A 144,179-nucleotide genomic window follows, 5' to 3' on the forward strand; every position below is an offset into this window, starting at 1 on the left:
TATAACACATTGGTTCCTTTTAAAAAATGAATTTGATATTGAAAAATCATGAGATTTTGAAAATATACATAAAGTAAGAGGTGACATTCTGGGGCTTCCCTGGTGGTTCAGTGGTTGAGAGTCTGCCTGCCGATGCAGGGGACACGGGTTCGTGCCCCGGTCTGGGAAGATCCCACGTGCCGTGGAGCGGCTGGGTCCGTGAGCCATGGCCGCTGAGCCTGCGCGTCCGGAGCCTGTGCTCCGCAACGGGAGAGGCCACAGCAGTGAGAGGCCCGCGTACCGCAAAAAAAAAAAAGAGGTGACATTCTGGGATGGCTCAAAAATTGGTCCAAAGACTATTTTATGGCTTAAATATTGTAACTTTCATGAAAAATTGCTTGGCCGTAATAGCTTGTGGATAATGTGTTCTCTGATGTTAGACAGGGCAAAGGATGCAGTAGGGCAAGCAATGGAATTGGCATACAATTCAGAATGAAAAAGATAATATTAGAGTGTCAGGGGCCAGGAAAGGAGGCAACATAGTGTGATGACCTAAAGTACAGACGCTGGAATCAGGCTTCCTGGTTTCAAATTCCAGCTCTACCACTTTGTGATGTTGGCAATTTAGTGACTGCCTTCTCCCCTACAATGTCTTCGTTTTCTCATGTATAAACAGTGATGATATTTACTACATGGGCTATTAGGACTTTTATATGGCTTAATATGCATTAAAAGTACTTAGAAAACACCTACACATACATGTTGTATTGAGGGTTTTTTTTTGTTTTTTGTGTTTTGTTTATTCAAGTATAATAGATGAATAGAATTATAGCATAGTATACCATGTGATGATTTGATATATGTATACATTGTCAAAGATTCCCACCATTGAGTCAATTAACACAACCATCACCTCACATATATACCTCTTCCTTCCTTTCTTCCTTTCTTTCTTCCTTCCTTCCTTCTTTCCTTCCTTCCTTCCTTCCTTACTCCCTCCCTCCCTCCCTTTCTTTCTTTCTCTTCTTTCTTTCTTTCCTTCTTTCCTTCTTTCTTTCTTTCTGTTGGTGAGAACACTTCAGTTCTACTCACTTAGCAAATTTCAATTACACAATACAGTATTATCAACTATAGTCACCATGTTAATATTAGACCCTCAGGCCTTATTTATCTTTTAACAGAGTTGTACCCTTTTATCAGCCTGTTCCTATTTTCCCACCTCTCAGGTCCTTGCAACCACCAGTCTATTATTCCACTCTCTGCTTCTATGAGTTAAATTTTTTGTTTGTTCATTTTTAGTTCCCCATATAAGAGATAGAATGCAGTATCTGTCTTTGGCTTATTTCACTTAGCCCTCCAATTCATGCAAGTTTTCACAAATTTCAGGATTTCCTTTTTTATAGCTGAATAATATTCCATTGTGTATATATATATATATATATATATATATATGTCCCATTTTCTTTGCCCATTCATCTGTTGATGAACACTTAAGTTGTTTATGGACTTTGGTTACCGTGAATAATGTTGCGGTGAATGTGACAGTACAGATATCTCTTCAAGATAACGATTTAATTTCCTTTGGATACATACCCATGCTTAGCAGTGAAATTGCTGGATCATATGGTAGTTCTATGTTTAATTTCTTGAGGAACCTCCATACAGTTTTCCATAGTGACTGTACCAGTTTACATTCCCACCAAGAGTGTGCAGGTGTTCCATTTTCTTCATCAGCATTTGTCATTCCTTGTCTTTTTGATCTCGGAATTGATCTATTTCCTTTAGGTTATCTACTTTTTGGTGTATAATTGATCGTAGTTTCTTATGATCCTTAGTATCCTTAGTATTCTCTGTCTGTTGCAATGTCTCCTCTTACATTTCTGATATTATTTATTTGAGTCCTTTCTCCTTTTTTCTTACTTAGTCTAGCTAGAGATTTAACTAAGTTTCTTACTCACCTGATGTGAATGAGTTGCTCAACTAGTTTCTGGATTTCTCTCGGAGGGTATTGTTTTGTGTATCGCTGTATATTTGGTGTGTCTGTGGGAGAAGGGAAATTGAGCAGCCTCCTATGTCACCATCTTTGTTTTTGTGTTGCTGTTTTTCTATTTTTAAAAGGAGGAAAATAATTGTTAATATGCCAGGTACTTTAACACACTGACTCATTTAATTCTTTCAATGACTTTGAAATATAGACACGGTTATTTTTATTTTGCAAGTGAAGAAACTGAGGCTTAGATAGATTAAATAACTAGTTCACAGCCAGGCAAACTGTCGGTGACAAAACAGGGACTCACGCCAGGTAGAATTATTTCACCCTCTTACATCAAACTCTTCAGTGACACTCTTTGTGGTGGGTGGGATTCAGGTGAGATTCAATAGTACAAGTTCCATTAAAGTCATCTTTAGGGTATAAACAAAGTGTATTCAAGTTATGTCTATAGGTTTATCTTGTTGAGGTGAGGTCTTTGTACATAGATATCTTCATTTATGTATATAGATTAGTTTGAGGTAAGTATCAAGTGGGCTTCTGATAACCAAGAACCGCCTGCCTGAAAATAAGGTGCTGGAGCAAGGGATTGGTGTCCCTCAGAGTTGCAGTGAAATCTGCCTCAGGTAGTCCCCTTGGGTCTTCTGGCTTGTCTATTTCTGAGGACTAGAGGGAGATCAGGAGAGCTTGGCAAACTAATACTGGTTGCTGGCTGTTCCCTGTCAACTAAGGGATGTCACTCGTCACCCAGTTCTATAAGAATTGAGTCATGGCCACTGCAGTTGCTGACCTACAGTACACTCTGAAAGGAATTCAAGGATGAAGAGCTGAATAGGAACTCTGTGCTTTGGGAGAACAGGCACAACAGGCCCTTAGATAGAAATATTTCAGGAGAAATTTTCTATGAACCTGGATACTTGCATCTTAGAAAAGCACTAAAACCATTAACGGTTCCCCGTGACTAGCAGCAACCTTCTACCGAGCTGTGTGCTTAATTGCAATACCCCTTCATCAAAATTACATATCTACTGGCCTCCCCGACTGTATCTTCAGGGCAGTTCCTCAGAGCTTTCTGAGAGGCTGTCTCCTGGGCTATAGTCCTCAGTAACTCCCCCAATAAAACTAAAACCCACAACTCTCATGTTGCACATTTTTATTTCAGTCAACATCCCTCAGTGTTGTCTCACTTTTGTCAGAGTAAAGGTGTGCTGAGCTGTGTAAACTGAAATTGTGTTTCATGTGTCAGTGTCAGTGGGGTGCAATCTGACGGACCAGCTTTAATGTTCATCTAATTTTTGCTCATAAATAACATTGCATTTGAGTAGGGTGACAATACTTCCCACTTTTCCCAAGATGGTTCTGGTTTAGGCCTGTTGTCCCAGTGTATTGATGGATAGCACTGACTTCAATTCTCAAAACTGTCCTGGTTTCAGTGAAAAATAAAATGATTAACCAGCATATCTACTATACATGAATTCCTGCCTCACTTCCTAGCTATTTTTTTTTAGTATAGCATCTATAATATTTTTAATGAACAAATAAAGGAAAGCAGTTAACATGGGGCAGCGCCAGAAACAGAAAAATACATGTTTAACATTCTTAGAGATATAAGACAAGATATTGCATTTATTTCGTAAGAATAGGATTCTATTCACAAAAGAAGGAAAAATTCACAGGAAAAAAGAGATAATGAAAATTAACAATGAAAGAGCAGACATTTATTTAAAGTAAACAGAAAATTTGGAAAATTGGAGAATAAAGTTGAGGCATCTCTGAGAAAGTAGAACAAAAGGCAGAAATGTGGGAAGAAAAGAGAAAAAAAGGAGAATAATATTAAAGAGTCTAGCCAGGAAGGTAAACATCAAAAGAATGAGTTCCAGAAAGAAAGAATAGAGAAAATAGAAGAGAGGAAATTATCAAGGAAATAATACAAGAAAAATATCCAGTACTGAACAGTGTGATTGTACAGATTAAAATGGCCCAGTTCATCATTTTCATCTTGTTCATCTTTTTTTTTTTGCATAAATTCTTTCTTCAAGAACAATTTTTCCTTCCTTTTAATGTGCACCCTTTAGAAGTTCCAATTTCTTTTCTAAAAGTGCTTTTATTTTATTCTCATCCTTGAACAAATATTGATTATAAAATTCTAATTTTCACTATCTGCACTGTGAAGTGAAGACATTGTTTCATAGGATTCTGGACTCTATTGTTACTTTTAATGTATTTGCTCTTCCCCAATTTTCATTTTCTAACGGTGGTTTTTCTGTAATTTAAGCTCTAATTAATTTCCACAGTGACAGGAAAATATACGCTGTAACAAGCTTTGAAAGGTGTAAGCCTTGCTTAATTTGCTCTAGGACCTATTTTGATAAATGTTTTACATTCAGGTGAAAAAGATGTATATTCTGAAATTATTGGATGCAGTATTTGAAATGTCAATTAGGTCAAGTTTGCTACTGGTATTCTATGTTTTCTTTTGGTTCAATAATCATAATAAGAACTTTTCTGCTCATTTATGTGCAAAGTAATTTTTTCACTTTCAAGTTATTACCCATTTAAGCTTGTTTTAATTATTCAACTGATGTCTTTTTCTATTTGTGAAAATTCTTTGGGCATCTTGAGTTGGGATAGAATACACCATAACTGTTCCCACTAAAATTAATGGAAATGTATTTTTTATTTAATGACTTTTCACGTAGGAGCAGGGTTTTCAGGGATGAATTAAATCTGCTAAGGGAGAGATAGCACCTGGCACAGGGAAGGCAGTCGAAAATAAATGTTAAATGAATTAATAAATGATTGCAAAGGCCCATGTGCATCTTTACAGCAGGATTTCCAGCAGGCATTTGTAGCCTTGTTACTGTATTCACTGTTGTTTTGTACCAGTATTATCACATTGTGGTTGGACTAGCCCTTCAGTAATAAGCATCAAGAAACTTTGAAAAAATAGAGGGTCATTACTTATAAGACCTGGAAATTACACAACACACCTGTGGCCATACAGCGAGGTCATGGGGAGAGAGACGGACCACATGGGCCTGGGGTTCTGCTTTTATTGGGGTTGAAGGTGGGGGCCCCAGGGTTTTGAAGCCTCACTCTTATTTTTCTTTTTTTTTTTTTTTGCGGTACGCGGGCCTCTCACTGCTGTGGCCTCTCCCGTTGCGGAGCACAGGCTCCGGACGCGCAGGCTCAGCAGCCGTGGCTCACAGGCCCAGCCGCTGCGCGGCATGTGGGATCCTCCCAGACCGGGGCACGAACCCGTGTCCCCTGCATCAGCAGGCGGACTCTCAACCACTGCGCCACCAGGGAAGCCCCGAGGCTCACGCTTTATTCATGAATTTAAAACATAACAGCAGGAATTTAAACATGGGAAGAGAAAAAAAAACAATTAGCCCAAATGGTTGGTTATTGAAGTCAACTAAGATCTCTAAAACAAAGGAGCCTCAGTGGGGAGAGGCAGCCAGGTTCCTTGTCCAGTGCGTAGTTGGCAACGTGTTTATTTGATATAGCTCTCTTGAAGTGGATGCCTCTTTGAAATGGATGCCTTGACAATCAAAGCTTAAGTCAGATACTTGCATTAAAAAAATAAAAGAGGCAAAAATCAAAAAGCAATCATGAAGGCTTACACTACAGCTCTCTTTTCATATAGACAGACATTATGTTCACATCCACCCATTATGTCTGTTGTTTGAATTTCTGATGATACTCAATTACCATGTCACATTGTAGTAGGCATTACTTCTCTTCACCAATATCTGATTCTCCTCTGCTTCTGCTTACATGGTGGATTATACGTCTCTGTTTCTTTGAAGTTAGGTGTGACTGCATGACTTCTTTTGGAAAATGAAGTGTAGACATGTGACCAAAATGGTGAGGGAGCATTCACTGATGGTGCTCAGCTCTTCACACTGCTTTTCCTCTGCCCCTTTGTTCATGGAATCACATGTTGATACAGAGGTGACATAAGATCCAAACAGCTTGGAACATTGAGCGAAAACAGGGAGGATGGTTATCCTGGAAAGTTATTTGTGTTGCGGTGCACTTTGCAAGAGCAACAAATAAAGTGGTTTTTAGGCAGTGAGGTTTGAGGGTTGTCACTGAAGCATCATCTAGCTTATGTTAACGGATAGGCACATGGACTCTATTGGAGACTAAGTTAAGTTAATCAAGTGCATGCCGTGATTATAGGTTGTTTTCACCAATTAAGTCTAAAGCAACACTCCTGAAGAGTTTGGCCCTATGTTTACACATATGTTTAGTGTTGTATATGCGGTTCTTTGAAGCAAGAATCCTAGAAGCTTAGATGGACCCTTAGAGGTTGTGTGGCTCATAGCCTCCCTTTACAGTAAACCTGGGATCCAGATAGTTGGGAGTGGCTTGCTCCATATCACATAGGTGGTTAATGGTAGAGACATAAATAAAGTCTAATGTCTCTTACCTATGTATTCAGTGTTATTTCTGCCACATTTAACTATATATCATTCTCCTAGCTGCTCTTTCACGAACAAGCCATGACATGGAAATTCCCAGCAGTACCTACTCTATTGGATTGAAGTTAAACACTGAACTTAAACTTCTGTTAAAAGTCACACTGGAAGAGTAGACATGAAAGGGCATTTATAGTCATTCAAATTAATAGAACCACCCAGCCATCATAATATACAGAGCTCAAGCAATGAAATAAGAGTTAGATATGTTTGGTAAAGGGAAATCTTGATAAGTATGAAGTGGTCCAGAGAGTTAGAAGAATTGGTCCTTGAGGGAGTCCCTTGCAGTGTTGCTGGGTAGCTAAGGGCCCTGGGGCCTAGTGAGTGCAGTCATCTGGGCAGGAATGGGGTCGGGGAGGGGAGAAACTGCAGACTCCACCCTAAACCAAGTCTGGTAGTTAATTCTAAGCTTTGGTAAAGATTAAATCACTTGTAATAAACTAAGTAAATTCACTAGGATTATTTATTGCACATTTGACACTGAATGCCATATTCTTTTGTTGTTGTAGAGTCCCTGAACCAGCTTTTCTTGGAGCACGTGAATCCCCTCCCACACCCACATTAATTTAATAATGATATGACAGATACTTGCAGTGGCTGGCAGGGGCCAGGGTAACATTTCTCAAAGACACATGATTTTATTCTCTTATATTTTTCTGTGAGTTTTTAAAAAAGTATTCCTCCATATTGCCAACTAAAGTCCTTTTTGACACCAACTTTGACTGCCATTAAATAGCTGAAAATCACCAATAAGTTTTCCTTGGCCTATTTTATATTTGGCTACAAATTCTCCACATATTTTGACTGGGCTTAAAAAGCCATCACTTGTGAGGAAATCTCAGCATATAGCTCCTTATCAATGGAACAGATGATAATGAAAAGTTAAAGGACAGTACCTGTTGAAGAATACAATGCATGAAACATGCATACGTTCCTATACTTCTGCTCAAACATTAAATAATTCCAAAAACATTTGAAAAGAGAGCACTTTGCTGTTTCATTCATACCCCTGAAGATGGCACTGATGATACTAAAACTTTCTTAGTTTTTGCAAAGTACCTGCAAGGGTTAATCTGTGAGGTCTGGCCATTTTCTTTGATTCCAGGGGACACTATCCTATTCTCAGGATGTGAACCCAAGAGGTGAGTGGAATTTGTGGAAACTGGTTCAATCTGGGCTGTCTGTCTCTCCCTTGCAGCAGTTCCCATAGTTTTAATTGAACTCAGTGTAATCTCTTACACTTAATAAAGCAGTTATTGCATTTCTGATTTCCTTCCAAACATTTATAAACATCTACTCCAGGCAGCAAGAATGCTATCCTAGGAGTTTTAAGAACAGCCAGAAAGGGGCTTCCCTGGTGGCACAGTGGTTGAGAGTCCGCCTGCCGACGCAGGGGACACGGGTTCGTGCCCCGGTCCGGGAAGATCCCACATGCCGCGGAGCGGCTGGGCCCGTGAGCCATGGCTGCTGGGCCTGCGCGTCTGGAGCCTGTGCTCCGCAACGGGAGAGGCCGCAACAGTGAGAGACTCGTGTACCAAAAAAAGAAAAAAAAAAAAGCACAGCCAGAAAGATACAGTAAGTCAGTATGTGAAAAGGAAGTCAACAGAAGAAATGACCTTTTGACCCTAAGCGATGTGACATTTTGTTTAAACAATAGTTGGTTGCTAGTAAGTTTGGCCAGTATTATATATGCTAGAAAAAGATCAGAATAAGTCATAGCACTTCCACGGAAACATAGTACTTCAGTATATGGAAGACCTTGCAGTCAGACGAGGTCAAGGTATGAACCTTGGCTCTATGCACTGGCATTGTGACTTTACGAATATTACTTATTCTCTCTGAATCCTGCTTTTTTTTTTTTCAGTTATAAAACAAGAATAATACCTAAATGAATAGACATATGTACAGAATTTAGCAAATGGGGTACACTCTCAATAATGACTAGATAACATCCCTACCCAAATCTGCTTAATAATTCTGCCAACCATGTTTACCCTTCCTTAAATATCTCATGGGTACATGAAAGCCAGGAACATTCTTATTTATATAATATATAATAAATTATATTTTGAAAATCTTGAAGTCAATAGTGTTTGAAACCTTAGCAAGATTTTGATATTGAATAATGGAATGTATCTAAAAGATCAATCACAACTGTTTCTCTTAAAATGTAATGAGAATAAACCTTAGGAAAAAAAGGCAAATGTACCCAGGAATGAATTTATAAGTCACCACAGAATGTTTACACCCTGCTTAGCAAAGTTCACAGCACAAACTTGGTATTCAATAATTGATTGTTGAATATGAAATACAGATTTTGGATAATGATCTCTTTTATTTTTCCCCATTCAGGTGAAGAAACAGAGGGTGAAAAAACTAAGGAGCTGGCCCAAAGTTATCCAGCTTGCTTGGGTTAGAACCAGGACCTACTGTTATGCTCCTTGGTTAAAAGTCAACTATGAGCCGGTGACTGGCTGTCTACATTATACAAAGGTGAAGGGATTTCTTCCCCTATCTCAAATACTGATGATGAAAACAAATACAACTTACTACCTTGCAAAATAAATGAATAAAATATATATGTATGAATAGACATGTGTAAAAGTACACGTTTTTGTTTAAACATAGCATAGTGTTAAACATTGCTTAACACTGTGTGATGTTTAGTATGGGATTCAAAAGTAGTGGAAAGGGCTTCCCTGCTGGCGCAGTGGTTGAGAGTCCACCTGCTGATGCAGGGGACACGGGTTCGTGTCCCGGTCCGGGAAGATCCCCCATGCCGCGGAGCGGCTGGGCCCGTGGGCCACGGCCGCTGAGTCTGCGCGTCCGGAGCCTGTGTTCCGCAAGGGGAGAGGCCACAGCAGTGAGAGGCCCGTGTACTGAAAAAAAAAAAAACAACAAAACAAAAAAAAATCTTTTTTCTTTCTCCTGTTCAGTGTGGATGATTTCCACTACTCTGTCTTCCAGATAACTGATCTGTTCCTCTCTATCAGCTAATTTATGGTTGATTCCCTCTAGTATCTTTTTTTGTTTAGTTATTATATTATTCAGCTCTAATTAGTTATTTTTTATATTTTCTAACTCTGTTGAAATTCTCACTTTTTTTGTCCATTCTTCTCTTGAGTTTGGTGAGCATTTACCATGATTATTTTGAACTGTTTATTGAGTTGATCACTTATCTCCATTTCATTTCTTTTTTCCCCTCTGTTTTTTACCTTTTCCTTTGTTTAGAACTTTGTCTCCTCACTTGCCTAATTCTTTGTGTTCACTTCTACATATTGGGCAGATTGGCTACATTTCTTATTCTTGGACAAGTAGCCTTACACAGGAGAAGACTTTTGAGGCCCAGCATCACACTCCCTTCTGGCCACCAGAGGTAGATGCTCTAAGGATGTCCCATGTATGGACTGTGTGTGCCCTTCTGTTGTGGCAGGTCTGACTGTTCTTGCCCCACTGGTAGGTGAGGCTGGCCCTTGACCTGGCCGGCTGTGATTCTCTCCCTTGTGTGGTTTCTGTGGTTGTGCTGGTGGGTGGGGCAGGCGTCTATGGTAGCTGGTGACAGTGACCCATGACCTGAGGTTGCTGGTGGGTAGGGCAGGCACCTGCAAGCTAACTGACCCCATACCACATACTGTTCTGGGCCCTCTGGTGGGCAAGGCATACCCTTGTCATTAATAGGCTGGAGGGAGGGTTCCAAAACCGCTCTTGCCTGCTCTGGTGTCAGTAGGGCAGAACCAGAGACCCAGCTGCCTCCTGCGTCTCTAGAAGGCTTTCCATAATCATCAAGTGGGTCTGACCAGGCAGCACAGAGCTGCCTCTGTGCTGGGATTCAGAGCATGTGAGATCTTGTGTGTGCCCTGTAAGAGCAGAGTCTTGTTTCCAATAGCCCTCTGGCTCTCTCAAATGTAGGCCCTGCTGATTTTCAAAGCTAGATGTTCCGGGGACTCGTCTTCCCAGTGCAGGACCCTTAGACTGGGGAACCCAATGTGGGGCTTAGACCCCTTGCTTCTCATGGAGGACGTCTGTGGTAGTGATATCCCTCCCGTTTCTGGTCTGCCAGCCTGGGCATGTGAGTCCTGACTAGACTGCATCCTTGCCCCTCCTAACAGTCTCATGTGGCCCCTTATTTATATCCTTAACTGTGGAAACTTTTCTTCTGCTGGTCTAAAGGTCATTCTCATAGATAGTTGCTCTGTAAGGAGTTGTGATTTTGGCGTGCCCATGGAAGGAGGTGAGTTCAGGGTCTTCCTACTCTGCCATCTTGGTTCCTCAACTATGATTTTTAAATGACTGTATCTGGATGTAGAGTCATTTATTTAACCACACCCTTATTGTCAGAGAGGTAAGTTGTTTCCGTAAATAGATTATATAAATTTTACGCAAGTAACATGTCACTAAAAATACATTTAGAAATGGATTTATGAACACTGGGAAGGTGTCAGTATTTACTGTCAAATTTAACTAAGTATGTTAGATTTAATACTCTTTAGAGGAAAGAAAGAAAGTAAGATCTATAGAAGTAAAACTCGAATGCTTAGAGAGGTCAGGCAGCTCCCAGATTCTTTTGTGGAGCCAAATTTCCCTTTAGGTTCAAGGACAATCACACCAGAAAAAAGTGAGACGACAAATTTTGTAAGGGTAGGCGGGAGCCATACGTTAGAGGAGACACTTTGAATCAGCAGCATTTGGAGTTCGAAGATCCTGACTGCATACAGTTTGTGAGAGTCTGTAGAGTGCACAGAAATTATATCTAGAGGACGCTTGTTGCCTACCCTCCTCCTATCTCTGGGAGCCGCAGAGATTTACGATGGGACAGGTAGGTCACTGGGCCTTGAAAGGAACACATTGCTGATGGTTTTGAGAAGTATTGACTTTTGAAGACACTGGGATACAATTTTTTTTTTTTTTTTGGCGGCACGCGGGCCTCTCACTGTTGTGGCCTCTCCTGTTGCGGAGCACAGGCTCCGGACACGCAGGCTCAGCGGCCATGGCTCACAGGCCCAGCCGCTCCGTGGCATGTGGGATCTTCCCAGACCGGGGCACGAACCCGTGTCCCCTGCATCGGCAGGCGGACTCTCAACCACTGCGCCACCAGGGAAGCCCTGGGATAGAATTTAATGCTTGGAAAAAATCAGTGGAATGTGTGTCATTAAGCTTTTTATGGAAGTCTGTCTTCAAGCCTCAACTCCTTGATATTTAATCTAGGCTGTTTATGGTCATAATTATTTACCTGTGTATTATCATCATTGGATTTGGTGGCCTTTAGTGAACATTTATTCCCGAAGTTGGATCTGGGCTAGATTTGAACACTCTAAATGTGGGAGATAATTTTGAAATTATAGGAAGTATCTCACCTTCACATGTTACCAATAAGCCATCGGTTCTCAACCAGGGATGAGATTTCTCTCTTCTTCCCAAGGAACATTTGGTAATGTCTGGAGACATTTTTAATTGACACAACTCAGCATCTAGCAAGTAGAGGCCAGGAATGCTGATGAACAGCTAAAATACACAAGACAGTCCTCACAGCAAAGAATTCCGCAGCCCCAAATGTCAGTAATGCTGAGGCTGAGAGACCATGCAGTTCCAGGTAACAGCGAGTTTTCTAACAGGTTCTGACATCCTTTTAACTTATGACATATTTAGAAAATCTTACGCATTCTCCATAGGTGTTGGAATGTTGCTGTCTTCCTCTAAGAATTTTTGTACATTATGAAATATATATACATATAAATATATATGTAGTGGATTGCTTACTCTGTCAAAATTGATATGTGAAAGGTACAGTTAGTGGGCTCTCCTGAATATCCCATTTATGCAATGTATTTTCTTACTTATATAAGCTATTCTACCGATTGATAGAAGAAAGGTGTTCTGCCCCCATAATCATAGACTTGTAGTTTCTTCCTAGACCTTCCTAGACCATGTTTACCAGCAGAGGCCTCTGTGGAGAGAATAGCAGTCAGATTCACAGCTTGAAGCAAAATGCTTTGATTGCAGAAGTCTTTCCTAATAAATTGTTCTCCCTCCTTGCTAGGGCACAAAACAGTTAAAGTAGCAGAAACAGCTTGCCCCTGGCTGGTGGGGGAGGGGAAGGTATAACTTAACACTTACGTCTCTAATCCTGACTCTTTCCTCCTCTTGTTTTCTTTCTGCTCTCCCATCTCCTGGGGCTTTTAATGCCCAGCTTGGCTGGAATTAATGACAAGTCTTGGTCAGAAACCAGCAGGATAAATTCAGTCTCTTTATGGACATCCCACAAAGCTTTTCATTTCATGGCTTCCACTGTCTCTCTCGCTTCTTGTCTGCACTGGGCTGTAAGCACAGTCGGTCAAGCCGTGATTCCCAAATGTTAATGAGTACTAGAATCAAAATGAGTGGATATTAACATAAAGATTCCTGGGACCACCTCCCAGATATTCTGACTGTGGTATACAGCCTCAGGATCCATCATTAATGAAATGCCTGGGCAATTCTGATCTAATGCTACTGGAATTTGTAATCCATTGCTTAAATATTCCAGACCTTTCCATAAGTCCGCTCCTTAGTTCATGCTCCCCCTTCTGCCTAGACTGTACTTTTTTTTTTTTTAGACTGTACTTTTAACCGTCTCTGTGCTTTCCTGAACTTCCCAAGCTGACTTAACCACTTCTACCTCTGTGTCCCCCTAGCACTATGCTTACATGTCTATTATTAAAGCAAATATAATAATACACAGCAATTAATATTGCTATGTTATTTTCCTGGTTAGATTGTGAATTCCCTAAGAAATAAACACTTTTTAAAAGAATGAATACAAAGACTGCAGTTTTCACCAGACTGGGTGTATCAGTCATCTCAAGCATCATACTGAAATTCTGGAGGTTAGAGCTGCCATTGGTAGAAAAAATTTGAAAACATATTCTATGAGTAAATTTAACCTTTAGTTATTTAGGAATTACTTTGGTTTTAACTCGTTTCACAAAAATGGAAGTCACCATTAACCTTAGGATAAACAGAAAGATTTGAATACATGAGGAAATACATATGTAATAATAGTATTAAGTAATAAATAATAAAATGGGTATGTAAAATCCATTAATACATACACATACATATGATTGTAGAGAAATATACTAAATATACTGTGAATATACACTGTGGAAAAATTTTCAGTAGATTGAATCTGAGATATATTTTACATATTGTAAGGACAGTATAAATTTGAAATAAGAGGCTTTATTCTCCCTGTTGAAAATTGGGGAAGCGATTTCCCTCCCCATCTCTTTCTTAGATTATTTACCACATGGCAAGTGAAATTGTTAAGTACTTTCTCATCTCTTTGAAATGTTTATAAATCATTTTGAAGACTACATAGGACTTTTGTTAGTTTCATGACCCAGAAATGCCTTTCTCAATGACCTGGGGAACCATCTCTTTGAATTGAAAACATCAAGAGAGATAGCACCCATATCTTCCAGTTTCTGTGGGAGGGTAGGGGGTCTAACTTTGTGGGTGCCTTACTCCAAGACACAAAAGTATCTTCTACCATAAAGATGGAGTGTTTGTTTTTCTTCCTGTTAAAGCTAATTAGCTAACACAGATGGTCACCCTAATTACCAGGTAAAGTTAGGATGAATTGTGTGACAAACGGAGTTTTAAATTCATCTTAATCCAGGAATAGTTACTGTTTATCTTGATAACATGTACATTGTATCTGCTTGGCTGTATAAAAGGGTGAGAGAATTCTTTCTGTCTTTGGTCGCTTAGTTGATTGACTGTGATGTCTATCACATCCTGGTTTAATGCTTGTTCAAAGATGAAAGTGTTTTCTTTACTACTTTGGGAAGAGGATATCTGGGTTGGGAGATTTTGTTTTTAATTATAGTTCCCCTCAGATTTTTCTTTTTGAAAAATTTTCAAAAAAACATTTTTTCTTTTTGATTTTGTGTGATCATCTGTGCAATGAAGCGCACGGAATGTTAACATACGATTATTGCATTACTGTCAGTTTCTCCCTTTATGTCTGTTAATATTTGCTTTATGTATTCAGATGTTCCTATGTTGGGTGCATGTATTTACAAGTTTTATATCTTCTTGTTGAATTGATCCTTTGATCATTAGGTAATGTCCTTCTTTGTCTCTTGTTACAGTCTTTGTTTTATTTTTTATTTATTTATTTATTTATTTATTTAAATTCTTTTCTTTTTTAAACCCCACATTTGTTTATTTATTTATTTTTCTGGCTGTGTTGGGTCTTCGTTTCTGCGCGAGGGCTTTCTCTAGTTGCGGCAAGTGGGGGCCCCTCCTCATCGCGGTGCGCGGGCCTCTCACCGTCGCGGCCTCTCCCGTTGCGGAGCACGGGCTCCAGACGCGCAGGCTCAGCAGTTGTGGCTCACGGGCACAGTCGCTCCGCGGCACGTGGGATCCTCCCAGACCAGGGCTCGAACCCGTGCCCCCTGCATTAGCAGGCAGATTCTCAACCACTGCGCCACCAGGGAAGCCCACAGTCTTTGTTTTAAAGTCTGTTTTGTCTGGTATAAATATTGCTACCCAGCTTTTCATTTCCATTTATGTGGAATACCGTTTTCCATCCCCTCACTTTCAGTCTGGGTACATCTTTAGATCTAAAATGAGTCTCTTGTAGGCAAAATACACATAGGCCATGTTTTCTCATCTATTCAGCCACTGTATGTCTTTTGCTTAGAGCATTTAATCCATTTACATTTAAGGTGATTCTTGATAGATATGTATTATTGCCATTTTGTTAATTATCCTCTACTTGTTTTTAATTTTCCTTTTTTTTTTTTTTTGCGGTACGCGGGCCTCTCACTGCTGTGGCCTCTCCCGCTGCGGAGCACAGGCTCCGGACGCGCAGGCTCAGCGGCCATGGCTCACGGGCCCAGCAGCTCCGCGGCACGCGGCATCCCCCTGGACCAGGGCACGAACCTGTGTCCCCTGCATCAGCAGGCGGACTCTCCACCACTGTGCCACCAGGGAAGCCTTCTATTAGTATTTTTTTATTTGCTAATTCTAAGTTCTGATATTTGTAATCTTCTATTAATTCCATGCATGTGATCTTAATTTCAGTTATGGTAATTTTTGGTTCTAGAGTTTTAATTTCATCCTTTTTTTGGTAGTTTGCTATGATATAATAAGATTATGCCTTATGTTATGTATTTCCTTATATATGTAAATTACAGATATAAGTCCAAACTTATAATTCCAACATATTAGTCACTTGTGTGGTTGTTGCCTTTGTTTTTTATTCATTTGGTCATTTCTCCCAGCATACTTTTCTTTTTTTCTTTTTTACATTGTAATAAAATATATACAACATAAAATTTGCCATTTTAAACATTTTTTAGTGTACAGTTCGGTGACTTTAATTACGTGTTTCACAGCCATCACAAATGTGTTCCAAACATTTTCACCATTCAAACATAAATTCTGTACCCATTAAGCAATAACTCTCCATTTCCTCTCACCAGCCCTTAGTAACCTCTCATCTACTTTCTATCTTTATGAATTTGCCTATATTCTAAATTATTTCATATAAATGTAATTGTACAGTATTTGCCACTTTGTGTCTGGCTTATTTCACTTAGCATAATGCTTTCAAAGTTCATCCATGTTGTCGTATGTATCAGAACTTTATTCCTTTTCAAGATTGAATAATATTTCATTTTGTTTGTGGCCTACATTTTACTAATCTGTTCATTTGTTGATTGACACTTGAGTTGTTTCCAACTTTTGGCTATTATGAATAATACTGTATTGAACATTTGTTTATGAGTATCTGAGTATTTGTTTTTTATTCCTTTGGGTGTATACCTAGGAGTGGAATTGCTGGGTCATGTGATAATTTTATATTAACTTTTTGAGGAATGACCAAATTGTTTCCCAGAGTGGCTGTACGATTTTACATTCCCTTCTGCAATATGTGAAGGTTCCATTTTCCCCAAATCCATGCTATCACTCGTTATTATCCATCTTCTTAAAAAATTGTAGCTATCTGAGTGGGTGAAGTAGTTTGTATCTCACTGTAGTTTGCATTTGCATTTCCCTAAGACTAATTATGTTGAGCATATTTTTATGTCCTTATTGGCTATTGGAAAAAATTCTTGGAGAAATGTCTTTTCAAGTCCTTTGTTCATTTCTTAATTAGGTTGTTTATTTGTCGTTAAGTTATAGGGGTTCTTTATAAATTCTGGCTATTAAATCCTTATCAAATATGTGATTGGCAACCTGATCAATGTGTGAAGGTATAGATCAACAACAATTGTTGGGGGTCACCTCTGTCCTTACTGTCCTTCCACGATCAGGCCTCAGGAGTCCTGGCTACCTTGCTAGTAATTACATTCAAACTTTTAAAAAATCTCCCTAGCTCCAGAAAGACTTCCAAAGTTTGATTTAGTTTTTTAGCTGCTATTTTTCTGTTAGACATTTAACCTCTCATCCTGTGCCACTTCAAATTGGCACATTCTTTGTGGAGAAAAGCTGTGTGGAATGTCAATGAATATTCCATCTCTCCAATGTCTTAGCCCCTCAAGTCCTAGATGAGTTGGTAGTGTTCCAATGCCTTCAAACACAGACACACACACACATACACACACAACACACACACACACACACACACGCATACACACACACGTATTTGTCTTACTTTCCTTTATTTTCAGTGGTCAGCAGCAACCTGCTCTTTTGTTACTAAAGCTAGAAATATTTGCCCTTTTTTATTGTGGTAAAAAATAACATGAGATCTACCCTCTAACAAATCTTTATGTGCACAGTATAGTATTGTTAACTATAAGCACAAAGTTGTACAACAATTCTCTAGAAATTTTTCATCTAGCATGACTAATATTCGATATCCATTAAACAGCAACTCCCCGTTTCCCTCACTGCTGGAAACCACTACTGTACTTTCTGCTTCAAGGAGTTTGATGACTTTAGATCCTCATATAAGTGGCATCACGCAGTATGTGTCCTTCTGTGTGCCCAGCTTATTTCACTTAGCTTAATGTTCTCTAGGTTCTTCCATGTTGTCATGTATGATAGGATTTCCTTCTTTTTTAAGGCTGAATAATATTTCATTGTATGTATAGATCACATTTTCTTACTCATACATCTGTCAATGGACATTTAAGTTGCTTCCACATCTTGTTTATTGTGAATACTGCTGCACTGATCGCTGGAGTGCAAATATCTTTTTGAAATCCTGATTTCAATTATTTTAGATCAAAACCCAGAAATGAGATTTTTTGATCACATGGTAGTTCTTTTTTTGAGGAACCTCCATACTGTTTTCCACAGTGGCTACACCCTTTAAAATTCCCACCAACAGAAGGGTTCCATGCAAGAGGTGTGAAGTGACGTCTCATTGTGGTTTTGATTTGTAATTCCCTAATGATTAATGACGTTGAACATTTTAATATATAGTTGTTGACTATTTTTATGTCTTTTTTGGAGAAAAGCGTATTCCAGTCCTTTGCCCATTTAAAAATGAAGTTATTTATTTATTTATTCATTCATTCACTTATTCTTACTGACTTGTGTGAGTTCCTTATATATTTTGAATATAAACCCCTTATCAGATATATGTCTTGCAAATATTTTCTACCACTTCATCGGTTGCCTTTTCACTGTGTTGATTGTTTTCTTTGCTGTGCAGAAGTTTTTTAGTACATGTGGTCCCAATGTCTACTTTTGTTTTTGTTATTTGTGCCTTAGTGTCATATCCAAAAACTAAATTATTGCCAGCACCAAAGTCATGAAGCTTTTCCACTGTGTTGTCATCTTGGAAAATTACAATTTCAGGACTTACATTTAAATCTTTAATACATTTTGAATTGATTTTTGTGTATGGTGTAAGAAAAGCGTCCAATTTCATTCTTTTGTATGTGGGTATTCAGTTTTCCCAGCACAATTTGTTGAAGAGACTATCCTTTCCCATTGTGTGTTCTTGGCTCTATAGTTGAGAATCAGTATATCTTGACCAATATACCTTAACCTTGACTATATGTGTGTAGGTTTATTTCTGGGCTCTCTGTTCGGTCCTATTGGTCTATTTTTCCATTATTATGTCAGTACTACACTGTCTTAATCACCATAGCTTAGTAATCTTTCTAAATCAGGAAGTGTGAGACACAACTTTGTTCCTCTTTCTCAAGATTGTTTTGGCTATTTGAAATCCTTTATGGTTCCATATGAATTTTAGGATTTTTTTCTATTTCTGTAAAGTGTCGTTGGGATTTTGACAGGGATTGAATTGAATCTGTAAATCATTTGGGGTAGTATGGATACTTAAAATATATATATATTTTTTAAAATGCTTCACAATAGTCAATTGAATAAAAGTTTCTTATTTTAACCAGTCCTATATTGCTGGAATTTAGGTTTTTAGTCTTCTGATATTAAAACAGTGCCATGGTGCCTATCCAAGTTATTTCACAAATATAAGTAAATCTGTATTTTGATGGTGTCAAATTGCTCTTTATTGAGGATATAGCAATTTACTCCTATAATTAGCATGTGTCTATGCCTATTCCAACACCCCCTTTATCAAAGTGTATCCTCTTGCTTTTAGACCTTTGTCAATCTTACGGGTGAAATGTCACCTCAGTTCAAGGGTGCTTCTCATAAACTCTACTTGTTTATAGTATAATAATAAAATTATAGCAAAAATGACACAATTGTTGATGTATGCTGGGCTTAGGCACATTTCTAGATACTATATAGTCCTTAACTCTCAATTCTCAGCTTACCTTTGAGGTAAGCATTAGTTTATTCTTATTTTACAGATGAAAAAACTGAGGCAAAAAGCTAGGATAATCTCCCCAAGATCTTCAGAAGTGAAGACAGAACTGAAGCATAGCAAATCTGACTTTAGTGTGTGTATGTGTTCTTCTTAGGGTGATGGGAACCCAGATGATAATTCCAGGTATAATTTCAAAATAAGAATGACTTTCTCTATGGTAAACATAAGGTACATATTAGAAACCATTAGAACACCCACGTTGTATTAATTTCCTGGGGCTGCTGTAACAAATAACTACAAACTGGAGGACTAAAAGGATAGAAATGTATTCTCTTATCCTTCTGGAGGCTGGAAGTCTGAAATCAAGGTGTCAGGAGGGCCACAGTCCATCCGAAGACTCTAGTGGGAACTCATTCCTTGTCACTTCCAGCTTCCTGTGACTGTTGGCTCTTCTTGATTTATGGCTGCATCACTCCAATCCTCTCCGTAGTTACACTGCTTCTTCTTTTGTATGTCTTCTTGGTACGTCTCTCTCTGTTCTCCCTCTGCCTCTCTCTTATAAGTTTACTTGTGGTTCATTTAGGACTTACTTTTAGATTATCCAGGATACAATCCTCCTTTCAAGATCTTTAATTAATCATGTCTTTTAGAGTTGTAATGTACTATTCATTCTTTGTCCATAATATTGGCAAGTTCTGGGGATGAATACATGGACAAATCTCTTTTGGGGGCCACCTTTCAACCCACTGAACAGATTTTCCATCCGTTTACCTGAAAATATTCATGAAAGGCCTGCTATGTGGCAGACGTTTTTCAATGTGCTGGGGAAAGAGCAATGAGAAAAATAGATATTAACCCTGCCTTCTCAGTGCTTATGTTTTAGCTGAAAGAGCCAAATACTGTAAGAAATAAATGAATAAATATAGAGAGTGCCATCAGTGAGAAACACTGTGGAAGAAGATAGAGAAGGGAGAGGAGGTGCTGTGGGAAAGGGGTGGGAATTTTCAGTGTGGACATCTGAGGAGGTCTGTCTGAGAAGATGGCTGTGGAAGGCTGACAGATGGCTTCCCCCAAGGGTGTCAGGTTCTAATCCCCAGAATCTGTAGCCGTTACCTTATATGGCAAAGTCCTTCCGGACATGATCAAATTAAGGATTTAAAGATAATCCTGGGTTATCCAGTGGGCCTTAAATGTTATAACAGATGTCTTTGTAGGAGAGGGACAGAGAAGATTTTGCACAGGTGGGGAGCAGGCAGTGTGACCAGGGAGGCAGATATCTGATTGATGTGCACACAAGTCAGCTTCCACCAGAGCTGGAGGGGTAAAGAAGGGGTTCTCCCCAAAGCCTTTAGAAGGAGTGTGGCTCTGTCAACACCTTGACTCTGGCCCCTTGATTTTGAATTTCTGCCTTCCAAAACTGCGAGAGAAAAGATTTCCTTTGTTTTAAGACCCACAGTTTGTGGTGATGGGTTACAGCAGCATCTGAAAACTATTGACAATAGCACAACCCATAAGGAGGTGAAGGAGCAGGCCATGTGTATATCGAGAGAATGAGAACTCCTGGCAGAGAGAGACTTCATGTCCAACAGCCGTGAGAGGGAAGCATACTTGGCGTGATTGAGGAAACATGACGGGGGGCACTGAGGCCCTAGTGCAGTGAGCAGGGAGAAGGTAGTAGGACACAGAGGTCAGAGGACTTGAGGGTTTAGTGATGAGGTTCGGTCTCACTCCCCATGAGATGAGAAGTCACTGAAGGGTTTTGAGCACAGGGATGATAGGATCTGACCCATACTCTGAGCAGCTCTCAATTCCTTCCAAAAGGAACCAATATCACTCTGTCTGTGGTATTGATATAGACTACAGTTGGGCTAAGGGCAGTAACAGGAACCAATTAGGAAGCTATTGATTGTGTTTAGTAGGCAGCTGATGCAATGAGTCTAGAGTTTATAGAAGATGCACACTTCTAAGTCTTGTGGAAATATGCTTTAAAACATTTCAGCATAGGAGATAGGAGATATATATATATATATATATATATATATATATATTCAATTATACGCAAGAGGAAGTTAGCTTTCCTAATAGGGAATACTTTACACACAGGAAGGGTGATAACATTTAACTGAAAGGCAACTACAAGTGTTTCACCTATCATTATCTCTGATAAGCACCAGAGGCTTTGCAAATAGATGTTAGAAGAGGATTTTCACTGGTGAATTTAGTGGCTTTTTAATGAGCATAATGGCTATGCAAATAAATTATGTGTGGATTTAGTTGTATTCAACATATACAGATTGGTAAACTTGGTAAAGGATGTTAGACTTCCCGTCACTGCTTGTATAGGATGATAGACTCAGGGAATCTTTTTACCCATCACCTTTCAGAATGCCATTCAAGGCATGATTCTAATGCAGACATCCCACTCCTGAATGTTTACGAACATTAGAATTATTGTGTTGGCTCTGTCAAATATGAGATCCATTGAATCTTGCTTCTAAAATATTGCTGAGCAAGAAAATCTTTTATGCAAAAAGGCGTTGCTTAATCTCAAAAAAACAGAGAACTAAGACTTCATCAAGCTGACAGGAGCAGCTTGTATGAGGGTTTTTGTGCTTGCTTATTAATAAGGATTTGACTTACAAATGGCAGTATATGTGGTAGAACTGAGTCTGAGATTCGTTTTCATTGAAAACCGAGTAGTGGGAATGTAAGAGAGTAGATATCCTTAATCTTCTTTAGAAGCAATTTAGGTTTTAAGAAAGAATTTCAATGAAGGTTTTATAGCAAAAGTTTCCATGCTGAAAATACGCAAACCACTTTGGACTGGAAGGGTTCCCCTCCCTCAGTTCAAAAATGTAGACTCAGAATTCTTTTCTTTCCCCTGGTTACCTGGATATTAACATGTTATCCGTTATCTATCAGAGGATCACTCTGACCACTATGTCAATGAGTTTTCTAAAGCACATTTTGTGCAAACTTGGAATAAAAGGTGAATCCCTTCTTCCTAAAATCATTCTTTACACTTTATAGCATGCAACATATAACAGCATGGATAAATCTTCCTGTTTTTAAACCTGATGTAACAGTGATCTAGAAAGAATGAAAAAGTCACAAAACATTTAAAAAATGTTTTATGGGAGAAAAGGTGATCCAACCATTTATTCCTTATAGTGTATAATAAAATCAGTATAGACTATTGACCGTAATATTATGAAACAATGATGAAATAAAATATTAATTCTAAAGTTCATATATATGAATTATTATTAGTTTTTTCCGTAGTGTTTTCTATTGAGGTATAGTCGATTTAAAATATTGTGTTAGTTTCAGGTGTACAGCAAAGCAATTCAGTTATACATACATACGTATATATCTATATTCTTTTTTTTCAGTTATTTTCCATTATAGTTTATTGCAAGATATTGGATATAGTTCCCTGTTGATCACAGAAAAAATTCTAACCACTGCCCAATCTGACTTCATGCATTTGGATCTGAAATAAAGAAATGAAGTTGGTGGGAGAATGGCAAAGCCTGTCTTCTCTGCACATGCAGAATAAATTCTACTAGTCATCCTTTGCTCTAGTTGGGGGATCTCCGTAAATATAGGTTATTAATAACTGCATTTTACATTTTTGATATTTTAAGTTAATAATCCTAATAATAGACACCACTTACAGGTTATCTACTTTGTTTATAGAAATTGTTTCATCCTTAAGACAACCCTGAGACTAGGTATTCTTTTCCATAGAAAGGAATTCAGGTTAAGATTAGATAAATAACTCGCCCAGGTCCACATAGCTAGAAAGTGGTAAAACTATACCAATATTCTATGAAATGTATCTCTGTGCTCTATTCATTAAATCATAGTGGTTAATTACAATAACCTTGAGAAAGGGACAGAGAAGTGACTATTATTCATAATTCGTATGTGAAGAAAGTAACATTTTGTCTAAGATGACAGAACTGGTTAATAGTAGAACTGGCCTTTAACCAGGACTTTAGACTCGCTGAGTGGTGTTCCTTCCTTTGGACCCCTCAGTGGCCCAGGTTATGATGTTTTTATGATGCTTTTCTCGCCATCGCAAGGTAAGAACCCTGCAAAATCTTCCCTTTAATTCCTACTCCTGAATATTACAAATAAAATGATTTTTAAATGTCTGATTAGATAACAAAATCTCATGGTTCACTTTCTTACTCATCTTATCTTCTCAAGCTTTGCAAGTTTGAGAAAATCCATTAGATAGATACATTGAGCAAAGTCACTTTAATATAGTTTCTTAAAACAGGATTTTTTAAAATTGAATAAAGTAGAGAATTGGCTCTATCAAACGTTTATTTTACTTTATTGTGAATCCTCTAAAAATGTCCCTAATTTCCCTAAGGAAATTGGTTTACACATGGTGTATCTTCCTTTATATAATCAAGCACGATTAAAAGGATATATTGGTTTCTTTTCTAGAGAGCTCTTTAATGTCAAAAGTAAACTTCATCTCATTTATAGTGTGCAAACACACTGTCTATCACATTGTTCCATAAAATGCTGTCTTATGGATGAAATTGAAAACCTCAGCCCAGTTTCTCATAATCATGATAGTCTCTTACTTGTTGTAAATTCATGTAAATTTAGTTTGTATTTAATTGATTAAAAAAGAAATAAAACCGAAGCAGAGGAAGGAGAAAAGAGGAGAAAGATGAGAAAGACAAGTAGAAGAGAGAGAAGTAGAAGGGGAAAATATATGTATATATACCTACAAATGTATACTTACATATATATGTGTATAAAAGTACCTGTAATATTTTAAATGAAACTAATATAATATGTATTACATATTTTATGTACTGTATAAGTATACATATGTACATATATATACCAACACACTTTTGCATTCTGGGAAACAAGGTTGTCTGAGACATGTGTATCATTGTGGGAGCAGAATTCTAAGATGGTCTCCAAGATTTCTGGCCTCCCTCTGAGTATGATGGGGTGTCACAGTTGTAACTGGGTTATGTTACATGGCAAAGGTCAGGGATTTTGTAGGTATAATTAAGTCAGTTGATTTTGAGTTAATCAAAAGGGAGATTATCCTGAATGGGCTTGACTTAATCATATGAAAGTCCTTAAAAAAAGGAGGCCCTTAATGAAGAGAGAGATTCTCTTGCTGGCCTTGCAGCAGTACAGTGCTATGCTATGAGACAGCCTGTGAGAGTGTCACATGGCAAGGAACTGTGTGTCTCTAACTGACCTTGAGCAGCAGCTGGCTTATAGCCAGCAAGAAAGTGACCTCAGTCCTACAACTGCAAGGAACTGAATTCTGACAACAGACGTGTGAGCTTGGAGGAAGAATTCCAACTCCGGAAAGGACTGCAACCCAGATGACTTCTAGATTGCTACCTTGTGAGACCCGTATCAAAGGGCCCAATAAAACTGTTCCTGGACTCCTGACCCACAGAAACATACAAAACGTGTGCCGTCTTAAGCCACATCCTTTGTGGAAATTTGTATGCAGTAATAGAAAAATGCAATGATTTTTTTCAAAAGTAATATATGCCACATATTCTTATAGGATCACACAGACATTTTCTAGACTCTAAGCTAGGTAGGTATATTACTGTGGCTCTTTCAATTCTAAAATTCTGGACTTCAGGAGGTAAGACTCACGAACTTGAATGAGCGCAGAATTTGTGTTGTGGCATAGAGTATGAAGCAGTTGTAGAATAAAATAAGAGCTGCACTTCTCCCATTGCTACCACTGCAGGCATTGCCATCTGCTAACTACAGTTTTTTTTTTTTTAAAAAAAACATTCTTCATGCCAAATGACGTGACTAGAAACATTCTAGGACTATATAAATCTCATGGACCAGAGATTGAGGACTTGCTCCAGGATTACCCATTGAGGAGAATGATTAATAGACGATGGCTTTTTGTATTCCATATATGGAGAACAAAATTTAAAACACTGTAGTCCTTTTGTGCCAAGCAACTAAGAAATTTGATATACAAACATTTATCAACTGCCTCCTATGTATGTTCACTGTCTTAGATACTGGGGATAAAGATTTGAATAAACTCTATTTTCAAGAAACTCACAAAATACCAGGGATATAGATGTTTAAATAAACAAATAACAATTGAGAACATATAATTGAATGTATCCAAGATGTATACCTGTTGTAGGATCCTTTTTATTAGACATTGAAGTATTCTGTATTGGGCACAATAACTTTATGTAAGGTAATGAGCTAACTCTTTTAAGGCTTAAATTCAAATGGCTTCAAATTCCTCAGTATTTTTATGTAGGAGACCCAAATTCTGAAAGTCCATTGACCTTTAAAATATTGACCAAGTTATATAAGTGGGAAAAAAAGACTAATATTTTGTAATTCACAGTTGATTACCTATGATTCTTTTCACAAATTCACTTGAACTTCCTAATAGTGTTGGCAAAAGATGAAACAGTTACCTCAACTGGAATCATGATGATAATTTCCTTTGTGGAACTCAGTTAGCTATGCTTTTTCCTGTCTCCTAGAACCATTTTTATATTGCTTGGATTCATCCTAAATCAGCTGATGTCTACGGTTTCTGATATGCAATCAACCTGTTTAATAAAGCTATTTCAATGAGTTAAATGATATTACAGTTTTCTAGCAATTTCTCCAAAAGTCTCACTGGTTTTGAAAGCAGTCTGATGTATCATAGAGATGTGATATTGTCGAGTTAAAAATTTTTTTTGTATCTAAATTCTTTAAGGATTATTATAAAGCTCTGTTAACTTACTAATATTTAGTAAGTACTAAATTAATATGTGTATAGGACTGAGAGCTAGGTACTGTAGATGGTAATGCATGATTTTTTCTCTCTATCAAATAATTTCTTTTAAAGAATGTTGTTGATACATACACTGGATCTAAGAGCCTGGTTCTTGATTACACTGTGAATGCTTTGTAAGTTACTCTTCCAGGAGAATGCCGGTACCTTAAAATGCAGAGGACCACCATTACAACTTTTTTAATAGAGTCAGGTGATAATATTCTCTAATGAATAAGTAGATTGTACATTTAAAATTTGTATGAATATATGGTATATGTGATTTTATACTTTTTAGTTTCTTCATTTTGAGTAAATGATGCAACTGCATTGCAATGTAATTTCTTGCTCTGATACATAATTTTTTAGCACCTCTTTTCTTTTCTTTTTTTTTTTTTTTTTGCGGTACGCGGGCCTCTCACTGTTGTGGCCTCTCCCGTTGCGGAGCACAGGCTCCGGACGCGCAGGCTCAGCGGCCATGGCTCACAGGCCCAGCCACTCCGCGGCATGTGGGATCCTCCCGGACCGGGGCACGAACCCGCGTCCCTTATATCGGCAGGCGGACTCTCAACCACGGCGCCACCACGGAAGCCCGCTCATTTAGGATTGATTCTCAATCACTCAAGGTAAACCCTGCCTCTATTCCTGCATTTCCTCAGTAATATCTAGCTCTTAAAAGTAACTGCTCCTCTTCCTAGAAACTATCGTCTTAGAGAGGGTTCCTGATAAAAACTCCTATGAGATGGGCCTTTATGAATATATAAAATATTTGGGAAGAATTTGTTTGAAGTATGCTCATCAGGCAAGTTGCTCATGGTGATAACAGAAATAGTGGGAAAATTTGGGGCCAAAATGATAAACAACAATGATGAATATTTGAGTAAGCATACTGAAAAGTGGCGAGGCATAGGAACGGGCCATTTATACTCCCAATTTTGTATTGTAAAAATGTGTTAAAAGTTTTTTGTTCTTCATTAGCAATTGATGGTTTAGTGGGCCAGGCTATGCTTAGGCAAGAAGGGTATCATTTATTAGAACGTATCAGATACTTCTCACTCTCTGACTTGATAATGCTTCCAAGTGGATCATTTATATCCACATACATACATGCTATTATTTCTCCGTCTTCAGACAAAACAAAACCTTTTCTTGACCCATCTCCCCATCATCTACTTCTAGGGATTATCTCATTTCTCTTATACCTTAAGTAGCAAAACTTCTTAAAATGTATGTATATTTGCTGACTCCTGCTCTTTGCTTATTTTCTCCTGAACCATCCGCTGGAATTGTTCTTGTAAGTTCACCAATGACTTTACAGTGTTAAATCCAATGACCCTCGTACTAACCTATCAGCATTTTTAGACAGAGTTGATCTGTATCACCTCCTTGAAATGTTTTCTTCACCTGGCTTCAGTGACTCAATCCATGCTTGCACTTTCCCTCATACCTCGCTGATCACTCTTTTCTTTCTTCTTCTTTTTTTGTTTTTACTTATCCTTTCTCTTTTCTCCAACCTTTGAAAGTTGATGTGCTCCAGGGTTCCGTCCTAGGACTCCTTCTCTTTACCTTTTATTTTTACCCAGGTCCTATCTTTAAAGACCATCTTCATTCCTGTGAGAACCAGATTTATGTCTCTCACCTGGATTTCTTTTTTTTTTCACCTGGATTTCTTATCGTACAGTATCAACAGTTAGAACAAGCCTAATATGTCCAGTCCAAACTCCTGTTCTCCTCTCCACTCCTGAATTGGATTCTCCTTCAGTAAATGACAACTCTGGTCTTGATTCTCCTTCTCTCTGTAAATGGCAACTCCAGTCTCCCAGTTTATCCAGGTCAAAAACCTTGGAGTTCTTGACTCCTCTCCTTCTTTCACAGCTCACATCCAATCATTCAAAGTGTGCAGAATATGACTACTTTTTACCACCTCTTGCTAAACTCCTGGTACTAGCTACCCTATTCTCTCGTCTCAATAACCTTCTGAGTGCCCTTATTTCTGCCCTTGCTTCCTGCCTATTCTTAGCTCAGCAACCAAAGTATTTCCTGAAAACATCAGTCAAACCACATCTCTCCTTCCCATCTCACTCAGAATAAAAGCCAACATCTAGCAAATGGCTCACAAGACCCTCGTCGGTTATTCTTCCTGTACCCTTGCTTATTCCCAAAACTTTCCACTGGCTCTTTGCTGCTCTTTAGTCATACCAGCCGGGGTCCTATCTCAGGACTTTGCACTTGCTGGTCCTTCTGCCTAGAATGCTTTTCTCCAGACATCTACGTGATTTCAACCCTTGTTCAGCTCACCTTTCCAGTGAACATTCCCAAGGAAACCTTATTTAAAACTGCAAACTTCCTTCTCTCCCCAGCACTCCTTCTCTCCTTCCAGGTTTTATTTATCTTCGTAGTATTTATCATCATCTTATGTACAAATATCTTACACAACTTATTCTATATCGATTAGGATGTAAGCTCCTTAAGGACATGCATTTTATTTTGTCTTATTCACTCTATATTCCTAGCATCTTTGATGTTGCCTGCTACTTGTAATGTGATTAATAAATTCTTGTTAACTTAATACATCACTTTCTAGGACGACCACTAGATCCCTAGCACTAGAGTTTCTAGAACTCAATCAGAGACACATTGATTTTCAAGTTAGAATTCTTAATGAAATGAAACATGAGGAAATTCCAGGGACATACAGTTTTTTATAAAACATTCAATGTGGGAATTTCCTGGTGGTTCAGTGGTAAGGATTGGGAGCTTTCACTGCCGTGGGCCTGGGTTCAATCCCTGGTCGGGGAGCTAAGATTGGTGCTGCCAAAAATAAAACAAACTTCAGTGCACCTACTGGCATTCCATATTCCATAGAGTCTCCATGTTGCCTTCATGTTGTGTTTTCAGTTACACAACAGTGTTGGAGGTTACACAGAAATATGCCAACTGAAGCTTAAAAAGGACTGTGCAATGTCTTTTAGAATCCATAATGCTCATTTCCTGCTGGGCTTAATTTCAGAACCCAGAGCTATTATTAAACTTTAGAAAGTGTTTCTTCTTTTATCTGGGGATCATATTGTAACATATTTATTTATTTCGTGGGTGTGAAAAAAGCCTCTAAAATCTTTTCATCAAGTTATACTCTTGGGATCCTCTTTCTGAGAATTTTCTATCTTTGTTCCTGCTGTCAGGTGAGCCCCGCTGAACTTACCATCGATGTAAGAACTAATTGAAAATATTTTTGAGACGGTATTTTCATAAAGCTCCCAAAGGTGACCAGAAGTTTCCAGTGCTGTATATTAAGGGTTTCTGTGATTCAGAGACAGATGATTTAGTTACAATATGGCTTCTGGCGGCTGCACGAACACCTGGGAGCCAGTTGGTCAGTGTTGATTTGCCAGGTGTAAGAAAAACTATTTTGTTGCTGCTGTTATCAGCATGTTCCTTGATTGTATAATGCAGGTGAGATTGAATTTAGGTCATAGGGATGGTTTCATCTTGCCTGTATAGTAGAGACATTTATGCCCGACTGGGTAAACTTATGTCACTTATTATTGGGTTCAACGGAGTTAGTAAGAGTCGCAAGGTTGAAAGATAACTTTCATTACATCTCTTCTTTCAGTTGCTGAAACCATATTAAGAAACTGACTTTCTTCAGGAACTTTTACTATTTAAGTTTGTAAATAGTATCTGAGTGCTGGATCTGAAGAAAGTAAATTTGGTAATTTTTGTGATCACTTTTTTTTCTCATGAATCAACAAAAATATTGCAAGAAAAGATGTAAACTTCCTAAATTTAGCCACCACGGGGAAAATGGAGCAGCTGACACTGAGTTGCTATGCCACAAATGCACGTATAAAAGGACAAGCCTTAAAAAAATGAGTGACTTGCCTAACCTTCCATTTTTAGCTTTATACAGTGTGAGGGTACAGTTATGAAGATAAAATTTTTGTCAGTCTCTTGTTAATTCTCTATTTGTATTGATTTTTGTAATGTATGCCATCTTCTGGATGTGCAAAGATATCTTTCAGGGGCAGTGACATAGTGACCTGACATAGCTCTTTTGAGAGGGTTACCGTGAAAATCATGCCAATCTAACATACACTTAACATAGTGCGCAGAATTTATAAATTATAATGAAGGATTAGTTTGGGATTATTGGAATCTCACAGTGAGTCACATGTACTACTTACAATGGCACACATAGCTAGGTGCAATTGCAAGTTATCAAATTATCAGAATGATTTTGCCCTGGGTATTTACTAACTAGACAGAGCACATTTGGCAACTCAGTCTGAGACAAGGGATTTTGCCAAAGTAAGAATGGACTTTTGGGGAAGTGGCTCTTAACGTTGAAGGCAAATCTGGAGAAATGGAATGAAATTACTGGCAGAGGAAGAAAAGAATAACTCCAGAGAAATTTCTGAGTAAAAGTGCAGGCACCCTTCAAAGCATGTAATAAAGATTCTTCTGCAGTTTATGGGTGCAGGCCAGGCATATTTAAAGTCCTCAAGCAGTGAGGACATAGGCGAGTGATATGTAACCTAAAGACATAGTATTCTTGGAGTTAGATGGACATTAAAATGTGAAACTCTGAGAAAAGCTAATTTTATCTCTGCCACAGTTTTGTCCAGAATTTACCAGGAAGTAATAAATATTTGAGCAAATTTTCTAGACTGAAATAGAAGCAATAGATGAGATGAAAATAAAATCCTTCAGGATATATCAATGGATATCCAAGACCGTTTAAAAATGTGTCATAAAACCATACACTCAAACTTGATTCATTACCTGCCCAAACACCTGAAAGTTAACAAAAAATTACCGCAACATTCAGGTGTATTGATGTCAAACACAAGAAGACGACATCGTGGTGGATTGTTCTTTTTTCCTAAGACCATTTAGATTACGCTATTTATGCAAGATATAATATAGTGATCATAAAGTGTTTTCTTTATTTCATAACACTGTCCGATTTTCACCTCTTTCAGCTCTTACAGTTTGGGGTCAACATCCCCATCATCTGTCAAGTTGCAGCATCTTTTTTTTTTTTTTTACGTATAAATTCTTCAGTTTATTAAGAAAAGCGAATGAGACCCATCAGGAGTACCCATGTTGCTATGGCGATGCAGTTGGTCTACCAGAGGGAGAGTGGGCTACTTTCTGTAGTTGTCCACTGAAGGGGTTCCTGGGACAGAGGGGGACACAGACCTTATAGTGTTTTGTATTTTTCTGGTATGACTTTTCCAGATGTGGAAAGTGGATCTCAAATCTGAGTGGGCATGAGAATCTCCTGGAAAACTTGTTAGAACAGAGAGCTGGGTTCCACCCCCAGAGTTTCTTTCTTATTTTTTTTTTAGAGTTATGAACATTAAGTTTAATACTTTTATTGTACCAAATAAAAGTTTAATACATTTATTGTACCAAAGTTTACTAAAAGTCAAGTAAGTTCATGTTATCTCTGTTACAAAATTTTTCATCAAGAAAAATGACTTGGTATGATGAAATTTTCATAAGTAAATTAAATGTAAATGGGATAAGAGTTCTTAGGTGAACTCTTGCAAGAATAATTTAAAAAAATTTTTATTCACGTACAATTGATTTACAATGTTGTGTTAGTTTCAGGTGTACAGCAAGGTGAGTCAGTTATAATATACATATATCCACTCTTTTTTAGATTCTTTTCCCCTATAAGGCCATTACAGAGTATTGCATAGAGTTCCCTGTGCTATGCAGTAGGTCCTTATTAGTTATCTATTTTATATATAGTAGTGTGTATATGTCAATCCCAATCTCCTAAATTACCCCCCACTCTTTACCCCCTGGAAGCCATAAGTTAGTTTTCCACATCTGTAACTCTGTTTTCTAGAAGTTCATTTGTACCCTTTTTTTTAGATTCCACATATAAGTGATATCATATGATATTTGTCTTCGTCTGACTTACTTCACTCAGTATGACAATCTCTAGTTGCATCCATGTTGCTGCAAATCACATTATTCCATTCTTTTTTATGGTGGAGTAATATTCCACAGAATATATATGTATCACATCTTCTTTATTCGTTCCTCTTTTGATGGATATTTACTATGGAGAACAGTATGGAGCGTCCTTAAAAAACTAAAATAGATACCATATGACCCAGCAATCCCACTGCTGTGTGTGTATCTGGAGAAAACCATAATTTGAAAAGACACCTGCACCCCAAAGTTCACTGCAGCAGTGTTTACAATAGCCAGGACATGGAAGCAAGTTGCAACATCTTAAACGTGGGTCATCATTTAAAAAGCAGAATTTTAGTCCCTGGCACAATAATTATTTATGTATTTCCTCCCATTCTTTTGTTTTTTTCTCCCATTCTTATCTTCATGCTTTTACCCCCTTTTTTTTTCTGATCCCCAAATGCCCAAACCAAATTAATTTTTCTCCTTAAGTTGTTGCCTCCTGTTACCTTCTTAGTTTTATTGACATTACCGTTCTCTGTGTTATCTATGTACAAAACTTCAAAGTTGCTTTGATTCCCCTTTTTTCCTATGACCTTTACCCCTAATTTGTGACCAAACGGATCCAATATTACCAAGTAAGCCTCTAAAGAGCATCTTGTACTTTTCTCTTTCTTTCTAATCTCATTGGTATTGCTTGGCTTGAGTTTCATGACTTCTCACCTAGCCTGTTGTAATAATCTCTAAACTGATCTTTTGTCTTTACTTTTCCCTCACCTCCAATTCTTTCTACATTACAGGCTTAATATAGTAGTAATTACTGAAGTATTTCAGTTAAGAGGATGGTATTCCTCGATTGAGGTATCAGGTAGCCTTGTTTTTCTCCTAGAACCTATAAAAATTGCTCCACAGTAATTATCTCCCAACTTTCAACTTTCTTTGCTTAAAATGCTAAGCTACCAAGCACTACCTCCATCCCTCTTTAATTAATGAATTTAGTAAAAGTATACTTATTCTGTATCATTAAATCACAGTTGTATGCTGGCTTCTGTACAGGATACATGGATGGACAACTTTCCTGCCCTCAAGAAGCTTATAGTATTCCAGGAAAGACTAAATATAAAATTAAATAACTATAAAAACTAAAACCATCCTAAACAGGTTTCAAACAAATTGCTGTAGCCCTACATTAATGTATTTAACAAATACTTACTGAATACCCACTCTGTGCCTGTCCGTATTCTGGATGTGGGGATATAATGGCAGACAGAGCAAAAAACTTGCCCTAATGGAACTAATGTTCCAAAGACGTTAGAAAGATAATAAAAAAAATGAGTAAGTAAGTATGTAGTATGTTGCCACATAGAGATAATTTATATGGAGACAAATTAACTAGGATAAAGGAATAAAAAGTGGGTCAGGGCAGCTCTTTTAGGAAGTGAAGTCTGGAAAGGCCTCTCAGAAGACGGGACATGTGACAGAGACCCAGTGATGTGAGGGAGAGACCATAGGAGGATGTAGGGAAAAGCATCTGGGAAGAGGAACAACAAAGGAAAGGGGCCAAAGGAGCAGTGAACCTGGGTGTCCAAAGAACAGCAAGGAGGCAAGTTCATGGAGAGATAAGTGGGTTTGGGGGGGATGGGTGTTAGAAGTCAAGTTTGGATGACAGGCCTGGGAGAAAAGAATGTGGGGTTTTAAAGGCTGTGGTGAAGGACTTGGGCTTTTGTTTGAAGTGTGATGAGATTCTATTGGAAGGGTCTGAGCAGATGTGTCAAATTGTCTAATTTAAATTTTGAAATAATTATTCCAGCAGCTCCGTGGAGAAAGGCTGGGGAAGGAGTGGAATCTGGGTAGTCCGTGAGGATGCTCCGGCAGAGTCTGGGCTGGAGAAGATGATGGCTTAGGCTCGGGTAGTGGAGGAAAGGTGAGAAATGCTCCATTTGACCCTCAGTGCATTTGTAAGACAGACATGACGAGATTTGCTCAGAGTATTTTGGATGTGTGGTGTGAAAGAAGAGAAGAATCAAAAATAGCCCCTCATCTTTTTGACCAATAGGAGAGGATAATTTGGGAAGACAACATTGACAGTTCTGTTTTATACATGGTAAATTTGAGATTTCTGTTAATATATAAGTGTAGATGTAAGGTAGGTAGTTGATGACATCAACAGAGAGGTAAGAGTTAAGAGAAAGGGGAACTCAGTAATTACAGATGACACTGAAACTCTTGTGACTGGATGAGATCACTTACCAGTCATAGCGTAGATAGCGAAGATGCCAAAACGCCCAGGCCAGGGACCCCTGACATTTAGACATCTGAATAAATAAAGAGTGTCAAAAAGGGCAATGAGATTCCACTCATGGATTTGGGGATCAGGGAAAGTTTCACATAAAACATGCCATTTGACCTGACCCTGAAGTCTGAACAGAATTTTCACATTAGTGCTGGTGGGAGGAATTTGAGGCGGCAAGGAGTTGCATGAGCAAAGTCACAGGGGTAAAAAGTGCTGAATGCATTTAAGAAACAAATCGCTTAACCACCAGCCAAACTGGAGTATTCATCACTCCTCATGCCTGTTCCTCTCCCTGTCAAGATACATCTCGATGGTTGTTACTTTTTGTTACTCATATTTTATGTCTTTTCTATTCTAGGGCAGTGGATTAAAGCCCAGAAACTATGTTATTGATTCACAGTGGACACAGGCTGCTAGCTTTTTTTACCACTGGCTTTTCACTTTCTGGAGAAGGTGCTTTGCCTAGCCATGAAATGCCAGATGGCAGGGATGTACCAATTATAATTTGAGAATAAATGTATGTATAGAACAAAACTAGATATAAATTCTTCAAGGAGCCCTGACTCTTATTATAGAGGAGCTTCTACAATTCTCTGTGCTTTTATCTTACAAATGTATAATTAGCACAAGTTTCTTCTGGGGCTCAGTATAAATCAGGCATCATCTATGCCCTCAAGATGTTTACTGTCTAGTGTAAGGAATATGCTATGCACATAAGGTAATATGCTAGGCTGATATGCTTTTAGTGTCTTTACCTCTACTTACTGATTCCTATTTCAAGCAGTCTAGGACCTTTTGGTTATTGATACCCTCTTGGCTAAAGCAGGCAGTATGTAGGCAGATACAGGCTCAGACCCAGAATCCAGTGTCCTTTGGTGACTCTGGATACAAAGGTACTCAAAGCACAAGCGGCAGCCTCCTGAGCTGGCGATTCTGCCTTCATTTCTCTAACCGTTACTGCTATTTCCCACTGTGTCTTGGTGAACACCTTGTTAACATCCAATCTGTCTTTAGCAAACGTTTTTCCCCAGGGAACATGATTTTTCACATACTCTAAATCGCTGGTCAAGTAACTGATCTTTATATACTAATCACCTCTAAATATTAAACTACCAATTTGACATCAAATGTTTTGCAGTGTTTGGGGCTGTGCTGCCCACTTCTCACTTCCGCTGTACATGCTCATGCACTCATACAGTTTGTGGAATTCAGTGTCCTTATTCCCACTCTTCTCCCCAGTCCTAGAAGTGTTCTGTTCCCCACAATTTCTCACTCATTAGTTATCTCAATAGATTTTTTTTTTTATTAAACTCTTTGATGATTCTCTGGAGGAAACTCATGTCCTTTCTTCTTTCTCTTGTCACTGCCATATCCCTGGGATGTTATCTCCAGGAGCAAAGTTTGTGACATTTTACAACATAAGGCACTGATGGAGACTGTAGCATTGGAAGTAGGACTTCAAGATTTGATGTGTTCTTCATTTACAGAACAGAAATAGACCCACAGACATAGAAAACAAACTAATGGTTGCCAAAGGGGAATAGGGCAGGAGTGGCAAATTAGAGGGATGGGATTAATATATATACAGTACTATATATAAAATAGATAACCAGAAAGGACATACTGTATAGTACAGGGAACTATACTCAGTAACTTGCAATAACCTATCAGGAAAAGAATCTGAAAAAAGAATAATATATAGTTATTTTATATATATATATATATAAAATATGTAATATATATAATAAAGAATAATATATATCTTATATATAATATATGGTATATTATATATATTTTATATTACATAATATTATAATATATATTAATTATAATACATTACAGTCATACTCTATATGACTCCCAAATTATTATCAACTATATTATATAGCCTACATTGATCAAGTAGACATACTGTTACCAAATAACTCACCTACTTTAATATTTGGTACTGATTAGCTATAAGCTGTGTACATATAAAGTTAAGTAAATAAATGTTGATAAAAAGTTAGAAATTATAATTGATGTGGAGAGGGCACCTGATGTATCTAAAGGCAACCAGACAATCATTACCTTATCTCTCTGACTCCTTTTCTCCTGAATCTGCTGGAATTTCTTGGAGGGTGGTGGATAAAGGGGTGAGGCACAGACTCTGTTTTTCATTTACTCTGTTCTGTTTCCAGACTTAGCTCCCACAGCAGGCCATCTTCCTCAGTAGATTCACAACTATTTTCTATTATCAGTCAAGACTTGTTTTTTCCAGTAGATAAGGAGAAGAGAGAAGTGTGTTTGAGGTTCTGGTGTAACTGAGAACTATCTAAGACTTTAGGGGAAATAACTGTTTTCAGAAATACCGAAAAGTAAAACAGCAACAACAAAAAACTTGCATCTTCCATTTTTATAACTCTCACAGCCTATCTGAAATTTTGTTTTATATAATATTTTTCCAATGAGACAGATTCTATTTGAGAGCAAAAATCTTCCTTCTTTCAATTGTGCATTCTTATTGTCTATTAAAGGGCTTGCTTTAGAGTAAGAGCTCCATAATGTTAAATGAATGGATTGGTGGAGTGATGAGTAGATGGGTGGAAGAACAAATGGATGGAGAGTTGGGAGAATGAATGAATGAATGGACGAGTAGACCGATGCGTGGATAGTTGTCTTCAGAGGTATTAAATAAACCTGAGTTTCCACCGAAACAATGTCTGGATGACAGCACGCCTGTTTACAACATGGTTTACTGAATATTTTAAGCTCACTCTTGAGACCCACTGCTCAGAAAAAAAAAAGATTCCTTGCAAAAAATTATTGCTCATTGGCAATGTACCTGGTCACCCAAGAGCTCTCTGATCCAGAGGTACAACAAGATTAGTGTTATTTTCATGCCTGCTGACACCACATCCATTCTGAAGCCCATGAATAAACGAACCATTTCCACTTTCAAGTTTTAATATTTAAGAAATACATTGCATAATACTATAGCTATCACATACAGTGATTCCTCTGATGGATCTGGGCAAACTAAATTGAAAACCTTCTGGGAAGGGTTCACCATTCTAGATGCCATTAAGCACATTTCTGATTCATGGGAAGAGGTCAACATATCAATATTAACAGGAGTTTGGAAGAAGTTGATGCCAACCTTAATGGATGATTTTGAGGGGTTCAAGAGTTCATTGGAGGAAGTAACTGAAGATGTGGTGGAAATAACAAGAGAAATAGAATTAGAACTGGAGCTTGAATTGACTGAATTGCTACAATCTCATGATAAAACTTGAATGGGCGAGGAGTTCGTTCTTATAGGTGAGCAAAGAAAGTGATTTCTTGAGGCAAAAACTACTCTTGATGCAGATGCTGTGAAGATTGTTAAAATGACCACAAAGGATTTACAATATTACATAAACTTAGTTGATAAAGCAATGGCAGTGTTTGATAGGATTGACTCCAATTTTGAAAGAAGTTCTACTGTGGGTAAAATGTTATCAAACAGCATTGCATACTATAGAGAAATAATTCATGAAAGGAAGAGTCAATTGATGCCACAAACTTCACTGTTGTCTCCCCAGCCACCTCAAACTTCAGCAACCACAGTCCTGATCAGTCAGCAGCTCTCAACATGCAGGCAAGACCCTTCAGCAAACAGCAAAATGCTTATGGCTTGCTGAAGGCTCAAATGATGGTTAGCACTTTTTATCTATAAAGTATTTTGAATAAAGGTATGTACATTTTTTAAGACATAGTGCTATTGCACACTTAGTAGACTACAGTACAGTGTAAACATAACTTTTATATGCATTGGGAAACCAAAAATTTCGTGTGACTCACTTCATTGCAGCATTTGCTTTATTGCAGTAATCTGAAATCGAACCTGCAGTATCTCAGAGTTTTGCCTGTAGTCACTATTGCAGTTATCCATTGCTACATAACAAGCTAACTTAAAACATAGTGGCTTACAACAACTGTCATTGTCTCTTCATCTTTGAGTTCGCTGGGTTCAACTGGGTAGTTCTCCTTTGAGATCTCTCCTGCAGTCACAATCAGATAGTCATCTGAGTCATCTGAAGGCTTGGCTTAACCAAGATATCCCAGAGTTTACTCACATGGCTTGACCTCAGACTGGAACACTTAAATGTGGATTATCCACGAGGATTAAGTGTCTCACTGTATAGCAGTTAGATTCTGAAGGGAGGCAGGAAGCGGAAGCTGCTGATCAGTTAAGAGCTTCTGTCTAGAACTGGATTCAGGGCTTACAGAGTTTCAAGGGAATGACTGACACTTGAAACTGACCCCTGTTGGGGCACACAGGATCTGAATTGATCTTTTACTTATCAGTAGTCTGCATAAGACTGTCAACTGTTGTTCACTGCTGATTCTCCAGCTCCTCACAGAGTGCCAGGCATGTAATAAATCAATAATAAATGATTCATTGAACTAACATTTATCAGGAAAATAATATATAGTAGAAGCAGTGCTAGACATGAGATACCCTGATTTTTCCTTTATTTCTCTGACTCCCATGCACTCCAGTATTGGAGACAGAAAATAAGAATATACAAATGAGTACAGAATTTGGAATTGTTATAAATGAAATCTGCAGGAGTACATATGGAGTAATGGGGGAGGGAGAGTGATTGCTTCAGACACAGCATGTTCAGAGGAAGCCTCTCTGGGAAGAAGAACTTAAAGCTGAGAGATGAAGCAGGAGAAGGAGCCAGCCATGAAAAGAAACAGAAACGCACACATTCTCATTCCAAAGAAATGGAAAGAGGCCAAGGCAAGACTGATGGATCCAAGAAATGAAAGAAGCCAAAGTGACTAAAAATAAGTTTATCAAGGTACAGGGAACCAGAAGGTTAGCCTGACCATGGTCAGATCATGTCATGCTTAGCAGTATGATGAGAAATGCAAGTTTTATTCTAAATGCAGTTAGAAGCAAATTAAAACTTTTAAGTGAGAGCGTGATATAATATGATTTACACTTTTAAAGTATTACTCTGGCTGCTTTGTGGAGAATGGTTTAGAAGAAACAACAGAGGAAGTAATGAGAAGAGTTACAGTGCTTTTGTGCTTGCTTAGGGGAGAGATGGATGGAGGGAGTGGAAATGGAAACAAAGAGAACACAGATCTCTTTTGGAGGTGTATTAGAAAGCACCTGAGAAGGAGTTAGAGAGGCATAAGATGATTTTTATGGGTTTTTTTCCCAGTGCACCAAGATAGGTGTAGTGCTTTTCACTAAGGTGGGAAAGATTGAGAGAAGAATGCATAAAGGAAAATCAAGTGTTCCATTTTGACATGCTAAATTTGAGATATTTATGTGATAGCTAAGAGCAGATGTCCATAGAAATGGAGAATAAAAAGGTGGTTGACAAGGGATAAGGGGTGGAATAAATAGGAAAAACTTTGTAAAAGAGTACAAAATTTCATTTATATAATGGATGAGGTCGGAGGATCTAAGGTATAACGTGAATATAGTTGACAACACTATATTGTATAATTGAAATTGTATATACTACTAAGAGAGTAGAACTTAAATGTTCTCACCCCTCCCCCAAAACAACAAATGGTTAATTAAAATAGATGTTGAGTTCCTAATTGGACACAGGAACCTGGAACAGGGAACCCACATTGAATTAATGATATTTAAATCTCATCCATGCGGGTGGACAAGATTTCCTGGGGGCTAAGATTCTACATGGAAAGAGAAGAGGGCTTAGGACTAAGCCTTGAGGAATACAATCTTCTGAAGTTGGAACAAAGAGGACAAACCCATAAGAAATCAGAAGAGTGTGATGCGAGGGAATTTCAAGAGAGAAGATGCTCCTATCTGGTCAAGAGCTGCTGAGAAAGAGCTCTTGGAGGATGCAGACAAAGAAGTATATGAGGTTTTTGTTGGAATTGGGTGTCTTTGATAAGAAGATTCAGTGACGTGTTAGGGAATAACAGAATCCAGGTTGGAACGGGCTTGTGAGATTAGGGAAGGGAGACAGTGAAGAACTATATGCAAACATCATATAGCTTCCCTTTTTTTCTGCCAAGGATTTTATATGCATAAAAAACATACACAAATATACAATCCAATTTCCCTTCTTTTACACCAAATGCACCCGGATCATGATTATTTATACTTAGCAGTACATCCTGGAAGTGCTCAATATCATATAGAGTTCCTTGTTCATTTTATAGCAACATCGCACAGCTTTCCAACGTAAGGCTGCACTATATTTTATTTAACATTAGAATTATGCCTTATCTTCTTCTTATACATAATGTTGTGATTATAGGTAATTGGAACCTCTGTATTAAAAGGCATTCCCCTCCTTAATATTTGCGCTAATTTGCATTTTTAGCTGCAATGTGTATGGCTGACTGTTTTCTCACAGTTTAGGCAACTTTGTGCATTATGAAACTTAGCATTTTTTCTAATCTGATAAACTAAAAATGATGTCTCAGAATAGTTTTCAAAAATATGTTTTTTAAAATAAGTGAAACTTATATAACATAAAATTAAACATTTAGAAGTATACAATTCAGTGAAATTTAGTACACCCACAATGTTGTGAAACCACCACCTCTATCAAATTCCAAACATTTTTATCACCTGAAAGAAAGTGAAACCAAGAAAGACCTGTGGAGCCTTCCTGGCTATGGACCCCCATGTTTCCTGCCTGCCTTTTGTTTGTAGAAAAACTTTAGCTTCTTAGGCCTTCCCGGAGTTCCAAATTTAATCAGAGAAGTGAGAAAATGCAGAAACAAAGGAAAATAGTCAAGCAAGATAAAATAATAATAGCTTAGCCATAGAACAAATTCAAGAACCTCCTCAAGGGCTATAGATATTATTTTGAGTTGTATCCTTGAGTTGTTTTATAGATATTAAACCCCTACCAGGTGGAAGAAGTTAATTGCATGCTGACCACAAGCACATAGACCCCAGACCAACTGGAACCTGAAGGTTGATGATGTTAACTCCTGAAATACCACCCTGATACCTCATGGCAAACTAATCAGAAGAATATCCATGAGCTGACCAGGCACCTTGTGACCCTCTGCCTTACCTTGCCTCTAAAAATCCCTTCCCTAAAATGCATTAGGGAGTTCAGGACTTTAAAGTGTGAGCTGCCCATCCTCCTTGCTTGGCCCCATGTTGGACACCCTGCAGTAACAGCTGTACTTTCCTTCATCACAACCCTATGTCAGTAGACTGGCTTTGCTGTGCGTTGGGCAAGTGGATCTAAGTCTGGTTCGGTAACAAGAATCCCATCCCCATTAAGCAGTCCCCCCTTATTCCCCAGCCTCCCCCAAGCCCCTGGCAACACAAATCTGCTTTCTGTCTTTACAGATTTACCTATTCTGAATATTTCCTACTAATGGAATCATATAAACCCTTTTGTGTCTGACTTCTTACACTTAGTATAATGTTTCTGAGGTTCATATACTTTGTAGCATGCATCAGTACTTCATTCCTTTTCATGACTGATTGATATTCTATTTTATGTATATCCCACAATTTGTTTACCCATTGGTCCATGATGGACAATTGGATTTTTGTCTATTGTGAATACTGCTGTTATAATTATTCATAACTATTTGAGTATCTGTTTTCAATTGGGACAGTATATATGTAGGAGGGAAATTCTGGGTCATATGGTAATTCAGTGTTTAACTTTTTGAGGAAATGCCAAACCATTGTCTACAATGACCATTTACATTCTCACCAGCAATGTATCAGGGTACCAATTTCTCCACATCCTTGACGACCTTTGTTATTTTCCTTTTCTTTTTATCATAACCATCCTAGTGTGTGTTAAATGGTATAAAATTGTGGTTTCCTTATCTGTTTATGGTTACATGGCTATGTTCATTTTGTGACAATTTATTAAGCTGTCAATTAAGATGTGTATTCTTTTCTGTACATATTTTATTCCAATAAAATATTTACAAAACTTTAATATAAACGTTTGTTGAGGAATAAATGGATACATATTATTGAAAAAATGTTCATTAAATTGGCTCCCTTAACAAAATGAATTTCCGCTATCTACTTGTCCCAGCCAGTCAGCTTGGAAGGCTATAGAAATTATTCCTTCTTCCAACAGGACACACTTGGCACCTCTCTTACTGTTTCTATTATTTTATGCTTGGCATTTATGCCCAGTGACACCTGGAAATTTCACTTTTTCATTCACTTCTATTCTCACTTTCTTCTATCCCACACATACTGTGCAAATCTATCCAACCATCTACCCTATCTTAGAGAGTTCATCCTACTTTCAATTCAGAATGCTCATTCTCAAATGTAGATATTTGAGGGCTGTTTAAAAAATTACCATGGGTCTCTTGAGAACTTCAGTCCTTAGCTTGAAATATTTTAAAATGTGATTTTAAATGCAAATATGCTTAATTTATATGGTCACTCAACATAAATGAGACTGTAACTCAAATATGAAATCGAAATTATTCGGCCAAACAAGGTTGGAATATGCTTAAGAGTCACACAAATTACTAGTATATTCATGGCCTCTTCTCTTTCTTACCACCTGAGTATCCCTCTTCTCCTCTTATTTGTTCTTGTCCAGATTATATGGTTTACTTAATTATATTAAACTTAGCTTTGGTTAGAGTGGAGATGTGGGCAAGGAATATTAAAAAGAGGAAGAGGACATTCAGTTATCTGAGAAAAAAATGAAGAAAGAGAAAGAAAGAAAAGGGAGAAGGGAAGGGGAAGAAATGAAAAGATCCACTGTACATGCAGGGGCTTAGGTGAGGGTTAATAAGAGGAATGCAGTTTTGAGAGAGGCTGAAGGGTGTAAGCAATACTAGAAGCTGGAGGAACGGGAGAGAGAATTCCCATGGAGCATTATTTTGAATGATAAGTTGGATTGATTTTGATATCCTCTAAACATGTCGATAAAAAAATGAAATTTACTTTTGATTCCTTTGGTTGCTATCTGTGTCATCGTACATGTAACATCCAATTGAAAGTGGATTATGAAACACTCCAGCTCATTTTCAGCTTCTTTTACTTTATTACTGAAATAAAATTCAATATTTTAAAAATTCTGGTATCTAGCTTGAAAATCCTGACAATATGTTTGCTGACCCCAGTTAGAAAAATACAAGAATTGTCCCAAAGTTAGCAGCCATGACACAAAGCTCAGTTAAGTCTTCTTTGTAAAACATAAAAGTTATTGAAAAAAAAGTCCATTTTCCCATGAAATGTTACTGTATTTTATTTCAATTTTTTACTATGTAATGAGAAACCTCATATATCTCTGTAAGGTCTACAAGAAAAATAGAAGAGGTAAGGAAGGAGCCTTCCTTAGCCACGCAGGGCTCTCAGGGACATAACAGCTCTGGATTCAAAATCTAAGTTGAGGGTGGAGGTGTGGTTGTAAGAGAAGAACTTCAGAAGTAAGGCCAATTTATAATTTCTCCCTCTTCCTCTTAATACTATATATGTATATATTGTTTACGGCGTTTCTCTTGTGTGACCCTATTACTATAAATATAAAAAAAACTACAGAACAAAAATATTATAAAAAACACAATTTTCTTATGGTTTGCCTTTTTTCCTGCAGTCATTTCAATTGTGTCCGTTTTTTTTCGTGTGTGTATGTGTATATAATATTTTAGTTAAAATAAGCAAACAACAAATAAACAAGCAAAGAAACAAAATGAGCTAAAGATGAAAAGTCCCAGCCCTAACATGGCAAACCTCTATCTTTCAACAGAAAATTATTTCTCAGTAACTTACTTGTCCTTCAAATTCAGTTATAGGAATGTTCATTCATGTTTATTTCTAATAGGAAAAAAATATAGATAGTGCTTGCCAATTAGAGGGTATGTTGAATCCGACTTATCTCAAATAACCACTTGTGACTGCTCTATGTTTTCCTTTCTCATTCAACCTCTCCATATAAAAGAATGTTATTTTAAATTATTTTTCCAATTTGTAAAAGTGTGTTTGTTGCCAAAACTTCTGGACATAGGACTAGTTTTAATCCATCAAAGACACAATGTCTAGTAGCAAACCATATTCTTCATAGTATTTAATTAACTATCCTTACATGCCCAAGAGTTCTGTGTACCCAGCATCAGTTGACAAACCCCTTTGCTCTTGTCATTGAAGTTCACGCCTGGTGTTACCCAAATGAAACAACTTCTTGAGCTACACAATGTTAACTCAGTTGGAGAGTGCTCTGAATGTCATCCCCTTCATTCACTTTCTTTGTTCACTCTTTTCAGCAAACATTTATTGAATCTCTCTCTGTACTCCGCTTGGCAATGAAAGGAATACATAGAATTCTAGTTCACTGACAACCTTCTACAGAGAAGTTTTGCAACATGCGAAGTTTAACACTAATCAAAAAGTTAAATAACAAAAATATGAGTGTCATATGACAATTTTTTTTTACAACCGTCAAATAAATGGGTTCTGGAATGGCCTAAGAGGATTGTGAAAAAGACTGGTCAAGGAAGCCCTCAAGTTGAAGGACTTGAAAGGACTTGAAAAGAAAACGGGTAAGAGGTGCAAGAAATCAGTCCAGAGAAGAGAAAAGAAAACATTCCAAGAAGGGGACCAGAGCACAAGCACCGTGGTAGGGGAAAAAGGACCCTTCCCAGAGGACCTAAATGTCTAACTGTGTTAATTCAGGAGGGTGCAGTGAAGGATACTTGCAAGGAAACAGCATTTGGAGAGATCAAACAGGCAACCCAAGGGCTTCTCCTTCAAAGTTTTGATTTAGAAAATCATTAAAGAAACTGATTTTAGAACATTCTACATATTAATCCACTCCTTAATTAACTGAACTAATAATGAGGAACAATTCTAAGTTTTTCAGAATGGTGAAAGGCTTAATTCCCTTTGGAATGTGCTTTTGTATTGAAATTCAAATAAAATTGTGTTTGCTGTGACATTGCAGAGCTTAGATTATGGAAGAACTATGGAGCTTTTTCTTAACTTTTTTTTTTTTTTTTGCGGTACGCGGGCCTCTCACTGTTGTGGCCTCTTCCGTTGTGGAGCACAGGCTCCGGACGCGCAGGCTCAGCGGCCATGGCTCACGGGCCCAGCCGCTCCGCGGCATGTGGGATCTTCCCGGACCGGGGCACGAACCCGTGCCCCCTGCATCTGCCGGCGGACTCTCAACCACTGCGCCACCAGGGAAGCCCTGGAGCTTTTTCTTTGTTCATCTCCATCCAAAAAATAAACAATACCTCCTGGAGATGTATATTGCAAAACTCTGAGTTGTTCTTTTTTTGAAAAATTCTGGCAGAGACATTTTTCTGAAGCTCAAATAAGTTAAGCATACCCTAAGATGACTATGTATTAAAAATTAAGTCCAAAAATTATTTTTTGATTACAATAGGTTTAAAAAAAGTCTCTAAAATAAAAATTCCTTTGCAAATTTGGCAAAAATATTGGTGCCTAAATTCATCGGGGTATAATTTGCATTATTGATTTCAGGTAATAATTTTGTGACATGTCTTTACTTGTTTTACAAGTGAGTTCTTTTAATACCTTTCTATTTACAACTGCAGCTTTAAAACAAACTGAGAAAACCAGCAGCAAACTGATCACTTGAGAGTCACATAATTATTGGTATCAGCCAGCCCATAAAAATTGCAGTAGCCTTGAGTCAAATCTAACTTAAAATGTTAAATGAATAAAGTCTAAATTAAGCTTACTTCCTTGATGAAACAGTTGGATCATTAACTGGATACTAACAGAAGTCTAATCTTCATAGGTATTTTTAAATTATTGTTCACTCAATGGCATTTGGATTACATCTTGTACAAAAATTTCCCTGAAAACTTAATATAGTTCAAAGAATTCAGATATAAACTTGAAAAACATTCCGTAGCTTGGTTTTCTTTACAAATGCATTAGGGTTAATTGTGTGGTATACGGATAACGATGTTTCTCTTTTAAATGGTAACTGGAATATGATATTAAAATGGTCTTAGTAAAAGTTATCACCATCAAAACACATTGAGAATCTATCTTCATAACATGCTTTATTAGTGGCTGTGCAAGCAGCAGGTTGGACATGTAACTGAGCAGGACCCCATGGGGCCTTCCTGCAGGGGGGAGGGGGCTTGGGGGGAGGACAAGCCTTCTTCCCCCATATCCTCTGCTTTGACTTGTCTCTGAAGTACCTCGATAATAGTATTTGATGCACATTTCCTGAGTTGTTTTGCAGATGTGTCACGTTTATGTGAGGACCTTGAACACATAGCCCCAGGCCTCCTGGAGCCTAAGGACTGGTAATGTTGACCCCTGTGACACCACCCTGCTACCTCCCCATCAGCCAATCAGAGAATTAAGCACAAGCTGATCACGTACCCTGCGATCCCCCTCCCTCACCTGGCTTTTAAAAGCGCTTTGCCGAAACCCTTCGGGAGTTCCGGCTTTTAGGGCATGAGCCGCCCATCTCCTTGCATGGCCCTGCAATAAACCTTTCTCTGCTCCAAGCTCCAACTTTTCAGTTTGTTTGGCCTCACTGTGCATCAGGCACACAAACTTGTGTTAACAGACAGACATAATCTGTCTCTTGGGAATTTACAATCCAAGGCTGAAAATGCTGACACAGATGCTACTGAAGCAATGTAGGTAAAGAAATTTGTATTAAAAAGCTAGAAAACTTGAATAGGTGATTTTTAAAAATTGCTAATAACAAATAACTTTAAATAAACAGCAATTTGTATCTGGACACTTCTAATATTCTTGTCTTTCAAATAATTCATCAGTCTCCCAAGACTGTCCCTTAGGTTCATACATGAAGGCACCAGGGCATAACAGAGATGGATAAATAAGTTGCACCCTTGGCTGGATGGAAAGAGAATCATGGGTAGAGAGGCTGGAAATTCCAAGGAAGAAAAGGAATTGGCTCAATATGTCTTAGTGATTAAAGCTGGATTAAGAATGTAAATTTGGTCTTTGGATACACTATTCTCTTGCTGCATCTCCCAACCTAAAAAACAAACAAATAAAAAACAGACCAAAAAAACCTACTTTTTTATAAAAAAGGAAAATATTTTTCTTTCTTTCTAAATGATACTGGGAATCCCACTCCTCTAAATATGTCAGAGAAAATGACAAAATAGAAATAAATCCTTGACTGAAGGAATTTCTTCTAAAATGAAAACAGGGAAATGAAGGAAATCTTCACAGACAGATAAATAGACGGGATGGCATAAAAATGATTATAATTATGATTAGCATAAGACATGAAGAGGAAGTTAAAGATAGGAACGCCCCAGAATTAAAAAGAATTTGTTTCTGAAACAAATCAATGGCTTAGAAAAAGTTAGTGAGGACTGCTCCATATCGAAAGAGATCCACATAAACAAATGTGACTAATGTGTGGATTTTAGGAATCCTGATTCAGACAAACCAAATATGAAAAAGAGTTTTTAAAAAATCCGAGGACTTATTGCTCACCTTGTTACGTATGAAAAAGACATTGACTTTATGTAGGAAATTGTTCATACTTTTTGAAGGTATATGCTGAAGTATATAGAGGTAAAATAATATGATGGCCAGAATTTGTTTTAAAATAATTTTAACACCAAAAAATAAGAAGAAAAATAAGGTGTAGATGAAGTTCTTGCAAAATCTTGAAAATTGTTCATTCAAGAAATTGGGTATGTGGAAACTGATTGAAGCTTTTCATAACAGAAATATTATTTTGTGATGATAAAAATAATATGCATATGTTTTAGAAAGTTTAGAAAATACAATTAATTATAAACAAAAAATCAGCAGTGAGCTTAATTTCTCTTAATAGTTTGGGTTATTTACTTTCTAGGTGCTATTGATAAAATTTTTATATGATGAATTACTATTTCTATTTCTTCCTGGTGAACTATATAAAGATGTCTTGATTCTTTTATTTTCCTTGTGTGTTTTAGTTACTTTAAAAAAAATAGGTTTATGAAATTTCATTTCATAGTAAAACTAATCACATTGTCATACTTGAAGAAAGTGTTTTTGTTTCATTATTTGTATTTAACATTTCAAATTTGTGCATATGGAATTTTAAAAAGTCTGTCTATTCTTTTTTTGTTACATTTGTAAATATTCACTTTGTAATTTAAAAGGATCAAGAACTGCTTTTGAATCTTCTTATTCACACTGTGGATATATATTCCGCATCTGGTAAAATTATGGCTTCAACAAAGACCTTTTTCTAAATCATTCCTGGTATCAAGTTGGTGCTAGATGGGCCCCCAGGGCAAATGGTTTGAGTTCTTTCCTTGTGGACTGATGGGAACAACAGGACAACTGAGAGAGGAGGATGGGCCGTGCCAGATAGAAGATAAGATACCCCATATTCCTCATTCTTGAAGTCAGGAGACCTCCCCGACTACACAGGCTCAGAAAGGTTCCTCGGAGGTCAAAAGGGGAGTGATGCTAACTAGTGCTCACTTACCCATAGACCTCCTCAGTAGAATCCATCTTGGCTAAAAGATGCACCCGCACACATGGAAAAATCCTGAGCTATACCAAGTACAGACTTTGAACTGGGCAAATAAAAATGATTGGCCAGAGGAAACATGGAAGCAATGCCCCATAAAAGTGATACAAACAGCCAGGAGGGTGTGGCTCTCTCTGAGCCTGCCTGTGTGTCTATCCACATGTACTCTTTTTTTTTTTTAACATCTTTATTGGAGTATAATTGCTTTACAATGGTGTGTTAGTTTCTGCCTTATAACGAAATGAATCAGTTATACATATACATATGTCCCCATATCTCTTCCCTCTTGCGTCTCCCTCCCTCCCACCCTCCCTATTTCCTAATAAATACTTTACTTGATTCACTACTTTCCGTCTTTGTGGGAATTCTTTTCTGCAAAGCCATAGGGCCAGGGCCTTGTCACTGACCACGGGTCTAGTGGCTAGGATTTGATTCTCCCACCGCCGCAACCCAACCTCAATCACTGGCTGGGAACCGGAACCCTGCTTCAAGCCGCTGCAGGCCGAGGCCACCTGAGATCAGGTCATACATATATTCATTGCCGAGAATTCACTGAACACATGCTGCTCTAATTCTGTCAGTTTTAAGAAATGAAGACATTTATATCCCAGTCCAGAACTCCTAGGGGTAATATGAATAGACAACTGCCCTTCACTAAAAAGAAAGTATTCATCACCCAGAGTTGAGAAAAAGCTAATTCAGGGGATTCTCTAACTATATGCTTTTTTAAAAAGGCAATAAAATACTTATTGACATAGCAGCATTATTAAAGAATGGTATAGAATGGCCAGTGGGATTTTTCTTGGGCCCTAGAATTGTTACCAAAACTTGCCAAAGCTGGAGACCAAAGGAGCCAAATATCCCAGTCTGTAAGTTCTGAGACTGACCTGTGATTAGGGCCAGCAACCTTCTCACAGGACCTGTTGAAAGGTGCAAGCTCGAAGAATAAACTTCACCAGGGATTATTTAAAGTACTTACTGACCAGTTTGGTACGGCACTAACTCAAATGGATGCTAGCCATAACAATCAGTATAGCCATAAAACCTAATAATATCTCCACTTTTACCCCGCAGTAATATCAGGAGAAGACTAGTAGAGCAAATATTAACTCTGTGCAATGCAATTCCTTCCCATCAAAGCTAAAAAAAAGGAGAGTATGAGGAAATCACTTATAAAGATGGAATGGAGATTGCTTTCAAAAACGGAAGGCTGGGGCTTCCCTGGTGGCGCAGTGGTTGAGAGTCCGCCTGCCGACGCAGGGGACACAGGTTCGTGCCCCGGTCCGGGAAGATCCCACATGCCGCGGAGCGGCTGGGCCCGTGAGCCATGGCCGCTGAGCCTGCGCGTCCGGAGCCTGTGCTCCGCAACGGGAGAGGCCACAGCAGTGAGAGGCCCGCATACCGCAAAAAAACAAACGGAAGGCTGGCCTTGATTTGCCCATTGACCAGTAAACACTGTGTGAGCAAAGATCAAATGGAAGACAGACTGTCTACAGAATGGGGACCGGGACTGCTCTCCCTTAAGTTAGACTGCTGCAAGGAATAGCAGGTGAATCCCTAACCTTCCCATAAGCTTGACATTTGACTGTGAAGGCTAGATGAGATTGGAGTTTACCGTCTTGCCAGGACTTCAACCATGTGGTTGCCCAAGTCCTGTACACAAGAGAAAGGTAGAGTGATGCATCAAACTGTGTTCCCAGTTTGACGCCAAGGGAACACAGAGTGCTTAAAGGAGCTACACAAGAATGAAACTTTTTCTCAGCAGGACAAGGCGGCCATCACCTGTCCACATCAAACACAAGAAGAGGAATGCTACTTGATAGGAAACATCTACTCCCTAATACCTTGACTCCCTTTTAGGCTTTCAGTCTCAACATATTGATTCCATCTCCTATTGTCTTTGGCTTCTCAACTGACCTTGTCTTGTCCATCAGTCCATCCCCTATTTTAGCAGCCTAAGTTATGCTGTATCTTGATACTTTACCTTGCTCCCAGCAAAGGGTCCTTTTTCCTGCACCTTCTTTTCAATGCTGCAGCACCTCCTACTAGTCCACAGAGCACAACTTTGTGTAAGTTATTTTAAAAATCATTCCTTCCAGTTGAAAGCAGCCCCCCTCACTCATGGCCAGACAATCAGAAAATGGCCTGAATTTTAGCACCGCCCTCTCTCTTCCGGAGAGCCCTGATGCAGTCAAAAACCTGCAAAACTGTATGTGGCAGGTAAGCTTAAAATGATATAAAAGAAGACAGAATGAAAGCCATTCAAATAATTTTCATATAAAATACTTCAAATCTGTAAAAGCTTAGCATTCAATAAGAATTACTGTAAAATGTAGAGGTAGTTAAAGAAACACATTGGTTATTCACTCAATTAACTCTTTGACAAACTGACCGTTGGGAAAATTGGCTTTTGGTGAACTGATTTAAGCCAACTAATATCCATGGAACTGACTTTTAGCACTGTCTCAACTTCAGAGGATAAATTAAAGAAGGAGTAGGAGGAAATACATGAAAGAAGCTCCTGTCTTTCTCACTCCATTCCAAGATGTTATGATCTGCATTTCAGGGAGGGAATAGAAAGAATTTCAATCAGATATGAGACTGAAGTTGAAATAAGGAGGACCAACTCTCAGCAAGTGAAATGAGTTCATGTAAATACTGAAAGAGACGGAAAATTGTGAAATCTTTCTGAGATACCATTAAAAAAAAAGCCCCACTATTTCGTTGCTATGTGAGGCCAGGAGGACACAATTAAAAGCAATGATTGGAAAATAATTTAAACTTTTATTTTTTTTATCCACAAAAAATATTCCCCTAGAATCAAGAGAAATCATTTGGAAATGGAGGCAAATGTGACTTGACCAACTTTAGTAGGGCAAAATTTTATGGTCTGTGAAAAAAACAGCATTTAACATTATTTAACTATATTTTATTTACAAAACTCCCCCACTGTAAAGTGTTCCATTTCATTGCCAGTTGAGAATTGTTGAAATGTACTTATTAATTCAAGAGATTAGCTAAAACTATAGGGTGTTTTTACTTACTCCCCCTTCGAGCTGATGCAGAACAATTAATTTTTTCTGGTGCATTCATCCTTCTGTAGAGCCATTCCCCTGGCAGTCCTGCCCAGTTAGCAAGATGAAAAGTTATTGTCAGAATGGTCTCTACAAAGTGAGAGAGTGGCATGGACTTATATATACTAAAAAATGTAAAATAGATAGCTAGTGGGAAGCAGCCTCATAGCACAGGGAGATCAGCTTGGTGCTTTGTGACCACCTAGAGGGGAGGGTGGGAGGGAGACGCAAGAGGGAGGGGATATGGGGATATATGTATATGTATAACTGATTCACTTTGTTATACAGCAGAAACTAACACACCATTGTAAAGCAATTATACTCCAAAAAAGATGTTAAAAAAAAAAAGAAAAGAATGGTCCCTGCTGCAGATACACAATGCCCAAGTTGATGTCAGTACTCATTGGTACCATCCATTTCTACATCACTAGATTGACACAATTGTGGAGAGAGAATCATCTATGTATTCCGGTCTCCTTTTGTTTGCAAAGGAAGAACTCATGGCCAACTTAAACGCCAGGAAAGGAAGCAGAGAAAAAGGACAGTGGTTGCAATCCTGCACTATGTGCTGCATTTTATGATCTTCTTTCTCTTTTTTATTCAGTCTCTGGTTACCCCAACATCTAGATAGATCAAGTGTATCTCACACAGAACTGATTAGTTTTTCCTAATTTATTTATTTTATTTATTTTATTTTCAGATGCGTTGGGTCTTCAAGGCTGCGCACAGGCTTTCTCTAGTTGCAGTGAGCGGGGGCTACTCTCCGTTGCGGTGCGTGGGCGTCTCATTGCGGTGGCCTCTCTTGTTCCAGAGCACGGGTTCTAGGCACGTGGGCTTCAGTAGTTGTGGCGCACGGCCTTAGTTGCTCTACAGCATGTGGGATCTTCCCAGACCAGGGATCTTAACCACTGCATCACCAGAGAAGTCTCTGATTAGTTTTTTAAGATAGATGTCCCCACATATAGGACTTTACATATAAGACTCATAGTTTTCCATATGACTTGTAACCCTCCTGCCAGTAATTGATCTCATGTTCAAAGATTACTGATGTCCTTCCTGATCTTGAGTTTTCTCTTAATGTCTTTTTAATTAACTGGATATTAGAATGTACTCCACCTAAATCTTAATTCCCTTTTCTGCCTCTGCTCACTATGGAAAGAGAAGGCATGAATTACCTTCTCTTCTTAGATAATTAGCTAGAAGTTACGCAATGCTTTTTTTCAAGTGTCTTATGTGACTGCAGACTGCTTTGGCGGTCATGCTGAAAGAAATAACAGAGGACGATATGATTCCTTCTCCTTCCTGTTCCTGATAGCAATAGCTACAACAGAGGTGCATGGAGCTATGTTAGTCAACTCAGAGGGAAGGCCTTTTTTTGTATAATTCTTCCTCTTATTAATCTCAGTTACTTCCTCTATATAAAGGTCCTACTGCCTGAAGAACGGAAATTCATTTTTTTTTTGCCACGGTATGTTTTACTGTGTTCTTATCTTGAGATATCATCACTCCTAAAAATAGATACGTTCAGATTTTTCTGATTGAGATTATTTTCTGAGCACAATTGCCTAATTTTCCTCCTTCCGAATTCCCATGGAAATTTCGAGCAAAATATGAATACATGGAAAATATAAATATAGGAAGTACTAAAAATGTTAAAGATGTTTATCTCTGTATGGTGAGATTACAGTGAGTTTTTATGTTTTCTGTGCGTTTACATAAAGATGTTTCTTTTAAAATTTATAAATTTAAAAATTTCTACTCTTCTTTAATCTTTTGACTTCATTCATCAAATTGTTACTTGTGTAACCTCTTTTTATTCTAACACAGTCTTGATAAGTTTTTTTATATTATTAGTTTTATTTTGAGAATGTATTATGTCATTATAAGTATACATTTCAAATATTATATTGCTAAGTGCATGAAACATAATTATGTTAAAGCAAAACTTACAAATCCAAATAGACTAGAAATAATAATTCTTAATTTCTTATTTTTAATTTGTTTTTCTAAGAAAATCTAAATAATGTTTGTTCCCAAATGCATAAAGATTGTGTAATATCTTATGAATTTAATTTTAAAATTAAGTTTGTGAATTCTCAATGTTCAGTTTGTAGAGTTTTTACTCACGTATATCTCATATATCAAGGCCTGTAAATTTCGGCATCTTGGTCTTCCTGTACTTGATCTCTGTCTCCTCAATTCAGTGAGGAGATATCCTCTGCTTGAGTTACCTCTCCCTATACTGAGGTCTGAAATTGCTTCAAAGCATAAAATCGGAGTTATTATACCGTTTGCTTCACTTCTCTTAAATGTGATACTCTGGTGTTGCACGCTGTCCAAAGCTTGAAAAAGGCTTTTCATATAATTTGTTCACTTTTCTAGTTGTTTATGATGGGAGAACAAATCTAATACCAAATCTAATACCATGGTCATGTGCAAAATTTCAAAGGTCATTATTTTTAATTAACAGAAAATTAAATAGTAAGTATTAAAACATTGGTAAGTTACTTCTTATCTCTGTCATGTAACATTTTATACCAGATTATTTTTTTCATGGCAAGAGAAATAGACACACCTTTTAGCATTAGAATCTTGAAAAGTTGGAAGAAACTCAATGAAGCCCAATTGGAAAGTCCTGAATTTGACATACAATTTTATTTTTATTTCTAACATGAATATAGAGATCAGAGCTGTATATTCTGATGTATCGGTCTGGATTAATTCAGGAAAGAAAAACCCACAGGAGGTTAAACAGGGTAAGTTTAATATAAATAATTATTTAAGTATGGTAACAGAGTAACCTTAAGATATAAGAAAACTCAATATAGTATCTTGGGAATGAGTTAAGAGTATCCAAGGAAGGACAAACTTGGAAGGTGTTCAGAGCTTGTGGGAGAAGTTGTGCTTCCACTCACTGGAGAGCGAAGAAGTTTGCTGGTTTGGCTAGGCTAGAGCTGATATGCAGTTACTGGGTAATCAGAAGGTGACCTGGAGCACAGGCACAGAGCAGGGTGGTCAGAACCTTTCCAGGCCACAGGCAAAGTGTACAGGGCTTACAGAGGGTGCAGAGTTTCAACGGGAACCCAGGGAAGTTAAGGAAGGCAGGCTGTGAGTGGGCTTGCATCGGGAGTATGGGTGCCAGAACTCTTTAGATGACTTCAAGTCTTAATGTGTAGTGCGGAGTGGGTTTGGGCTACATTTTGGATAAGAACTCTTTGGGGTGCTGGTTTCTGGAATGAAAGGTCTGCTGTTAGGTTATTGCCAGACCAAACTGCAAGTTTACCAGAGGACCGTGATCAAGGGCAGAGCTTCACCAGATGTTCTCACATACACATGATGGACGCACCAAGCACCAGTCATCAGTGGACTCGCTGCTTCTTTCATATCCTGACATCCTAACGTTGTGCTCACTACACAGGAGAGATGCTTAGAAGAGCATCATTATCACAGGGCATAGACTGAAGGGTAATTTTGGGTCTGAGAGGCTATACATTTATAACTGTCAAACCTGGATACTTGCAGAAATTTCAGATCAAAAATCACATTCTCTTCATAACAAAAAATGTGAGATGTATGAACTTGACTGATATGTTCAGGCTACATTTAAGAAATGTGATCTACACTTATTTACCAACGCTTATACTTATCAAGTTTCTGTTGTAAATTAAATTATAGCATCTGATCTTTTTTACTCTTTAAACAACAACTATATATATACAGCATAGGTTTTTCTCAGCTGAATTCTTTAGAAAGTAGATTTTAAGAGTTTTGCTTTATTTCAGGGGTTCTTTTCCTTTACATATTGAAATTTTCTCACACTATAAGAGCCAAATTACCCCAAATCTTTAGATAGTTTAACTTTCATAACTTTATCTGTGGATACCAGAATTAATTTGCTGGTTCTAAACCAAAAATATGGGACTGAGGAGAAGGGAATTTCTTTTTGATGTTGGTATTTTGAGTTGAGTCTTCACCTGAAAGACGTTAAAGTTGGATTCATCAAAGGAACAGAATGGTGTGGTCAAGTTTTGAAACATGTAATATAAAGAATCATCTAGAACTTCTCTAAATAGAAAACAGTGCTTCATGCACCAACCAGACGAAATAGCTTCATTTTTTGAAAACCAAGCATTGTTCAGTACATCGAAACCATGAAGAACCATTTTCTTTTAAGTTTCAGTATCTTCTGTATTAAAGCAAACCTAATTTGACCTTTTGTGTAAAATTACCTGAAACACGTATCTCTTTCATTCTCATTTTTTAAAGCTGTATCCTTGGTGTACTGTTTCTACCAAAGATTTTATTCAATACGCTGAAGCTCACCTTTCATATCTACTATAACCACTAGTCAGATGGTGTAATTTTAGCCAATCTAAGAAAAAAAAAATCACACTTCAGCACAAAAACTGTCATTTCAGACAGGGTTTCTCTTGCCTTCTGTTTTGGTAGTCACATTGCTCACTTCGTAAAATAAATCTCAATTCCTTTAGACAGGTCATTAGCTTCAACACAGATAACATCATTAGGATAATTTATCAACCATCCAAGCCAAACAAAAGTGAAAATCTATAAGAACTGAAGCAGAGTTAGGAATGAAAGCCATCTCTAATGAAAATTTATTTGGAGGGTGGGAAACTACCAGGTTTTAATTTTTCAAATTACAGTTAGATTTGACAGCCTTGCTTAAATCAAAAGAAAATGAAAACTGGCATTGCTGGGAATAACTGGAATCACTCATTATAGTCACAGAATGGAAGTTTCTTAATATTAACAGACAATCTAACTCAAATTTCTTTAAACGGAAATGTTCATTGGGGAGAATAAAATTTTTCATTAGAATATTTCTAATCTAAATCCAGTAATTCTTCAGGAAACTAAGAGCTAACAAGCAATTACTCTCCTCTCAGGGCAAATAGTTTTTATTTATTTATGTGTGTGTGTGTGTGTGTGTGTGTGTGTGTGTGTGTGTGTTTGTGTGTGTGAGAGAGAGAGACAGAGAGAGAGAGAGAGAGACAGAGAGAGAGACAGAGAGAGAGAGAGGAGAGAGAGAGAGAAACATTAGATCTTATTTGTGATATCCCATTGCTGTATGCTCTATGACTTGTGTGAACTTGGGCTATGAAACCTTACCAGGACCATCCTTGCCCATCCTCCATGTGCACACCATTTAGACATTCAATGAATACTGGGCATGGCAATCACATTGGATCACAATAAAAATTTAGCCATGTGTGGATAATGAAAACACTTCTTCAGGCTGCTACTTGTGTTTCATATGCTTACATCACTTCGGACCTGACTATTCAGAGGTACTTTATTATATAATATGGAATCAATTCACTTTTACCCAAGGAAACAAAAATACTGAGGGATACATGGGGACCACTCATTAGGTCCTCCATACTGGAAATATATGTTTAAAATAAAGATATAATTTGGGTCTTTTTTGCTCACTTCGTCCCACAGTTGCCAAACTTGCAGCCCATCAGCTCTACTGGGAAAGAACTGGTCTTCATATAAATCCTAGACGGCGATTAGTAAAAACGTGTGAGTTACAAATGAATAAAGGAATGAATGTATGTATATCCAATACGACTATCTGAGTTCTTTCTCCATAGTTGTAGGAATAATTTTGTACTGATTCATTTACAATGTCATACAGTTCTTATAACCAATCATTTATACTAAAATGCACAGCAGGGTCTGAGGTTTATTCTATTAACTAGATTGCCGTGAATTCAGCAACTTGGGGTTGTTTAACCTCAGTTGCACTCTAATACTAAAACAATTTTTTAAAGGCACATTTTAAACTCTCAAGATAGCTAGGCATTTCATCATTAATCCTTACCAAAAAAAACCCCACATATGATGTAAGTAATATTATCATTACATATATGGAAACCGATGTAGAAAATATAAAAGCTTCCCATGAGCACACAGCTGCTATTGTGGCGAATCCTGTACATGAATCCAAGCAACCTGGTTCCAGCGTCTGTGCGCTACACACGCCACGGGCATTGTTTCAGAGAAAAGGCCGTGGAAACTCATCTGAAAAGAGTTTTCTCATAAAGTGCCACAAGTCGACTTTCATGGGTTTTCACTGTAATTGGGTAGGCGAGCTCTTAGTCTTACCTCTGTCCTCTCTAGTCTTTAAAACTGTGGCTTCCAGAAATTGCAGAAATCTACAACATTCTTCTGGACCTTTAGAAGCTTAGGGTGTTGTGTGAAGCAGGGATTAAAATCTGTCCATTTATCCATGTGGGTGGTCTCTGGGTAGAATTGTTGTGACTGGGTTAGAAGAATAAACAGTTTTAGGCAATGTCCTGTCTCTGTAATTCAGTGAAATTTGAAAGGAATGTAGAGAATCTTTCTACACCTAAACACAGGAAAGAATAACAGTATTGGAGAACAGATCAATAACCTACACCAACATAGATAATAGAAAGATATATAGATGGATGTAAAGAAAGAGCGAAGGAAGAGGACGTAAGTTTGATAGAAGCTTAGACAAAAGGAAGAGAATAGAGAGGAGAGGGAGAGAGAGAGCGTGTTAGTTTACAGCAGCCAAAAAAATTTACAAAAAAGAATATAACTTCTAAAATGATTTTTATCTCCAGATTGTAGAATATATTCATTTGTGGTCTTTATTTATACATTTTAACTCAAGGTGCCCAGATCCCTGGAGTCTTTAAAGATCTTAACGTCTATTCCTCAACAAGAGAAGAGATGTAGGCTCTATTTCTGGTGGTGAACCTGAGTATAGTTCGCTGTGCTATATAGTACGTCCTTGTTGGTTATCTCTTTTATATATAGTAGTGTGTATCTTAATTCCAAATTCCTAATTTATCCTCCCCCCTTCCCCTTTGGTAATCGTAAGTTTGTTTTCTATGTTTGTGAGCCATTTCTGTTTTGTAAATAAGTACATTTGTACCCTTTTTTTAAAGATTCCATATAAAAGTGATATCATATGATGTTTGTCTTTCTCTGTCTGACTTCCCTCACTTAGTATGACAATCTCTACATCTATCCATGTTGCTGCAAATGGCATTATTTCATTCTTTTTTATGGCTGAGTAATATTCCATTGTATATATGTACCCCATCTTTATCCATTCCTCTGTTGATGGACATTTAGGTTGCTTCCATGTCTTGGCTATTGTAAATTTTTTTCATTATTTTTTGGCATGAAAATAACATCTCTGGGCCAGATTTGGCTGGGCCTGCCATCAATAGTGGCCCTTGATCTATAATTTTCCTAAAGCAGAGGTCTCAGAACCCAGCATACTATTTCTACTGCAGTACAACGATACAGACTAAAGCTAGCTCCTTCACACCAGTCTATGTTTCTATTAATCTATCCCACTATTAAATTAACATTATACTTTGATATTCTATCATACCTTTTACATTTCTGTTGCAGAACCATATGTTTCCATGCTATGCTAGAATAGTTTATTTTCTCAGGCATAATTTAATCAACAAGAGTAATGGGAAAAACATCAATTTGTTGTAGGAAGACCTTGCCTCCAGTATTGATTCTACTCTTCATTAGCTTTTTGATCTTAAGGAAAAGGGGTTTGCTTTCTAAGATGCCTCCTTTTTAGAAAACGTGGACTGACGCCTTCCCCGAGTCATTACGTGTGATTTTTTGTATGAGTCAAATGATATGTTACATAAGTAGTTTATAAATCATGAAATGGGTCACAAATATTACTTGTTATCCTCAGATTCAGTTATCACTCCAGTTGGTTTTCTTTCTTTAATTTTTTTTTTAAAAACCCTGCCTCTTCAAACTTTCTTTTAGACAAGTAAAATCGGTTGAATTTGCTGCCTCTGTGAAATGAATTTTTAGCTGTGGCTATTTGAAATCATTGCACCTATCATGACACATAATTCTGGGTTTTCTGGATCCTCTGGCTGTAGAAAGTGATTTATTTCTCTTTAAACTATAAGTGGCCCATTTGTTTATTTTTAGTTTTGTTTACAAAGAAAATTAGAACAATTTCTTAGTATGAAAATGTCTCAAAAGAAGATTACAGATTCACTTTTGTATTATAAGTAGTTTTTAATACTCTTTTCAATGTAAATCTATATATTTTGGTTTAAGGGGTTTGCTTTTATTTTTGTTTTTCACAACAAAAATAGGAAACAAAAGTCCTTTTGGAATGCAGATATATGGAGTTAAATATAATTGTGGAATTTTCTAATAGACGTGACTATGTTAACTTTATTGGAATATTCAGCTATTGCTTTAGGGTTTTAACATAAATTCGTTTCCAGTATCTTTAAGATGAGCTTCTTATTCTCATCAAACCATAAAGAGAATGTCATTAAAGGAATCCAGAGTAAATACGATATTTCTTGACAGCATTATTTTATTTGTTGATTTTTCTTTTCTTAAAGTTTTGTTTCATGATCGAATATAATGGGAATCTATCAAGTGAGATTATCATAAAGGTTTATTTGACCCCCAAAATGATACAACTCAGTGAAGGGGAAAATACGTATTTGATTACTGGTGCTAGTGTTTTGGTGTGTTCCCTTGTTTATACACACAACAGTTATCTTTTATATTTATCTTTATGTTATAATGCCCTACAGGGGCTATTAAAAAGCTGAAATATAAATAATTAGATACATTAAGCATGCAATGTCTTAATTCAAATAAATTTCAGGTGTTAAAAGATTAAATCATGCAAATTTTTTAAAATAAGTGTTCTTCACTTTAAACGCTTGAAACTGTAAGTAACGCAGCTTCCTGGGGCCTGAACAGAGGAAGGAATTCCTAGCTGCCTTCCTGACAGTGTTGCATCTGCCTGCCTCATTAGAAGGAAGAATTGGTTACACACCACTGATCATCAACACAACTATTAATTCCCACATCTGCTACACTTTTAAAGTAAAAAGTGAAAAAGAAGTTACCATGCAATTCCCCCTTTTCAGTATGTCTGTATAACGACTTTCAATTATTCATTCAAGAATCCACCCAACAAGAAATTAGCAAAGGACTATTTTATGTCAGGCACCATGGTAGGCACTGGAGATCTTTCCATGAACGAAATATATACCGTTCCTTTCCCCGGGAGCCTATTTTCTAGCTATCAGGGAGACTGACATCAAACAACTCATCCCTAGATTAGTGATAACACCATAAAAGAGAAGCACAGAGTGTTAAATATATATAAATATATATATAAATATAATATATTTATTAATATTTATATATATTATTATATATATTTATATATATAAATATAAATTAGGCAGGCTTGACCTTGTCTGAACGTTAGAAAGGCTTCTTAAGGAAGAGATCTCTGAGCTGGAATGATTGAACATAGAAGGTGAAGAAGGAATAGGTTTTGCAAATGTCTTGAAGTGGGAGTGAGAAAAACAAACAGGAACAACCAAAAGAAGCCGGAATCTATCAGAACATGAACCTTTTCCAGGGAGTAGTAACTTTTACGTTTGGCAGTTTGGTGGAATGGATATCATGAATTACCCTCTTGTTTGAAACAATCAACATGCTGAGCTGAGCTGGCACAAAAAATAGGGGAAGTTCAAAATTGAAAAAAAAAAAAAAAGTGAGAGTCAGACTCCGGGGAGATAAATTAGACTCTTTTGATAGCTGCATGGGGTAGAGAAAATGGAAGATAAAGACCAGGATGCTGGCATGATGGGATATCTGAAACCAGACTCCTGCACAGGTGCTAGAAGCTGTTACTCTAGTATAAGACGAACTAAACCCTACCAAGTGGAGAGATACAGCACGCTGTGGCTTTGAGCTGTGTTGAAGAGATCTATATTGAGAATTCATAACATTGAGTGTCTTTCGTCAGTTGTGGTCCAAATTCACACAACCAGAGTGGACTAATCAACCTCAAGCTAATGGTTTAATTGTAAGTGGCTCTAAATCAGAAGTGCCCCCCTAGATTGGCTGATGAAAGCACACTCTCTGAGGAACTCAATTTCAACTCATACCTTCGCATATTCCCACAAATGAAGCTGAAAGGCAAATGCTTCACTTGGAGTCAGAAATCACAAAACAAAGCTCTATGAATGAGAACAAGTAGAACAACACAGAGTTGAAACAGACTCATAATGACTTTAGATATTAGAATTATCAGAGTATAAAACAATTATGTTTAAAATGCTTAGAGAAGTAGGCTCATCTGTATCATTTTTCTAGATTCCACATATATGTGTTAATATACAATATTTGTTTTTCTCTTTCTGGTTTACTTCAGCCTGTGTGACAGTCTCTAGGTCCATCCACGTCTCTGCAAATGACCCAATTTCGTTCCTTTTCATGGCTGAGTACTATTCCATTGTATCTATGTAACACATCTTCTTTATCCATTCCTCTGTTGATGGACACTTAGGCTGCTTCCATGTCCTGGCTATTGTAAATAATGCTGCAATGACCATTGGGGTGCATGTATCTTTTGGAATTATGGTTTTCTCCTGGTAAATAAAAAAGAATGAAAATGTGACCAGAGAAGTGACTACCAAAAAAAAAAATCAATCAGACCAGCACTTCTAGAAGCTATATGTATAGTAATTGAAATTAAAAACCCACGAGCAGGTTAAACCACTAAACAGAAGCAGCTGAAGGAGGAAAAGGACGCAGACATATAGTGTTAACTACAGCACTCTATGTGGGAGTATCTTTATCTCTCCATCTTTACATGGCTTTTTCTTGAATCTATCCCTGCAGGGTTCTATTCTTCTTCGGACTCAGCTTTTCCTTGGGTTCAGGAAGCTGCCTTTGCTCTCAGGCATGAGGCTGAGTTGCTGAACCAGGGTTGGTTCTGCTCCATTTCTGCTCTGTTCTGAGGTGCACGGGTGAGTGACACAAGCTTTCTCTGTTTGCCATCAGGAACTGAGCTGGTGATGTCCCCGGATGAGCAGTAAGCAGAAGGACTAAAACAGTCCTGTGGAGAGCTGTCTTCCTCCTGCTTAAGTGAGAGGAGGGTTTTTCACCCTGTATGACCTGACGGGAATTTTCCCTCTTAGAGTTTTGAGCAGACTGATCTCTGACCCATGGGACAGAAGACTGTGACAGAGTGCTAACTCACTGTGGATTTCCTGTGTACTCAGTGGCCCAAATGCACTTCATGCGCTATCCTAGGCTGAGCTATTTTTTTTTTTTTTTTTGGCTGTACTCGGGCCTCTCACCGCTATGGCCTCTCCCGCTGCAGAGCACAGGCTCCGGACGCGCAGGCTCAGCGGCCATGAGTCACGGGCCCAGCCGCTCTGCGGCATGCGGGATCCTCCCAGACCGGGGCACGAACCCGTGTCCCCTGCATCGACAGGCGGACTCTCAACCACTGCGCCACCAGGGAAGCCCTGAGCTATTTTGAAAGTCCAATTAAATAGGGGGCTCTGTGGGCAGTTTTAGGATCCTAGAAAATAGCATTTTGAATTATTACCTACTGATATATTGTACATGAGTTAATATTTCCCAAAGGATCTAGTATTTTTCACTGCATATTTTCTTCTAAATTGGAATCTGTCCTTGCATCGCTGTATTTTTCTTGGCCAAAAATATTCTGGGGACAATTTGAAACCAATGTTTACATCGGAGTCCAAACTAGGAGTACCCAGTAACTAGAAAAGCCTAACTTTAGCTAGTAGATGCCCACTGGATCCCTCGCAGATATTATGGGGAATTTTCTTCAGTTATTTTCTAAGCTGATTTACTAATAATGCTATAATAAAGCCCATAACCACAGAGAATAGAATAAATTGTGAATGTATTCATTCACGTATGGTGTATATTTCAACTGACCAGGGTAACTATGGACTGTTTGTTTTTCAGTGCGGATAGTTGTCAATCTTCTGATGTGGTTTAAAAAAACCCTGTGTGCATGTGATTCTAATTGTGAGGGTCCATGTATACATGACTAAGGACATGTATGTTTGAATAACATAATGTGTTCAGCACAGGCAATATCACTGAATGTACTACATGCAAAGTGAATCAGGTACTATGAATGACTCAAGTAGCTGACTATCTAACAGTGGAAATATTTAAAATACATGGAATCAGTTGTGGATTTCAAAAAGAATCATGTTTTCTTTTTCTCCAGGTACTGTCTTTAACTCCGCTATGTCCAATTCCCCTTTCCTCTCTTACTCTAACAGTGAAAGTAAAAAGAAAAATGACTCTTTTTTTTTTGAAATACACAACTGACTCAAAAAACATTTTGGGGACTTCCCTGCCTGTCCAGTGGTTAAGAAGGACTTCACCTTCCAATGCAGAAGGTGCGGGTTTGATCCCTGGTCAGGGAGCTAAGACCCCACATGCCTCGTGGCCAAAAAACCAAAACATAAAACAGAAGCAATATTGTAACAAATTCAATAAAGACTTTAAAAAAGATGGTCCACGTGGGAAAAAAAATAAAATCTTTAAAAAAAAACACATTTGGACACATACGGATACAAAAAAATTTCTTATAGGCAAAAGGTGAGTTAGCATTCCATGTTCTTAGACTAGGATGGATTCACATGTTTTTACCTCCCCTCATTTACGGTGCTTTCCACCTCACCTCTATCCCCCAGCCTTCTGAAGGAACCCCTAAAAGTGCCTGTTGAAAATGGGTTGTTTGCCAGAGGGGCCACCTGGTGCCTTGTCTATGGTAGGTGGTTTGCTCAAACAGCATTCTCTACTGCTCGGCCTCTCTACTCCCCCATCCCCTCTTCTTATCTTGGGCCGAGAGATTGAAGAGACATGGGAAAGAAAGGACTTGATTACCAATCTTGAAGTATTGGGAGGACTGCTTTGTAAAATAAAGAATAAACCTGTTCGACCCACGCATTACTTACGGAGGACAAGAAGAGCCAGAGAGGAGAACAAGTAGGGAGAGTGGAATTGGAAAGAAAAAGAAAAAGATGTTTTTCATGCTTGAAATTTTCCATTCATCCTGTCTAGAAATGAAGTGAGCTATACTTTCTCAGAGGTATCTGGCTAGCAACTGAGTTATCATATGGTGAGAATACTGCACAGGTCATTCTAATACTAGGTAGAAGATGGGTCTTGATCAACTTTTCATTTCTCTTTGAATTTAAATTCTACAATATCAGTTTTTAAAAACAGCATTTGTATTTCTCTTCATCAGTCAAAAAAAAAGCTCAAAGGAGTCAATAAAAATCTGCTCAAAAATCTTAACTCAAAGATATCACTGTTGGGGACTTCCCTGGTGGCAGAGTGGATAAGACTCTGTGCTCCCAGTGCAGGGGGCCTGGGTTTGATTCCTGGTCAGGGAACTATGTTCCACATGCGTGCTGCAACTAAGTGTTCACATGCCACAACTAAGGAGCCCACCTGCTCCAACTAAGACCCAATGCAACCAAAGAAATAAATATTAAAAAAAAAGAAAAAACAAAGATGTCACTGTTACACTTGTATTTAATTCTGTATGTTTTTCCCTGTGTATTTCAAGGATGCAGAAATCCCATATACACGAACTATCAACTGAAAGAAAATGCTCAACAGAAAAGTTTTATTTGGGGATCTTATTGAGGACTGTAGCCTGGGAGACAACCTCTTAGAGGAACTGCTCCAAAGAGGTGAGGGGGGAGCCAGGATACATATGAATTTTTTTGTTAGAAAAATCTTGTAATGGAACATCAAAAGATTACTGCTAATCACAAAGAACAGACCTCTCAAGTTAATGATTTTAGTACTTTTTTATACGGGAAGATACACAGAAAAGGGAAGGCACATAGAAAAAAATTTCTCCATCCTCAGTTCCCCTCAGTTTCATGCAGTGTGACTCAGGGGCTAATGTGACTCAAGTGGCTGCAATGGCTAATGGCTTGATCCCTGTAGAACTGGAATGGCAGGCAACATTTTCTTTTTCTTCACAAATCAAACTCTCTTTCTTTAATAGGACTTTATTGACATAAATCTTATTTTTTTCCACTTAAGATACAGTGCACATCTTTCTTGACCAACAAATGAGCTTTAAATTAACGTTTTAAATAATTCATATTTCACAGGGTGAGATAATTAAATTTTATTTAGCTAGTTGCTATTTTTTGTACTTTGGTTTTTATCTGCATTTTCCTGCCATTTAAAAATAACCATAGGATCAACATTTGTTTTTCCATAGGATCAACATTTTTTAAGAAAAATCTTTATGCATATCCTTTTTTAATTAAACTTTTATGGAGCTAGAGTTGCTTTACAGTGTTGTGCTAGTTTCTGCTGTATGGAAAAGTGAATCAGCTCTACATATATCCCCTCTTTCTTGGATTTCCTTCCCATTTAGGTCACCACAGAGCATTGAGTAGAGTTCCCTGTGCTCTACAGTCGGTTCTCACTAGTTATCTGTTTTATACCCAGTAGTGTACATGTCAATCCCAATCTCTCAATTCATCCCACCCCCCGCTTCCCCCTGGAATCCATATGTCCGTTCTCTATGTCTGTCTCTATTTCTGCTTTGCAAATAAGTTCATCTGTATCATTTTTCTAGATTCCACCTATAAGTGATATTGTACGATGTTTTCCTCTTTCTGACTTTGTATGACAGACTCTAGGTCCATTCACATCTCTGCAAACTGCACAGTTTTCTTCCTTTTTATGGCTGAGTCAGATTCCATTGTATATATATACCATATCTTCTTTATCCATTCTTCTGTTGATGGACATTTAGGTTGCGTCCATGTCCTGGCTATTGTAATTAGTGCTGCAATGAGCATTGGGAAGTGCATGTATCTTTTTGTATTATGGTTTTCCCCAGGTATATGCCCAGGTGCATATCCTTTAAAAACTGCAACGGATTTAATTAATTTTCCCCAAATCATAAAATATAGTTTTATAATTTAGCAATTGTTATATAAAATGAATTTCTTCCTAATGACCAAGGCATACATACGAAGGCATCTAGTACTAGCCTATAGACTATTTCAGGTTGGCTGATGCTATGAAAGGGAGAACTGTTTTCTTTACGTTCCAATTAATTGGCAGTGAGTTACAGGCTGTTAAGTTCCTACTCTACCTTTTATTTAATACCCCTTAGACTCCTTTAAGTTAAATGTACTGAAAGGAGAAAAAAGTGTGGTACCTAGCAATACAGTATTGTTCTCAAGTGGCACTGTGTCTAGAATTCCAATTTAAAGCTTTTATGAATAGGTATATTACATTGTTGTCACTTTCACTCAATTTCTGACCAGTCTGCAGAGCTCTTAGCAGGAAGGTTATATGTCGAACAAAGAAAAATCAATAATAAGCTGAGGACTTGGAACTGATTTTACCTTGTACATTTCTAGGAAAAAGCAAAATCATTGACAATATACCTGAAAGAGGGAGTTTGCATTACAATACAGATCCTATTAGGGGTTGTATTATACTTGAGACATTCTTAATTCTTATAAAAGAACTCAGTCAAACTCAGTCAAGCTAGTGTCCGGAAGCAATTTACAAAATCTTTAAGTATTCAGGGTTTGCTTTGTAAGGATAAACTGAAGAGATGTTTGTACGGTTTTTTTCTTATGCTGCTAATTTTTCTCTAATATTCTCTCTAGTATGGAGCATACTATCTTAAGGACCTTTCCTAGTTTTCCTGTTATTTTTTTGAAATTGTATCTTTTTAACTATATCTTTACTTTCACAAACTCTACCATCTCATATTTTCCTCAAAAAAAAAAATCTTCTATCTTTCTATGTTCAGTAAATTCAGTTTTACTTCATAGGTTAATATATTTCTTGTGGTCTTTTTTTTTTTTTTTTTTTTTTTGCGGTACGCGGGCCTCTCACTGTTGTGGCCTCTCCTTCTGCGGAGTACAGGCTCCGGACGCGCAGGCTCAGCGGCCATGGCTCACGGGCCCAGCCGCTCCGCGGCATGTGGGATCTTCCCGGACCGGGGCACGAACCCGTGTCCCCTGCATCGGCAGGCGGACTCGCAACCACTGCGCCACCAGGGAAGCCCTCCTGTGGTCATTTTTAATAACCAGTCGAAACATTAACCTTTTATAATTAGAATGTAAACAGTTTATTTCTTTAAAACTTCTGAACAAGAGTAGACCTACAGGTACCCAGTGGACTAAGCAAAAAGTTGCTAATAAAGACCCATGAGTGTTCATTTTTGGTGACCTTAGGCAAGTTTTATAGTCTTAAAATGCCAAAGGTGTGAATTAATTTTACTCTTTCCAAGTTAGTTAGAAAATAATGCTTACTGCTTGAAGGCTTGTTGCTTGACGCAATCAATGCTGCATACAAATTAATACCAGGAAGAAATGAATACACATAAGGGAAAGGAAAGCTTGATTAGCTACCCAGCTGGGTGTACAGAGCATAGAGATGAAACGAGGATTTAAGAATTACCACTGCCAAAGGGTTTGCCCTTTCCCCTTATGTTGAAATCTTCATCAGAGGCAAAGCCTTCTCTGAACTTCCTTCACCTCAGCAAATTGCCACTTTCTCTGTATGCAAAACTCACACATTATTTTCTGTGCCTGCTGCTTATCCCTGCATCCCAGTCTGATTCTCTCCCATAGGATGGGCAGCCTCTCATTCAGTCAAACCATGGCCCCAGTGTAAGCGTGTAACCAACACGTTAAACATCCTCCATGTCAAGGTATGAAAAATTCTTAATCCACACCTTGCTTTTCACCCATGCTAGCTGTAACACTGAAGAAGCAACGCCTTCATCTGCAAATAAGAAAACACTCTTTGACGGTACCCTAAACAAATGAGTTTACAGTTGATCCTTGAACTGCTCAGGTTCACTTATACCCAGATTTTTTTCAATAGTAAATACAGGATCCAGGTTGGTTGAATCTGCAGTTTCAGAACCTCAGATACAGAGGAATTGTTTCTACCTAGGGCCAACCATAAGTTACCTGGATTTTCAACTGCACTGAAAGGTTGATGCTCCTAACCTGTGCAATGTTCAAGGGTTAACTATTTATTACCACCATTTTCACCATGTTTGCTCTTTTTCACCAGGATTGTTGCTTCATGGTCAAAAACGGCTGCTACGGTCCAGGCATCACATCTGCATTTAAATCACTAGCCCTTATACAATTACCCTCTATATTTCTAACACCCATTTCGTGTTTTTACTTTTAGCTGTGAACAGGTTATTGTCATTATGCCAGACCTTACCCTTTTTATCAGATTAAAATCATGGCTACACATACCAATATAAAAAATATCTGAAAATGTTACGATTGCAACATTTTGTCGCATATACTTCCTACATGCAGACATTATAAATCTAAAGGCAGAAAAGATAGTGTTTTAGGTTATTCGGTGATAGTTATCTTTATATAGAAAGACACACAGCTTATTCAAAGCACCAAAATAGTAAAACAGAAAGGATTCTAAGATAATTCTGCCCTCCAGCATGGAAATACCCTTAGGCATCCTAACTCATCTAAGTGTATGTACCTCAAAATTTTTTAGACAGCACTGTCATTATGATGCTAATTTCCAGAAGGACGAGTTCTCTCTCTTATTTTCCATTTTATTTTCGGCATCTAAAATCTACTGGCAAGCTTTGTTGAAAGAATGAATAAATACATCATTTTCCATTAATGCTTCAAATCATCCCTCTTCCCCCAAATTCACTTTGTCTGGTTTATTTACAAGTTTATGTATTACAAATAGTGTGTAGAGCCATTTACTTCTGCTTCTGCAGTCCTGATATTCTTTTATTTTTTTGCAAATGCCAATGTAAATTTATTTTGCTAAAGAGAAACAGTTGAACTAGAAGAAAAATAACTGCAGTATAGATTTTGTGCATATGTGGAGAAAAACCCCTGAGATTAAGAATTGTGTATTTCTCAGAGGTATGTCGAACTGCTGTTAAAAAAATAAAAGTTCAAGGATTTCCTGACTTTGAAACATTATACCTGTACATTTGAAATATAAAAGCGAATATATACACTCTGCTCTGGTGGCAACAGCTCACGGAAATGGAACTTATCATCATATATTGAAAATTATTTGAATTGAAACATGGAAGGTAAGTATTCATCCTAATTTTTATTGCAAACAAAGGCAGGATGAATATGTCACATGCGAAGAAAGGAAATGCCTTTTCATCTACAGCATGGCATGCTAATTTTCAGATTGAAAAGACCATGTATTTAAATATCTTCTTTGAAATCTTCCTAAAGAGTACAGGAAATCATTGACTTAGGGTTGATATAATTTAAAATATACTGACTGAGCATGTTGAGACTTTATTCTCCATACCATTTTCTAACATGTCTTTCTTACGTTCAGCTTGGCTCAGTTGACTATAAAATTCTACTAGAAACCATTTCCTTTCAAACCGGTGCACTGGGACCATCAAGAGATCTTTTGCTAGGAGACCCCTCTGAAAGAATATGACACTGAGTTAGGCTGAGAAAAAGCTGTAAAAAATTGGCAAGTTCACTTACTTGTATAAAAACATATAAAACATTTACCGGCAAGAGTATCTTCTCTTGGAACTATGAAAAGCAAGGCAAAACAGATAAACAACTTTTATTTTTTAAATTTTCTTTATTTATTTGAATTTTATACAGCAGGCTCTTATTAGTTATCTATTTTATACATATTAGTGTATATATGTCAATCCTAATCTCCCAATTCATCCCACCACCACCACCCACCCTCACATGTGTCTTTTTGAATTATGGTTTTCTCTGCCCAGTAGTGGGATTGCTGGGTCATATGGTAGTTCTATTTTTAGTTTTTTAAGGAACCTCCATACTGTTCTCCATAGTGGCTGTATCAATTTACATTCCCACCAACAGTGCAAGAGGGTTCCCTTTTCTCCACATCCTCTCCAGCATTTGTTGTTTGTAGATTTTCTGATGATGCCCATTCTGACTGGTGTGAGGTGATACCTCATTGTAGTTTTGATTTGCATTTCTCTAATAGTTAGTGATGTTGAGCAGCTTTTCATGTTCCTCTTGGCCATCTGTATGTCTTCTTTGGAGAAAGGTCTATTTAGGTCTTCTGCCCATTTTTGGATTGGGTTGTTTGTTATTTTAATATCGAGCTGCATGAGCTGTTTATATATTTTGGAGATTAATCCTTGTCCGTTGATTCGTTTGCAAATATTTTCTCCCATTCTGAGGATTTTCTTTTCATCTTGTTTATAGTTTCCTTTGCTGTGCAAAAGATTTTAAGTTTCATTAGGTCCCATTTGTTTATTTTTGTTTTTATTTCTATTACTCTCAGAGGTGGGTCTAAAAAATCTTGCTGTGATTTATGTCAGAGTGTTCTTCCTATGTTTTCCTCTAAGAATTTTATAGTGTCCAGTCTTGTATTTAGGTCTCTAATCCATTTTGAGTTTATTTTTGTGTATGGTGTTAGGGAGTGTTTTAATTTCATTCTTTTACATGTAGCTGTCCAGTTTTCCCAGCACCACTTATTGAAGAGACTGTCTTTTCTCCATTGTATATCCTTGATTCCTTTGTCATAGTTTAGTTGACCATAGGTGCGTGGGTTTATCTCTGGGCTTTCTATCCTATTGATTGATCCATATTTCTGTTTTTGTGCCAGTACCATATTGTCTTGATTACTGTGGCTTTGTAGTGTAGTCTGAAGTCAGGGAGTCTCATTCCTACAGCTCTGTTTTTGTTTCTCAAGATTGTTTTGGCTATTTGGAGTCTTTTGTGTCTCCATACAAATTTTAAGATTTTTTTGTTCCAGTTCTGTAAAAAAATGCCATTGGTAATTTGATAGGGATTGCATTGAATCTGTAGATTGCTTTGGGTAGTATAGTCATTTTCACAATGTTGATTCTTCCAATCCAAGAACATGGTACATCTCTCCATCTGTTTGTGTCATCTTTGATTTCTTTCACCAGTGTCATAGTTTTCTGAGTAAAAGTCATTTACCTCTACAGGAAGGTTTATTCCTAGGTATTTTGTTCTTTTTGTTGCAATGGTAAATGGGATTGTTTGCTTAATTTCTCTTTTTGATCTTTCATTGTTAGTGTATAGGAATGCAAGAGCTTTCCATGCATTCATTTTGTATCCTGCAACTTTACCAAATTCACTCATTAGCTCTAGTAGTTTTCTGGTAGCATTTTTAGGATTTTCTATGTATAGTATCATGTCTTCTGCAAACTGTGACAGTTTTACTTCTTCTTTTCCATTTTATATTCCTTTAATTCTTTTCTTTCTCTGATTGCAGTGCTAGGATCTCCAAAACTATGTTGAATAATAGTGGTGAGAGTGGACATCCTTGTCTTGTTCCTGATCTTAGAGGAAATGCTTTCAGTTTTTCACCATTGAGAATGATGTTTGCTGTGGGTTTGTCGTATACGGCCTTTATTATGTTGAGGTAGGTTCCCTCTCTGCCCACTTTCTGGAGAGTTTTTATCATAAATCAGTGTTGAATTTAGTCAAAAGCTTCTTCTGCATCTATTGAGATGATCATATGGTTTTTATTCTTCAATTTGTTAATATGTTGTATCACATTGATTGTTTTGTGTATATTCAAGAATCCTTGCATCCCTGGGATAAATCCCACTTGATCATGGTGTATGATCCATTTAATGTGTTGTTGGACTCTGTCTGTTAGTATTTTGTTGAGGATTTTTGCATCTATGTTCATCAGTGATATTGGTCTGTAACTTTTTTGGTGGTATCTTTGTCTGGTTTTATTATCAGGGTGATGGTGGCCTCGTAGAATAAGTTTGGGAGTGTTCTTTCCTCTGCAATTTTTTGGAAGAGTTCGAGAATGATGGGTGTTAGCTCTTCTCTAAATGTTTGATAGAATTCACTTGTGAATTCTATTCTGGTCCTGGACTTCTGTTTGTTGGAAGATTTTTAATCGCAGTTTCAATTTCATTATTCGTGATTGGTCTGTTCATGTTTTCTATTTCTTTCTGGTTCAGTCTTGGAAGGTTATATCTTTCTAAGAATTTGACCATTTCTTCCAGGTTGTCCATTTTATTGGCATAGAGCTGCTTGTAGCAGTCTCTTAAGATGCTTTGTATTTCTGCAATGTCTGTTGTAACTTATCCTTTCTCATTTCTAATTTTATTGATTTGAATCCTCTCGTTTTTCTCGATGAGTCTGGCCAAAGGTTTATCAATTTTGTTTATCTTCTCAAAGAACCAGCTTTTAATTTTATTGACCTTTGCTATTGTTTTCTTTGTTTATATTTCATTTATTTATGCTCTGATCTTTATGATTTCTTTCCTTCTACTAACTTTGGGTTTTGTTTGTTCTTCTTTCTCTAGTTCCTTTAGGTGTAAGTATAGACTGTTTATTTGAGATTTTTCTTGCTTCTTGAGGTAGGCTTGTATTGCTCTAAACTTCCCTCTTAGAACTGCTTTATCTGCATTCCATATGTTTTGGATCGTTGTGTTTTCTTGTCATTTGTCTCTAGGTGTTTTTTGATTTCCTCTTTGATTTTTCAGTGATCTTTTGGTTATTTAGTAATGTATTGTTTAGCCTCCATGTGCTTCTTTTTTTTAATGTTTTTTTCCCTGTAACTGATTTCTAATCTCATAGCATTGTGATCAGAAAAGATGCTTGATATGATTTCAACTTTCTTAAATTTACTGAGGCTTGATTTGTGACCCAAGATGTGATCTATCCTGGAGAATGTTCCATGTGCACTTGAGAAGAAGGTGTATTCTGTTGTTTTTGGATGGAATGTCCTATAAATATCAATTAAACCTACTATCTGGTCTATTTTGTCATTTAAAGCCGTGTTTCCTTATTAATTTTCTGTCTGAATTATCTGTCTACTGGTGTAAGTGATGTGTTAAAGTCCCCCGCTCTTATTGCATTACTGTCGATTTCCTCTTTTATAGCTGTTGGCATTTGCCTAATGTATTGAGTGCTCCTATGTTGGGTGCATACATATATATATATATGTAATTGTTATATCTTCTTCTTGGATTGATCCCTTGATCATCATGTAGTGTCCTTTCTTGTCTCGTAACATTATTTTAAAGTCTATTTCATCTGATATGAGTATTGCTATTCTAGCTTTCTTTTGATTTCCACTTTCATGGAATATCTTTTTTCATCCCCTCACTTTCAGTCTGTGTGTGTCCCTAAGTCTGAAGTGGATGTCTTGTATACAGCATATATATGGGTGTTGTTTTTGTATCCATCCAGCGAGCCTGTGTCTTTTGGTTGGAGCATTTAATCCATTCACATTTAAGTTAAATATCTATATGTATTTTCCTATTACCATTTTCTTAATTGTTTTGGGGTTGTTTTTGTAGGTCCTTTTCTTCTCTTTCTCATTTCTTTTTTTTTTTTTTTTTTTTGCAGTATGCGGGCCTCTCACTGCTGTGGCCTCTCCCGTTGTGGAGCACAGGCTCCGGACGCGCAGGCTCAGTGGCCATGGCTCACGGGCCCAGCCGCTCTGCGACATGTGGGATCTTCTTGGACCGGGGCACGAACTCGTGTCCCCTGCATCGGCAGGCGGACTCTCAACCACTGCACCACCAGGGAAGCCCTCTCTTTCGCATTTCTAATTTTAGAATGTTCTAAATGTTTCCTTTAACATTTGTTGTAGAGCTGGTTTGGTGGTACTGAATTGTCTTAACTTTTGCTTGTCTGTAAAGCTTTTGATTCCTCTGTCAAATATCAATGAGATCCTTGATATATAGAGTAATCTTGGTTGTAGGTTCTTCCCTTTCGTCACTTTAAATATATCATGCCACTCCCTTCTGGCTTGTAGAATTTCTGCTGAGAAATCAGCTGGTAGCCTTATGGGAATTCCTTTGTATATTATTTGTCATTTTTCCCTTGTTGCTTTTAATAATTTTTTGTCTTTAATTTTTGTCAATTCGATTACTATGTGTCTAAGCATGTCTCTTCTTGGGTTTATCCTGCCTGGGACTCCTCTGTGCTTCCTGGATTTGGGTGGCTATTTCATTTCCCATGTTAGGGAAGTTTTCAACTATAATGTCTTCAAATATTTTCTTGAGTCCTTTCTCTCTCTCTTCTCCTTCTGGGACCCCTATAACGTGAATGTTGGTGCATTTAATGTTGTCCCAGAGGTCTCTTAGGCTGTCTTCATTTCTTTTCATTCTTTTTTCTTTATTCTGTTCCACAGCTGTGAATTCCACCATTCTGTCTTCCAGGTCACTTATCTGTTCTTCTGCCTCAGTTATGCTGCTATTGATTCCTTCAATAGTGTATTTTTCATTTCAGTTATTGTATTGTTCATCTCTGTTTGTTTGTTCTTTAATTCTTCGAGGTGTTTGTTCTTTAATTCTTCCAGGTCTTGTTAAACATTTCTTGCATCTACTCGATCTTTGCCTCCATTCTTTTTCCGAGGTCCTGGATCATCTTCACTATTATTATTCTGAATTCTTTTTCTAGAAGGTTGCCTATCTCCATTTCATTTAGTTGTTTTTCTGGGGGTTTATCTTGTTCCTTCATCTGGTACAAAGTCCTCTGCCTTTTCATCTTGTCTGTCTTTCTGTGAATGTGGTTTTTGTTCCACAGGCTGCAGGATTGTAGTTCTTCTTGCTTCTGCTGTTTGCCGTCTGGTGGATGAGGCTATCTAAGAGGCTTGTGCAAGTTTCCTGATGGGAGGGACTGGTGGTGGGTAGAGCTGGGTGATGCTCTGGTGGGCAGAGCTCAGTAAAACTTTAATCCGCTTGTCTGCTGATGGGTGGGGCTGGGTTCCCTCACTGTTGGTTGTTTGGCCTGAGGCGACCCAGCACTGGAGCCTACCCCAGCTCTTTGGTGGGGCTAATGGCGGGCTCTGGGAGGGCTCACGCCAAGGAGTACGTCCCAGAGCTTCTGCTGCCAGTCTCCTTGTCCTCACGGTGAGACACAGCCACCCCCCGCCTCTGCAGGACACCCTCCAACACTAGCAGGTAGGTCTGGTTCAGTCTCCTATGGGGTCACTCTCCTTCCCCCTGGGTCCTGATATGCACACTGCTTTTTGTGTGCCCTCTAAGAGTGGAGTCTCTGTTTCCCCCAGTCCTGTTGAAGTCCTGCAATCAAATCCTGCTAGCCTTCAAAATCTGATTCTCTGGGAATTCTTCCTCCCAACCGGACCCCCAGGTTGGGAGGTCCGACATGAGGCTCAGAACCTTCATCCCCATGGGTGGACTTCTGTTGTATAATTAATTGTTCTGCAGTTCGTGAGTCACCCACCTAGCAGTTATGGGATTTGATTTTATCGTGATTGTACCCCTCTTACTGTCTCAGTGTGGCTCCTCCTTTGTCTCTGGATGTGGGATATCTTTTTTGGTGAGTTCCAGTGTCTTCCTGTCAATTATTGTTCAGCAGTTAGTTATGATTCTGGTGCTCTCACAAGAGGGAGTGAGCTCACATCCTTCTACTCTGCCCGAAAACAACTTTTAATATAAATATAAATGAAATAAATATTCAGGTTTGAGATTTCTTCTGCTTAGAAATTAACATGATAGTCTCACAGCATGTTTTCTGTGTGGACATTTGTTTTGGATTATGAATTATCTGTAGTAGTGTATGGTTGAACATTTTGAATATGAAGTGTTTCAGAAGAGGCATCACTATCATAGCATAGTCAACATGACTAGGGACTGACCAATGGACTGTTTGGTCTTTTCTTTCTGTTTTCCACTGCAAAAAAAAAAAAAAAAAAAAAAAATATATATATATATATATATATATATATATATATACTTTATGAGTAGAAATTATAATAAATGTTTAAAGAACAATTGCTAAAATTTTGTGATGGCTTACTCTGATCCAGCAACTGCCTCTGCAAAGGGTTTTACATATACTGATTCTCGCCAAACTCCTAGTCTGAGTATTGCTTTGTCTCCATTGTGCATATGAGAAAACTGAGGTACAAATTGATAAAGTTAACTTGTCTAATGTCTCAGAGCCAGTAATTGGAAGAACACAGATTTAAACCCAACTCTGGGCTCTTATTTTCTGCTCTGCAGGAATGAAGAAACGCCAAATAACTCTACCAAATACTTTCAGGAAATTTGAAGTTAAAGATCAATAGAAATTTCTCAGTAATTATGGTACTGCTACCCAAGGGTTTAAGCAAAAGAGAAAAAAATTAAAACAAACAGTGGTCTCTTTGCAGTACAGATGAAATATTCATACTTTCATGTATTGTCTTTTCTATCATGGAGATTATAATAGAGCTAAGGTTCAGGGATACTGGAGGAGGCAAACATGTGAAATGATAGAAATAACTTGATGGTTGATAATAATACCAGGAGGCACCAAGGGGTTCAGGAGAGCAGCTCTGTGCAAAAACAGATGGGGCTTGTAAAGAGGAATGGGTTATGATGCAGAAAACACGTGAACCTCTGTTAAGTACGGTTTTTGCAAGTTTTCAACGTCCCTATTACTAATAAAGATATATATACTTTGGGCTCCGTGGTTATTATTCTTTATGGTACAAGGCTGGAAAATGCTCACTTTCAATTCACACCATTTTAGGGAAAGATTTCTCCTATCTACACACTGAGGGAAATTGTTGTGGCTAAAAGTCAGGTTCTTTTTTATAGCAGTCTGCTTATTTTAACATTTCCTGATTTCTTACAGTTATGTTGGGAGAAGGTATTTTTCTGAGAATCTAGTCATGTATTAAAATAATATTATAGAATCCATGTTACTTTAGTTGTCACCTTAGGAAAGACTGATTCCCAGAGCAACCTAGCGGTGATTGGAGTTGAAGTTATTTCAGTTGATTTAAAGGCAGAGCATAGAGAATATATTTAAAATTTCAATTTCTCCTTCCTCGGTTATGTCAATCAAGGAAAGCACAGTATAACCTTTTCCTTTCTTAAATATTTATACCTCACTTCTAAAGTATTCTAAGGAAGGAGCAACTTATGTGCAAAGTTCAGCATCAGCAGTCTGAAAATACCCGGAAGCGCCTCGTTGTCTGCAAAGCATGGAGCCTTCCCCTATTCTGGGTGAATCAACAAAAATTACAATAGCAAATTTTTCAGAGCCAACTATGTACTAGATTTTGCTAGGAAATGGGGTAATTAAAAATATTCTTTAAGCTAGAGTCTTTAGCTTAAATTTTCAAAGAACCTACGATCCAAATATTACCAAGTTTATTGAAGTGTTTACAGGCACACATAACACCGTTTTTGTTGTTACATGCTGTTACGTGATACTGAGTTCTGGTTCTCCTGTTGAAAATGGTATCTCTGGCTTCCCCTCTTCCTGCTGCCTCCTCATGACGTTGCTCTTCATGGACCAGAGCTGGATCCACTTCCTGGTTCTTGAGTCTCCTGCCGGTAACATCTAGTGTTAACCATTAAGCTTGAATCCAGACTTTTCTGTGAGCTTCATTCTCAAATGTCTCTTATCCTCATAGACGTCACCTCCTGGAGACCTCATTGGCTTCCTAATACCAGTTTATCCAAAATAACCTCGAGTCTGCCTTACCAAATAAAATTCCACTCAATTCTGACAATATTTCCAACCTACTTTCAAAGCCTTTAGCTCCTTTCTTCATCTTGTCTTTGATTTCTCCCTTAGCTGCTCCCTCAGTTAAAATCTGGGCTCTTCTTTGTAGCTGCTTTCTTCTCTACCATCCACCAGACCACTTGGCAATCAAGTTGTCTTTCTCTCGAAGTATCATTCCAGTCTCCTATCTGGTTTCTCTGGAGATAGGGAAGTATTTCCTTCTCACTTGAATCTGGAGGCAGGCAGTCCAGAGGGAGTGCAGTGGCTCTATGATATGGTCAGTGTCTCAACCTCCCTCCAACTTCCTTCTCCACCACCCTTGGAGCATGGTTTTCATCTTCCAGGTAGCAAGATGGTGGCTTCAGCTCCAACCTCCAAGATGGTGGTTTCCAGAGAGAGAGAAGAAGGAAGAGGTTGGGGGTAAATGGCAGTACAGGTTGACAGAGTCAGCCCCTTCAAAGACCTATCTTGGAGACCTCACTACAACTTTCCTTTACTTAACATTGGTCACCCTAGTCTTAAAGGGAAAGGACGAAGGAATTTTTATTTAGGTAAATTGGCACTCTCACAATTCAGGTTTCTGCCAGTGTGGAGAAAGGGGGACTAGATACTGAGCAGGTGTCTGGCTTTAATTTTAGCAAAGATAAGTTGTTCATTCATTCACTTCAAAACTTTCATTCCCAAATTCCTAATTTTTTAAAAATTGGGAGTTTAGGATTAAAATATACACATTACTATATATAAAATAGATAACCAACAAGGACCTACTGTATAGCACAGGGAACTATACTCAATATCTTGTAATAACCTGTAATGGAAAAGAATCTAAAAAAGAATATATATATATATGTGTGTGTGTGTGTGTGTGTGTGTGTGTGTGTGTGTGTAACTGAATCACTTTGCTGTACACCTGAAACTAATATAACATTGTAATTCAACTACATTTCAATAAATAGTTTTAAAAAACACAAAAATTTTTATTTATTTATTAATTTTTTTGCGGTACGTGAGCCTTTCACTGTTGTGGCCTCTCCGTTGCGGAGTACAGGCTCCGGATGTGCAGGCTCAGCGGCCATGGCCCATGGTTCCAGCCGCTCCGCAGCATGTGGGATCTTCCCGGACCGGGGCATGAACCCGCGTCCCCTGCATCGGCAGGCGGACTCTCAAACACTGTGCCACCAGGGAAGCCCTATTTATTTATTTTAAATGTTTAAGATGCTTGGAAAGCAGAGGTTAAAAAAGACAATCCTTGTGACAAAATAAACATAAGTATAATGCAATATATATAATACAGAAAACAGGAAAGTAGTTTTAAACAGGAGGTGCTATTGGGGGCACAAAGGAGACGTCATTAATCTTCACTTGGGTGAGGACAAGTACATATTTGTGAAGGACAATGTGCATAAGCTCCATGAGGAGAGGAGCTACAGGCATCTTGTTTGCAGTTGTGCCTCTACATATAGACTTATATCCGGCACATAGTTAGCATTCAGTAAATATTTGCTTTAAAAGAGAATGAAAGTTGGGACAGCAAAGAAAAGGAGAGGGAATGGAGAGCAGGCCAGGCTATGGGGGCAATATGTGTTAAGATATAGGACAGTGAGTTTAGGATGTTCAGGCAAATTCAAGAGGTTGGCATGATATGTAAGGTCCCAGTTGGAAATATGCAGGAGTTGAGACTAGACTGGAGGCAGCAGGGAAATCCTGAGCAAGTTTCTATGATAAGCAAAGGTGTGTGACTTTTAACCTAAAGGGAAAATTGACTCTTTGAAGGATCTTAAACAAGACATTAGTTAGTGTGATTTTTGCATTTGGGACCTAATTCACGTGGTGGAGTAGAAAATAAAGAGTGTTGGATATGGGGAATGGAGGCAGTATGGAGGTACAGCAACCAGTAAACCACACAAGACATAATAAGGTCCTGCACTAAGGCAACGATGGCCATGGGAATAGAGTAGGAGGGAAAAGATGAGAGATATTCACTCCCTCTTCTTCACCTACCTTCTACCATGGTCTGTCTTGCCCTGCAGAATCCCCTTCACTATTTCTTCTTTCCTTACCTTCTCTCCCCACCTGCCTAAATTCCATGCATCTTTTAAGATCTCTGCAAACATTTGCTCTCAAACTTTTCTCTTCCCTACATTAAATTTAGACTATCCTCTCTTCTAAACCTCTCAAACATTTTTTTTTCTTTCAAGATATTACCTGCACTATTATAAATACATGGTATGTTTTATTGATTCCACTGTATTTTAAGACACCCAAGTACAGGAATTGCATCTTACTCATTTCTTTGTATTTGCAGATCCATGTACAATTTTGAGGACACTGTGGACAGCCAATAAATGTTTGAAAATGAATGAAGACAGTATGATTACATAATGCACTATATCAGGGAGGTCTGTTCTAGATCTCACTTGTTAGCTTGATGACCTTGCAAATAATTTACATTTCTGGTCAGCAGCCTGAGCATGTGAGGAGACCATGATATTCTTCCTTCCTCAATTCATCTGTGTAACAAATATTTATTGAATACTTGCCCATCAGTCACTATGTTCAGTATCTGGAAAACAAGCGTGAATAAAACATGGCCTCCACCTTAAAGGAATATCAATCTAGAGAGACATGTCAACGGATCAGAGGAAGTAAGTTATAGAGTCTAGGATAGCATTAAGGGGAAAGTTTTGTGTGTGTATGCATGTGTAGGTGTAGGTTAGAGTTCAAAGAAGTGACAGAAGAGAGAGAGGGAGGTAAGAAAGTTTTAATTAGTCCTTGAGTCTGAAAAAATGAGTAAGATTATGCTATGTAAGAAAAGGAGAAGAGCATTTTCACTGGAGAAAGTAGTATGAGAAAAGCAACAGAAACACGAATGAGCATAGCTGCCTACAGGGATCATTGTACGTTGGACTGGCCCACTGTGTGGAATAGAAGATTGGCAGAGGACAGATGCTAGATCTTGAAAGATTCATGGAAGATGCTAAGGGACTTACAGTTCATGCTTGAGGCCCCAGGAGATTTTTACTGTCTGTTTATATGTTTTCTAGCTGAATTTCAGGTGCAAAGTGTTGGGATAATCATGCCCATTGGTTCAAGGCAACTCTTTCAATTTTCCCCTTCATCTTCCTGTGCCAATTCTAACTTCCTCCCATAGCATTATAGCGTCTAAAGATATGAACATTAATGCAATATTATTAACTAATAGACAGCCACATTTTAATGTTCCCAATTATACCATAATGACTTTTATAGCTGATGTTTCTGATCCAGAATATCTTCAAAGGTCATACACTGCAATTGAAAGCTCATGCAGTCTTCCTCTAGTTGCCTATAATCTAAAACTATTCTCAGACTTTTTTGTTTTATTTTTTATAATATTGAATTTTTGATGAGCACAGGCCAGCTTTCTTCTAGAAGGCACATGTATTTAATTTTTCTGATTGTTTCTTCACGGTTAGATTCAAGTTAAACATTTTTCAAGGATGCTGCATAGATAATATCTTTGGGTATGTGATTTATGTATACATATATGACATTTTTCTGTTTGTCTTATTCTGTTTTTTACTCTTCTCCTTCAACACAGTTTTGAAAATCTACCATGATGGCTACATATACCTAATTACTCTGCCTTTTACCACAGGAAACTGTCACTGGGCTGTATTTCTCAGCGTATCTCTTACCCATGTCTCCAGTGATGGAGAGTAAGGCTGCATCCAGCTTGTGGCGATCAAAGAAAACACCACGTGAATATCTGTGTTCATATCCCCAAAACACAGTTTTTAAGCAGAAGAGTAACATCATCAGATATATGTTTTTGAAAGATCACACTTGTACCAGTATGGAAGATTTATTAGTGGGGAAGAGAGTGCAGCTAAGAAAGCAGTTGGGAGACAAATAACATAATTAAGGAGAGAGATGCGGGAGGCTGACTTAGGACAGCCCTAGTAGTTGCCATGGTGAGAAGGGGGACAGAGGAACATTACGGAGACAGAATCCACAGAACTATACTCAAAGGTTCTCACCATTTGAGGAAGACCTTCCCCTTCTCCTTATCATCCAGGCTCCTTTGTGATGTTGAAAGGGAAATGAATACTGGACCTGAAATTTTTAGGTAAAATGAGGAAATAAAGTCAATGTCCTTAATCATTTGCATAGCAAGACATATTTTAACTCTAGGAGGAAGGAATGACTGGAAGGCAGTAGTGCCTCAGGAACAGGTTCTAGGAAACTACAGTGCCTCCCAGACTAACAGAGAAGTTTGAGCTTAGGTTGCAGTCCATAGTTTAATTCATTTTGTAATGTCCAGACAATTATTCCTTTATCCCATGTATCCCTTGTATAAGGACGCCAGTTAGCAAATTTTGGTAGGAAGGGGAAAAAAGAAAGCTACAGGAGTGTCGTAGTTAAGAATGTACTCTCTAGAGAGTTAAAATGCCTGAGCAGGGAGGACCGGGAATCTGGTTTTCCACGTAGACAACAATTACAATGTCAGCATCTGTCTGATGTAACTGCTTTGGAACTGTGGACTCTGTTAAAAGCTTGCAACATCTAGGGGAAGTCCTGGATGATTAATAACCCTTTATTTTGGTCAATTTCAGATCTTGGGGCAGCAAGGCAGTTACAGCTACCTATCCCCTATCCCACAGCCACATGGCAGGCAGCCATACACATGTTCCTTGAGCAGTTTTCATGCAGCTTGTGGGAGTCAGGGTGGGCAATAAGGATGTTGTCCTCCAAATATTGGGGATCCATTTTCTGACTGCTGATTGATGCTTCTGACTGTGGAGTTCAGACACAGAGATGGGCAGAAATTGTTGCAAACCTTTCCCCTTCCTGCTGAAGTGACTTTCAGGGGATTTAAAGATCCGGTGCCTGTATTTTTTCCCCTTTCATTTTTCTCTTTTTTCCTCTTTTGGGAGCCAGACAATTAAGGGTTAAGACATTCAAAAGCAATTACATATACAAGGGAATTTAGAAAGTCTTTGCACATGCCCAGGGAAAGGTACAGACTCAGAAAAGACCTAAGGCCTTAAGTTTACACCTCAGGCTTATTGTTGGCCAGAAAAACCTTACAACAAGAAAACAAGTAAACAAAAAAAGAGAATGAGAAACCCCCAGCACCCTGGGGAAGGGAAATTCTCTAAATTCCAGTTACCACATTAAATGATTCAAATGTCCATTTTTTAACAACAACACAAACAAAAACACAACACATAAAATGAAACGTTAAGTATGGCCTATTCAAAGAAAAAAATAAATCAACAGAAACCATCTCTGAGAAATACCAGATGGAGACAAAAACTTCACATTCAATAGGATGGCTAGTATTAAACACAAACTAAAACCTAAAAACCTATCAGAAAGTAACAAGTGTTGGTAAAGACGAGGAGAATTTGGCACTCTCGTATACCGCCAGTGAAAATATAAAATGGTCCAAAGGCTGTGGAAAACAGAATAGCAGTCCCTCCAAAAATTTAAGACATGAATTACTATACGATCCAGCAATTTCACTTCTGGGTATATACCCAAAAGAATTGAAAGCAGGAACTTGAAAAGTTATTTGTACTCCCATGTTCATAGCAGGTCTATTGATATAGCCAAACGGTGGAAGCAACCAGGTGTCCGTCAGTAAACGAATGGATGCACTAATTGTGGTGTATACACACAATGGAATATTACTCAGCCTTAAAAAGGGAAAAAAGTCTGATACGTGCTACTACATGGATGAACCTTGAAAACATACTAAGTAAAATAAGCCAGTAACAAAAGGTCAAATATTGTATGACGCCACTCATATGAAGTACCTAGAATAATTGAATTAATGGAAACAGAAAGTAGGATGGTAGTTGCCATGGGGAATATGTAGAGTTATTGTTTAATGAGTACAGTTTCCGATTTACAAGATGAAAACAGCTCTGGGTGTGGATGGTGTGAAGATTGCACAGCAATGTAAATGCACTTAATGCTACTGAACTGCACATATAAACATGGTTAAAATGGTAAATTTTATGTTATTTTATATGTTTTCATAATTAGAAAAATAGGACATATTTTCTAGAGCCTGAGAGCCTGGGTGTGACCCAGACTCTCTCACTCACCAACTGGATGACCAAAGCACCTTACTTAACTTCTGTTCTCATATTTGTCAAATGGAGGTAACAATATTCCTTGCCTTGTAAGTTGTTGTGTGGATTAATCGAGGTAAATTACATAAAGCACTTAGAACAAAACTTCACCCATTAAAAGTGCTCAAAAAGATCTAGAAAGTACTGTTATTCAAAGGTATTTGTCAAGAAAATAATTAAAGGAAAAACAGACAGTTGCTAGCAATTTGAATTTTTAAAGTAAGTATTCCTTTACATTCATTCTTATGATGGTTGTTTAAAAAGATATCTCACATATAAATCTATTGTAATTTAGACAGGTTTTTTTTTTTTTTTTTCTGAAACAGGTTTAACTAACACTTGTGTGTAGAGTTGAATGCAGTGTTGGTTTCTCCATTCCAGGTATCTCATGGCTCTGTAATTAAATTAGTTTCATAATGCAATATTATTTTCTTAGAATTAGTCATTATGGAAAACAAAGACATTTTCCACATTCTGAACCTCTTTGAACATCCATAGAACAGTGTTTTTCAGACTGCAGAGCTGAATCTTTTACAGTGGTTGGACAATAGTTATTTTTAAATGATAGAATAGGAATATTATTTTTTTTTTGCGGTACGCGGGCCTCTCACTGTTGTGGCCTCTCCCGTTGCGGAGCACAGGCTCCGGACGCGCAGGCTCAGCGGCATGGCTCACGGGCCTAGCCGCTCCGCGGCATGTGGGGTCCTCCCGGACCAGGGCACGAACCTGCGTCCCCTGCATCAGTAGGCGGACTCTCAACCACAGCGCCACCAGGGAAGCCCAGGAATATTATTAATGTTTGTGTTTTCTTACTATAATTGCTAGGTTTGGGGATATCTTGTAAAAGAAATCTCAGTCTACTGGGATGTGATTTAAAAAATGTACAGGTTATAAGAATGGGTTTATATATCACAGATATGCTCTGAATCCAGGCTGTGTCATTTAATAGTTCTATGGTCTATGAGTCTCATTCTTGTCATCATTTAAATAGGGCGAATAATACCTATTATAAACATGGCTTTAAGATTTATAAGAAATCATGAATGTATGTAAAGCTCAAAAGTAGGAAACACTATTTTTCACAAATATCTGCTAATTATCTCTGAAGAAGGATTATGTCTCCCCAACCTGAAGACATCAGACTTAGCCACGTGTCTTGACTTGCTTTGGCCAATGTAAGGGAGTGGAATGTGTTTCATTTGTAGGAAGAAGCCTTAAGGACCAGCATATGGTTTCTCCATGTACCAGAAGAAAGGACAATGCTCTGCTTAGAATCTGCTTCATCATCTTAGGTCCTGGGTGAAGACAATATGTAGCAGAACCACAGCTGACTTAGAATGAGAATGTACACTTGGTGTGAGCAAAAATTAAAGCGCTGATGATTTTACAAAACAAAAAAAGTGGAATAGAATAGTAAATAATAGAAAACCTTCAACTGCGTGATGCTAAGGGTGAGTATTATTCTGTGATGCTTTTGTTTGCATTTCAGTTATGTGTGTGTATGTACCAAGATGTAATTTAAAAAATGTATTTCTTTACTGTGTCAATTAAAAATAGCTTTGAAAAACAAGGTGGGGTTTTAGAAGTCAAGAGGAATTGTTTCTATTTATAATGCTACTTTAGAAAACAAAGTGTGATTAATTCAAATAATACAAGGTATAAAAGAGTCCATGTATTTCAGGCAAAGCTGTATTTTTTTTTAAAGCTGTATTTTTTTAACTATATTTTTTAAATCAATTAGGTCATTGCCTTAATAATTCAGTTTTAACTCCATTTATTACAAATGGAGTTTTCCACCCCTCAAAATGCAATAAACTATGTGCAGTTGATCCCTTGGTCTCAATTATCACATACAGTTCTGGGGGGTCATGCTCCAGGGAGCAGAGATGCTGCACCTACATGTTCTTCCTTCAGTGGAAGTGTTCCAGGATATCCTGGATGACCTTCTGCTCAGGCCATGCAGAAGGGGTGTCTGTATGGAAATTGGAAGGTTGTAACTGATGTGTGAAGTCCTTTCTATCTCTCAGGTCCTAGGATTCCGTAGGTGTGCAAGCTTCTGGCCTTCAGCCGCAGGCACGGGAAGGCCCATGCTCTCATTGACCTGTTCCTGCTACTCCACATTACTGACATTGACTTGTCGTTGGGTTTCACATCTTGATGGCATGCTATTTTCAGCTGCTTGTCAGAAAACACCAATCCCTGTGCATCCATTTTCCACTTCTTAGTTATTTAGGACGTTACTGAAGTGTCTGAAGCTCAGGGGACAGAATTTAAGGAAAGCATTCTGTATGAGGCTGACACTGCAGAAATACTAAGGGACTGAGAACCACGAGAGAGTGGCCACTGATCTGGACCAAACAATGACCAAACCCCACTCCCTTTGCGTGACATGCCGTGCATGGTGCCGGAGGGCATCTCACCGAAGGGCAACATTTCACGGGGCTAAGTTGTAGGTCTCCGTGTCGATAACCTAAGTCATCCCTGTGACCCAGTTTCCTCTCTACCGAGCAGGTCTGACCACCTGCATCTGGAAATATAAGCAAAACACTATGCTACTCTTAGAGAAAAACACTGGGGCAGACCTAGCTGGGAAGTAAGCTATTATTTACATAAGCATTTCCATTGCGAATCCAGTATTATTACAGCGCCTATCACACAAGGAAAGGTGTAGTTCTGAAACCTTGTACAAGCCCCTGTGTCCTTGTCTTTTGAAGTAACATGCTGACTCAATCGTTAATGACTGGGGACAGTGAAAATGCAGAAACATCTGCCACGTAGCAGAATCACCAAACTCACAGTTCCCTGAAAGATGTCAATAAAGGCCTGATGTAGATTCCTACGTTGTTTTTACAGGAAACAGACCCCCTCCAGATGAAAACTACTGACCACAAGAACACAGATCCTAGACTGGTTGAAACCAGAAGGTTGATGATGCTTGAAACTGCACCTTGAGGCCAACCAATCTGAGAATTGTCGACGAGCTGCACAGCCCTGCTCCTTGAACACTGTAAAGCTCCTCACTACCCCCTCCAGGGTGGGTCACACAGTCTTGAGGGCATTAGCCCACCGTGGCCTCCTTTGCCTAGCAAAGCAGTAAAGGCTGCTCTTTTCTACTTCATCCAAACTCTGTCTCTGTGTTTCTATTAGGCACCAGTGAACACAGTCTGAGTTTCTGCAACAGAATTTGGGGGGCTTGGCCAGGATCGACTCATGGGCAGGCATCCCCGCCTCGCCCCTCAGCTTGATCAGACACTCCGAGGTTCCTCTCTACGCCAGCCTCCTTTGGGAGAGTGGAGGGTTGGAGGATTCCTCTGGAGGCCAGATTGCCAGGCATCCCCTGCCCTAGGGCTGTGCCGTGATCATACCCAGACTGCCTTCTCGGTAGTTAGAGCTCTGGGGTGGAGATGAAGGAGAGGATAGAGGCTGCCCTAACAGATGTCAAAGCCCCCTTTTCCTTGAGGGTACCCTCCTCTCCTTCTGCCTGCAATGATCTGCACTTCCTGCTCTGAGAAAATATCTTGGGGAAGGAGAAAGTTAGCATTTGGGACATCAGGACACCACTGCCAGCACTTCAGTAAGTCTCCCGGTGTGCATTCTGACTGAGGCCCCTCAACCTTGTCTATTTAGGGAAACTTCTGTTTCCCTGCTGGGGAATTTTTAGATCCCATTTGTAAGGTGCCACTTGGACTAAGGCCATGAGCTTAGCGGGACTTGGAAGTCAGTTGAGCATTGGGCTGTTTGGGTTTTTTGTTTGTTTGTTTTGGTTTGGGTTTTTTGGGTTTTGGTTTTTGTTTGTGGCTTCCATTTGGCTGGCGAGGATTTGGTTTGCCTTTGGTTTTGCCTGAGAGTGTTTAATCTGACTCAACATGGGAAGTCCTTCTCTGACTCCATTTGACAGCCCCCTAGGGAAAATTTTGGCAGACTGGTCAACCTATAAATAAGAAAAAATAATTTAACACCGTGTGGTCACAGTATTCTTTAGACTCTGGAGAAAATTTGTTGAGATGAAACTCTTTTGAAATTCCAAAACTGGTCCTTTTTTCATGTGCAGTCAGAGAATAAAATACTTTTTTTTTTTTTTCATAACAGTGACCCTGAGAGAACAAGATATTCTTAGGAGAAAACTTGAAATTAACGCTTATCATGTCCTTGAAGTACAAACACAGCCCATTTTGTCTGGGACCTCAGCCTTGGGTTAATTAGTAGAACTTCAAGCCAAGAGGAAAAAAAAGAAGGGAAGAAAAAGAAGCCTTTTAAAATCAAATGTGTAAATTTGACTATTCTGACTGTTTAATTAAAAGTTTAGTTGCAATGCCTGATTCATGAAATATAAAAAGATGAAACAATGATATCTCTGTCTGGATATATGTATGTCTCCGTATGTGTCTTTGTCTTTGAATAATATTGCTGAGGTTCATTCGTAAATGAGCTCTATTTGATTGGCTTAAAGAAAAGTAAGTGCTTACAAATGAAACAAATCTAAACTTACCTACCTTTGCTTCTTGCAAGAGGGAAACTAAAGATGTTTGCGTTTATTAGACACGTCTCGTACCACTTAGAAAAAAGAAATTGTGCTTTGGGAAAATGCATGTTTATAGAATATGTTCTTAAGTTGGCTAATCAGAGAATGCCAATATGACAAACAGTTCACAACTGTTTTCTTCTTGGTTCTCATTAGAGATTAAGGTTTTTTTAAAAGGTTAAAAATTATAATACATAATTAAAGCTACTAAAATGAGAAGGGAAACATTTCAGTGTGTAAAGCATGTAGGAAATGTATTGCCAGCGAGAGAAGATACAAAGAATGGAGATATTTTTACTGAGGAAAAAAATGATGATAACAATTTTGCCCTACAGTAGGTTGTTTCTGGATGCAAAAAATATGGGGCATATTAATATGAATCCAGAAAGTGATAAAAGGGTTGTGAAAAAGGTATTTTGAAAAAAGAATTTTGTATGTTCTTAGGACTTCCCCTCATTGTCAGACTTCTGCCATCCTGATGCCATTGTAGCATGGAAACGGTTTACTCCTAAGTCAGGGAATTTAAAATGAATAAACAATAGCTGTAAATTAGATAGTCAGGGCTATGGGAAATCTAAAATGGTTGCATGGCTTTTCCTGGCTCCTAGATAAACCTCATTTTTGTATTTGATGAGTTAAAGCCTTCCCTGGCTGCAGGGCTGATGCCTTGACAATGAAAAGGAAAGGTTAGAAAACGTGTTTCTCACTTGGAGTATAGTTTCTACAGTCTCCAGTGGTTAAGGCACCCAGTTCACTGGACAAATCATGCTAGCATTAACAAAACTTTCACAAACTTCTTGAAATTCTCACTATCATCCTCAACCATCAGGCAAGGACAACAAAACTAATGGAAAAACTGGACTCAAACAGAACAGAGATTAATTATATGGGATTAAATGAACTGCTAAATATGATTATAATTTTATGACTTGTCTGACATACTACTGGCTTCTAATCTTTGTTTTTCAGATATAGAAAAGCCCTTTTCCTCAAGCTACTTATGATTTACAACAGTTTGCTAATTGATACCTGTGGATAAAATTATAATATTTTTCTTTTCTCTCCATCTGGTTCCTCCAAACATTGGAGACTCTTGGGTTCTGAGCAACCTTATCAGGTGAATGGAAAAGAATATCTCTTGGCATGTGCAGAAAACTAGATATTTTGGGGACCTGGAAAAGAGACAAATTTACCCACTCTGTAGATATCACAGGCAGAATCTGAAGGCAAGCCATTGGCATGACTTTCCTGGCCTTGAGATGCCTTTTAAAAGTTCTATCTGAGATTCCTAATGAAAAGTTCCAGTGCAGCCAATTTGAAAAAGCCTATATGAACAATTACACTATGTGAACAATCAGGCCATGCTTAACGAAACCAAACTTATTTTGAACAAATTAGTCTTAATTTAGCTAGATTTAGTAGAAATGAAGGTAAAGAGAAAAATTATGTTTCAATAGTATAGCTTTGTGGCTCTTTGCTGCTATGTTATATTATTATAAAGTTTAATTGAATTAGTAAAAGAATATTCTAAGCTTGTTTCTAAAGCCAATCACAGTAATCTGTCTTTGGATGAAGATCAGATGCCCTGTGACCTGCAACTAGGAGATTATGTACTCTGGAAAAGACATCATTTAATGGAGTGTCTCAAAAGTAAATAAAAGGACCCTTATTAGGTGCTCGTAACTAGCACACATGCAACAAAACTGAAGGGAATTGACTCTTAAATTCATATTTCCCATTTAAGAAGGGCCTTTGCATTGGACTGTCTATAGAAAAGACTGTTGACCCCAACTGACACCCATACCAGGATGAGAAGACAAGAGCGGAAGACAACTGACATAAAAGTCTAGACCAGGCCTGTAAGAACCACCCAACTAATTCAATTGCACTGTTTACCAAGTGTTTGTCTTCCTGTCAAAATGGAAAATTATTGTTTTACTTCTAACCATATGTTTGACCCCAATGTTCAGGATGAAAAGAAAATTCTCTAGTGAAGTTGTCACAGAATATAGCTATTCATGACACGTATCAGTGCTTGTTTTAAGTGAATTGCTAAAAGCACATGTACCGGGCTTGTGTGACAATCGGGTATAAGTGATAAAATGTATAGCCTACAAAGCATTTCCCCGTTAACATACCTCTGAGCCCGTTCATGATATCTGATTAGTTTTCCTGCAAAATGGAGAACTAGGTAAAAGAAAGAGGCCTAGCTTTGAGGGACATATAAATGGACCTAAAGCAGGCTACTGGGCCACTCTGGCAACGTTGGAGAAATGTATTGATTATCAATGCCGTTTATGGAAAGATTTGTAATCGAAAGGCGGAAATAATGGAAGAAATTTTCACATATTGAGGTATGGGGAAATCATTCTGGCTATACATGATTGAATTTGAATTTTAGGCTAACGAAAACTGCCTGTTTGTGGCCTATTAAACATGCATTGTACATCTGCTTTAGCCACTAAAAAAATTACATTAAAAATCAAAATGAAATAACTGTCACTCATACATCCAAAATGGAACTAGGTGGCCATTATGGACGTGGGTTCAGACACGTTCTTATATTACCGAAAACGTGAGTTCTCTAAACTTTATCAGACTTAAGGGCACCATCAGCCATTTTCAAAACAGTATCTACTAGCAACAGCCAACTGCAACCTTACGGTCTCAAGGTCTTCTTGTAACTATGAAACCTTTCTCCTACTTTAAAAAATAGTAACAGCAAATGAGACAGCTCAAGCTATAGCCTCCCTGCAAAAGGCTACTTGGTTAATAAATACATGTAAAAAGGAAACACTACAAAACTTATTTTCCTGGTTGCCATCTAAAATAGGAGAACTCTTGAAAAATACTACAAAGTTGTATTTTAACCATTATCTTCATAGTAATATCATATGATACTGCTTATATGTGGAATCTAAAAAAAAGGTACAAATGAACTTATCTACAAAACAGAAATAAGGTTACAGACGTAGAAAACAATCTTATGGTTACCAGGGGGTAAGGAAGGCAGGGATAAATTGGGAGATTGAGGTTGACATATACACACTACTATATATAAAATAGATAACTAATAAGGACCTACTGAATAGCACAGGGAACTCTACTCAATACTCTGTAACGGCCTATATGTTCTTCTTTCACCGTTGCTCCTGGATTTCTCTTTTCATTGAAGATAGGATTTTTCATTTCTCATAATGCTCATCTTATTTTCCTCAGTGGAAGCACTCAAATTTTCTTTCTTTAGAACTTGTTTCACAAATTTTCTACGCCTCAGCTTTCCTACTACAAATGAGCAAGATTAACGACATGTTGTCTGAATGAAGCAGCTTGCTGGAAGAGAATGAATATACTTTAGGAGCAGATCAAGCTTCTGGTTCTCAGTTTTCCCAGAGCTAACTCCCCAGCTTGGGGAGCCTCTAATGGCCTGAGCTTCTCCTCTGCTAATTGAGAGGGTGAGACTAAGGGATATCTCAGATCCTTAAATAAATGTAAATTTAGTTTATACTATGGAACTATTTCATTTTACCTGTCAGTCTTAAATTCTTTCTTGCAGCCTATTCTGTTGTGTCCTCTCTTACATGGGCTAGGCTGCTCGGACTTCCTTGGTCATTTCGCAACAGAGTTTTCCGTTTACTTGGTCAACTTCATTGTTGAGTTACATTAATTAGGGAAGTTCCAATACTCAGTGATGTTTAACCATAAATTAAAATATATATAAAGATCAATGAAATAGCCAAATTTTAGTTTATTAATTAAAGAAAATACAACTAACATTAAATATGACCATAAATATGATTAATTGTCAGAAGGACAGTACTTTCTAAGAACACACATTTTTCACTAATATTTTTTTTGTCCCCTCTTTCAACCTGGACTGGGAACAAACACCGTATACCTTACACCTTTCTTAATCTATTGGGTGAATTATTCTTCTGGGATATTCACCTCATCTAAGGTCTCTGGTGGAGAAAAAAATCATATCTTCAATCTGCAGAGGGATATGTGAGTTTCAGGGTAGTGGGTAGAGAGAAAAAGGAGTCACAGCTGTGTCAATTCCTCATTGCTTTGAATTAGAATGTCTTTCCCTATAGGTTCTCCTTTAGAGTCTTTTAAGTGCGCCAGTACGAAGTGGGCAGATGAGAGAATAACCCCAAGCTTAGCTTAGGAAAGGCTGGTGTGGCCTTTGTCTTAAAAGTAGAGGCATTTTAATAATCACCATGCGGAACTTCTCAACATATGTTCTTCTGAGAGAACACACAGACTGGGTCAATGGAGGCATTTGGCACCTTGTATGTGACGAAATCTCAGAGGTTCAGTTTACGTCACTATACCGGATGTCATGTCTCATCCCATTACTTATTTGAGGATTTTCTCTACCATCTTTACTTCAAAACTTTCAACATATGTCACTGAATATTGTTCAGAATTATTTGATCCTTAGATGGTAATATCTGTTTAACTGTTTTGTTTATGTTACTTTGAAGTCTTCGTAATATCAGAAGTAGCTTAACTTTTGTTTTGATTTTAAACCACTAGAGTAGTTTATACAATTTTTGTCCTTTTCAATTAGTGAGTATGGGTCTGTCACCATTGTCTGAGTAGTATTCTATTGTAACTGCCTCTGAACTTCCTGAACTCTGGCCAGCCAGTTATACTTTCTGATTACTGAAGATAATTTCCTTTTGTTTGTAATAATGCTTCTATAATTGCAGTTATAAATGAAAGGGCAGAACAAATCCCTTCTCAACTGGAAAGTCACAGATTTCATTATCTTCTGCTCAATCAAATTCAATTTTACTTCCAATGCTTTTCACACCCTAGGTCACACAAATGAGGCTGCATGGTTCTGTGTCTTATTTTTACTCTCTCTGTTTTGATCTCTCTTACCTAACACAGTTGTTGTTTTCCGGGAAATTCCTCCTTCTTTGGAAGCAAGAAGCAAAGCTCGTGATAGACATGGTCATATGTCTAAAGGCAGACCAAATGATTGTTGGAATGCCAAACCTAAATGGTTCAATAGCTTGCAAAGAAATGTTGTTTTCTGCCCAGGCTAAGAGAACAAGTTTTGATCAAGTCATACTCCCTTAAGTCCTATCCTCTAACGTGATTACCTCAGAGAGACGTGCCCTGGATTAGAACGTTAATTACTGAATGAAATTCCAAGAAATTGTTGTGGAGGAAGAAGTTAGAAAATATTATGGTTTCTTTAGCTGTTTTATTAAACGTCTCTATGACAAATTTTCTCATGCTATGAAAAAAAAATCATTGACATACTCTAAAGAGAGCGGTGTAACAAACCAACGATTATAAAAAGGTTTGACAATGTTAACCTAGCTATCTTTATGGAAAGAAATCATACCAACCCTCAAAATTTAAAACGTCCTCCATTATAATTCAAAAACTGCAGATCCCATATTTCTGATGGTAATATGGGATGTTTAGGTTGACAGATCTCTCCACTGAGTTTCCCATGAAGAGTTTGTTGTCTTCAAGCAGACAAAAGCATATTTCAGGGTCTTCGTATTCTGGATTCCAGAAGCCCTTCTAGCGGTCCAAATGTTTGAAGCCAGAAATAACAATGAGCTCGTCTAAGGCAAAAAGAAAACTTCCTAAAAATATCCTCTAATCTCCATGATTTAACTACTTTTGTCAACAATGAATTTCTTCATACATTTCTAATTATAGCTTCCAAAAGACTTTCTTACTTAAACTCTTTATAAATGTAAACAGTTATAAATATAGAAAAAGAAAAAAGAGAGCCAACAAACATTTATTGAGGGCTTATTATATTATCAGTTTTCCAGTAGGTACACACAGGAGTATTTATATGAAATATTTATCTGAAATTGGGGTATAGTAAGTAAATGGAAAATTAAGTCATAAGTGGTTTTCTAAAAACAATTTCCTCCTCTGAACCACTGTAATATTTTATGAGTATCTCCCTTTAGATTCCAACAAATATTTCAGCCTCCTGACGACAAAGAATTACTTCTTCATCAATTTAGTAGATTTTTAAAGATATTATTGAGCACCACTTACATATATATTAGTACTCTTGCTGAAACTTGGCTTCTGTTCACCAGTGTCAAATTGAAACGCAGAGACAAAGTTTTGGGCAGAGTAGAAAAGAGTAGCTTTATTTCTTTGCCAGGCAAAGGGGCCCCAAATGGGCCAATGCCCTCAAAACTGTGTCCTTCCCTGGAGGGGGTAGTGAGGAGTCTTTATAGTGTTCAAGGAGCAGGATGTGATCAGCTTGTGGACATCCTTCTGATTGGTTGGTGGTGAGGTAATGGGGAGTCATCATCACCAACCTTCTGGTTCCAACTGGTCTGGGGTCTCTGTGCTTGCGAGCAGCATACAGTTAATTTCTTCCACCTGGTGTGAGTTTCAGTATCTGCAGAACAGCTCAAAGAACATGACTCAGAATATTACCTAGAGTCCTTGAGGAAGAACTACATGTCTTTGACTTTGTTTAATGGCTAAAGTATTATTATTTTGTCTTGCTTGACTGTTTTCCTTTCTTTCTGCTTTTTCTCACTTCTCTGATTAAATTTATTCTTTGTTTTTTTTTTTTTTTTTTTTGCTGTACGCGGGCCTCTCACTGTTGTGGCCTCTCCCGTTGCGGAGCACAGGCTCCGGACGCACAGGCCCAGCCGCTCCGCGGCATGTGGGATCCTCCCGGACCGGGGCACGAACCCGTGTCCCCTGCATTGGCAGGCGGACTCTCAACCAGTGCGCCACCAGGGAAGCCCTTTTTTTTTTTTTTTTTTTTTTCCCAGGATTAGCTTTTATCAGTTTTTTCTGGGCCCTGAGTCTGCTGGTCTCTGCACACACTAATGGGCTTCTGTTTCCATCTCTGTATTCTTCAGAGACTGTTGTAGTAGGAAAGTCTAGTCTTTTAAGTGGCAAGATTTCTTCTTTTTTTTTTTCCCCCTGGGGAAAATATTTTAATTCCACAAATACAAAACTTTTGACTACAGTGTAAGCTATAACATACAACCAAATCCATAGGATTAGGTGGACTTGGTGGGTATAAATGGTTTAAAACCTCAATAATAACCTGGTCATTACCATACTTCTTCAGGTGATATTTCATTACCTTTAAGGCAACAGGTAGTGATACTAATAAAAGTGACTGATGGTTTTGTGAGTGAAAAGTGAAGTGTGGGTGAAGAATTTTGGAAAGTTGCTGTTGACAGAGATCAAGTGATCCTAAAACTCTCTCTCTCTCTCTCTCTATGTATATATATGTATAATAATGTATATATGTATATATATGTATAATAATATATATGTATAATAAGCTACTGCCAGTGTCTTTTGTGCTGCTGTCTCTAGCTCTCACAAATTAATAAGTATTTAAAACAGATGTTCATATTTCACAGTGTGTTTCTGCTTGTATAACAGAAGCCAACAAATATTAGAGAAATATTTCACTAGAATGTGCAGACAAAGGAGACAAAGGTGAACTGAAGTTTTCAGAACAAGCTTCTCAGGGATCTCTTCTGATTGTAAACAAAGGATTTCTTCTTATTAGGACCCCAGATGAACATAGATTTTCCTAATGAGTAAAAACTTGCCATAATTTCAATATGAACAACATCATCAGGATGTAAGTTCTGAACATCAGGAAACACATCTAATTGGCTCACCACTGTACCGCCAGTGCCTAGAACAGGGTTCAAGTTAGAGTCGGTGCTCAATTAATATTTGTTGACTGTTTAGCAAGTAAGTCAAATGTCTCCATGACTGAATAAACCTAGCAGTGATATTGTCTAAGTCTTCCCCACCCAGAATCAGATAATCGCACCCGATATGGGTTTGGTTCTCACATATATTTGATGTTCATGAACAAATATATATGAGTGATAGAAAGGAGGACACAGTGAGACAATATGAAATAACCCTTGTTTCACGCTGCCAAAATTTTAATGTAGAAGAAAGCCAATGAAGACAAAGATAAAAAACAGGGCAGATCAAGAAAGTGATGGGAGAGCTTTTGAATAGAGTGTTTAAGAAAAGATTCTAGGAGACATTGAACCTAAAAAAAAAAAAAAAAAAAAAACTTCTATTAAGTGAAAAAGCAAATAGGTGAAAACCTGGGGAGATTACAGATAGACAGAGGGATTAGTAGAGGCAAAGCACCTGAGGAATAAGCTTGGCAAGTCCAAAGAACAACAAATATACTATATGGTTGGAATGAACTGAACCAAAAGGGAAGTGATAGCAGATGACTTCAGAAAGCAAGCCAGAGTGAGATCATATAGCACCTTTTGATTTTTTGAACATAGAAATGATGCACTATCATTTTTTTTTATATGGGAGAACATGGTAGCTGATGGAGACAAAAAGAGTGGTAAGGGATGGATGAGATACGGGCAAGATATTTGAAGCCCACTTATAAGCAAGAAGGTGAGCCCTGTATCTGGATTCGAGGAGAAGACAAAGTGAGGCTCCGTAAACTCAGCATTAGAATGGAGTGTGGTTTGGAATTTAGCAGGTTTGGAATTTAATCCACTTCAAGCACTTATAGGTCTACTGGTAGTAAAAAACAAACAGATATCTGTAGCTCTGTGTTTTAAATCCTTTGAACTTAAATTATTTGATGTGTATTACAACAATTTCTCTACTATAACCAGTGTCCACACTCAGTGTTGAATCGTCTAGGACTGCAGTAGTTGGAAATGAAAAGGAAAATTGCTCTCCCAATACTGAAAATGGGTACTGCTGTCAGGAGATAGGCATATAAATGGTTCATCTGGTAACTTTGTTGCTGCTCCAAACTTTCAGTTAGGTTTTGTACCAGTTTACGATTGGCATCACCACTGTAACACGAGCTGCCTGGGTAGATTAATGAGCTGCCTGGAGAGTTGATTCTCAGGGATCTCCTTAATCTTATTTTTCTCACTCAATCTATGCAGACCTCTTCTACAATGCAATTAAAATCATTAAATAACACATAGCAGGAAAAATAAAGGGGCACACGCTGCACATGAAGATTTTCAACAAAAAGCAACATTGGTATCAAGTGTTTGGCTTCTTTCCCAGCTCAGTAATGATTAGTGAAGTCATGTGTAGAGAATATTTGCAGTGTGCAAAATTTCTGAAGCTGTTGCTAGATCAAAAGTGAATGCAAACAATGTATGGTTTACAAAGATTTAATTAGTTCAACCAGAAGGATGACTATTTGCATTGATATGGCAGGACTTCTGGACGGATACTTTTAAATTGTGATAGGCCCATCCTGTTACATCATTAACTAAATTTTCTTAGTCTATAAAAGTTAGAAAAATGGGAGCTTAAAGTTAGAGTTGCAGCATTCAATCATCCAATTATGCAATCATTGAGCACCTTCTTTATACAAAATCACTTTCCTAGTTAATGTGTGGACCATTTACATGTTGATTTTGGATAAAGTGGTATTTCCTATTAATACATCACAGTTGATCTTAGGGGTGACATAGCCCTCAGTCAATACTGCTAACATTCAAAGATATTCTTAGGCAATACATTTAAGTTGACACATTACCGTCAAATAATCCCCCATTCTAATCAACCCCTGCCATCATAAAAGGGATTGAAGACCACTTTAGAAAGATCTTTTCTAAGGCAGACATATATGAAGCACATATAAGTGACACAGAATAAGATTTGGATTAATGAAAATACATATTAAAATATAGAATTAGTATGTAACTTCACAAATTAATTTGAAGTTTAATACAATTATGAACAAAATTCTAATGGGAATTTTAAATTAAAATTGACAAGTTATTTCAATTGCTTGTATAAAAGAATAAATGAACAAGAAGAGCCTCCCAAAATGTTTAGGAACAAAAATAATCAGTGAGGTCATGCCTTCCCATGGTCTAAATATAATTAATATGTTATGCTTATAAGATGCAGTTAACAGGTCATTGCAAGAGAATAGATAGGAGGAAAAAATAATCCTTGTACTGCAATAAATTAAAATTGAATAAATTTATATCACAAATCAGTAAAGAAGCAACTAGACAAATAGTAATTAACTTATTACAAAAATGTGATTAAATATTTACTCCCATAACTTACCAAAATAAATTTCAAATTGTTTGATATAAATGTGTAAAAATAGACTCATTAAGAATTATACAAATATATGTGAAAATACATCTGCTATCAGGATAGGAAAAGATAACATAAGCACAACTGCTGTGGAGTAAATTCTGTGCTAATTAATCTAAAAATTCCGTGCAATTCAATTCAATTGACTGGAAGAAGCGTTGTGTTTTTTTTTTTTTTCTTTCCTGAAAACTTGACAAAATGATCCAAAATGTGTATGGGAAAATAAAGACCTCTGAAGATCTACAACAATTTTGAAAATGAGGAGCTAAGAGCTGGAAAAAGATGCATGCCCTTCTAGACATTATAAAGCAAAAATGATTAAAGCAATGTTGTATTAACAAATGTGCTGACAAATAGACCTGCATAACAAAAGAGAAAAATCAGAAAAGTATAGAATGGCATCACAAATCAGTACAGAAAATAATTGACTATGTAACTGATGGTGTAAAGAAAATTAGCTCTGATCCAAAGAAAGATAAAATTGAATTTCTATGTCACACAATATATGTAAAAATAAACTTTAAATGTATTAAAATTCTAAATATGAAAGTAATAGTATTAGAAGAACAAAATGTAAGAAAATATCTTTGTGACCTTTGGGTAGGGGAGGATTTCTTAAGAACCCCAAAGCGTAAGATATAATGGTACATATCTTACATTTGGTGGATTTTATTGAATCAATTTAAAGTTGTCTCTTCCATGAATAACACTACACACAACATGAACAAAGGCGTGACACGAGAAAAAGATATTTGCAATGTCAAAAAAATAAGAAAGAATCTGCATCTAGATTTTATAGGAGTTTCTGTAAACCAGCAAGAAAATCAAGAAGCTCAGTGGAAAAATCAGCCTAAGGATAAAAATAGAGAGTTCATAGAATAGACACCCTCCCTTCAGCTAAGAAGAGTAGGAAAGAACAATGCTTAACTTCACTAATAAGTAGAGATATACAAATCAAATAATGAAACACTGTTTGATACCAAACAGTGTGAAAAAAACTGGAAAGTCACATGATATAAAATGCCGGTGAAGTTGTGGAAGAAACAGAGAGGATGTACTGTAGTGGTGTAATATACCTGATGTTTAGATAATCCACTCCTGGGTAATATAGCCTAAAGAACTCCTACACAGATTCATGAGGAGATGTAAAATTATGCTCATCACAATGTTTTTTTTGTGTGTTTGTTTGTGGTAGCAAGATGTTGGAAACAATCTATCCACTAGGAATGTAGATTAAAACAAGAGTGGCTGCCCTACTAGGATTCTCTCCAGAAGCAGACATTGAGACAAGAACTGAGGAAACCAAAAGGGAAGTGGAGAGGTAAAATAAGGAAAAGGAAGTGAGGTAGGAGATAGATTGGCCCCTGGGCTGGACAGCTGGTGTTTGTCAAGTGGAGTAAAATTGAAGCTTTGTTCTCACCCAGACACTCCAAGGACAAAGCTGGTGGCAGAAGCTGAGCTCTGCTGAAGTAAAGAGATAAGATGACCACTCCTGAGGTCAAGGAACAATTCCCTGTCTACACATGCACGGGAAGGTGCCTTGGGGGTCAAAAAGGGAAGGGGCACCACCCCATAATAAGTGTGGACATGCACCCACAGGTTTCTGCGGTGCAATTCATCTTAGCAAAATGATGCACATGCATGTCGGGGAGGACCCTAAGACAGGTCAGATGTGGGAAAAGAAGCGAGATAATTGGCCAAATGTAAAGAAAGACCTAGAATGACTGTTCTATACAAGACTGTTCTATATATCACCTCTTCACTGTTCTCCTCATTCAGGACTCCTGCACACCTGTCCCGGTATGTATTTCTGCCTTGCTTCTGTTTTAAATAAACAAACTGCTTCTCTGTGTGCTCTCCCACTTATTATGCTGTGTCTCTGATAATAAACTTTGTACCTGTTTTTACAGTTTTTGCCTCCTTGAAACATTCTTCCTTTCAAATGGGGGTAAAAGCCAGGGGAATTTTGCTTCTAGCTTCTAGCCCCTGGTGGTCTAGTGGCTAGGATTCCTGGTTTTCATCCAGGCTACCCAGGTTCAATTCCCGGGCAGGAAACTAAGATCTTTCTTCAAGACTGCTCACAGCTGCCTTTCTGAGATCAGAAGCAGCCAGTTAGAGATTGTTTCAAAGCCAGTTACTACAGTGGGCAACTGAAGCTTAATGCCACAGATGGGCTCTGGAAAGCTGTGCAGAATACACACCTCAGAATAATCTCAGGCAAGAGTCAGGGAGATTATGTATTTATCCACTCAGTGCTGCCCAGTGGGTGTTAATTTCCAGGCACTCTGGACTGAAATGAACTTCAGCAGAGTGAATTCCTGTAGCCCAAGGGCAAACCACTGGTGAAGCTGCAAGTGCTGGCCAGCTGAAATCTGCCTGGTAAACACAAAAAATGTAACACCTTGGGAGGGCGTAGGCAGAACACCAACAGCATCTGCTACCGTGATCATTGCATGTGATTTATACTACACTGCAATTATCTATACTTGCACATGATGCTGTGGGTAGATTTCAAAATCAGTTGAATGAAAATTAAGAAAAATAATGAATATTAAAATAAAAACAGACACATAAAATAAAATACTGTATGTTTTCTAACTACACATATATCAAACATATCTTAACGAAGAAAAAAAGCTGTGTTATACAGGTTGATGATGACATCATGTCATAAGCTGAGGGATATAATCAACATATTTCTGAAGTCCTGAAAAAACAAAATTCTCTGTAAGAGGGAGGGGATATGGGGATATATGCATACATATAACTGATTCCCTTTGTTATATAGCAGAAACTAACACAACATTGTAAAGCAATTATACTCCAATAAAGATGTTAAAAAAATACTAGTGACAAAATGGGAAAATACCAAAAATGTAACATAGATTTTATACATTTGATCTATTGAAAAAGCAATGAATATTAAAACTGGAAGGACTCAATAGAAAATTGAGTCAAAGAGGTGAATAAATAATTTGTAGCAGATGAAATTATGCATAGACTTACCAAAGATAGACAGCATGAAAATTGTGCAGCTCCTTAGCAATTAAATGAAAACAAATTCTTCCCAAAGCAATGAGATTCTCTTCCTTTGATTCCTCAAACTAGCAAATATTTTATTTTACTTCAACATCTTTATTGGAGTATAATTGCTTTACAATGTTGTGTTAGTTTCTGCTGTATAACAAAGTGAATCAGCTATATGTATACATATATCCCCATATCTCCTCCCTCTTGCATCTCCCTCCCACCCTCCTTATCCCACCCCTCTAGGTGGTCACAAAGCACAGAGCTGATCTCCCTGTGCTATGCGGCTGCTTCCCACTAGCTATCTATTTTACATTTGGTAGTGTATATATGTCAATGCAACTCTCTCACTTTGTCCCAGCTTACCCTTCCCCCTCCCTGTGTCCTCAAGTCCATTCTCTACATCTGTGTCTTTATTGCTGTCCTGCCCCTAGGTTCTTCAGAACCATTTTTCTTTTTAGATTCCATATATATGCATTAGCATACGATATTTATTGTTCCCTTTCTGACTTACTTCACTCTGTATGACAGACTCTAGGTCCATCCACCTCACTATAAATAACTCAATTTCGTTTCTTTTTATGGCTGAGTAACATTCCATCGTATATATGTGCCACATCTTCTTTATCCATTCATCTGTCGATGGACACTTAGGTTGCTTCCATGTCCTGGCTATTGTAAATAGAGCTGCAATGAACATTGTGGTACGTGACCCTTTTTGAATTACGGTCTTCTCAGGGTACATGCCTAGTAGTGGGATTGCTGGGTTGTATTGGAGTATGGTTGCTTTACGCTGTTGTGTTAGCCTCCACTGCACAGCAAAACGAATCAGCCATACACATAAAGACATCCCCTCCTTTGGACTTCCCTCCCATTTAGGTTACCAGAGTGCACTAGGTGAGCTCCCTGTGCTATATAGCATGTTCCCATCAGTTGTCCATTTTATACATAGTATCCAAAATGTATATGTGTCAATCCCAGTCTCCCAATTCCTCCCCCTGCACCCCTTTCTCCCTTCTTTTCCATACATTTGTTCTCTTCCTCTGTGTCTCTATTTCTGCTTTGCAACTAAGATCATCTATACCATTTTTCTAGATTCCATATATATGCATTATTATACAATATTTGCTTTTCTCTTTCTGACTTACTTCAATCTGTATGTCACTTTCTAGGTCCATCCACATCTCTACAGATGACCCAATTTCATTCCTTTTTATGGCTGAGTAAAATTCCATTGTATATATGTACCACATCTTCTTTATCCATTCCTCTGTCGATGGACATTTAGGTTGCTTCCATGTCCTGGCTATTGTAAATAGTGCTGCTATGGACATTGGGGTGCATGTGGTTTTTTTTTTGACTTATGGTTTTCTCTGGGTACATGCCCAGGAGTGGGATTGATGGGTCATAAGGTAATTCTATTTTTAGTTTTTTGAGGAACCTCCATACTGTTCTCCATCGTGGCTGTACCAATTTACATTCCCACCAACAGTGTAGAAAGGTTCCCTTTTCTCCACACCCTCTCCAGCATTTGTTGTTTGTAGATTTTCTGATGATGCCCATTCTAACTGGTGTGAGGTGATACCTCATGGTAGTTTTGATTTGCATTTGTCTAATAATTAGTGATGTTGAGCAGCTTTTCATGTGCTTCTTGGCCATCTGTATATCTTCTTTGGAGAGATGTCTATTTAGGTCTTCTGTCCATTTTTTGATTGGGTTGTTTGATTTTTTGATATTGAGCTGTACGTGCTGCTTGTATATTTTGGAAATTAATCCTTTGTCAGTTGCTTCATTTGTAAAGATTTTTTTCCATTCTGAGGGTTCTCTTTTCACCTTGTTTATGGTCTCCTTTACTGTGCAAAAGCTTTTAAAGTTTCATTAGGTCCCATTTGTTTATTTTCATTTTTATTTGCACACAAAGTCCAGTGCTGCAAAGGCTAGACTGGTCTCAGATGTTGAAACACTCATTGTTTATTCCACAAACACAGGGTTTACCCAGCCGATCTTGGGGATTTAATTCACAGCTTGTGCTGCTGCATAGAAAGATTTATGTCTCTCTTCCTTAGTTGCACAACCCTTTGCACTCAGTTTTGGTTTTAACCCCACCTCTGCGTGTGTGCCGCCCTCAGGCATCTGATCCTTGCCCAGGTGAGTGGGAGCGAAAGCTGTGGCTGCTTGGAGCACACTTGGGTACTCCCAGTACCTGCAGTGGCAGCAGCTGGCATGTGGGAACATTGTTGGCTCTGTGCCCCATGGGTCTCTCAACAATGGCGCCTCACTTTCCAGGCAGACCCCACTTCCTCTAGGGGCATTCCAGGCCATGTGTCCCCTCACTCCCATCCCTTCTATTGTATCCGTGCAGCCAACTGCGTTTCTCTTCCAAGATCTGTTCTTCCAACCCCATGCTTTAGCCCTCTGACCCTGCCAGCTTTGGCAGACTCTCGTCCCAGGCAGGGGTGCCCAGGGCTGATTCCCAGGGAGGTTTGGGGGTAGGTGGCGCTCAGGGCCCTGGAGCCAACGCAGGAGGAGGCGACCCCGGCCCAAGAGGCAGGTAGGCCCACTCAGGTGGGAGCCACTCCCAATGCCCGCAGAGGCAGAAGAAGCTGGGGGGTGGGGAAGGGGTTTATAAGGCAGCTCTGCCCCTTGCATGATGTTCGACTATGACATCTTGCTTTGGTGCCTCAGGCTTTTTCCACAGACTTTCCCGGTTGTGGTGCCCATTGCTTCTGCCCCTTCAGGCTGTCTTTTCACAGCCAAGAGCTGTCCTCTCCCTGGCCCTGCACTCCAAAGCCTTCTTTCCAGCACCCAGCTCCTCTTTGCAATGGGGGACTCACTATTCAGGGTAGAATGCACAGAGCTGTGGTGTAGGTCATGCACGCAGTTCTTACTTTGTCCTGCCTTCCACAGACCATCGGCTGCATCCTCCTGTGATCCCCCAAAGTTCCTTGTCTTTCCCCTCCATGAGGGAGTCTTTCTTAATGAGGGGACCTCTCATCACCTTCAGCTTCCCGCCACATTTTTTGTCTCTTTTTTTATTCTTCTTTTCTTTCTTCTTCTTCTTCCATTCTTTTAGGTGTCTACCACTACTGTTCAGCAGGAGCTCTGTGGGGATTATTCCTTTTTTTTTTTTTTTTTTTTTGCGGTACGCGGGCCTCTCACTGTTGTGGCCTCTCCCGCTGCGGAGCCCAGGCTCCGGACGCGCAGGCTCAGCGGCCATGGCTCACAGGCCCAGCTGCTCCGCGGCATGTGGGATCTTCCCGGACCGGGGCACGAACCCGTGTCCCCTGCATCGGCAGGCGAAGTCTCAACCACTACGCCACCAGGGAAGCCCCGAATTATTACATTTGTAAACGTGTTTTGGATGAACTTGTGAGGAGGAACGAATTCCGCATCCTCCTATTACACCATCTTGACTCCTCCTCTGAAAATATTTTAAAAGTCAATACTCATTTTTTCCAAGAATATGATCATGCTTTGATAAAAATCATAGCAATATTTTTTTGGATTTGTCTCCTAAGACAAAACAAACAAAAGCAAAAATAAACAAATGGGACCTAATTAAACTTAAAAGCTTTTGCACAGCAAAGGGAACCATTAACAAAATGAAAAGGCAACTTAATAAATGGGGGAAATATTTGCAAATGATATGACCAATAAGGAGTTAATATTCAAAATATTATATCAATTCATACAGCCCAATATCAAAAAAACAAACAACCTAATGAAAACATGGGCAGAAGACCTGAATAAACATTTTTCCAAAGAAGACATACGGATGGCCAGCAGGCACATGAAAAGATGCTCAACATCACTAATTATTAGAGAAATGCAAACCAAAACCACAATATTACCTAACACCTGTCAGAATGGCTATAATCAAAAAGAATATAAACAACAAATGTTGGCAAAGATGTGGAGAAAAGGGAAGCATGGTATACTTTGGTAGGAATGTAAATTAATGCAGCCAAGATGAAAAACAATACGGAGTCTTCCTCAGAAAACTAAAAATAGAACTACTATGATCCAGTAATTCCACTCCTGGGTACACAGTCAAAGAAAAAAAATCATTAATTCAAAAATATACATGCACCCCAACTAAATGTTCATAGTAGCACTATTTACAACAGCCATGATAGGGAAGCAACCCAAGTGTCCAAGACCAGATGAATGAATTAAGAAGATGTGGTTTTATATATACAGTGGAATACCACTCAGTCCTAAAATAGAATGAAATTCTGCCATTTGCAACAATGTGGATTGGCCTAGAGAGTATTATACTTAATGAAATAAGTCAGAGAAATACAAATACACTAGGTTATCACTTTTATGTGGAATCTAAAAAATAACACAAATGACTAAATAACAAAACAGAAACAGAGTCATAAATATAGAGAACAAACTAGTGGTTAACAGCAGAGAGAGAGAGGAGGAGAGGGGCAATATAGGGGTGTGGGATTAAGAGATAAAAACTACTATCTATAAAATTGATAAGCCAAAAGAATGTATTGCACAGCACAAGGAAATATAGCCATTATTTTGTGAAAACTTTAAATGGAGTATAAATTCAATAAAAATATTGAATCACTATACTGTACATCTGAAACTAATATAATATTTAAAATCAACTGTACTTCAATAAAAAAATAAAAGTAGAAAAAATGCTCACTGTTTCCAATAATATGACCACAGAGATCATTCCATACATGCTGGTAAGAATATAATTTGATACAACCTTTCTAGTAAAGAGTTAGATAATATTTATCAAGAATCTTAAAAATGCACTGATCATTTAACTCTGTAATTTTAATTCTAGGAATTTAATACAAGGATAAAATCAAAGTAAAGGAAAACAATTTTGTAAAATGTTATTCATCACTATTATTTTTAATAGCAAAAAGGAACATAGAAATTAATTGCACATCAAACCATAAGGAGATGGTGAAAAACATGTTTTGCATATAGATGTTGCCAGTTCTGCAGAATCCATGATGTAAGAGCAGAGTTGGTCAGAGAGCCGATCTTACCCCACCTCGGTGTGCTCTCTTCTGTGGAAATATTGGGTTGGCCGAAAGGTTCATTCAGTTTTTTCCATAAGATGGCTCTAGTAGCACTTAGTTGTCTCTAACTTCATTTGAAACAATTTTGTTAGATTGTATGTGACCGCTGTTATATCAGCATGCATTTTAAAAAAGACATCAAAATTGATGAATTTTGTGTAAACGTTTTAATATTGAAGATGGAAGAAAAAAAGCAACATTTTTGGCATATTATGCTTTATTATTTCAAGAAGGTAAAAACGCAACCAAAATGCAAAAAAAGATTTGTGCAGTGTATGGAGAAGGTGCTGTGACTGACCTAACTTGTCAAAAGTGGTTTGCGAAGTTTCATGCTGGAGATTTCTCGCTGGACGATGCTCCACAGTCAGGTAGATCAGTTGAAGTTGATAGCGATCAAATAGAGACATTAACTGAGAACAATCAATGTTATACCACGTGGAAGATAGCCAACATACTCAAAATACCCAAATCAAGTGTTGAAAATCATTGGCACCATCTTGGTTATGTGAATCGCTTTGATGTTTGGGTTCCACATAAGTTAAGTGGAAAAAAACTTTCTTGACCGTATTTCCGCATGCAGTTCTCTACTTAAGCGTAATGTAAACGCTCCGTTTTTAAAACAAATTTTTGTTTGTTGGCGATGAAAAGTGGATACTGTACCACAATGTGGAACGGAAGAAATCATGGGGCAAGTGAAATGAACCACCACCAACCACACCGAAGGCCGTTCTTCATCCAAAGAAGGTGATGTTGTGTATATGGTGGGACTGGAAGGGAGTCCTCTATTACGAGCTCCTGGAAAACCAAATGATTAATTCCAGCAACTACTGCTCCCAATTAGACCAACTGAAAGCAGCACTCGATGAAAAGCATCCAGAATTCATCAACAGAAAACGCATAATCTTCATCAAGCTAATGCAAGAGCGCATGTTTCTTTGATGACCAGGTAAAAACTTACAGCTTGTCTGGGAAGTTCTGATTCATCCACCATATTCACCAGATATTGCACCTTCGGATTTCCATTATCGCGGTCATCACACAATTCTCTTAATGGAAAAAAATTTCAATTCCTTGGAAGACTGTAAAAGGCACTGGAATAGTTCTTTGCTCAAAATGATAAAAAGTTTTGGGAAGAAGGAATTATGAAGTTTCCTGAAAACATGGCAGAAGGTAGTGGAACAAAAGGGTGAATACATTGTTCAATAAAGATCTTGGTGAAAATGAAAAATGTGTCTTTTACTTAAAAACCAAAGGCAGTTTTTGGCCAACCCAATAATTTTGGCAATGGTTTGCTGAACAGCTGTTTATTGATTTTCTACTAAATGCCAGGTTCTACCTTGGTTGTGGTGATAAAGAAATGATCAAGAAGGATATGGAAACTTACATTCCTTTGTGAGAGGAGAAAGGTGCATAACAACTGAATAAAAATGTAAACATCATCATTTCATATAATGACTGGTCCCATGAGGAAAATAACAGGTGATATGATAAAGGGAGAGCATGAGGGTGGGGGAAGGACACTGGTTAGACTCAACGAGCGCCCCCCCACCGACATATCTTTGAGAACCTGATGCCAAAAATTGATTGTTCTTCACTCTACATTTTTCATAGCAGTTGTGGTCAAATTAATATTTACGCATCCATCATAAAACAGTTTTCCCACTGTACCTTCAGAACATTCGATTTCATATTTACATGCAGTGTAAATACTGAAAATAAAGTCTTCTTTAGAAAGCCATTTGGGAGCAACTGTTTTGTTATCTAAATAATCCACTGAGTTTGGGGTCTGAATAAATGAGTAAAATCCTTAATTCTGTCCATTATTAGTCTGACCTTTTGCAAATGTTAAAACTGTCCCCTTGGGTTTCTTTTTTTATGAAATGTGGATATAATATAATATGTATTTGCGGTAAGCAGAGTAGTGCCCTTCTAAAGATGTGCATGCCCTAATCTTAGGAATCTGAGAAAGTATTATGTTACATGGCAAAGGGGAATTAAGGGTACAGATGGAATTAAGGTTGCTAATAACAGACCTTAAGATGGGGAGATCATCCAGATACGCACCACGTCCACAAGGGTCCCCACGAGTGGAAAAGGGAGGTGGAAGAGAGAAGGAGATGCGACAGTGGAAGCAAGGTTGCAGTTATGCAGTGTGAAGACTCAACCTGCTGTTGGTGGCTTTGAACATGGCAGCATGCGTGACCCAGGGAACTATGGCAACCTCTAGAACCTGAAAAAGGTAAGGAGACATAGTCCTCCTTAGCGCTTCCAGAAAGGCGCCAGCCTTTCCAACAGCTTGATTTTAGCCCATTGAAACCTTCCTCAGACTTCTGACCTTCTGAAATGTAATATAATACATTTATGTTATTTTGAGCCATTATATTTATGGTAATTTGTTAAAGCAGACATAGAAAACGAATACCCTCTCTGACCACATGATTTTTGTGAGGGCAAATTAGATAAGTTATTGGAATGTATTGGAAATTACTTATAAATGTATTCCAATAAATGTATTGGAAATGTTTAATGTTAAATAGTAATAATTATCCTAGATCAACAATAAGTTGGAAATGTGTATCATATAGAACTCAAGGATAGTGGAGGAATGAAATGTGCCCATACTTTCCATCTATCTATGGAACTTCCTAAGCCGGGCTCCATGAATCTTTCCATCTGAAATATTGCTGTAGTCAACACTGTACATAAACCCACTCCTGACTTCAACAGACATCCTGTCCTAAGAGAGCAGTCCTTTCTCCTAATGGGAATTTGGTTTAAGCATAAGAACTGAGGATAAATCAATGATAAGATTTTACTAGACAGTTTAGTAATAGAGTAAGAAAATGATTTATTTCATTAGCCTCTGGATATAGTTCCAGTCTGGATATGGTAAGAGGTACTTCTTCAGCCATGTGGCTATAGATGAAGCCAACACTGTTGCTGGCATAGTAGAGAGATTGGAAGAACCTGAGAACTCAGTTTATTGCTAAGCAAAAGAATCAAGCAACCCTGATGTCAACAAACTTCCAGTAATGTCATCTGGCAAATGTCTTTACTGTTAGAGCCAGGTGCTGCTAAAAGCACTGATATTACCCCCAAGGCCAGCTGGCTTTTGTGTCTGTTCACAAAGCTACCTTCCACAGATTTCCTTTGACTGTAAATCTGATATCCATCAACCATAGCTGGCATCACACTTAGCCAATGTTTACTGGGGTTACTATGCTTGTAGGTAGGAGGCAAGTGTGGCCTATGATTTCAAGACACTGAATGAGATGGTCCTTAATGTCTGCTGGCAGGCTTCATTTTGTTTATTGGATGCTCTCACTGGTGGATCGGAGAGTTTTAAAGTGCTATATCAACTAAGAAGCTTTTTCAAGACAAATTAAAGTATGCATATGGACACAACAATAAAATATTCATTGTAGTTGCAAAGAACATTCTAGAGGGATGGAAAATATGCCCTCCTTTTTTATAGAGAACAGGGATTTGCAATCCTATGCATTTTTAGATCCTTTTAGACACTATGCGTTTTATGTCCAAAGCAAATTCAGTACTGCTCTTCCCTGTTTAGAGACACACTTTATAACCAACAACCATAAAAATGCTAGCCACTTGGGATAGCCAAGTGACATCATGTCCCCCCCAAAAAAGGAGAAAAAAAAACACCTAGCAAGAAAGAAAATGTATGATGAGAAAAAAGAAATCTGGATTTCACACAAAAATACAATTCCTTTCGAAAGTAATCTGGTACATCATTTGACCTTAAAGATACAAAGCCAATGGCAGTAAAATAAGGTTGAGGTAAAAGTTTGGAGTTCTGTCCCTGTTTAGCTATAAGGCTTTGGACAGTGTTTTCACCATCTCTGGGTCTTGATTCCTTTATGTAAAAGAGATCTAATATACCCTTCTTGTGTCTGATATACTGCAAGTCCTCTTAGTCTGCGTCTCTCTGCGGTCAAACCCCAAACAGGATAACTTCTACTGGGTGAGAGTAGTGCATCCGTGTGCATGTGCACTGCTCTGCTCCAACCCAGGCAACTACACCACCAGGATGTGCGGCTGGCAGAGCTGTGATCAGGGTTGTGGTTGGTACAAACATTGATCTGGGCAGAGAGCTCTGACTTGGATACTTACATTTGGATTTTTCATATTTTGTGTCTGTGATTCACCATATTCCACTGGATACACTTAGTCTCTAGAACAGGACGAATTTGATGCACTAAGTAAGAAACATTATTTTCAAATATGTTTCTCCTTCATACTTCGAGCTATAAGGCCAACCAGCACTCAGAGAGATTGGTTAGATTTTCTTTTACAAAGTTAAACTTTTATAAAGTTTCTTCCAAGATATGGCTTCCTCACATGACATATTATATTTAAAAGGAGATTCAGTAATTGTGGAAATAAATATTATTAAGTTATTAATATTATTAAGCCTTAAAAAAGGAGATCCTGTCATTTGCAACAGTATGGATACACCTGAAAGATAATATGCTAAGTCAAATAAACCAGCACAGAAAGAAGAAAAAACTGCACAACCTCATGTACATGTAAAACCAAAAAAAGTTGAATACACAGAAGGAGAGAGTAGAATCGTGGTTACCAGGGGTAGGGGGTGGGAGAAAAGGGAGATGTTAGTGAAAGGGTACAAAGTTGCAGTGCTGTAGGGTGAGTAAAGTGTACAGCAGGATGACTATAGTTAATACTACTTTACTGAATACTGGATACTTGCTAAGAAAGTAGATTTCAGGTTCACTCATCATACAAAAAATGCTAACTATATAAGAAGATGTGTTAATTGGCTTGACTGTAGTAATCATTCAACTATGCCTATGTATATCAAATCATCATGTTTATACCTTAAATATATATACTTTTTTATTTAAAAGATAAATGCTTACATGGAAAAAATAACAAATAAAAAGAGTCAGGACTATGGGACACGCAGGCCCAATCAAGCTTCACACCGCTTCCTGTGTGTCACTTCAAGGTTAGATCCTAACGTGTGCCCTGAAGCTACCCTGATGTAAACAGAAGAGAAGAAGGACTGCATCACAGCCCTGTGACTGTGTCCCAAGTTCTGCTTCCTCAGCTGCCGTCAGATGGTTTTATACATTTAAGTTATGGCCAATTACTTTCCAAGAATGCAAGATGACTGTTTCGGGTTATCTTCCTCGACATAACTTCCTTGAGCTCAGAGTGCCCGAGAAGAAATACTGCTCCACCATTTATTAGATGAGCAACTTCAGGGAAATAACTTCACATCTCAGTTTTCCTATCTGTAAAAATATAATAATAATAGTAGGGGATTTCCAGAATTCTTATGAGGATAAAGATAGCCCACATAGAGGGCTAGGCTTATGGCCTGGCGCATGTAATTACCCCTCAATAAATATTAATTATTTTTCGGGGGGGACGTGCCAGTATGTGGGGTCTTCGTTCCCTGAGAAAGAATTGAACCCACTCCCACTACATTGGAAGTGCAGAGTCTTAACCCCTGGAGTGCCAGGAAGTCCCTAAAGGATCTCTTACGATCATTAGATCTTTTATTATGATCTATTTAGGTGGAATGCGCATGATAACTTTTCAGTATGAGAAAAAAACCTTCTCATGGGTGTGCTCGAGAGACAATATATGTGACATAGCCACGAGGGAAAGAACCGGAATCACGGGATGTCAGCTGCCTAAAGCCTTAGTTTATTAATTAGGGAGTGCTTTAAGTAGGAGAGACTAAAATAGACTTTCATACCAGATTTTGTATAATTTTAGCGTGAAAATATGTAAAGTCAGCACATCCAATTTGAAGTCTGCTGTCTAAAGTGCTTTATAAATAGTCTGTTTCAAAAAGACAATACTATGCACAAAAATGATAGCCTTCAGGAGACTCTTACTGACTTAGACAGCCTGGACTTATACCTCAAAAGGGAGGATGCCATCGTTTATTATAATTTGCTTCTTCTAACTTTCTCTGTCTTTATCTTCATCATCCTTACCTACGGGTTCTTAAGGCTAACAGCTATATAGATCTTGGCTGACCTACACTGCCACAGTCTGTTTCTAATACTGTTCTGTAAGCTCTATTCCACTTGTGAAATCAGCAGTACTTGATACCTCACATCAGCGACATGTCTATATTAAATTTCTGTTGAGTGCCATAAAGCTCTGATGAGTCCTGGCACCTGACACCTATAGGGCCATGCTAGAGGCTGGGTACCCAGGAAGAGTGGTGTGGTCCCTGCTCTGCAGAACTCACTCACATCTAATGAGAAAGAAGCATCAAACAAACAGCATCCACGTCGCAGAGGAAGTGCTGAAGAGAATGAAGGGTACGTAGGCTGAGAGGGAACAATGAGCTCTTGCTGGGAAGTGGAAGAGGAAGTTGTAAGAATGCCACAAAGGCTCACATCTCTCCAGAGCCAAGGACACACCAAGGCCCACAAAAAAAGAAACCTTTTAACAGACCACATGGGAAAAGAAGATGATATTTTCACCAGATAGTGGTCTCGCTGTTTGCTTTCCTTTCCACGACTCTGAGTTAGTCAGAGGGGTTAGCTCCCAAAGGATTCTGCTCCAGGAACATTAGGGAGACCTCTCCCAGTCAAAACAGTTCCTGACTCAGTTCAGATTCAGGTCATGAATTCCTTGGAGTGAAATCTCATAGACTATTTCCTTTGAGAGTTTTTGAACTAAATCTCTTAATATGCAAATGTCTTTATGCAAGGGCATTTGCTACCCCCGCTAAAGCGTGTGTGTGTGTGTGTGTGTGTGTGTGTGTGTGTGTGGTAATTCCGGAGTCACTGTCGGATTCTCCACTGGGTGGTTTAGGGACTTCAGGTAAGTTGTTTAACCTGTCTCTGTCTCAGTCTGTAAGATGCATCTGTAAAATGCAGAAAAGACTGGGTGTCACTTGGGGTTGGGAGAGGATTAATGCGGTTGCTACCCTTAAAGCAGACTGCCTGCCTTCAGTAACTTCTCAGCGGTTGTTTTAACCTTCATTCACAAGATTTCGTGTCATTGAATTTATTCTTTGATGAGAGGGAATCAGAGAAGGAAGAATAAGCTTCTTCCACAATGTTGCTTAAGGCCAGCCTGGGAAGAACTTTTTTTCCCATGAAAGACGACAGGAATGGAGACAACAATCACGACAGTCATTTTAAAATTCTTAGTGCTCTATTATATATTTAATAAATATGGGAAAAGTTTTTTCATATGATAATTCATCATGAATCTGGGGACAAGTGGCTCAGAGCATCTCTAGCAAATGAGCACTAATACATAATAAATTCTTTAAGTCACCAGATAAGGATGTTTATATTACGATGCCTGCATTTCCAGATTTGTTTATCTTTGTGTTATCTCAGCAAATTTATACCATTGGTTGACCATTTCACGTCAAAACGACCTCACTGGTTTTCTAAGCATTTTGTGGACCAGAGAACTCACAGAGCAGGGTCTTCCCTCCGTCTCTGAAGCTCCAGCCCCTACACTGCCTTTGCCATGTGGATCTAGCAAAGTCTCTGGGCTTTCCATGGAGAATGTTTCAATATTTCTATCTAATGATAACCCTTCCTTCCGACCTAAAGTATTCCCAAACATGTCTTAACTGGCCAAATATCTCTTTTGTATAGGTCAGCCTACGGCTGCCAAGATTTCTAGAGCTACTGTATCCTGGAGTGGCATGACATTTTGTGGTTCACTACAGCTAAATAGACTTCTCAGCTGCTGAGACCACAAACTCAGTTATCGACTTGACACAAAAATTAGCAATTTGCACTAAAAAGGCTAATGGTACTACTGAGGATTTAGTGTATCTGAGCTGATTTCCAAGCACTTGAGCAATTTTGTAAAACAATTCAGAAAGAGATATGCTTACTAATGTAATAAAAATAACCTTTAGTCATCATTTTCCCTGTAATTATAGAAACATAATAAAATATGTAACTAAGTTATGTATAATGTATGTGCATATTATTAAAATCAGGCTGATTTAAATAAACCTAGCAGAAATTGTCTTTCAAGGTCAATACTTTCTCTTTCCTTTGCAATTCTACACTTATTCCATTTCTTAAAGTAGTTTTGAAGTTTCTATTTAGGAAATATTCTTATATCTGTTTTCTAGCCACATTTATAACAATTTTACATTTATACCTTGGCTAAAATTAAACTTTATTACTCACTTATGTTTTTTCATTTAACCGTTCATTTATTCTATCACTTAACAAGTCTTGATACAGCCTTTTACATGTCAGGCCCAAATTTAGCACTGGAATTAGAGAAATTAAGATCTAGATATATTCTTATAGAGTGCTGGGCTACTAAGAGTACCGAAAGGGTCTGTTTCTAAAATAAATCCCACTCAAAAGCAATGTGCCACTACTGAGAATATTCAGACAAATTTGTCTCTGAAACTGAATCTGATTTCATAAATCCAAAATCCAGGGAGCAGTCCTAGTTAGGAATATCCAAACATTATACCTTCTCGGGGTGACAATTTTGAAGTTAGGAAGTAAAGTCTAGAACTTCTGCACAAAACAACTACTATTTCTTTATAGCTGTACTTCACCTCTACACGTGCATTATACATTCATAACTTTAAAGCCCAAGGATCTTACACAACCTCTGTGTAAGAGATATAGAGCAAATAATCACATTTTCTCCATTTATTTGGTAGCAAAAGTTAATGGACTTACCCCAAAGGATTAAAAAAGTCAAGGGTGAAACCAAAGGTAGCGCCTAAATGTCCACCTGCAAAATATGTCTGTATCTTGCAGCAGAGTCCTATGTACCTGCGCACAAAATTATACTTGAATTCGTCAAGGATTCAGAGACCACAATTAGCAGTTATTCTTATTATAAAGATATCAGACTATCTGGATAAATCAACCAGATCTTCATGAATTCGTTATATGATGTCATAGATATGTAATCTTCTATCAGCTTCATTGTTTCAAAAAATGGAAACTTAGACTAATGTTTATTGAACATTAATGTTGCTTAAGATATGTAGTTAAGGACCAACAATGGTAGGTTAGAGTCATTGCTAGTCTTTGGGGAAGAATTCAAATTATCCATTCCAAATAAGAATGTTTACTTAGACTGTCCACTGAATGAGAGCGTCTTGTGTTTGAATGCTCCTATGACTCCCGGGGCCTAGAGGAAGAGGAGGTGGGTCTCATTAAAATACAGATTCTTATTCTGTGCGTGATCCGTTGACTCTGAGCCCTTCACCCACTCTTCAGGATTCTGTGTCTACCAGATTGGTCTACGCTTGGCTCTGCCAACAGGGCACAGAACGTAGACTGCAAGGATGAAGCAAGTTTCTTTTCCTGCGTCCTTTAGGTTTCCTGCCTTCTTCATGCTATGTGAATGCCATTTTAACGATACCATTTCACACCAGCAGCAGCAGCTCAATCCAGTTTGGATTATTGAACGTTCATTGGACCAGCCTCACTGCCTCGCCACACCACTCTACTGGAGAAAAGCTGCACTGGGCCATTCAAGTTCCCCACTCAGGAATCTGATTTTCAGATTCAAGAAGCCCCTTCTCTGAGCTGAGATGCTACTTCCAGTTGCCCAGTTGCACTCTCCTTGGGGTCCCAGCTCAGTGGAGCTTCTCCTAGTGACATTCAAGTCATTAGCATCAGCTGACAAGCACAGCCTCTTCATTGGTCTGGATTTCAGCTCCATGGAACTTCTCCATGTCCCAATATTTAACAATTCCAACCAGCCCTTGGAGTAAGAAATGCTTCTTACAACTATTCCATCATAATACCTTTGTGTTTCCTTTTGCCTTTTTTACTTATCTATATAACACCTTTAATTCTAGTTAATTTTTAGTATTAAGTTCTGTTAAAATGACGGGTATGTCTTTTGTCTACTTACGTGACCTTGACTGATAAAGTAGGTCTGGAATGGGCCTTGCTATTCTGCATGTCTAATAGGCTCTCAGGTGATACTAATATTTCTGGTCCATATGTCACAATTTGGTGAATCAATATGGCTGAGAGACATGAGAATTATTAGTACATGGTATTTACATAGAAGGCAAATGGTAACTGTGAACACTGAACCTTTATAAGTGCAAAGATTAACACCATTTGTAAATACCAATGAATGCCTTAGATGAAGTTCAGACAAGCTGGGATGAGAACAATATGGGCATAGGGAAAAGCATCTTCTTATCTTGAGAGAAGAGGAATCCAGACCAACTCAGAACAGAAGTCACTCTCTGACATGACTCTTATTTCATATGAAGTACAGGTGTGTACAGGTGGGGATATATCTGTGAGTGAGCCAGTGTTTCAAGAAAGGGACTTAATTTGAAAACTGGGAAAAAGAAACCACTGACTGCTTAAGCCTTGAGCGGCTAAACCTGACAGGATGATGATTTGAAGCACCATCAGCCTTTATATTTCTATGCTAGTAATGTGCTTGGTAGAGTCTTTCAGAACCAAATCCATAGAGACCAGAATAATTGAATAAGATTCCAAAATACATGCAATATAACATATTGAGAAATAACCACTCAGTTGACAGAGATAGGACTTTATACGTGTTTGAAACCTGGTTCCAAGGGATCATTAGAACCCAGAAGTACATAGTATTTGCTTCTGATTCAACCTGCTAAACTGAAAATAATGTAGGCATGAGCCAGCAATAGTTTGTACTAGCTATAAGAGCCATAAGCTGATAAAAGGCATGGGTACGAATGATTCCATGGCAAACGCACTCATAACCCACCCAGTAGGTTTATTGCTCCTTGCACCTTGCTGCACCAGGCCGGCAGGATTGCCAAATCATTTCCAAACACCCAAGGACAGTCACAGAGATATAAAGAAACCCACAACTCCATGATAAAAGGAATTGGTTTAGTTTCCCCAAAGAACTGAACAGGACTATCACCCCAGTGAGGTGGTCGTAGAACTTGGGGATCTACTTCTTGTATAGATGATGCTGCCTTTACACAGTTACATATTTATATCCTTAATATATATTAAAAGAACTAGTATAATATATTTGTGCCTCTTACCATCTTTCCTTCGATCAGTTACACTTGTGACAACTACATTGTACTATATTCAAGAATGTAGGTATTCTCAGCATTTAGGCATTCATTCAGTAGAAACCTGCAAGATATAATGTCAAGAAAGGCAATTGAAATGTTTGCCTAGAGAACCAGATAGGCCATTTTGGAGTTTGTCTACCTTAGGAGGGATCAGAACACAACACACCTTGTCAGTCTGTGAGGATATCGTCCATTCTGCTTCCCAAGCCATGGGGCCTGGTACCTGGAAAATAGTAAACTTTCAATATTTAACCTTTGAAAAGTAGTTGTGAATCATCCTAATTCAGGAATCATCCTAATTCAAGGAATAAGTGTTCTGTATGATAACTATACGTTGGTGATCTCAGGGAGTAAAGTACCTTGGTGTAATGGACCCCAGGGAATTAGTTCTGTTGTACGAAATTTCCACTGTAATCTGTTAGTGGTGGTGACCAGGTTGGAAGAATACGACAATGGGAAAAGATTCTCTCTCATAGGAAAGATGGCAGAGAAACTGGAAATGAATAGACATGTAATGGTAGAGGAAGAGGGCATTGTACATTGGACCTTTTGAAGGAATTGCACTTGAAACCCGGAGAGTTGTCAGTTTCCCAGAATGTTTTGAAATATGGGCTTGCTTAGTTCATAAAATGGGCCATTTCATTGCTGATCATTTCTAATTCTCAGAAATATTTCCCATATGGAAGTCAAAATATGTCTCTGGGTAACCTTTGGTACTACTTCTGCTTGTTAGAGTAACTCAGAACCAGCAATTCTTTTATGTGGCAACCATCAATATGTGAAAACAGCTAGTTCTCTGAAACTTTCTCTCTTCTCACTGACTCACTGCTGGATCTCTCTACCAAAGAACATGGTGTCTGAAAATTTCTCTCTCTTGGGAATCGTATTTTACCTTGCCAGTCTGTTTTCTAAAGTCTAGTGCCATCCCCAGACTGACTAGAACACTCAACCTCTTAGACATATTAACTGAACATGAGATTGATATATTTCCCCCAAGGCAAATTTCTGTAATGCTAAAACCACCTTGTGTCCATCATTCAAAAATGTGTATTTTGAAAGTAAGGATGGAGGAATATTTTGGTTTATGGTTGTTATACAAGTCTGGAAACCTTTAGGTGAACTGGATTTATTTGGTGGAAATTTGGAGTTTATAGGCAGCTCAGATTCTTAATTTACAGATAACATTTTACATGCGATCCAGGTCTTAGCGTAATTATTCAAAATAGAGAAATGGGAGAACTGGATTGAATCCAGACTCCTCTGAAATTTCAAAAATAAGAATTTTAATAAAAAGCTTTGGGATAAGAATTGCTAAGAAGATTTTCACTAGTTAGTCTTAGGGGTGGAAGATGACATTGATCTTTTTGAATCATAAGTCCCCATGAGAGACAATCATAAGGAAGTAGCATAAAAATGCCCCAAGATATTGACCACAAAGTTAAAATTTCTCTAAAGATTTTATTAAGGTTATAATAACCAAAAGAATAAAGCCTTTCTTGAATTATCAAAAGTAATAGTGAAAGCGACCTATAAGACTTTGCTTATTCACTGCATACTGCAAACATCCCATGATTGCTTTTGATATTGAGCTGCATGAGCTGTTTGTATATTTTGGAGATTAACCCTTTGTCAGTTGCTTCGTTTGCAAATATTTTCTCCCATTCTAAGGGTAGTCTTTTCGTCTTGTTTAAGGTTTCCTTTGCGGTGCAAAAGCTTTTAAATTTCATTAGGTCCCATTTGTTTATTTTTGTTTTTATTTCCATTTCTCTAAGAGATGGGTCACAAAGGATCTTGCTGTGATTTATGTCATAGAGTGTTCTGCCTATGTTTTCCTCTAAGAGTTTTATAATGTCTGGCGTTACATTTAGGTCTTTAATCCATTTTGAGTTATTTTTGTATATGGTGTTAGGGAGTGTTCTAATTTCATTCTTTTACATATAGCTGTCCAGTTTTTCCAGCACCACTTATTGCAGAGGCTGTCTTTTCTCCACTGTATATTCTTGCCTCCTTTATCAAAGATAAGGTGACCATATGTGCATGAGCTTATCTCTGGGCCTTCTATCCTTTTCCATAGATCTATATTTCTGTTTTTGTGCCAGTACCATAATGTCTTGATTACTGTAGTATAGTCAGAAGTCAGGGAGCCTGATTCCTCCAGGTCCGTTTTTCTCTCTCAAGATTGCTTTGGCTATTCAGGGTCTTTTTGCTTCCTTACAAATTGTAAAATTTCTTGTTCTAGTTCTGTGAAAAATGCCATTGGTAGTTTCATAGGGATTGCACTGAATCTGTTAAATTTGGTAAAGTAGCAGGATACAAAATTAATGCACAGAAATCTCTTGCATTCCTATACACTAATGATGAAAAGTCTGAAAGAGAGATGAAGGAAACACTCCCATTTACCATTGCAATAAAAAGAGTAAAATACCTAGGAATAATCTTACCTAAGGAGACAAAAGACCGATATGGAGAAAACTATGAGACACTGATGAAAGAAATTAAAGATGATACCAACAGATGGAGAGATACACCATGTTCTTGGATTGGAAGAATCAACATTGTGAAAATGACTCTACTACCCAAAGCAATCTGGTATTAGGCTTTTATTTATTAACACTCAGGTCCTTCTTTGACCTAAATGAATGGGAGACCCATAGAAAGTCCTTACACCTGCCAATCAATGAATTTCCCCAAGGTCATTTTCATGAGTTATATCAGTGGTTGCTGTCATGTTTGATTTTGAATGTATTTGAATTCAGAAGTCATGACTCTTTCCTTTGGGTAGTGAGGAAACTCAATGAATCTGTGAAACCAGTGAATATGTATCACTTCCTTTATATTTGTTCTTTTGTCTCTGGGTATCTTTCTCATTACAGAGGTTTGGAATGTCTTAGTGCATTATAATAATCTCATTTGGACGGCTGTCACATCTTCAAGAGCTTAGATAAGGAGTTAGGATTCAGGTACAAACTGAGTTATAATAGAAAAGAATAATATTAGTGGTTACAACCTGGCAACTCGAAATGAATCATTTTTCAAACTCATATAAAGCATTAATGTCGCAAACAGCTTTACAAGGATTTTTAGCATAAACTGATGATAAACCTGAAGGGACTAATGCCATATACCAGTCTAAACAAAAATAATCCTTCCTGTTCTCAAGGCTTTTATAGGAAAATTGGAAATATAGCTGTTATATTCTGATATCTCTGCACTGAACATAAAACCCAAACCAAAGTCATGGAGGCTTAAAAATCCTTTGCGGGGGCTTCCCTGATAGCGCAGTGGTTGAGAGTCCGCCTGCCGTTGCAGGGGACACGGGTTCGCGCCCCGGTCCGGGAAGATCCCACATGCCGCGGAGCGGCTGGGCCCGTGAGCCATGGCTGCTGAGCCTGCGCGTCCAAAGCCTGTGCTCCGCAACGGGAGAGGCCACAACAGGGAGAGGCCCGCATACGGCAAAAAAAAAAAAAAAAAAAAAAAAATCCTTTGGGGTACTAGAAAACAGATTTTTCCTTTAGGCCAACTTCTAAAATAGAGGCCTCAAACTGGTGGTCCCCTGCTCAAACTTGGCTCACATGGGTGTGTTTTTTTGTATGACTTGCAGTGAGATTCAAAAAAATCTTAATTACTTGCAAACAGTAAAACATTACAGTATTTCACTTATAAATATGAGGATTCTTTTCAAAAAGAAGATCTCAAAGCACAGAATACTCATTCCACATGCAACTATCTCCTGGAGCAGAGTAGGATTTAAGTACTTTAGAGTGGATGAACCATTCAGTTGGCCATCCAATATTCTTTATGTCTTTATCTTACTTGCCTTTCCCTACTGGGTGGGATAAGAGGGGAAATAGTAGAGTCAGTTATAGACTGCAATGATTATGACTATAACAGGAAGATTTTGGTCCAAAGTTTAGTGAGAACAATTTTGAAACATACAACTTTTTCACACACTTGATTTAAGGCTGTAGATAACTTATGTGTCTGATCTAGAGCAATCTACTTCCAGTATGATTCATCTTGCTGCAAACGTTGCTCATTTAACTTCATCTCTTCAGTTCTACCTGGGAGAATAGAGTGAGCCAGATGAGAGCATCTCCTATAGAAGGAGAAAGAAGAAGCCCAGAGACTTTGTGAAGCCAGAAGATCACTCCGAGTGTGGTCGAAGGCTGTGGCCATTGCACAAGGATATTGAACTATTGTGGAGTGGGAGCTGAGATTGGAAAGGAGAAGGCAACAGGGTAGGAGTAATATGAGATGATGTAGCAGGTGTATCGCAGCAAATTCAATGAAGGAATTATGTGAGTTGAGCTGTTCAAGAATTTGGCTGCAAAAGAAAAAGATGCATTGGTGGCAATTTAAGAGATGCTTGGGTTGGGTTCCAGATGCCTGTCTGTATGCTAAGGGACTCTGCCAGCTGAACAGCTGCACTAACAGGCTGAAACTAGACCAGTCTCTTAGGTCAGCAGGAGGAAAGGCAACAGGATAGGACATAAGCCATCTATCTCTCAATGTTCACAGTTGCACTTTCAATCCAATAAATCAATACAAAAAAGTCAACGTATTTGAAGCCAGTTATAACATTTCTGAAATGGTAAAAATCAACCCTAGTTTGTTTGTTTGTTTCATAAGTGAATAAAAGCACATCTTTATTTTATTTGGGGGAACCATTTTACTTCTGAGATTTACAAACATGACGATTACATTATGGACGTTTTCTACATTTAGGAAAAATATTTTGCCTATTTGGTTGAATTATGGTAAAGGAGAAAATCAAAATGAACTCTGAAAATAACAATTGTTATAACTGATAATATCAGTTATATAAATATTTGTATATTATGAATAAGGCACACAGCACACATTGTGTTGTTTCTTCCTTGCAACATATCTACATGGTAAATGTACTATCTCTGTTTCTTGCCCAACTAAAACTAAGTTGCCTAAGACCTCTAGTAAAATTATGGGCAGAAGTGGTTGAAGTATGCACCTGTGTTTCATTTCTGGTTTCAGACCTATTTTTTAAAACTTCATTATTAAGCATGATGTTTGCCATAGGTCTTTGTAAGTACCTTTAACCTTTAGGTTAATGACGTTCACTGATGCATGCAGAGCCGTTTTTAAAGAATGCAGCAGCAGGGTGGCAACAGGGGCAGCAGAGGGGTACCATGGGGTCTTTTTTCTGTTCTTTGTGTTTACCTCAGATGTGCCCTGCAGAGGTTTGGGCTGTATGAAAGCGACTGATCAGCCAATAGCTCTCAACTGGGGGAGCTTAGAAAACAGAAAATCAAAATACGTAGACACTGGTAACACACCAAGCCCAATAATTTCAGCCAATGTGATTTATTTTTCTTTGAAACTCATCAGTGAAATGACCTTTTAAACTTTACACTAAAGGGGATGTTAAAAAGAGAAAGCGGTGCTGAATTTACTTGGTCACAATCGATGAATACATTACCCATGTTGAATGTGGGATTCATGTCCTCCAGATCGGCTCATTTCTTCAAGGATGAGGAAGCTCTCATCCACCTTGTTTTATGAGAACTCTTGCAAGCATGACATTTGCATACTCACATCACAATGTGCTTTGTGCATATAATCTTCATGTACCGAATGCAGGTGAACTTCTTAGTGAATCCCTGGGTTGTATCAACCTAAGGTAAATGACCAACAGTTTTTAATTTTTACTTATTTATTTTTCCAAAACTAATTTGGGAAAGATAATGATAGTGATACAAGCCCAAAAGCTGAGAAAAAAACCCAATGAATATGGCCAGGAAAATATGATGATATTGATCATAATAAATCTATTGTTCTGTGCTTAAATATTCAATGGAAAAAGTAGGCACAGTCCTCTTTCAAACATTGTTTTTGGAAGCTATTGTTTTCTTTAAGAAAGCTAAAGAGCATTTATTACTGAGAAGCTTTCTTTTGCTTTCAGTCTCTAAAAGGAGCTGTGTAGAAAATATACATTTAAAAGTCATAACAAAGAACAGAATTACCAAAACAACAGATTGGCTAGCTATGAAATTTAATTGTACTTTTTCAGGTATTTTAAAATAAATTCTTTTTTTTGTTTGTTTGTTTTGCGATACACGGGCCTCTCACTGTTGTGGCCTCTCCCGTTGCGGAGCACAGGCTCCAGACGCGCAGGCTCAGAGGCCATGGCTCAGGGGCCCAGCTGCTCCGCGGCATGCGGATCTTCCCGGACCAGGGCACGAACCCGCGTCCCCTGCATCGGCAGGCAGACTCTCAACCACTGCACCACCAGGGAAGCCCTAAAATAAATTCTTAATCAAGTTACTTTGATTCACAAGTCTTCATGTCTATCTATTTCTCCCACATTGTCTGGGGGAAAATAACAGAGAAAACCTTACTAATTTTCTCTCCATTGATGTAAACAAAAGTGCATTTAATGGTATTGAGAAATATGCCTACCTAAATAATTAATCCATAGATCACATTTTGTTTAAAATTAACCCAAAATTTAAATCACTGGATAAAATTTCCCTTAGTATTGCATGAGTCACCACTGTCCAAAGGTAATGGCTCAGACATATATTCAGGAATATCTATTTGAAGAGAGAGTTTGTATAATGCAAAATTATTTATCATCTTACTTGATTCTTGTGTAACAGTAAAGGGATATATTTTCTAAAAGCTTAAATAATTATTAAAGAGAGATTCTTATAGCATCTCTGCAAGGCACATGACATCTTTGTCTTAGCAGTAAGGAAACAGAAGTGAAATACAAAGATAGATCAAAGACTTTGTAAGAGACTCAAAAGTAATAATTTTCCCAGCCCCCACTCAGAACTGTGTCATCTGCCTTCACTGAAAAAATATATACAGAATATGAACACATTTGGTAATAACGCTGAATCAAGAATTCTTGTTCTCCTTTTGAAGCTGATGAATTAACTTTCTCAATCTCAGGACGACGTTTGTTTTCTCTGGAAAATTCTACATTGACTGCATTTCCCAATTTAACTCATGTCACAATCTAACTTGATGGGTATACGAGGAAAGGCATCAAACAGTGACTTGTTGAAATCCAAGGAAGCCTTATGTCAATGTGGAGAGTTAAGAAAGCTAAAGATTAGTCCAGCTATGAAAAAGGCATGAAATAAACATTTTTATGAAAAAACTTATTTTTTCTCTTTTAAGGAAAAAGAGTTGAGTCAAAAATGTTATCTATTAGTGCTTTTGAAATTAACAATTAATTTAAAATTTACTTCATGAATTTTATTGTGAACAGGACTGACTTTGTCTATCAAAATACAACAAAATATTTTTGTCAGCAAATTGACACTTTAGAAAGTGGAAAGTCTAAATTGACTTTGCTTTTTTTTAGTGCATCTTCCTACCTCCGATTTTATATAGAACCTTGATTCTATTCCCATACTCAATTTCTTCTCCCATTAACTTCACGCAATCCTCATCATTTTTATTTCATTCACCTGAACAACTCTCAGCTCCACACCAATGTGGAGCGTGTGAAGAGAACACAAAACCTATGAGCCGTAAACCCAAGGCTGGATCAGCTAAATTTGTCCTGAGACAGGCAACCAAGGCATTTCCAGTTGAAGACAAGAAACAACAACATGATGGGGAAAGGAGGAGTAAGTAAAGAGATAGAGATCTTCAGCTCATGCATGAGTATAATTACATTTCCCATATAATATCACAAAAGTCTATAAATCACTTTCCCTTAGGAAAATGAAACAAATTTCACACACTTATGGACATCCATCATCTTATTTGTCTAATAATTATATTACTATTATAACAATAGAGAACATTTATTGAGTTCTTGCTGTGTGCCACATACCAGATGGGAACAACTATACAAATCATAAGTGCAACGGAATTAGACCTGAAAACTTGGGTAGCAGAAACAGAAAGCCTGTTTTAAGGACTGGGACTGGGACCAAGTCTAGGCAGGAAAGCTGTCTGTAATTAACAAAAGATACCCAAGAGAGGACAGGTGGTCTATCAAGATGATGCAGGCTTTTATGAGTTTTGTTACAGACACTGATGCTTGGTAAAAAGATTGTCAATACTAGCACATGATTAAAAGTAAGGAGAAGGGTGAGGAGAGAATAAGAATCAACAATTATAAGAACTCTATATGCATTTCTTTAGATGCTAACTTTAAAAATTTCAGGAAATAATATTATGTTCCTCATTTTATAGATGAGAGCCTGAAGCTAACTACGTAAAGGCCAGAACTGGAATTCAAACTTCGCTGGGCTTCACTCCAGTCCTATGTTTGGCTTTTAGAATGATCTGCCTCTGGACACCACCCAGAGCAGAGATGCTGCTTCAGCCAGTCCTGGATAATGTCCTCAGCCCAGTCCTAGTGCAGATGGATTCTGATAAATATCCAAACCTACACTGTAGTTACATATGTCATATTGGAATGCCAGAAGATCATTTTTCTAGTTGCTATAGACAGCTTTGGGTCACTGGGTATGATTTACCCAAAAGGTTATACAACTGCAGGGAGAAAATTCTGGAACCAGGATTTCTGAATTGATACAAAGTTGAATAAAAGCAGTTCGTGCTAAGAGTCATCCAAGTGCAACCTCCTTAAGTGGAGATCACATTACTTAAGAATCAAGGTAGAGAGAAGTCTACCATGAATACTATCATTCCTGGTTGCTGAGGCTACAAACCTTGGCATTATCCTTGCCCATTCTTTTTCTCTAACACCCTTTATTCAATCTCTGAGGAAATCCTTTTGGCTTTATCTTCAAAATATATCCATTCAGTAGGTTGCCTTTTCATTTTATTGATGGTTTCCCTCGCTGTACAAAATGTTTTTAGTTTGATTAGATCCCATTTGTTTATCTTTGCTTTTGTTTCCCTTGTCTGAGGAGACAGATGCAAAAAAAAGGTATCGCTGAGACTGATGTCAAAGAGCTTACTGCCTATGTCTTCTTCTAGGACTTTATGGTTTCTGGTCTTACATTTAGGTCTTTAATCCATTTTGAGTTTATTTTTGTACTTAGTGTGAGAAAATGTTCTAGTTTCATTATTTTACATGTAGCAGTCCAGGTTTTACAACACCACTTATTGAAGAGACTGTCTTTTCCACATTATATATTCTTGCTTCTTTGTTGTAGATTAATTGACCATATGTTTGTGAGTTTATTTCTGGGCTCTCCATTCTGTTCCATTGATCTATGTGTCTGTTTCTGTGCCAGTAAATTAAAAAAATGAAAACACTAAGTTGAAAAGACATACACACCCTAATGTTTACAGCAGCATTATTTAAATTGCCTGGAGGGGTGGGATAGGGAGGGTGGGAGGGAGGGAGACGCAAGAGGGAAGAGATATGGGAACATATGTATATATATAACTGATTCTTTTTTTGTAAAGCAGAAACTAACACACCATTGTAAAGCAATTATACTCCAATTAAAAAAATAATAATTAATGTTCTCCAGAAAAAAATAAAGTAGCCAAGATATGGAAGCACCTAAGGGCCCATTGATAGATTAATGGAAAAGGAAGATGTGGATTATATATATACAAAGTGGAATACTACTCAGCTATAAGAAGAATGAAATCTTGGCATTATTCACAACATGGATGGATCTGGAGGGTATTATGCTTGGTGAAATAAGGCAGACAGAGAAAGACAAATACTGTATATCTTTACTTATATGAGGAATCTATAAAGCAAAACAAATGAACAAATATAACAAAACAGAAACAGACTCACAGACACGGAGAACAAAGTAGTGGTTGCCAGATGTACTGCACAAGGAATATATTCAATATTTTATAATAACTTTGTATAGTGTATAATCTATTAAAATATTAAATCACTATTTTGTACATCTGAAACTAATATATGTAAGTCAACTATATTTCAATTAAATATATATATTATAATACATAATATATACTTATATATATATAAAAATATAATATATATATAAATATACATGTAAATATATATATAAATATATATATAAAGTACATTATATCTAATGTTATATATAATATATATTTAAAGTAATGTTATATATAATATATATTTAACACATATAATGTATACATGTTGTTTTATTGGTTTTTTTAACATCTTTATTAGAGTATAATTGCTTTGCAAAGGTGTGTTAGTTTCTGCTTTATAACAAAGTGAATCAGCTATACATATACATATATCCCCATATCTCCTCCCTCTTGCCTCTCCATCCCACCCTCCCTATCCCACCCCTCCAGGCAGTCACAAAGCACCGAGCTGATCTCCCTGTGCTATGCGGCTGCTTCCCACTAGCTATCTATTTTACGTTTGGTAGTGTATATATGTCCATGCAACTCTCTCACTTTGTCCCAGCTTACCATTCCCCATCCCCATATCCTCAAGCCCATTCTCTAGTAGGTCTGCATCTTTATTCCCATCTTGCTCCTAGGTTCCTCATGACAATTATTGTTATTTTTTTAGATTCCATATATATGTGTTAACATACAGTATTTGTGTTCCTCTTTCTGACTTACTTCACTCTGTATGGCAGTCTCTAGGTCCATCCACCTCACTACAAATAACTCAGTTTTGTTCCTTTTTATGGCTGATTAATATTCCATTGTATATATGTGCTCCATCTTCTTTATCCATTCATCTGTTGATGAACACTTAGATTGTTTCCAGGTCCTGGCTATTGTAAATAGAGCTGCAATGGACATTGTGGTACATGACTCTTTTTGAACTATGGTTTTCTCAGGCTATATGCCCAGCAGTGGGATTGCTGGGTTGTAGGGTAGTTCTATTTTTAGTTTTGTAAGGAACCTCCATACTGTTCTACATAGTGGCTGTATCAATTTACATTGCCACCGACAGTGCAAGAGGGTTCCCTTTCCTCCACACCCTCTCCAGAGATTATTGTTTCTAGATTTTTTGATGATGGCCATTCTGACAGGTGTGAGATGATATCTCATTGTAGTTTTGATTTGCATTTCTCTAATGATTAATGATGTTGAGCATTCTTTCATGTGTTTGTTGGCAGTCTGTATATCTTCTTTGGAGAAATGTCTATTTAGGTCTTCTGCCCATTTTTGGATTGGGTTGTATGATTTTTTTTTATTGAGCTGCATGAGCTGCTTATAAATTTTGGAGATTAATCCTTTGTCAGTTGCTTCATTTGCAAATATTTTCTCCCATTCTGAGGGTTGTCTTTCATCTTGTTTATGGTTTCCTTTGCTGTGCAAAAGCTTTGAAGTTTCATTAGGTCCCATTTGTTTATTTTTGTTTTTATTTCCATTTCTCTGGGAGGTGGGTCAAAAAGGATCTTGCTGTGATTTATGTTATAGAGTGTTCTGCCTATGTTTTCCTCTAAGAGTTTGATAATTTCTGGCCTTACATTTAGGTCTTTAATCCATTTTGAGTTTATTTTTGTGTATGGTGTTAGGGAGTGATCTAATCTCATTCTTTTACATGTAGCTGTCCAGTTTTCCCAGCACCACTTATTGAAGAGGCTGTCCTTTCTGCACTGTACATTCCTGCTTCCTTTATCAAAGATAAGGTGACCATATGTGTGTGGGTTTATCTCTGGGCTTTCTATCCTGTTCCATTGATCTATCTTTCTGTTTTTGTGCCAGTACCACACTGTCTTGATTACTACAGCTTTGTAGTATAGACTGAAGTCAGGGAGCCTGATTCCTCCAGCTCCATTTTTCATTCTCAAGATTGCTTTGGCTATTCGGGGTCTTTTGTGTTTCCAAACAAGTTGTGAAGTTTTCTGTTCTAGTTCTGTGAAAAATGCCAGTGGTAGTTTGATAGGGATTGCATTGAATCTGTAGATTGCTTTGGGTAGTAGAGTCATTTTCACAATGTTGATTCTTCCAATCCAAGAACATGGTATATCTCTCCATCTATTTGTAACATCTTTAATTTCTTTCATCAGTGTCTTATAATTTTCTGCATACAGGTCTTTTGTCTCCTTAGGTAGGTTTATTCCTAGATATTTTATTCTTTTTGTTGTAATGGTAAATGGGAGTGTTTTCTTGATTTCACTTTCAGATTTTTCATCATTAGTGTATAGGAATGCAAGAGATTTCTGTGCATTAATTTTGTATCCTGCTACTTTACCAAATTCATTGACTAGCTCTAGTAGTTTTCTGATAGCATCTTTAGGATTCTCTATGTATAGTATCATGTCATCTGCAAACAGTGACAGCTTTACTTCTTCTTTTCCGATTTGGATTCCTTTTATTTCCTTCTCTTCTCTGATTGCTGTGGCTAAAACTTCCAAAACTATGTTGAATAAGAATGGTGAGAGTGGGCAACCTTGTCTTGTTCCTGATCTTAGTGGAAATGCTTTCAGTTTTTCACCGTTGAGGATGATGTTGGCTGTGGGTTTGTCATATATGGCCTTTATTATGTTGAGGAAAGTTCCCTCTATGCCTACTTTCTGCAGGGTTTTTATCATAAACGGATGTTGAATTTTGTCAAAAGCTTTTTCTGCATCTATTTAGATGATCATATGGTTTTTCTCCTTCAATTTGTTAATACGGTGTATCACATTGATTGATTTCAGAATATTGAAGAATCCTTGCATTCCTGGAATAAACCCCACTTGATCATGGTGTATGATCCGTTTAATGTGCTGTTGGATTCTGTTTGCTAGTATTTTGTTGAGGATTTTTGCATCTATGTTCATCAGTGATATTGGCCTGTAGTTTTCTTTCTTCGTGACATCCTTGTCTGGTTTTGTTATCAGGGTGATGGTGGCTGTAGAATGAGTTTGGGAGTGTTCCTCCCTCTGCTATATTTTGGAAGAGTTTGAGAAGGATAGGTGTTAGCTGTTCTCTAAATGTTTAATAGAATTCGCCTGTGAAGCCATCTGGTCCTGGGCTTTTGTTTGTTGTAAGATTTTAAATCACAGATTCAATTTCAGTGCTTGTGATTGGTCTGTTCATATTTTCTATCTCTTCCTGATTCAGTCATGGCAGGTTGTGTATTTCTAAGAATTTGTCCATTTCTTCCAGGTTGTCCATTTTATTGGCATAGAGTTGCTTGTAGTAATCTCTCATGATCTTTCGTATTTCTGCAGTGTCAGTTACTTCTCCTTTTTCATTTCTAATTCTATTGATGTGAGTCTTCTCCCTTTGTTTCTTGATGAGTCTGGCTAATGGTTTATCAATTTTGTTTATCTTCTCAAAGAACCAGCTTTTAGTTTTATTGATCTTTGCTATCATTTCCTTCATTTCTTTTTCATTTATTTCTGATCTGATTTTTATGATTTCTTTCCTTCTGCTAACTTTGTTCTTCTTTCTCTAATTGTTTTAGGTGCAAGGTTAGGTTGTTTATTCGAGATGTTTCCTGTTTTGTAAGGTAGGATTGTATTGCTATACACTTCCCTCTTAGAACTGCTTTTGCTGCATCCCATACATTTTGGGTCATTGTGTCTCCATTGTCATTTGTTTCTAGGTATTTTTTTATTTCCTCTTTGATTTCTTCAGTGATCACTTCGTTATTAAGTAGTGTATTGTTTAGGCTCCATGTGTTTGTATTTTTTACAGATATCTTCCTGTAATTGATAGTTAGTCTCATAGCATTGTTGTCAGAAAAGATACTTGATACAATTTCAATTTTCCTAAATTTACCAAGGTTTGATTTGTGACCCAAGATATGATCTATCCTGGAGAATGTTCCATGAGCACTTGAGAAAAATGTGTATTCTGTTGTTTTTGGATGGAATGTCCAATAAATATCAATTAAGTCCATCTTGTTTAATGTATCATTTAAAGCTTGTGTCTCCTTATTTATTTTCATTTTGGATGATCTGTCCATTGGTGAAAGTGGGGTGTTAAAGTCCCCCACTATGAATGTGTTACTGTCGATTTCCCGTTTTATGGCTGTTAGTATTTGCCTTATGTATTGAGGTGCTCCTATGTTGGGTGCATAAATATTTACAATTGTTATATCTTCTTCTTGGAATGATCCCTTGATAATTATGTAGTGTCTTTCTTTGTCTCTTCTCATAGTCTTTATTTTAAAGTCTATTTTGTGTGATATGAGAATTGCTACTCCAGCTTTCTTTTGGTTTCCATTTGCATGAAATATCTTTTTCCATCCCCTCACTTTCAGTCTGTATGTGTATCTAGGTCTGAAGTGGGTCTCTTGTAGACAGCAAATATATGGGTCTTGTTTTTGTATCCATTCAGCCAATCTGTGTCTTTTGGTGGGAGCATTTAGTCCATTTACATTTAAGGTAATTATTGATATGTATGTTCCTATTCCCATTTTCTTAATTGTTTTGGGTTCGTTATTGTAGGTCTTTTCCTTCTCTTGTGTTCTTGCCTAGAGAAGTTCCTTTAGCAGTTGTTGTAAAGCTGGTTTGGTGGTGCTGAACTCTCTCAGCTTTTGCTTGTCTGTAAAGGTTTTAATTTCTCCATCAAATCTGAATGAGATCCTTGCTGGGTAGAGTAATCTTGTTTGCAGGTTTTTGTCCTTCATCACTTTAAATATGTCCTGCCAGTTCCTTCTGGCTTGCAGAGTTTCTGCTAAAAGATCAGCTGTTAACCTTATGGGGATTCCCTTGTGTGTTATTTGTTGTTTTTCCCTTGCTGCTTTTAATATGTTTTCTTTGTATTTAATTTTTGACAGTTTGATTAATATGTGTCTTGGCGTGTTTCCCCTTGGATTTATCCTGTATGGGACTCTCTGTGCTTCCTGGACTTGATTAACTATTTCCTTTCCCATATTAGGGAAGTTTTCAACTATAACCTCTTCAAATATTTTCTCAGTCCCTTTCTTTTTTCTCTTCTTCCTCTGGAAACCCTATAATCCGAATGTTGGTGCATTTGACATTGTCCCGAGGTCTCTGAGACTGTCCTCAGTTCTTTTCATTCTTTTTTCTTTATTCTGCTGTGCAGTAGTTATTTCCACTATTTTATCTTCCAGGTCACTTATCCGTTCTTCTGCCTCAGTTATTCTGCTATTGATCCCATCTAGAGTATTTTTAATTTCATTTATTGTGGTGTTCATCATTGTTTGTTTCATCTTCAGTTCTTCTAGGTCATTGTTAAATGTTTCTTGCATTTTGTCTATTCTATTTCCAAGATTTTGGATCATGTTTACTATCATTATTCTGAATTCTTTTTCAGGTAGACTGCCTATTTCCTCTTCATTTGTTAGGTCTGGTGGGTTTTTATCTTGCTCCTACATCTGCAGTGTGTTTTTCTGTCTTCTTATTTTGCTTATCTTACTGTGTTTGGGGTCTCCTTTTTGCAGGCTGCAGGTTCGTAGTTCCCATTGTTTTTGGTGTCTGTCCCCGGTGGCTAAGGTTGGTTCAGTGGGTTGTGTAGGCTTCCTGGTGGAGGGGACTAGTGCCTGTGTTCTGGTGGATGAGGCTGGATCTTGTCTTTCTGGTGGGCAGGTCCACGTCTCGTGGTGTGTTTTGGGGTGTCTGTGGACTTATTATGATTTTAGGCAGCCTCTCTGCTAATGGGTGGGGTTGTGTTCCTGTCTTGGTAGTTGTTTGGCATAGGGTGTCCAGCACTGTAGCTTGCTGGGCGTTGAGTGAAGCTGGGTGCTGGTGTTGAGATGGAGATCTCTGGGAGATTTTCGCCATTTGATATTATGTGGAGCTGGGAGGTCTCTTGTGGACCAGTGTCCTGAAGTTGGCTCTCCCTCCACAGAGGCACAGCACTGACTCCTGGCTGCTGCACCAAGAGCCTTTCATCTGCACAGCTCAGAATAAAAGGGAGAAAAAGCAGAAGGAAAGAATTAGTAGAATTAGAAAGAGAGAAAGAAAGAAAGAAAGAAAGGAGGGAGGGAGGGAGGGAGGGAGGAAGGAAGGAGGGAAGGAAGGAAAAAAAGAAAGAAGATAAAGTAAAATAAAATAAAGATAAAATATAATAAGGTTATTAAAATAAAAAAATAATTATTAAGAGAAAAAAAAGAAAAAAAACGGATAGAACCCTAGGACAAATGGTGGAAGCAAAGCTATACAGACAGAATTTCACACAGAAGCATACACATACACACTCACAAAAAGAGGAAAAGGAGAAAAAATCATAAATCTTGGTCTCAAAGTACACCTCCTTAATTTGGGATGATTGGTTGTCTATTCAGGTATTCCACAGATGCAGGTACATAAAGTTGATTGTGGAGCTTTAATCCGCTGCTTCTGCGGCTGCTGGGAGAGATTTCCCTTTCTCTGTTCGCACAGCTCCCGGGGCTCAGCTTTGGATTTGGCCCCGCCTCTGCGTGTAGGTCACCTGAGGGGGCTCAGCTTTGGATTTGGCCCCGCCTCTGCGTGTAGGTCACCTGAGGGCGTCTGTTCTTCGCTCAGACAGGATGGGGTTAAAGGAGCCGCTGATTCGGGGGCTCTGGCTCACTCAGGCCGGCGGGAGGGAGGGGCATGGCGTGAGGGGCGGGCCTGCGGCGGCAGAGGCCGGCGTGACGTTGCACCAGCCTGAGGCGCGCCGTGCGTTCTCCCAGGGAAGTTGTCCCTGGATCCCGGGACCCTGGCAGTGGCGGGCTGCACAGGCTCCCCGCCAAGGGGGTTGTGGACAGTGACCTGTGCTCGCACACAGGCTTCTTGGTGGCGGCAGCAGCAGCCTTAGCGTCTCTTGCCCGTCTCTGGGGTCCGCGGTTTTAGCCGCGGGTCGCGGCCGTCTCTGGAGCTCCTTTAAGCAGCGCTCGTAATCCCCTCTCCTCGCGCACCAGGAAACAAAGAGGGAAGAAAAAGTCTCTTCCCTCTTCGCCAGGTCCAGACTTTTTCCCGGACTCCCTCCTGGCTAGCCGTGGCGCACTAGCCCTCTGCAGGCTGTGTTCACGCCGCCAGCCCCAGTCCTCTCCCTGTGCTCCGACCGAAGCCCGAGCCTCAGCTCGCAGCCCCGCCCGCCCCAGCGGGTGAGCAGACAAGCCTCTTGCTGGTGAGTGCCGGTCGGCACGGATCCTCTGTGCGGGAATCTCCCCGCTTTGCCCTCCGCACCCCTGTGACTGCGCTCTCCCCCGTGGCTGCGCTCTCCTCCGCGGCGCCGAAGCTTTCCGCCTCCGCCACCTGCAGTCTCCGCCCGCGAAGGGGCTCCTAGTGTTTGGAAACCTTTCCTCCTTCACGGCTCCCTCCCACCGGTGCAGGTACAGTCCCTATTCTTTTGTCTCTGTTTATTCTTTTTTATTTTGCCCTACCCAGGTACTGGGGGGGGGGGGGTTTCTTGCCTTTTGGGAGGTCTTCGGTCTTCTGCCAGCGTTCAGTAGGTGTTCTGTAGGAGTTGTTCCACGTGTAGATGTATTTCTGGTGTATCTGTGGGGAGGAAGGTCATCTCCGCGTCTTACTCTTCCGCCATCTTCCCGGAAGCCTCCAAAATGCTCTTTAAGCACTGGAATGAGCTAGACAAAAAGTACTGGAGGACACTGGAGTGGAGGTTGATCAACTGGGACCACACTGAGTTATTTCGGAAGTTAAATTTTGTATCTGTGATTATTCCATCTGGGTTTGATAATTGGTGCCGTTAAAGTTAGGCTCCTGCCCTGCCACAAACTGGGAAGTAGAGATACTTTATCTCCCTTGATGATTACATTTCAAAGGGACAGCTCCCAGGTCCTTGAGAAAATCACGCCTGGGTTGTAAAACTGGCAAGAGGCTGAGAGAAAATTTATCTTCATTTCAAAGAGGCAGAGAAAGAATCTGAAATTAGAAGTTTTCTGAAGTAACTGCCCTAAGAAAAGGGAGGCCAGAGGCTTGAGAGTCAGGAAGAAGCGTGTCTGAAGTTTGAGGCCATCTGAGTCAATGGTTCCAAGGTTGCACACTTGGAGAAATTTTTTCTGAAGTTGGATTTATATTAATTGAAAACAGTTAACAGCTGTTTTTAGGTAAATGGTTATGAAAGGTTTCAGAGAGAAAATTAGGCCTGAGCAGGGCTTTTTGAATGAGATTTTACCACAGAGGAACAAAGGCTTTTATGGCAGAGGAAACAGTGCATAGAAAGTCAACGACCTCAAGCCCCTGGGTATGTTGATGAGGGAAGATTGGATTTGTTTTGCTTATTTCCTCATCTGTAAGTGTGTGTAATGAATCCACCCACAACAGTGGTTTGTGAATGTATCAGAGCACAGGCCTTAAAACATAGGAGACAGACTAGAAATTTGTGTTTTCCTTTCTGCTAGTTCCTCGTTTCTCCTTTCTCTTTGGCCATGAAGCTTCATTTTTCTTTCTCTTTCCTTCCCTGACTTCTTTTACAACATTTCATTTTTTTCTACCTTTGCTAGAGGACAGAGCTAATTCTGTCACCCTACTTGTGATAATTAATGCTAATGTATTTCTACCCTACAATTGAGGTATTTTATGTTTCTATACTGACACTAGTGGAATAATGCCCCAAACTAAGAAAAGAAAGAAAGAAAAAACCCCACAACCAACAAAACCCAAGGGTATATGCCCAGTAGTGGGATTGCTAGGTCGTATGGTAGTTCTATTTGCAGTTTTTTAAGGAACCTCCATTCTGTTGTCCATAGTGGCTGTATCAATTTGCATTCCCACCAAAAGTGCAGGAGTGTTCCCTTTTCTCCACACCCTCTCCAGCATATACAATGCAATATTACTCAGCCATAAAAAGAAACGAAATTGAGTTATTTGTAGTGAGGTGGATGGACCTAGAGTCTGTCATACAGAGTGAAGTAAGTCAGAAAGAGAAAAACAAATACCGTATGCTAATACATATACATGGAATCTAAGAGAAAAAAAAAAAGGTCATGAAATACCTAGGGGTAAGACGGGAATAAAGACGCAGACCTACTAGAGAATGGACTTGAGGATATGGGGAGGGGGAAGGGTAAACTGGGACAAAGTGAGAGAGTGGCATGGACATATATACACTACCAAATGTAGAAGAGATAGCTAGTGGGAAGCAGCCGCATAGCACAGGGAGATCAGCTCGGTGCTTTGTGACCACCTAGAGGGGTGGGATAGGGAGGGTGGGAGGGAGGGAGGCGCAAGAGGGAGGAGATATGGGGATGTATGTATATGTATAGCTGATTCACTTTGTTATAAAGTAGAAACTAACACACCATTGTAAAGCAATTGTACTCCAATAAAGATGTTAAAAAAAACACAAAAGTCCAGGGTTGCAGACCCTTGGCTGCTGAGTCACGCCCCCAGAAGCTGTCCCCTCCGCTCTCCTAAGCAGGCCTGACATGGGCTTCCTCCCACCAGGTTTCTCCATTGTACCCTAGGAGCCCTGGGGTGAGAATACACTACTGAGATAAAAGGACTAGTGCCCTTTCCATAACCCACACCCTATTCCCCAATTCTTACTTATCATCCTTGTTTCCTCTTTGTATTTAGAGAAGTTGCCCTCCTCTCTTTCCCTCTGTTTAGTTCTAAACCTTTTTATTTTCTTCCTTGAATCTCCTCCTTTTTCCTTTTCTTCCTCAAGACATATCCAAGCTCCTTTGATATACTTCAGACTTCTTTCTCATGCTTTCCTCAGGCAGTGAAATACGTTAGACCTTAACCCATCAAAAGAGTAAGAAAGTTCTCAAGATGCTTTCAAATGCTTTTTCTCATCTCTTCCTTCGGAGAAGACATTACTCTTCACAATACTCTCAGACACCCTGGTACATTGAAAGCAATTATTCTCAGATTCTAGAGCCTTCACTAATCAACCTCGTCTTCAGGATACTCAGATAGTCCCTGCTTCTCTGACACTACTGTTATGTTTCACTAATCAGTTTTGCCCAGTTTGCCCACTATTCTTCCTCTCTCCTACTTTCCTTCTTGGGCTGTCTTGATGGCTCATTCCTCAGTTCTGTTCATAATTGTTTCCATGCTATTCATGAAGTCAGTCCCACCCTCTCTCATACATTCAGGCGTCAAAGTCATGTGGAATGGGTAGAACTCTGGATATTATCTTATGCCTACAAATAAATGAGTTCATGTATGGAAAGAACAAATATATTTGTCAGTTTCATCCAACACATTTTGCAAAAGGGGAAAGGATTTTTATAATGGTTTTGCCTTACTGAGGTGAAAATCCCCTAAAGGCAGAAGCAGATTGTTCTTTTTTTTTTTTTTTTTTTTGCGGTACGTGGGCCTCTCACTGATGGGGCCTCTCCCGTTGCGGAGCACAGGCTCCGGAAGCGCAGGCTCAGCGGCCATGGCTCACGGGCCCAGCCGCTCAGTGGCATGTGGCATCTTCCCGGACCGGGGCACGAACCCGTGTCCCCTGAATCGGCAGGTGGACTCTCAACCACTGCGCCACCAAGGAAGCCCAGATTGTTCTTTTTGATATATCACATTCAACATGACACCAAGGAAGGTCAGAGTGGGTGCTACACAGAAAATGCTATTGTTAACAAGCAATGTGAACCCTTTTGAATTATAACTTTTAAAATGTAGAATCTTTGCATTTTCATTTTAAGCATGCAGCCTATTATAAAATTGTACTGCCTGCATGTTTAATGTATAAGGTTACTGTTTTCCATGCCCAAAGTGCAGGTTAGCAAAAACATGTCTCAATCACAAACACAAATAATTACCATTTGTGACAACAATTACAAATTTTTTGCTAGTTACCAGAGCCTGACCGTGGGATACAAAAGTGTATCTATAGTGGCATACTGAGATTAAGCTGGAAAAGCAGTCTCTGAAATTGAATTCTACGTTGCTCCCTATTTACAGACAGCTGAACTGCCTTTTTCCAAAGCAGAAACTTCCTATACATTATTTCATTTATTCTCAGAATATTTCCAAGGCACTGAAATATACTAAATACTCATCTTACCGAGCCGCTTAGGGCCAGGAGAGATCTCCTTTAAGACTCTCCCTAATGCAGCCCACTCCATTCTTAGCTGACCTCGTATTTTATCCCAAATTACTAAAATTAAAGACAAGGGTTTAACTGTTTTTCTTCAGGTGTATATATTCTCTGCTACACTAACCTTCTAGAAAGAAAGAAAGTGTCCCTCATTACTGAGTCTCTCTGCTAGCCTAAATTATATGTTCAATAAAATACTGTGGAACTCAACCAAAAATGAGTGTATGATCACACAGCAGTGTCTCAAATGCATTTTAGGTGATCATGGCGTTTTAAGTCAATATAGAAAAGTCAATAATCAGAGGGTAAACAGAAACTAGTGCAATTCAGGTTATGAACAAAAGATCACACAGAAATGAAGCCAAGTCTTTGGGGATAATCATCATAAATGTAGTTCCTAGAGCACAGAGATCCTTCGTATCCTAACCCATCATAAATCAACTGTGTGACTTTGGGAAAAATACCTATCTTCTCATTTGAAACATGTGAACAACAACGTATGCTGCGTTGGGTTTTAAGGGTTAAGCGAGATGATATATGAAAAGCACTAAGTATACAGTTGTGACAAATAGTAAGTAGTGAAAACTGAAAGTTGTCAGATCGGTGTGATGTAGAATTTCCAGCTAGGTGAAATATTATCAGAGAAACTGAGCTAGCATGATAAATCTGGGAAATGACTGTAGAGGGAGTAGAAATACAATCATAAAAATACCGTCATGGAACAAATAGGTTAGAAGATAAAGAAATTTGATAGGGTGCATTTTTGAACTTTATATAATAAGAGCTAGGAATGTATACTCAGTAGTGATAAATATTAAGACATAAGCTTTGGAGAAGATTAGACAATGTGCTACTTTCCCAAGAAAAAGAGTGATTGAAGGCAATAGGATGTGCTAGGAAGTTCCTGCAGTAAGCCTGGAGCAAATGATGAAAGTCTCATGAAGTTCGGAAGCTGCAAAAAAGGGGAAACAAGTTTGTATTCAAAAGCATTGCTGGCAAAGATCCAGGATGGTTTAATGAACTTTGGCAAAGCTAGTCTCTGCTCAAACACCGTGGAACTCCCTGTCTGAATGCAGTCATCATAGCTGTGCTGACACGCACTAACCATCCCCGTGGCTTTCAGCACGTTGTGTGCTGAAATCAAAAGGCAGCTGAAGAAAAGTGTTGTTTCCTCTGTGTAATGTCCCTGTACGTGGAGCTATCATGTCCATGCTTGATAGCGGAAATTTTACCAACTTCTCACCTGTTTTCCTAATAAGACTGAACTTGCTGGAGAAAAAAAAAAAAGATCAAAACATATTTTGAAGGGTTTTTAGGACATATATAGAAAGTCAATAAGTACGTAAAGGCATTTGTGGTGGAATAAAAGAGAGGCTTAACTATAAAAAGAAGAGAGATCCATAAATGAAAACTACAAAGACAAATTCACCTAAATACAAATTATGCTAAACCAACATTGTTCCACTTTCTTAAAATCATTTTACCAAGGGAACACTATTGGCCTAATGCATCTGTGTTTTAGCAAGTGATTAAGAAGCTGTTGGTAACTCAGGGATATTTCCAGTAGTGTGGTGCAGAAGGCTTACAATGTTTGTTGAATTACAAACATAAATAAAGATAATATATTTGGTTGAAGGATCAAAATTAATTCAATAGGTTAGAGCATAAGCTTAAATCTCTATCTATCAATCAATCTATCTATAATATTAATAATGCACATTGGGACTTCAATTTACTTTCCAAATATTTATTTTATTAGTCTGATGTGGGAACATTTTTTCATGTGAAGGAGACCTAGGAAATGTTTTAGTCATGAGTGACTTGTAATTAACAGAAAGCTACTGAGGTTACTTAAGCAAAATAATTAAAGGTACTTGATGAAACCTTAGTTATTTCATGGAAACAAAAGGCATGATTGAAACTAATAACGAGAAAGTCATCAGAAACCCAAATAATCATCCTTCTCCATCTCTCATCTTTTTATCTCTCCACTCTTTGATTTATTCTTCTTTTCTTGCATGATTTTTCACTCTGATTCTTCATGTACATATCAGGAATACTGGCTTCCTGTATTTTACAGTTTACATTTAATTCCTTTTCTTGATCTAAGCAGACTGACTACAAATCTTTTAGTCCCTATACCAAATTCCAGCTAGAAAAATAATAAGAATTGTACCAACTGGAAGCAGGTGTCCACACTGGTCCAAATAACTGTAGCCGAGGCAGTAGGCAAGGTGGTAGAGTAGAATCATGACTGTTGGAGTGTGCAGTTTCTGCAGAAAATGGTTTATTGAAAACTGAACAAATACATCATTGTTTTCTAAATCAGGAAACCAGTTGATTACATAGTCAATATAAGGCAAAATGGGATGCAGTGAAATGTTACCCAGATGAAAGGGCAAGAGCAGAGATTCTTTATATGTTTTCTCCACTGAGAAAACCACACCTCCATTCCTGACTTATTTTAGGAGGGGCTGACAAATAAAAGAGCACATTCATTGACTCCAGGTTAAGAATTACTCTTTAATAATTTCTTTTAAATGCCTACAGATACGTATGATTTCAAATTGTGTCTTATTCATGCACCAGCCTAAAATGTATAAACAATGTAATTCAAATCTCTCTATAAATTTGGTGAAAGAATTGCTTAAGAATGTAATTCCTTCGAGTTCAATTGCAAATGAGTATATATATCATTTAAAAGATAACCAAGAAAAATATAAACAATTTTCATTTCTTCTATTTTTCCTTCAGATTTTTTTTTGTTCTTCAAAATTAAGAGGCTCCCCCACAGATTAAATATTTCATCACTCTTTGCTTTTTTCAGGAAATAAACATGAGACACGGGGATCAATTTTTTGCCTAAAAGTATATTTTCATCTTGATAGGAAAGATTGCACATGGTATAGTATTAGGAGAGGGCACTTACAGGAAAGTAATCCCTATGCAAATGCCATGCAAATCCAAACAGAAAAAAAAAATAAATTCCACTGCTTTATTAACTTTAGAGAGGTTTAATTGATAAGCTTTCAGCAGCAGCTGAGATAATTAGTCTCACTGTCAGTCTAATATGGGCTTCCACCTTTTGCTTTCCTTAATAATGATGTTGTTGCAATCTCAGAAATATATACATCTAGAAACATATTGGTAAGAATAGGAAGTATCTTCTAATTAGTTATCAAGGCTTGGACCTCCAATTTCTGCAGATTGAGCTTAAACTTCTAGAAAGGAAGGAAGAGACTTTCTCATCCTACCATCCTACCTTAACTCCTGCCATGATTCCCAGTCATCACATATTCTACCTTAGAGGCATCAAGACAGTCCCCTGGAAAACTGATGCTTTGTATTCTTATGCACATTCAGAAAGTAGAGTTAAGAGGAATACTCGTGTGTGTGTGTGCGCGTGTGTGTGTTTGTATGTTGTGTGTATGTGTGTATATATGTGTGTACCCACACACAAGTGTTTAGTGTTGGTAGGTTTGAGGCAGAGCTAAAGAAAAAGAAAGAAAAATGTTGAAAAAATGTAAATAATGCTGATTTTATGCAGTGTTACTTTTCATCACATGATACAATTCCCTATTCCCTGCCACCATAAATGTCCTCCCAGTAAGACCAGATTACTTATTGATTGGTGTTTCTCTTTGATCTGTAGGATAAATTGATCTCGCGTCAGTCTATTTTTATTTGACAGACATCCAAAAGTTCTTCTCACTCTTCTCTATTCATTTGACTCTTGTTTTTCAAGATCCATCTCTTTGAAGGCATCCTCAACAAAACCATCCATCTTTTCCCTTTTCTCACCAGAACTTTGCAGGAAATTTTAGAACTTACATTGTTTTAAATAATTTTCATACAAAGCAAGTGTGAAAGCCCTTAAAATACAGACTTTATTTATCTCCTATTCCTTTAGCATGTGTCTGAAACATAGTTGCTAACACCATATTACTTACATACATGACAATATTACTACAAATCTAACAGTTTAAAACAATACACATATATTATCTCACAGTTTCTGTGGGTCAGGAGCACAACTTAACTGGGTCTTCCACAAGGCTGACATTCAGCAAGGGCTGGGTTCTCACCTGAAGTTTTAACTGGGGAACATTTACCTCCAAGCTCATGTGGTTGGTGGTATTCAATTCCTTGTCAGCTGTTGGATTGAGACCTTCAGTTTCTGGCTATCAACAAGAGGCTGCTCTCAGTTTCTTGCCCTGTGGATCTTCCCAAAATGACCACTTGCTTCCTCAATAAGGGGCAAAGTTCTTTGAAAGGCTGTTGTTATGGTCTTAACTAATATAATCACAAAGGGATATTTCATAACTTTTGCCATATTCCATTGGTTAGACGTAAGTTACAGGGTCTCACCCACATTGAACAAGGGGCATGAGTACACAGAGATGGGAATAACTGAAGGAACTTTTAGAGTGTGTTCATCACAACCGCAGAAATTTCTGTTTTATTTATTTTATATTTTGATGGAGTGTGGAGGAGTGATGTATTTGGATGCTGACAAGGATACAGAGCAGCATCTCCAGGAGTTGAAAACTTCAGTTTTACTGTCTTTCTGTTACTCTTTCTTTTGATTATTCTTTAATGAGACAGCCTTTGGCATTCTAATGTATGTTTCCCTGCCTCACTCTATTTCCCAGGTATGAGGCAAAAATCTAAAAGATAATGTTCAAGAGTCTATAGAAAATGTTTTAGAGGACAATATAGTAATTTACTAAATAAAGAATGCAAGATCTTCCATACAGTGTGATTATGGCTCTTAAACCTAAAATAATTAGTCATAGGAAAAGATTAGGAGAATATAAAAAAATCTATAGTAGGTATTTCCATAGTATGGGGCCATGGGTGATTTTTGGCATTGTTGCTGTTATTTTTCCCCTTTCTATTATATGTATGTATAATTCTTATAACAGGAAAATAAAAGATAAAATTTATTTATAAATACAAGGTTTTTAAAAAAATATTCTACACTGGTTGTTAGTATTAGTCTGATGAGAATAAGTAAAAATAAACCAGAATGTCTTTCCTAGTAGAGCCTTTTATTTGATGTGATCACATACAACACTTCTTGTAAAACAGAAGAATATCTAATGCATTTATGATGGATATTACTTTTGAGCATAAGGCTGTACTTTTAAGGATTATTATTCCAGGGTCACTGGCTTTCTGAGGATGCACGTAATTCGTTCCGACTTCAAGCAAAAAGAAATGTAACACATAACTTGGGGCCAATGAACTAGCTGACAACTCTATTTGAAAGTTAAATTTTAAAAACTAAGTTACTCAAAAACATCTTGCTATCCTAAAGGTGGAAAATCTTAAGAGAGTTTCAGATCTTGAGAAGTTTTCTAAAT

This window comes from Stenella coeruleoalba (genome assembly GCF_951394435.1).
Source record: "Stenella coeruleoalba genome assembly, chromosome: 12".
In the NCBI taxonomy this organism is placed as follows: Eukaryota; Metazoa; Chordata; class Mammalia; order Artiodactyla; family Delphinidae; genus Stenella; species Stenella coeruleoalba.